Source organism: Caloenas nicobarica, chromosome 1, assembly GCF_036013445.1.
Source record: "Caloenas nicobarica isolate bCalNic1 chromosome 1, bCalNic1.hap1, whole genome shotgun sequence".
Lineage (NCBI taxonomy): Eukaryota > Metazoa > Chordata > Aves > Columbiformes > Columbidae > Caloenas > Caloenas nicobarica.
In genome coordinates, this window is record NC_088245.1 from 80,483,081 (window position 1) to 80,627,259 (window position 144,179).

Here is a 144,179-nt window from a genome sequence, read left to right on the forward strand (position 1 = left end):
TGCTAGATTAACACAGTTAATCTTTTTATGGTCTGGAACATATGAAAATGTTCCATACATCTGTAGCTCACTGATACTAGTTTGTATCAGTCCAATAAGACAATCAAACCTCTTGTTGTGATGAAGTGGCTGTTTCTATTTACCTTTTCCAGACAAAATGAGTTGGAGCTGGGATTGCTGGCTCTTCTAGTGGGAACAGTTTCAGGACAGGAACACAGATACACAGCAGAGTCTGTTTTTTACTCTGAATAGCTGTTTGTTCTGGGGTAAGGTAAGGGCTTATCTGGTGGTAATGAGAAAATTCCCCCCAAATTTAATGCATTAAAATTTCATTCCAGTTCTTTCTGACTAGTTACTGTCAAGGTTTCAACACTGGGACACTTATTGATGAGAACCAGCCCTTCAACAAGGTGTAGATTAGCTTAGTTGAGTAGGAATTAATGATTCTACACAGATTTGAAACAGCTGAGCATTTAGCCCAAAGACAGTTAATTCTGTATCACCATTTAAGAAAAGAAAAGAAAAAAAAACCACAAAACCAACAAAAAACTGCATGAGCTGTTATGCTGCTTCTGATCTCCTATATTTCATGAAGGTTTTTGAAGCTGGAGCCACAGTCCCCAGCTTATGTAAGCTTTGCTTATTACACAATGCGCTAAACATAAGTAAAAGTAGGCTGAATCATATGGGGATGCAAACCTGGCCAAAACCCTCAGAAATCTCTGAGGTGGGTGTGAGGAAAATCAGCTGCTGTAATTATGATGGTGGTTGTGGGGGATAAGGGAGCAGCCAAATTTGGCTGAGTTTGAGGCAGTACTTTTTGATTTACAGACATGGAGTGTATTTTGACTTGAATTTTTAACTCTTGCTGTTTGCAAACTTGCCAGTGCCCAGACAGGAAGCATCACTACAAATTCTGCCTACCTCATCAGGCAGCATACATCCACACGTAATTTTAAAATTACTCTTTTAGTCACCGGCAGGCTGTGGCCATTTTGTCTTGGTTTCTCTAAATCACTTCACCACTGCTCTTTTTCTGCAGTCTGCTGTAAGCTTCTAGTACACTGCAGCTTGAAGTTCCGTGGCATCACGCCTTTTTATCCCCATACCATATGCTTCTCGGTCCTTTTGTTCTGATTTACCAACCACAAAGGAAGAATTTCTATGGGAGTCTTCTACCACGCATCTGACACACTCACCCACCTTTTGGTCAAAGTTGTACACCTAACCGTAAGAATTGCTTATGGTGCTGAACTTGGGTCATAAAGTCTGGGTGGTTTCAGGAATCTTTGGATGAAAGAAACTACATAATGAAAGCCATTTTCAGCAGGAGCAGCATCTATTATTTGGGGACTTGAGTCTGCATAATTGAAATCTATAGGAGCTTTGTTATTGATTTAATCAAGAAGAGGAAGCCCATAGTTGAAAAGCTACAAAATAAATATCTATCATTTTTTAACAAAATGTGTAGGACAATGGACACTTGCAGTAATACCTGCAGATAAGAATTCACAAGATAAATGGTGGTCCAAAGCTACTATTCTAAGCTTTTCCCTACACTTTGGATTAAGCTCCTCTACTGTCTTTGCAGCAACTGTATACAATTATCTTCTCTCTAACAGCACCCCTAAAGCAGATGTAATTAGGGATCTTTGGAGCCAACATATGCATATCTTAATTACAGAACCAATATGCGATACTGTTTGTTCCAACATTTACCATTAAAAAAAAAGTCACAGACATCTAACTTAAGAGATAGTGATTTTTATGCTAACAGATTAGAATGTACTCAGCCAAACTGGTCACTCTAAATATGACGCTGAATTATTACCGAGAGGAGGACTACACAGCATCCATCCTAGCAATGCTGGGAGCAGACAGAAGACCAGACTTTTCACCATGCTGCACACTGAATGATCACTTAGAACAAATTCAGCATCTAAATATTACTGTTCATATACTCATAGCAGCTGTGAGTTGTTAACTGAGACGCAAGGTATGGGAGAAGCAGACCCTTAACCTGCATAATGCAATTAACCATTTGGCTTCTTGAGTTTGAAAAATTTTTTCAACAATTTAGTTAGCCTTAGCATATTACATGAGAGGACAAACAAAGCAAAAGAGGTCCTGGGTTGCCAAGACCCCAAACTTTTCTCATGAGTCAAGAAACTAAAAATAGACACCATAGTGTATCGAAACATTACTTGTATTCATGGAATTGGATCAATATTTATGAGCAAAGCAAAATATGGAAAATGTGGATGTGTAACTACTTACTGCTTACAGCACCTGTATATTTTTCCTTTGAGCTGCCACCAACGACTTCTCTGGAACTCTTTTTGCATCCTATATTTTCTGTAGAGGAAAGGACATCTTCATTCCATGGGCTAATGTCTGCAGAAAAAGACACAGGAAGCAGAAATGCTCAGGGTTTAGTCTCTAGTCTGAGACTAACCTCCTCAATCTCCCTTTCTCCCTGTGAAATCAGGAAATATTAGCACTTAATTTCCTCAACAGGTGGTGTTTGTAAGCATTAGAATGCCACAGTGATCATACGCTTCACAAATGCCTTGTAAATTAAACAAACCATTTTTACAAATCAAGTGGGCTTCAGCACAATACTTATTTTTTGCTATGACTGAGTGAACAATAACAACCCCCGAGTTAATTATTTACTAGAATGAATGAGGACTTTACAATTGATATTCCCAATCTCCTTATTTGTTTTCCAGTTCAAATTCTTTACCTTGTATTTCTCATCATATTTCGTACCTTTCTTAATCTAGATAGTTTTGTAACAGCTTTACTTTCTTCAAATTCTAATGCCACTTGTTACAGATGGCCTGTGCCTCCCTAGGGATGCTGAGTATCACATATTTATCTTTAGTGGTAGAAAGATCCATCCTTTTGGATATTTAAGTGTGAAGACCAGAGAGCTGCACTAGAATAACATTCACTAGTTGATATGACACACATATAAGTGTATTCCTTGCATCTTGCTTTAATTTAACAGTAGGCTGTGGAGGACAAAGGAGAGATCAATAACTTCAGTTAAGAGATGAACCAGTGAGTGCTCTGGAAGGAATTGAATTTGTCTTGATTTCTTGGCTCAGACAAGTTATACTGCCAATTTTGCCAGTTCTGAAGCCCAGACGAGCAGCTGACCAAAACCAGTTTTTCAGTTTCTTTCCATCTGAAGAAGAGCAATTGCCTCATAGCTTTCCATGAGGAAAAGACTGACACTCAGAGAGATCCCCTCTCGCATTCAGGTGGTCAGCCTCAGATGAGCCATGTCAAACTTTTCTTCTTTTAAAATACCTTCTGATTATTTGTACGGGTTTTGTTAGGTTTTTTTACTGGCTGGATTAAGCAGTTTTGTCATGGAGATTGCATGAGGTTACTTGGATTATTGCTACCCACATTCTACAAGGGCACTTACTGGGTGAAGAGTAAGCATCAAGGTTTAAGACATTTCAGCTCAAGATCAGTGGTTGGGCAGAACAAATGGACATGACAACTATAAAACATAATAAGCAAAGTGAATGTGAAAAGGATAATTAATCAAAGCAATGTATTATGTCCCAAGATACATAACATATATCTGTTGTTAATGGTATTGTAGAACAAGAATAAAATGTAAAGAATATATCGCTTTTTAAAATATTTTTAAAGTTCTAGATAAAGAACAATAATATTTTCCCCATCTACTTTATGCCCCCCATACCAGCCAGCATATGACAGAAGAAGCAGGTAAGAAAGTGACTTGCAAAGGGTCACCTACCCAGACTGCCAGAACCACAGCTGGATGCTAGGGACACAAACATGCACCTGAAATCAAATTATAACAGCAATAGCCCCCACCAAACACTCGGCATTTTGCATCTCCTAAAGCACATGCAAATAAAAAGTAAATGCCGTGACTGGTATCTAAAAGGTGATGGATAAATGTCCACTAAGCACATCTCACTGCTCAGAGGGTGAGATGCTGCCAGGCCTGCATGCTGACCAGGAAACACAGAGGAAGACCTGCATGAGGAGAGTACTGGAGGGAAAGGTGATTCCTCCAGTGATGGGGTACAACTGCAGTAACAGCAAGAGCATTTTGACTGCACTCTAGTTCGTTGCCAGTTCTTCATCGAAGCCTTGGGGCATTATTGAAATAGGAGCCTTAAATAATACTGAGCAATAGTGATGGACAACTACAATCACAAATAATTTCCTTCCAATTGTGAGGGCAAAGCATGTCCCTCAAGAGCCCAACATCTCACTCTTAACTTACATGGTGGGCTTATCTATGTAAATGCAGATCATATCCAGTAGAGGACTGTATCTGAGCCCTGCCTAGGCACTTTAATTGGATGACAACAGCAACCCTCTTCTCTTTTTATGACCTTGGCTGGTAGGAGGAATGGCTTGATTGTTTTGGAGACTATTTTTCTGTGGTTTATGTTTGTCTATATGAATATCCTACACATTTCTCTAATCTTTTTATACATATTTTAAAACTGGTCAGTATGAGCCCAGTGCAGGTGCTTCACATTGGACCCAAATGCAAGAGGACTGATGCCAGGGGGACTCCCTAGTCTGTGTCAGTGGGATCACCATCTTAGGTTTCTCCCTCAATAAAATCTCTCTCCCTTGGGTGGCCATTTCATAAGTCAGGTGAAAAGCAGATCCCGTGGCCTGTTAGATCACATAAAGGAAGACAATCTTTGGGTCCTTCATCAGTCATTTACATGTTAGAACTGAGAACTGAGTGGGCAAGTGCAGTAATACCAGATGTCTCTCTTGTTCTCAGCAGATAGGTTGAGATATTCTTCACTTTATTCACCAGCAAAATAAGTTTTTCAGGGTCAGCTCAATTCGAAGGACAGTATGGGTCCCTGGTGCACTGAGTCAGCAAAGGGACAGTGCATCGCATGGTTTTCAGATTCCCACTAACACTGTTTCAGCTTTGAGCAGATTCCAGCCATTGCTTGCGAAGGGACAAGGGTTGGGGTGGCAGAGGGAAGGAGCCACTTCCTGCAGGGCTCTGCCCAACGCCTCGGGAAGGCTTTGTCCACACTGGGATGAGGTGATGCTGTGGCATGCCCGACCATCCCGACCTATCCCCCACGTCCCCACCTGTTCTCTTTGGGTCTCAGAGCAGGCGAGGAGCAGATGTGCATTCCTCCTTGGGCTGTCCCCAGCCTGTCCCCAAACCACTGCTATGGCTGCACACTCTCTCTGGCCAGGCAAGGCAAAAAGCCAGAGACAGGCAGGGCTTCTGGACATGCATGAGCACTCAGCACCTTCGAGGGGGCTCTGCTGTCTCCTTCCCAGCTATATCCTGTCCAAAGGCGGCCCCAACACTAAACCCAGTTATTCATCTCACCATGTCAAACATTCCCCTCCAGAATACCAGCCAAGGTCTGGTTTTTAGTACAGCCTTACATAAGGGAAGGAAGGGGAGAGGGCAAAGAAGTAGGAGCTCATGGTAGTATTTCTTGCTTAATATTATTGTGTTAATTCCTTGTTTGTCCAGCAGCTGAATCATCTGGGCTCCTCTGGGACGTGGCTCCAGCTGCTGTGAAACCCAGTGATGAAGGCAGAGTTGATTAGCTGTGGGCTTCCCTGCTGCTGAATCCAGCCAGCAGGCCATGTATGGGCCATCTCCCCCACAAAATTCATCTGTTTATTGAAAATCACAGATGGATTTCCTCCAGCGGGAGCTGGCTTCTGCCCGTGCCCTGCTGTAGGTGCCACAATGGTGCAGGATAAGGGTGGAAGAGCACTGTGGCTCACACCTACCATCTGTGAGGGGTATGTTCGAAATTGTCAGTGGAAGAGCCCCAAAAGAGACCTGTTGAAATCTAGATAGCCTGGAGAATTATGAAGCACATAGTCTCGAATGACTGATCAGTAGACAGACACAGAGGCCACAAGTAGCTGGCACTAGGGCACATCAGGTTCAGTTGCTAAGTTGTGGATGTCTGACTGAACTGCTCAGAACTGAAAACCAAAGCAAAACCTTACAGGTTGCTGCTTGATGACTTCTACATAGCCTCTCCTTTCCTTCACAGGAGGAAAAAATCCCTGCATGATGCAACTGTTTTCCTTTGGCTTCTGCAGCTGGTGGCATCGCAAGCTTCCTTACCAGATACAGACTGCACATAGACAGCAGTGACCTGTGCTGGTCAAACTGGAGATCGGGGATCGCTCCATTACTGGGCTATTCAAAAGGGCTCTTTTTATTGCTATGGGTAGATCAGAGATTGTTTTGAAATCTGACCGATCCATTGACACGACTGCCCGGAAGAGTCCTTTGAAATACTCAGCGTATTGGTTTTTGAGAATGGACTTGCCTGCTCAGGAGAGGTGAGTGGGAGCCTCGGATCAGAAAGGGGTTGCCGTCACTTTGTGACAGTCACTATTTTCGGCTGCCTCATCTTTAATCAGACCAAACACCAGGCCAAGGATGTAGCCAGCCATGTGAGAGGACTTTGCATCCACCAAAGACAGTTTTATAGTTTGTTGTGGCAGGCAAGTAATGCAGAGCCAGGTCAGGGAAGCCAGCACCAATACGGAGAGCAGTGTAGTAAAGCTGCTTGCAATGTTTTGTCCTGAAGGCTGTTTAGGTGTTAAAAAAACACCATTCTTTTAATTTAAAAACACGAGTATTTTGCAAATAACTGTTCTCCTCTTTAAAGATTCTTCAGTTTTTGAGTTTAAAGCAGTTTTGTTGACTGATTGATTTCTTCCCTTTTCTTTTTTTAAATGTTCTTCACATTTTTTAAAAAAATTTTTGTATTGAAAAGAAGAATGTAGGGAGAGGCGGGGGACATCTACTTGCCAGTTAAAATTGCCAAATATACATTTTTTTCTTTTTTTATGTGTTTAAAAAGTGATTAAAAAATGACAAAGAAATAAATATGGGGAAAACAACCAAATTTCAGACAGCTGTATTTCAGAGACAACAATTGAAAAAGCATAATAGTATACCCTTTAAAAGCTGACAGAAGCCCCTTTCCAAAGTCTAGTATCTTGTTTCTTGAACTGTAAAGTGACCATCTACCTTATTTGCTACAGCTGGATCCCCAAACCCCTGTACTATTCAAAGGGGGAAAGGTGAAGAAGTTTTCAATGGTGGAAAAAGGAACTGGCTGGTTTCTTTTAGTTACATTGGCTTAGACACAAAGATATATATTACACTAAGCTATTTAGTTCAATACTAATGAACATCGTAAAAAAATATACACCCATTTAGGAGCTTCATCAACTACTCCACAGCAACTGGTAGTATGGAACGCAGCTCTTGCTTTTTAAGGACAAAGTCTAATGGAGACTGGCTGCTGATGCTCAGCATTTCAGGACAGTGCAAGCAGGTCATGTGCACAAGCACAGGATGAAATTAAACATTTCTGATGTATCCACTGAAGGCAATTGTTTCATACATGCACTAGGCCAATATATTATGATGCAATTCGTGCATCCAAAACACTTAACAAAAAGAAGTCTCTGCTTGGTATGACAGCAGAGAATAACAGAAACAGCTGCTCTTCAGGTACGCTGGGAATGCCACAGTAACCTGTACATGGAGCCACATCTTTTTGAAATGAGCAGCAAAACTGAGGAACCGGTATAGCATCAGGCCTCAGCATGTAAGCTACCATCGCTCAGCTGATGCACGGCTGCTTGTTGATCCAGGATGACCTGATTGTGCCTCTGAACTACTGCAGTTGAAGTCGAATCAAGGTTCAGGCTCTAATTCAAGTGCACTGAAATCACACAGCCAAGCAGCAGAAAGTCCAACCCAGCAGTAATGCTCATGGCACTCATTATGTACCTAGAGGTAATAACTTGTGAGGCCTATAACAGGCAATATAAAAGTGAGGTCCTTGTCTCAAAAAGCTGTATCTAATTTCATGGCAAGACAATAGGAGACTACTGAGAATAAATTACAGGAAAAAAAAACCATGGCTGGAAAAGAGGAATTGGGAACTAATAATTTCTATTCACATCCTTGGTGTAACTTTGTGATTCTCAGACATCTTAGCTTCTCTGACGTAATTCTGTATTTTTCAAGGGGGAACAAAATCTTAAATCATACATTTATTTGTTAATGTTCGGAAAGCACTTTTAGCTAGAGGGAAAATCGTGGCTGACACTATGGAAGCACAAGGGGACCATAATAAAGCCTTGCTGACTGCTCAAGGTGCTCCTACTGCGACACAGCCTCTGGTGGGTGCAGGTGGCTCTTGTTCACACCTTTGGCCCCTGGCATTGACAAAATGCCACCTCGGGAGTTTCTGGAGCATTTCTGGAACATCTCAAAAGCCGATAGCATTCAAGCAGTTGGTGCAGAGGCCTCTCTTATACCTAAGACACAGAACAAGCCACCAACAGCTCCAGACACCTGGCAAGTATAGCAGTAGCATGGCGATATCTCATTTCTTAGACTCAGGCTGAACACAACCAGACAGGGCTGGAGTCAAAAGGCAGCAACTTTTAAGTGTTGTAGTCACAGAGAGTTCTGTGTTGCAGGGACAGAAGAGTCCAAGTTCATCTGTACTGGATCTGTGGTAGAGGTCCTTTGTTTTTTACATGGAAGGAGGGTAAATGTTTTATTCAGAAAACCTCTTAACGTTGCTGTGGCAATAGGAAACTGAGAAGTTTAAATGGAGGCCAACAAAAAAAGCAAAGTGTGACACGTCGTATTGCTTATTCAAACCCAATGACGATTGGGAACAACAGTTCTATACAAAAGACTGTTTATATCAACCAATGCATAACTTTAAATTTCCTGCATGAGTCTTTTTTTGGTATCTTTTTGTCCTGTCTCTTTGTCACTCTCCACTGGACTGAAAAACATAAGCACGATCATGTTAAAAATATTTTTTCCTTATTAAGGAAATCCTAATGAATCTAGATGCCTGTAAAGCACCACTGTGGTTCACCACTAGCACACCAGGCACCAAGATCTGAAGCTGAATGGTCACGCTTAGGAATGGGTTTATAAGTTATCTGGGGTTGTGAAGAATAAGGGCCCTGCTAGTTCTGAAGAAAAAATTAACTGAATACGCTTGCCCTGACTTAAAGGTGCCACCTTTGGGAACATTTCACAGTTTTACACATGGAACTTTTGAGCATCCAAAGACACCAGCCTGGCTGTAGCAGGAACGGAGCGCGTTCTGCCTCTCTGAAAACCAGCCTCTGCATTGTATCAGTCTCTGTACCCACATACACTTGTCTTCTCCCTGAATACTGGTAGCAAACAAAGCAACACCCAGGGTACTTTCTGTGACACTGGGGAAGGGACCTCAAAAGAGTGTTTCTGACAGGCAAGCAATACATAATGGTCCAAGAAACCAAATCTTTCCCTTTTATCCACAGAGAACAGCTCTACATCAAGGTGCTACACTCACCCCCTAAAAACCCCACAGAGAATTCACGTGCTCAGGCTAATGGCTTTTTTAAAAAAATTAGGGTTCTTGCCACACAGTACAATGAAAATGCATGTTTTTCTTCTTAAACACATTTTAGTTTTTGTGAGCTCGTGTGAAAAGAGCCCATTATTAAGCCTGAGTTATTTAAGCAATATTGGAAATGCCTCTGCCCTTTTGTTAATTTGCTTGGCTTGGTGCACACATGGCATTTGTTTTATATCATGTGTGGAACTTGCTTCTTTAAAAAGTCTGCAGGTTTCAAATTCCTCCACTTTTGATAGATGTACTGTATGTACTGTTAGGTTTAAAAAAAAGTTACAGGTGGCTGCTGTTTTTCCCAATTCAGTCCACAAAAGCCCCTTTATTAAAAGAAATCCTTAATGAAAAAGAAAAGTAGAGCTACTGTATGTGAGGTTGCAAAGATCTCTGGTGGAAATATTTGGTGTTTACATTTTGCCAAACTATTTATACTGTGGACCCATACTACACTAAAGGCTCTCTTTTCCCTGCATAATAGAAATCCTTGTGACTGAATTCTATATACTTAGTATGGTTTACATTTTTTTATCCAGCCTTACCACATTTTATTCCACCCTGCTTTCTACACGACTTTGTGTGTCTTTAACAGAGCTGTATAATAGCAACACCTTCTGGAAGAAGGGAGACTGGAGAATCATTTTTGCCTCTTGCAGCTTGTTACCCTCACCAGCCAGCATACAGTACTAATAAGGCAGAAGTTCAGAATAATAATTAGGGTACATCACTAACTACATATGCATTTATTGCTTCACTTAGCAGTAATTGAAAACTCTGTGGTTTTTTAATAACTCCTTCAGAGTCTTTTTTTTGTTCGGAGTACTTTTAACAGTTAACATTCAGTATCTTAATCACACCGGATCGCTGGGTCTAAGCCTGTGCTCTATACACGCTTTGTCGGACAATATGAGAAAGCGGAGGAGCTTCCCTCTGCTCAGCGGCAGCAGCCACCTCTTTGCCCCCAGAACAGCACGAGCCGCCAGCACCAAGACCAGCATTTCCGAGCCTTTCTGGCTGCAGCAGAGCTCCCGGAGCCACAGAGCAGCAACCGAAATGCAATGACCTACGTTTAACATCAGCTGAGTATCTGAAAGTCCCACAGGCTTAGATAAGCACCACAGCCTTCCTAGTGTCTTTATAAACAAACCTCTGCCACTGAAGAGCCTTTAAGAGCCTTTGACATTGGGGCTTTTAAGTTTTTGACAAAGAGGACAGACGACCCATTCTGCGTGTCGCTACATGACAGCTTTGCGAGCACAGGTAGGAAAGAGTGAGTTGGTGGCAAGGGGACACCTTAGGATGTCCTTAATTTCAATCTATGGCAAATTTTCTCTTGCAAAGTACTGCTGAGAGATACCATTGCAGTGGTGGTAGTAGTAGTAGTAGTAGTAGTAGTAGTAGTAGTAGTAGTAATAATAATAATAATAATAATAATAATAATAGATACCACCTCTAATTAGAGCTTTGATCAGAGATGCAATCAATCATTTTCACACCACCGTTAGGTGACTACTACTAGAGAAACAGGGAGAGAGAACTGAAGTCCTTGGTGAAAGACTCTATCGAGGGACAAGAGGCAAGGAGAGGAGCAAAGGAGCTTCCACATTTAAACCTCTAGGCTACACATTTTAAGCATCAAATCCACTATACTTTGCTGTAATTGTGCCAAACTGGTGAATGGTCATATTCTAAACCAGCAGGCATTAAGGAGGAGCATTATTAAGTCACACAACATTCAGTTGGCTTGGAGGACGTAGGAATGAGAGTCCGGATGAGCCTCATAAACCTGGATGGTTTCCTCACACAAGGCAAGTCACAGTCTGGTTCTTCCTGATGTGCAACCAGATCTGACAAATGTTGATAATTTTGCAAAGTTAATACAAGATTTCCATTTTCACTTTTCATTTTCAAATGGCGTGTCTCTGAGCAAAATTTGCATGTGTTCTTTGCTTTGACACTATGTTTCTGTATCTTCAATGCGCAATTCACATGCTCGGTCAACATTTTATCTTATGGGCTATTCCTTTTCTTTCTGCACACCCTTACTTGTATTGGCTCCAGCAGTGCCAGCTCCTGCCCATCTAATAAAGAAGTCAGTGTACTGCAAGCATTGCATGCAATGCAGCCATCATCCACAAGATACTTTAATTTTGCTCACACCGTTGTGCAAAACAGCTCTGAGGAGAAGCCTTCTGAGAAATGCAGAAAGAGATTTTTCCGTGATGAAGGGAAAAAAAAAAGCCCTGCAAGTTAGGTCTGTGTGTGTCTGTGGGGGGAAAACTGTTTAGGAAACAAGTTTGTGAATGGTCTTCCTGACATGTCTTATTTTGGGAAAGCATTCGAGGGGCTACCAGGTACACACGACTGCCTAGCAGCATGTAAAACATACTCCTGCCAGCTAACCATGGCAAACACAGCCTCCTCTCTGCACTCCACACCTCTGTAAGCAACATCATGTCTGTACCTTAAAAAGCAGTGGTCTCAGGCATGATTCTGCATGAGGGCAGACTGCGCAGCATTAAGAAATCCACGAGGGGTCTGCAGGCAGCTGCTCGGCACGGCCAGGTGAGGATAGCTAACCGAGCAGTATAGGGAAGGCCATATGGCACCAGCTGTGCTCTGGATCCCAGCAGGGCAGCCTCTCCTCTTATGAATATAATTTCCACAGCATGCATGAGAGCGAATCGCTATTGCAATAAGCTGTCCTGTCCTTTTCCTCACCAATACCCGTCACCTGGGGTGCTGGGCTATCACACGAAAGAAAAAGAGAGTGCAATGATAACTGCAAGCACTGAGCCCCATGCTGTGCACCTTCTCCCTGCTGCTGCCAGAAAACGAGCACAAAATTCAGCGGGGAAGCCTCTTCCCTCTCCTTTCTGCTTCGTGTGAGACATGACTATGACTGCTTCCCATACCTGTAAGCACCAAGAACCTTGGGGTGATGAGGCAGAAGGACTCTGAGAAAGTTGTCGAAGCCTTTCTCTCTGGTCCTGCCAGCACAGCCTTAGCCCAAACGACGCAGCTCAAACATATCCCCTCCACTGGGGAATGGGTCAAACCCAGGACGAGGGCAGTTTGTGACAAACCACCGACTAGACCGAGAATCTCTAGCGGGATTTTAACGCGTCTGGCCTGGGATCCTCAGTCGCCGATAATGACAGGCATTACCTGACCCAGCCAGCAAGAGGATCGTGATAGCTGTTCTCAAGAATTTGCAAATCGTTCTCCGTTCCTGGCTCCTTCCCTTTGACTATCTTGGCAGCCTGTTCTGGCAGCCAGACTATCTCACCTAAGACTTCTCCAGCTGGTGAAGCATCTTGGCGCTCCTGCCTCTCTATGCCCACACACTTTCATCAACTTCAGCAGTAACCCTTTTAAGTGTTATCTTGCAGGCCTAATTACTTCAAATACATTTTCTAGCTGGCAGCACTGAAAAGGTGGAAATTTAGCGCCATCTATTGCTAACTAGTAAAACGCTGGTTTTGTAAGAATGTGAGAAAGGCCCTTTCCGACAGCATCCGTGGCTGAGGGATTCCTGAAATCCAGCTGAAGCATCTCCACGGCTGCCAGAAACTCTCCTACTTGGAAGTGATGGTTAAAGCCTTTTCCAGAAAATACATCTATAAGTCTATGATGTGACCCTAGAAAATCTCTTCAACCTGGATATACTGTGAAAACCAGCTTTCTTGTAAGATTCGTAAAATTTCTTAATTAAAGTTCATCCTGAAATACTATGGCATTAATCTTTTTCTTTACATGTCACCCTGCTGGTATTTTGGTAACAATCCCCTAAACTGTATATTTACTACAGACAAACTCTAAAGCTGGTCTCTTTATTCTCAGTTTGTAGCCCAAATCTGTGGCAACTCTGGCTGTACCCCCTTTCTGACTGTGAGCAACTGAAGTGAAAGAAGCAAGTAATCTTAAAGGCAAGCACATCCCTCTGAGCTCAGCTGCAGCTGAGGAACATTCCAAGAACCTGAAAATGAGACCACATGGTCAGCATTGGTGGCTGATGGGAACACGACTACGTTTCTGAAGAGACATTAAAGAAGCTGAGCGTTATATCCTTGTCAAAGGTCTTGGGACTTTTACCTGCATGGAATTTAATAATTTACAAATTCATATCCTTAATAAGACAAGAACCTCGAAAAATCCTCTCAGGAGACAAAGGCTGGAGAGCAACCTGTCGATTTGAATGACAGGTGCAAACGCTGGGTCTTCTCACAGCCCCATGTATAACATTTGAATACATCTGAAGTCATGTGTGTTAGTTGCACGACATGTTAGCACCAGGTTATAATGCTGCTAATCTCTGTTTCTCACTGTAAACAACTACTGATATTGAAATCTTTTTCACAGAAAGGTAAAGATTGTTTGTGGTGATGACAAAGCTAGTAAGATAGGGGGGTAGACATCTGGAAGCACTTATTAAACCAAAGTGCTGCTATACACAATCTGCAAAGACCATAAGCATGTTGTCTAACTCTGTGATATTGCCAACAGATACGGCTGCAAAGATTCCTCAGAAAAGGAGAGGTAAGAGATGAGAAAAAAGATGAGCAATGCTACTCCAAATTGACTGCGGCCATAGAGACATCCTAAAACTGTTAGAAAAAATACCTGATACATTGTAAACAGCTGTCTGTGTTTTAGTGCAAGCTCCATAATATCTGGTACACTTTTTTAAAGCTCTACATGCTGTAGACAGGAAAAAAAAATTTTTAAACATTATGTTTTAGCACATATGATAAAGAGGAGAGGTGAAATATGTGTACAAAGCATTTTAAAAACAGAAAAGCCAAGAAAGAGCGATCCAAATGTTTGGTTTATTTTGCAAAAATATGCTTAGGATTTTTAAGGTTGTCTTGAAGGGTCAGAAGATCTGACTCATGATTTTGGGTTGTGCTATGCTACCAATTCTAAAAAGTCAACATAAACTGTGTAGTCAGCAGGCTAATGGCTTCTTGCTTTTTGTAAAAGCATAAAAACCTCTTTTTCTTCACAAAGAAAGAGAAGGGTGAACAAGAAACCAAAACGAGAATGAGGTAACTCAAATTCAGGAGTGTTCTCCGTGAGACTCTGCCATTCCTTCATTTTAATATACTGTAGCCCAGATAATTTCTCACCGCTGCCCAGAAGTTAGGGGGCCGCTTTCATTTCCCCTGTGCGTTTAGAGAACAGAGGCTGGTTCACGTGGCCCTGACGCTGAGCCAGGCCTGGCAGCCTTGACTTTGGCTGTCTATTCTATGCCCATCTCCTTTCCCTGTACCCCAGGGCTTTACGTCAGCAGCGGCAGCACACAGCCCATCCTGCCAGCATCGCCAGGAGGAGGGAAGGGGAGAGTAAAACTTTGTTGTGGACTAGATCTGGCCAGCTCTAATTCAGCGCAATATAAAGGACGAGGCAAGACAGATACTATTAGCGGCTACTGCGGCTACTCAGCAAATCAGCACCGGTCCTCAGACAGAGGCCCCAGAGGGATGAAGAGACACCGAAGCGGAGGAGCGTGTGCTTGACAGGGCACCGACCCACTCACCCAGCTCTGGCACACGGTAGGAGCAGCCGGGGTGCGAAGCCGCTTGGCCAGTTCATCACCCTTTTGGGAGACAAGCACGGAGGATTCAGGAGCAGTAACGCTGCCCTGTGTCTGCCGAGGGCATCCTCCCACCAGGAGAATGTAACAGAACGGACCAGCATGAAGACTGAAAAGTGAACGGCAGGCTGAAATTCAAACAGCAAAGAATTAAAGATTACTATGAATCTGAATACCACTGTGGTGAATTGATGGAAAAGTAGCGAATGTGACATAAGACACTAAACTTGTAGGGTAGCGCTCATGGGATGATGGTGACGACTGTGGTCCATTCTTAGGTAGAATCTCTCAAATGCTCCCCTTTGTACATTATTTCAGCATAAGAAAGATCTTATTACAGTTTTTGTTTGGTTTGGAAGAAACATAGTACAAAAACTTTTCAATAAGTACAAAATGAATTAATACTGCTGTGTTTCTTGGCAGGACTGATGTAGACAGTTTCGTGTTGAAATACACTCTACTTCTGTTCTCTGTATTTGTGGGTTGTTTGTTTTGTTTTGTTTTTCTTTTTGAGGACAGGGTACTGGGTGGTAGGGGACAAGGAGGATGTTCTTTTTGTCTTGGACTTTTTCCTGCACCAGATTTAAATATGGGAAGGTAACCAGAACAAGATCCAATTTCCCTATCTATTAGCAAACTTCTCAGATCAGGTAATTAAGTGGTTATGGATTAAAGTAAAAATGGTTACATGTTATCTTTTGGAGAAGGCAGTAATCAAATCTGCTCCTGTAAGTAATACGGTAGAAGTAGTTATGGGTGAAGGAGGGATATTCTACTTTAAAACAAATCACAGTACATTACAAAAGCTCTGCAAAAGCCTGTTCTAACCCACACAAGCTCCCAGGGCTGTCAAGAAAACACCAAAGACCTGACTTGCCTGGGATCAGTAAGTTTAAAGGCAATCTGTTCTTCCTGAGCTATGAGAGTCCTGTGGGACCACGACTCCGTTCCAAACTTCCGCTAACAGCAATGCCAACTAGGAGCGTGGTGAACTCTGATTTCCCCAGCATAGCTGTGCCAACCGAAGACCCAAATGAATCCGTTGTTCTAGCAAAAATGTGCTTTTCCTGGTATAACTTTCCCTGTGCGGGGCCGTGGCCAGGTATGGTCTTACTGTATAAACAAATAATGCAGCTTCACTGGTAGAGCTGCTGCTGCATGTCTGTGCTGATAACACGCACCTGAGCATGGACGTAAGAACACAGTATATCACACTTAGGTTGTAAGCAGGGTGGGAGGGTGGTTATGTACAGCGGGTCTAAAAGTCCATTGCTACCTCACAGAGGATTACTGTTCTCTTTGGCAGTGTTGTGTTTACTCAGAGGAAGCTACCGTGAACAGAAAATATGGAGGGCGGGTTTTTTTTTATTTTGTGCATGAAAAGTGGCAACACTTCTCACATTCCCCACAGTTTTCAGGGGAGGGGAGAACTGCACATATCCCTCCATGGACATCTTTCTTCAGGTAAGAAGAAAGATCCAATCAAGCGTCTCAATTTAAAAGAATAATATGCTTGGAAAGTTAAAATTGTGATAAACAACCTAGAGTCATTCTGCCAGTGGAAATCAGAGGGGTCACAACCTGATTGCTGGAGACAAGGCAGGTTTTAGGCACAAACTAAATGAAGAAAAGTTGGGAGCTCTGTCTTTTATCAGGGAATGAATGTTCCTGCAGCTCAGGCATTTGAAAATCACATTAACCTGGAAAAGCCAAAGCAGGGACAAGATACAGACATGAATGTAATAGATACTGACTGCAGAGGCTCCAGGGCAGATGTCAGCTCTTACTTCTGCAGTGGAGGTCATGGAAGAATCTTTGGGTACTTTTTTTTTTCTTTTTTTTTCTTTTAAACCAGCACTACAGAGTGCATTTAAGCAGAAAAAAATAGTTCACTTGCAGGCAGGCAGGAAGAGGCCCAACACGGGTCTTACTTTCTGTATCTCAGCCACTTTACCTCATCGTGTACACCCAAAGATTATCTGGTCAGCTAAATAAAAGTGGTGCTACACAAAGGAGCCAGAAGGCAGCTGCCCAGTAACCTCCTTGTGGACTCTCCTGCAGGTACAGCAAGCAGAGCTGACCCCATCCCGGCCTGCCATGGCCAGGTCAGGGTCCACAATGCTCAGTTCTTCAAGAACACACAGGCACCAAAGGGCTCTTGCAGGTGTGAACTGCACATGCAGCCAGGCTGTTCTGGAGCAGAAAGGTCTTGGTTAAGTCACTGAACCGCAGCTCAAGTCCATCTTTTCTCTCCTAAGCAACAACCAATGTATTGTTTTTTTCCACAGATGGCTGTGGGGTTTCCTGGTTGTGTGGGCTTGGGTCAAGATCACAGAACTAGACGGTGTAAATGCTTCAAGTTTCACCTGTGTGGATTCTTTTACTCTATGCTGGTTAGTAATGCAGAAGAACTTCGTACTTCCAAAACAGCTGGCCCTCAAATAAAGAAAACTGCGTATGCAAAAAATATGGCCACTAAAGACGGGGACACAGAAACTCCACTTTCTGGTACAGTTTCAGAAGTCCTTCCTCTCGCAGCTTGCCTCCCTCCTCTGAGGTCCAAGTCGTGTTTGGGCGCCGTGCACAAAGGAGAAGGGCTGACATTTCGGGTGGCCAGGCACTCTTTTGCAAAAACATAGCACCGTGCCTAGACGCCTGTTGTTGGCATAGTTAATTTGCTTTTGAACATTCATAATCCCAGATTTCACCTGGGACTCAGAGTGGAACATTTAGGCAATGCAAATTCTTCCAAGGTTAGGTGAAAATGAACTGGGTATTTATTTGTTTAAACCAGAATCAACACCATAGACTGATAAGGCCTGGAATTATAGAAGGTTTGGCCACGCATAAGCTTGATTTTCTTGCATTTAAATGTCACTGTCAGCTGTAGGCAATGTTCCAGCTTGCGAAGTTTCACTGAAACTGGAAGCAACACTGAGCTTGGCAGAAATGTGATTGTAAGGTTTAATTGAAAGAGTAAGCACACTATTACAAATTAATGTGGAGAAGGCGGCCATGGTGGAATGTGTCTTCGGGTCCATATGGCCCTCCGTTGCTCATTGATCATACGGCCTGTCACGCGTTTTTCCTCAAAGGAGTCTCTCAGTGTGCTGAGAAATTTTACCCACATTTTACAGCTGGAAAATAGGAGGTAGGAGAGTTACCTGCCTTGCTCAAAGGCACAGAAAGGAATTGATCAAGGGTAACCGCTAATTTTTTCTTCCTTTCCAGATTGCTTATAATTTCTCCCTAATGAAAATCACGTCTCATCTGATAAACTTATATTATGCACTGCAGAGGAAACCAAGAGAAGCAGTGTCTTTTAAAAATAAATGGTTACAAGCCAGCATGGGTTTAGCAATCTACTGTAACTGCAGTTTGATTTTCAGTTTTCCTGTGAAAGATCTCAAACTTGTCTTATGAATGAAACAATAATTGTTAAAATATACTTGCTTGATTACTAATGATCTGTGGCTCATAATTTTATTTTTTCCCTGAAAAATTACTTTTATTTTTTTAAAATGAAAACCATACATTTTTCTGTCTACCAGCTATACAGAGACACAAAATTATTTTCCCTGACAATATATATTTTATCAGAGAAAAAAAAAATCGTTAGAGCAGGTTAAACAACCCTATAGTAGATGAATTTTGCCCTGAACTTCATATATGACTTGAATAAGAGTTTCACAAGGTCAGACATTGTTTGCTCTCTCTCATGATGTTTAAATCATAGTATCAGATAATAAAGGCTTGTTCATGTTACTTTCTCTTTCCAGGAAAAAGTTGCCACAAAGGAGCTGTGAGGTTTGGCAGATATATATTCAGAAAATAAAGTTTGTGTTTAAATATGATCTTATCCTGTAAAATTTGGGGAATTTCCCTTTAGTCAGCCTGAACTTTAACCTTATTGACATCTATCTTAACTTTTGAGTTGATGTTATCTTAGTAATGAAAAATCTTGCCAGTATTACACGTACTCAGAAATGGAGAAATAGTACAGATGTTACTCTCTTTTTTGTGGGAATGGGAAATGAAATGTTGAATAAGCAGTTCTCATTTGTGGTGCTTGGGCGTAGCAGCATGTAGACTAACAAAGAGAATCCTTCCCAGAGGCTCTGAGAGTTAAACAGCTGTAAGAGGTACAGTCAAGCTCTTAAGATTCCCCTAAGCAGAAGCAAGGAGTTGCAAGATAGGAACTCAATAACACTTATCTTTCACAAACAGAGCAGCCATCTGACCTAAAAAGTCTGCTGATTGGTTATGGTTCATATGCATAATGCCAGTATCAGTTACAAGGCTTTCATGCACATATTGTTAAATAAGCCACTGCCTAAGCTGACAAACTGTAGCCTCGTCTCCCTGAAATAATAACGATTAAAATAATGCTTTGCCTCTTTTGGAGGTCATGCTGCACAAGGGAGAGATGCACCAGAATGCGGGCGTCTCACCAGATTCTTTCCATGACAGCAAAAATACAGGCAATGAATTTAGGTAATATCATTTCTTTAGTGTGTTTATTCGTTAAAAAGAAGCTCTCATTTCAGGAATATGATGGGACCAAACAGCAAACGGTAGGTTCCTCGTTCAGGAAACCTCAAGAGTGCCATGCAAATAAACTCTACGTTCCCAAAACTGTGTTTCTTTGCTCCTTCAGAAAAGCGTGCGCAACACTACCTTTCTCTGTTCTCCACCTTAACACACACACAGGATACAAACTGCAGTCTGAAAAGTCCTTGGCACAGCCATTGAAAAATCCGAAAATATTTGGATTAATTATTTGCCCGATAGCAGCTATTAGCACTCCGCAGCCTAACACTGTCATCAATGGTAGACGAAGATACAAAAACAGAGCAGGAGGAAATGTAATTTCTCTCAATAAGGCAACGGAACATGGATAACCAGCTCTTGTCTCTCCTTCACAATCCTCATAATGACTTTGCAATGACTTTGCAAGCAGTGTGAAGATTGCTGCCAGCTGACAACCAAGTTGGCATTTTGATCGCAGCAAGTACAAGACAGATGGAGTCTCTCCCCACCAGTGAGTTACTGACCCTACTCCTTAGAGGTAGAACTCTCTGTAGAAAACTGATTGGCAGCAGGGATAAGGGAGGATTTCTAACCTTGAGTTTAGCTCAGACTCAACTCTTTTTCCTCAAGAGCCACAAAAATATTCCACGTGCAAAAGGAGGGAATAGCAAAGGGAACCTGTGCTACAAGTCATGCTTAAGAAGGTGCTATCTGTGAGAGTGCATTTTCAAGACAGCCGATAAACCACACAGGTTGTATGTTCTTTGCATGATATAAATAAGGACAGACTCTGTGATGGAGGAAGGGAAAGTTGTTAAGTTTATAAGCACTTAGGAGCAATGTGAATCTTAACTGGTAGGATCCAGAGCAATGGGGTGGTCAGAACCCCATCTCTAGAGGTAAAAGATACAGGACAGTAGTCTGATCTGTGGCATTTTTCTTCACATTTTTAAGCACTGAGATTTCCTAAAAAGATGTATTTTTCACTATCTTTGTTCTAATCAGTTTTCAGCTATGATCTTATGATAAAGATAAAAAAATCTTCAGAAGTTCCTTTCTTTTCTGACCTGGGACCTCACAGTAAAGCAAACATTACAGTCTGCTCAGGTACAAGTCTTGTATGAGCTGAAGGAAGGAAAAAAAAAAAAAAAAAAAAAAAAAGGAATGGAACCCAGAATTCAGGAATGACTTAAGCAAAGTCTGGAGCATAAAAGTTTAATTGCCATAATAAAAGTGGCTAGCACCTGGGAGATATTCAAATCCTAGCACCTCATATGGGCATGACTTCTTAACTGGCTTCACCTCCTTAAAAACTCTGCCATGGCCAGCAGAGCAGTCCTGCTCTTCCTGTGCACGTGCACACGCTTCCCCCATTCTGTGGTGAAGCAGTGACCTGATCACTCTGCAGCTGCTCTGGTGCCAGCAGTGCCATGAAGGGAAGGTCACGGGCAGAGCAGCTGGAAACAGGAAGAGTGGAGCCGCTCTCCTCATTGTGCTCGGAGCATGAAGGCCGCCTCAAGTTAGGGTCTCAGCTAACACCACTTGAAGTTTCCGCTGGCTCTGCTTAGTGATGATCTGCGTAAACTTCACCTAAAACACAGGTGAGTTGGAGTCTTCGTTTTCAGCTTAGCTGTGGTACACCACATGAATTTCATCCCTGTCAAAATGAGGGTCGGGACAGCCCTAGCTGGTTTACAGGTGATAGAGTTTCTGATAGTGGCAGCCTCCCAGCATGTATTTAATTTGTGTATGTATAAAGGACAGGTATAAAATCACCTCACACAAACAAGCCTGCGGAGCACATGCTTCTGTATCACGACACGGCTTCGGTGGCACAGGCATCATCTAGACTGGGGCTTTACCAACACCTGCCTTTGGGCAGACCCAGACGGGTCCTTGAGTACACGCTGTGTCCTGAAGATGACCATCCCGCTCACCGAGCATTTACAAAACGCCTGCTTCATCGATACTACATCAAGTCAGTATTGACTTGATTGGCCCTTTGTTTGAAATATATGTGCCTTAGACATGTAACTGTTATCTCACCCAATAAGAAGATAATTTAAAATACTTCATTATTAACTCCATTTGATAATATGTGGAGTGCCTAAAATTAAGGTGCAGATGCATTTCACACAGTCTGTGGTTAGAAATTATCCATTTTAAACACTTGGGATTTTGCTTATTCTTTAAAGTCAGGTATTTATCTCACAAATACTGAGTTTGGTTAGGATATTTTCTTTGTACATGCATTCTCTTTACCTTCTCTAAAAAATGTTAGCCTGTACTGCCATTAAAGGAGAAACGCCTATACACCACTAAAAGCATAAATTAACTGAAGTAAAAACTTCGAAAATAATTATTCCGCAAGCAAGATGGAAAAAAAAAACCTTATAAAACAGAGGTTGTTCTGAAATCACTTCAGAAGAACATAATTTCTTTGAATGATTCACAAGAACTTATATGAGTTAAGATAATCAGTTTTATCTTACAGAACCTGTCATTGGTCATGCATAGAATTTAATATCCTAAATTTGTAGAGATACAATATAATACCACCTGCAGGTGGAGCAGGTCAAACATTTTCTTACGTGGCATTAAAAATCATGCCCTTGGGAGAGAGAGAAGTAGACACCTTCCACATTCTGTGTTTGCTTTTACAAGTTCCTCTTCGGAGAAGCATCCAGAACAACAAAGGTGCTGCTACAGAAAATTGCGCTCTTCTTGGCAACAGGGTAATTCTTTAGCAGCTCTGATAGAATCACCACTGTGATGCCACAATATCATAGCACTGAGCAAAAGGAAAGGAAGAAGAAAAAATGAAATTCACACTGCCGCTGATATACCCTCTAAACTGGCATTTCTAATTCTAACATTGACTGCCTGTATTAGAATCCCCAACTTTTTTCCTTGCCCTGTTTATATGTACAGAATGCATTTTTTTCCTTATGTTTTAAAATATTGCTGGGGAAGATAAAGCATTTTTTGTCACATCACAGAATCACAGAATGGTTTGGGTTGGAAGGGACCTCAAAGATCACCTAGTTCCAACCCAACAGCTTCCACTAGACCAGGTTGCTCAGAGCCCCGTCCAGCCTGGCCTTGAACACTTCCAGGGATGGGGCATCCACAGCTTCTCTGGGCAGCCTGTGCCAGTGCCTCACCATGACATCAACTTTACCAGGCTATATCTCCCAGAAAAGAGTCCTCAGAATGGATCCTCTCCATCCCCAAGAACACAGTCCTGGTGGTGATACTGTGACAAGTGCTTTGTTGAACAGAGCTATTGCCAGCTACTGAGATGTTTCAAAAGGGAGCAAAAAAGAGGTCTTTTAAGTGTTGCTAAAAGGCACTGGTCAATCAGTCTCTGAAGCCCACTCAGCACCTTGTAGGATCAGTCCTCAAATTATTACTAGTTTGGATAAGCAAGTTTTGAAAGCTGTCTTACTGACGCTCAATGCTAGAGACACAACGAAGAAAGTCTCCCTTAGGATGAAAGCGGAGAGGCCAAAGTACAGGAATGAAGTCCAATTCTGACATGTTAGGCTCATTCTTCTAGTAATTAACAACTCTTAGTACTTACCTGTCTACAGCTTCTTTAAAGTGACCTGTGTCCATGCCAGCTTTCTCCCAAGTCACTGAGAACCAAACCAGACGGAAAATTTACCCCAGTGCGTACTTTACCACAGCATGGATCAGCACTACCTTTAATAACAGTATTCCCTGCACTGAAAAGGGTGAATACGTCAAGTATTTTGGTAAATATAGCTACTACACATGGCAAATGTCAAGATTTTAATGACACTCACTTTTCAGCGCTTTCCATCTTCAAAGGGCTTCCCATTGGTTGTCATGCTTCGGAGTAATGACTGTTCAAAACCGCCCCGTGAAAAGCTGGAAGCATAAAACTGTTTTCGGGTCTCTCCCTTGAGTTCATTACCCAAAACCCTTAGAATGGGGCCTGTATCCAATCACTGCTACTAATACATAGTCCTGGCACGTTAAAAGCTGTTTCATGACAACGTGGTTAGCAGGTAGGTAGTTTTGCTGCTTGATTCATCCAACACTTTAAGTGAAAAAAGTGGCTGAGTCTCCAGCCTTGGCAGGGTAGTTGCATGTTTGCCGTTGGTAAGGCCTCGTTCTTCCCTCTGAGTGTCATAGCCTTAGACTTCAGCGCAAGCCAGAAGGCAGGATAGGGGCTTTGCATTTTGACTATAGAGTCAACCACTTGCATCTTGCTCTGTCATTCTTAAATGCCGCATTTCATTCTGTATTTTTTTTTCCTTTAATCCAAGTTTCAAGAGTGTATTTCACAACAGGTCCTATCTAAGGGATAGTTACACTTTAGTTAGCTGTACTCAACAATGATGATTCCATAACATGCCACAAACAGGTGCCCATTAAATTCCTTTATTGAAGACAGAAACATTGCATAACAGATCTGATGAGGAAAACTGCAACGAGTATTGACTGTTTCTACTGCCAGCAAAATACAGTTATTACAGGATTTGCAGACATACAAATATAAAGTGTTTCTTGCATGCCAGATGGTCTGTACGTAACAATGCCATTAGATGCACTTAAACTGTGCTTCTACAAAACCTTTAGAGAAGAATGAGGTAGACTTTCCTTTAGTTTATCCAGTATTTTTTCACACATCTGTCCTTTACTGCTTTAATATGCTCAGATCCTTGTAAAATACCTAGTTAACTTTAACATTTGAGAAAACAAGAGACCCTTCAGAGGTGTTTACTTCTCCCTCTTTAAGCTGCTAATTTCCCGCTGCTTATATGCTACAGTTCCAATAGCTACTACTGCACCCTTCTAAATGCCTTGAAGGCAAGGTAGATCGGGGCATCTATCTTTCCAAATTTACTGCTTCAACAGAAATTGTTTGCAAATAGCCTCATATAAAACTCTGACTTGTCTCCATCACGGCAAGTAACCTTTTAAATTCTGTCACTCTCTACTACAGTGGGCAAGCTAGAGTCCAAGCCATCTCCCCAGGAGATGGCGTGAAAAGATTCACTCTTTGTCAACATCCTTGACTATGGAATAGAGTTTATGAACCCTCTGTCTCCTACTTGAAGTTCTAGTCAACTACTGGGCCATTAGAAAATGAACGTAAATTATGGGAATAGAATAGGCCACTGTAGAAAATAGCTTCTCACTGTTAGATGATCTGTTAGTCTCTGTTTTGGACAGAATGAGAATGGTAACGATGTTCTGAGGTCCTGTCTTGACTGACTTGATGGGTAATTTTACTTTCATTCCTTAACACGTCTGTTCTGGAGACAGAAGACTTTTCACTTTTTTTCTCTGGTATTTGCTGCAAGCACTTAGTACCTACTGAAAACTCCAGAGTGTGCTATAAGGGTAGAGAAAAAAAAAACCCTGGTATTTTGCCTGAAGAGGTCACAATTCTAGTGGTGACCAAATCATAATGAAGAGGGGATTTGCCATATAGAAATAGGGTGGTTACATAAAGAATCAGAATGTTTGCTTTCTCTTCATAACCTACAGAGACATGACAGTTTACGATAATAGTTCAGTGACACTGTATAAGAATTCTAAAATGAAAAGCAAAATTTTTATAAAAGGTGCAAAATTTAAAAGGTTCCATGTTCATATCTTGATCACTTTGATCATAAATTGAACGAAGATCTATTCCTGCAGGATTGTACCACCTGAGATAACTTCGGAGCTCCTCCATCTCACATTTAAATAACTGCTCAAAGCCTGACAGAATCAAGTTCTATAAAGAGCTGGCATTATTAAGAGAACCAGCTCTTGGAAACTCTCCCAACTCTTGCTTAGGAAAAAAAAAAGCACTACACTTATTTTATCTGCTATTGCCTACACACCTCTTTGGTAAAAACCAAAAATCATCAGTGTTGGAAAACCACTTGGAATACTGTAGTTAATTACTTCCACAAAGCTGTCTTCTATTTTGCTACTTTATCCAGCAAGTACGTTAAAGACTTTGAAATTCTATGTTAAGGTCTTAAATCCTCCTTAAGGTCTTCCCATGAACACAAAATTTAACATTCTTTTTTTAAACCATGGCATGAGAATTCAGGATCATGGTAAAAATAAGACACGATTAATTAACTTTTAAGATAAACAAACAGTATAAATTAATGTTCAGAGAGAAGGACGAGGATCTAGTCATGCTGTTATTACTAGTGAATTTAAATAGCATTACTTTTAGTAAATTTGGGTGTGCTTAACCTTGCTAGTGCAGTCGATGAGATTTATTTCTATCTGAGCTACTAATTCCAAACCTTTGTTCCAAATCTAAGGCTTGACTATTCTAATTCCGTATTCTTCCACACCTGCTAAGCCCTAATGTACTTGACTGTTAAAGTAATGGATAAGTTAGGCTTTTTATGGAGTTAGGGATATATTTGCCAGCTGTGCTATAAAGGGCAGTCAGATTCTGCATAGTCAGAGAAAATATCCTGGAATTCCCACTAACAACCATCATGCTTAAAGCAAGGCATGGACAGAAGGATTGCAACAACAGTATTTTTCACCAACTCAATACCAGTACTCTCTTTTGCTATTATGACTAAAAATACAAATACTTATTAAGATATTTCTGAGCTTAAATGATTTAGGACCTATGAATTATTTTTCCAAATATTAAGGGTAGTGACAAAATACAGTAAAACACAGCTCTTTGACACTTCCCAATTGCTAAATATTGCAGTTCAGAAAATTTGTAGTCAAGCTGGATAAAAGGTTTGTCTCAGTGCTACATGACAAAGCGTACCTCTAGAACAGTGGTAATCTAATGACTCTGCACGAAGAGGTACAATGCTTCCTTCAAGCATCACTTTCAAATAAGGTAGCACTTTTTGAGAGGTGGAGGTGAATTCTCTTTTCAAGATCTTTCTGTATACTACTTTATATTCTAAACTACATGTTTTGCTTGTTTATGTGTCCATACAGCAAACCTTAGATATATTTCTCATTCAAACGACATGTTTCTCCTGCATAAGCAAGATACTTCTATGCTAAGGTGATCCTGGAAATACTGGACTTTACATGACATCTTTCTCTGCTGTTTAAAAAGCTTTCTGGATAGTTTATTTCACGTGTAGTAAAATAACTTTTTACGTAAAGGTTTGGATGAGAGTTAAAAGTGATGTAAGTGGTAGTACCAGTACTCTGCACTGACAAAGGGGTTAGATAACTTGTCCAGGGCCACAAAGTCAGTGGCAGTCTGTTCAGCCACTACACATGCAGGTGGTAAAATGCAATTCTCATTCCTGAACATCTGCAAAATGAACAAAACACTTTTTTTTTTTTTTTCTTTTTAACCTTCACTACTGCTAAAAGAATGCAAAATGTAATAACCACTTAAATGATCACTTTTAGATGTCAGGCTGAATGGCATCATAATAGAAGGCCAGGGAAAAGGTGTTGCAAGTCTGTGTGGAAGTGAAAGCAAGCAAGGAACAGTCCACCTCGGGGCAGGCTCAGCCATCATTTACACCTGCCCACCTCTCCATATACGACCCTGACACTACAACATCCAAATTTAGCACCAGTAGGGTGAATCTTCATACAGAGAGAGCCAGTGTGCCATAGTCTGGCAGGCTGTGCTACCATGTCTGTATTCTATTTCATAGCAAGGCACTATCAACAGATAGTTCACACTAAGCAATCTGCTGAGATTATGCAGATTGTTCTGTAGAGGTCATTGAATTCAAGAGGGCTCCTCCCCTAATCAGGTGGCTATGAGATCAGTCCCAGCTGGTTTTATGTCTACCTCCTTGGAAGACCATGTATTAGATAGACATTTCAAATAACTTGCACTCCGAATGACTCTTTCAAATAGTACTTATTTCCAAATTACTATTCTTTACGCCTGAGGACAAGTAAGTATAAAATAAGTATACAGGAGAGAATTGATGATACGTCCCTCTTGAATTAGGTAAACCCTAAACAAAAACGTATCAAGGAAGACGAGTGGAGGACAACTGCTTTTTTGGCTTGAGACAGCTGAACAGGCATAAATGACGGCTGGGTAGAAAGACCTCTCACTATCTTGCTTTTGTCTCATCAGTCTTCTATACGCCAGAAAAACTGTTTGCTTTGCACTGCTACAGACTGAACAGATTATCTACCCTAAGCAGGAACCTTTATTAACATTCTCACCAGAGTCTGTCACTGTAAATTCTCAGCAAATTTGCCCTCACTGCAGTTAAGAATCTAGTTATGTAATGCTGGTTGCTGAAGCCATAACTCTTGGCATCAGAACGGCTTGTATGAAATGCCAGTTTCAGTAAAAGTTCTCTCATTTGAAGGACTTCTTTCTTATGCATGAATCATGCTCACCAAACTGAAAATTAAGGACATGCTCAATACTGAAAATAATAATCAAAAGAATGAAGGGGAGAAGAAAGAACATACAAAAATTAGAGCTCATTATTATCATTCTAAAGTACCAGTGTTTGTAAAACATAAGCATGTGAAAGACTGAATCTCATTTGATCAACCCAATTAAACATTAAATAATTGCAGCCAATTATGCAAATATCATACAACAATATTAATTTGTTGATCTTTTTTGAACAGTCTCAATTTCTCCTAATGTTAGACTATCTTATGTCTTAAATGATCAATTAGGAGAACCATAACTAAGTGATGAAGAATGGATAATTGCCTAGTTATGATGTACCAAACTCTTTCTATGTAAATCTGCTGCAATTAAACAAATAGGGCACATGGAGAAAAGACGTGCAGATGTTCTTTTATCATCTAGTATTAGCCCAGGAAATACCACAGTTCTCTCCTAAATTTTACAGGCAAAAATAGGGAGAATGCAATACTAAATACTATTATTTACACATATGATTTCTTTCCTTTGGTTAACAGGATAAAAAAGCAGCAGCAGAATGCAGGGTAGGGCAGCATGCAACATCAGAATAATTTCCTGTATTCTAGTGACCTGTCAGCTCCATTACTTACACGTTTTAAAGTTTAAGATCTAGAACCTATTCACCTGGATCCCATTTGGAAACAAGCACAACTTTGAGCTGACATTGTCAGAATAAAGCAATTAACCAAGATGTTAAAGACAACAGCTAACACATGCACACTACATGTTTTCATTCTTCTCTTCTAGAAAAGTCTATGCATTTCTATGGATCATTTCAGTTTCAACTCTCATAACTTTGAAGTCTCCATCAGCGCAAAATGTGCAGTAAAAGGAAAGGTGTCTCTCTGGTCAGTACAGGAAACAGTGCAAACCACAATAAATGGAACCGCCTGTTTTCCTCACATTAAATTATGTACACCCACTTTAAGAAGGGTTTTATGCAACTTCTAGGTTTACGACACAGTAAAATAACTCTTCTCGCTGGTCCTTTTTCATTCTGACTAGTGAATAGATTACTGCTGGCATACTGGTGCCTTCATGGGGATTTTTGATACATGATACCTGTCAACTCTATCAACATCTTGACATGTTAAGGTATCATACAACCACTTTGCCCTGCATCTGAAGTTAGACATTTCCACTTTCCCTTTTGCTGCTACATCTAAGAGGAACATAAGGGGATAGATCAGACAGTTCAGTAACAGGAAGTCACATGCAGTTGCCACTACATCATCTTTAGAGAGCTCCATGCCACACTCCAGTTAAAGGCATTCTTTAGTTATGATACTTGTCTCATTGGATAAAACTCTCTATCTCACACTGCATCTTGACATTTTCCCCATGTCAGTTTTTCCACTCCTCTAATTAAAGACTACCAGCAGCTTATAAGATGAAGACCAGCACACAATACAGATTCAAACAGTCAGAAAAGCAGAAACACAATACTATTGCTACTATAAGTCAAACAACATTTTGTGCTTGTAGCTGTATTCTAAAGAGAAAACTATCAAACAAATTTTAACAATGGTTACATTGTCAGAGAGAACCTTCAACTGTTCTTCATTAAAACAACAGACTGGAGTGCAGTGAAAGATAGTAAAAGTAATGATTTGAGGAAGCAAAAGAAAGTGATGGCTAAATAGGGGTTGTCTTTAAAATCTGACTAACAGCAACAGGAAAGCCATAAGGCTATTTTTTCGCAGTTGTATAAGGCATGGATGGTCTATTAGAAATTATATTTTGCCTTTTTAAAGTATGTTAACAAATGGCAGTAAATACAAAGGACTTAGAAAGCATGTGAGAGATACTGTTGGATATTAACAAAAATAAAGTGCTAAGTATTTCCCTTAATACTGGTGCATCCCTACTGCAAACTATGGCAATTAATGTTTCAGTTTTCCTTCTTATAGGACTCCATTAGTGTCAAAGTTCCACCATTTTTACACTGAAGTAGCACTTTGGAACATTGATACAGAATACGGTGATCTTTTTTGGCAAAATATATCTTAAAGCTGTTCGACAAAGCTGTGTGCAAAAAGAGAAAGCTAATAAATATTACAGTATAACTGTTAGTGAACATTTGCAGAACTTGCTTCCCTAACTATGGGCTACTTGTTCTATATTGCATCCAAATAGGATCAAGACTGCATGTGAGAGGGCAACAGTATATGAAGCAGTATGTGACTGATCAGAATAAAACCAGGGTCTGAATGAAATCCCTTCTTGTCCTAGGCATTTTCTGCCGACAACATAACTTGCTCCTTAATAGGAAGGCCATATTAAAGTACACGTGTCAATGGAGGCTGGATACATTTCGCAGTAAGTCAGGAAGGGAACAAGAAAAACATTTTGCTGGTCTAAATTATATGACTGGCTGTTGAAAGAAATTCCTCAATCCAAAGCTTTGGTTGCTCAGAAGAGCAGTTCAACTGTCACAGCCACACTTGTCTAATCTTATTTTCTAGACATTCACCTGGAAGGCAACACTATCCGCAGCGCCCAGCTCTGTGCTCAGCCAGGTGAAGAGTGATTCTTGCCTCAGCAGGGCCTGTCCCAGCCCAGTAATTCATAAATGGAAGGACGTATTCAAGTCTTAGAGAGGTATTCACTGCCCAAGCTGTTGCTGCATATCCCCATGGAGGGAAAGGCAATAGGCCAACCAAGAGCATATTGCAGGCTAGATCAACTCAGAGAATTTTGGCCTGAAGGACAGAGCTGTTATTTGACAGAGTATGCATGAAGGGATCTAGACCGCTATGCAAGATCAGGAATCCCCCCCCGCAAGCAAATTATGAAAGGAAAGAACGTATGGCTAAACTTAATTGCTTCCCAAACACAGAGAAAAAGGCAGAATAACGTCAGTAGAACCCTGTGGCCAACCAACAGGCAACATCTTTGTTATATGACAATGTGCTCTGCTGGTGATGGCAGTTAAAGCAAAACAAACTGAAGAGCAGTTGAAGAACATTTTACAGGTTTTTAGACTGTACATAAGACACAAGGAGGCACTAAGAAAACTCTTAGGAAAGTTCTATTGCTAACATTTAGAACCTCGACCAAGAAACCAGGCTTCTAGTAACAGGATTACAGTAGAAATCAAAATGATTGTGTTCACATTTGCCCGATTGTGGAAACAATCATCCTGGGGAGCAAACTGATACAGAAACTATGCTACGCACAGGCAGCTACAGAAGTTGTCATTATTCATGTCTGTTCTGCCTGGAGGGTCTGAACTCTTCCACCTTCATGACACCAGCACTGCCCAATCGCTGTCTTCTCTTCCATACTGAAACAAAGCAAAAATGGAGTTTAAGGATAAAAGTTAAAAGTAACAGTGTACGATAATGATAACTTCTTATGTCTATCCTCAGAAAGATTCATATCCACCACCTTGACAGTAGTTTACATAATTTCTTACGCCTTTACTGTTGTCTTTGATTTAAGCAAAGCCTAAAGGCAGCTTGAAGCTTTGTCCCTCTTCCAAGAAGTAGACTGGGAAAGGCAAATACTGATACTCACTAGAGATGACACAGAATAGTCCTGCTTCACCAAGCTTTCCATCAATTTAATACAATTATTCCCTGAGGTCTGTTCATTAATTCATTCATAAGTATGCCCCTACTCAAGCTCCAACAAACAAATTGGTTTTATTTCTTTTTATTTTCAAGGTGGCTTTTTATTACAGCATTCTGATTGAATGTGAAATAAAATCCACCACAAATACCACAGAATACAATTAGAGAGAATTGTAACCCAAACAAAACAAATTGTCTTTCCATACGCAAACCAACAGGGTCACCAGGAAGAAATGAAGGCAACCTAGTACGTGGAGCTTTATCCCTTCCAGGGGACGATATAGTCCCAAGGCAGCACTTTTGGTTGTTAAACTGGTTCCATGTTCTCAAGCTCTTTGTCACTGGCCCTGTAAACAATGCTCCAGAGAGCCCCAAAAAGGCACACAGGGCTCAAGTGTGTAAGTAAAGCAAAAGTGGACAGACTAGAGGCAGACGTAAATTCAGAGCCCTTTGTCTCACAGTACCATGTTCAGGAAGCTTGAAAACACCAAGGAATAAAGCCTGGTTTTAGAGGCTTTATGTAGGCTGAAAAGATCACTTGATGAGAATTTCCCCAGAGAGGATGAAAGGAAGTTCCTCCAATTCAGGTTCTGCATCAGCAGGTAAGGAGATAAAGGGACGTTAAAGCAGGGAAAAGATAACAGCTCTGAATCAGGATGAGCCAGAAAACCACACTTGTAGATCCACAAAGGAATGCTGTTCAGCATGCGTGTGTTTCACTCTTTACGCCAGCAGGTAAAGCCCCTAAATGACCTCCACGTGTACCATGTCTACTTTTTCTTTTCACTACTAATTCTGCTGCTCCTGTTCTGCAGCCTGTGATGTGCTTCACTAAACACTGGTAAGGTGCTACACAAGACCTTGGATGAGTTACTTGTTCAACAGATTTCCAGTTTGCATTCCCCAATGTCAGCATGGTTACCTTGGGACCTCTAACCAAGGAAAAGCAGATATTATCAGTTTAGCCACAAAACACTGGATTACCTTCATGCAAGGCAATTTTTTTTGAGGATGGGAGCAAAGAGAGAAAAAAAAGGTATCTCTTTGGCCTTCATACCACTGCTTCTCAGAGAAAAGGTAGCACCCCCATTTCCCCCAAACCAGAAGGCAGACAAAGGCCAGGAGATTATTTTTAAGTTTTGCTGGTGGGGGTATCATCTAATGCTCTGATGCTGACTTCAAAAATTGAAAGGACTGGTCTGAGTTGCCATTTGACTATGGTTTGAACCTGCTTTCAGAATTAAAAGGGGAATGGAGATGCTATACCACAATCATTCCGGAAATTAAAGCAGGTTTAGCTTCCTTTTCTGATTCTGCCAAAGACTTTGTTACTTCAGGCTAGTCAATACCATCCTTCTTTTTCCCCTCACAGGTCCTGCTTTGTAAAAATTAACATATCCATTCTCCTTCCCTGGTTGTTTTCCATTGACCTATCCAGTCAGATTGTGCAAGTTTGAGAAAGATATGGTTTTTGCCTAAAAGTCTGTTCACTGCTGTCTTGACTGCCATGTTTAAATGTATTTTATATCATGTAGTACAGAGAATATATCTTACTTTCTATCCAGCCTTTCCAAGTTGCATCCTGCTCTACGCTTTAAAGGGTATAGCAAAACCTTGTTTATTCTCAAAGCATGGAATGCAAAACCACAAAAACATCTGAGTGGTGTTTCAGTGAGTGTATTCCCAGAGAAAAGAATCTCATCTCTTAAGTCTTCTAACTCAAGCAGTTATAGAAGACAGTGTACTATGACTAAGTCATTCATAAGCACACTGCTACTGTATACAATGTAAATAATTTAATCTAAAATCTTTATCAGCCTTCAGTAATCATGATTTCCACTCAGTGATAGGAAGGGAAATGTATATCACAGTGCTACTACTGTCTCTCTCAATTGGCATGAGAAATGGAATCAGTTCTGCCCATGAGTTTCTAATTTGTCACTCTAGCTCTAGTTCCACTGAACAGCTGTTCAAATCCAAAGAAATCCTGTTGAACACAGAAGACTTGCAAAAGAACAATCAGCAGCATGAAAACAGACTTGGAAACACAATAATGAAGGTAATCTGAAAATGCCAGACAAGCGTGTATTGTGCACAAGGGAATCAGTATAATGATATTGGATGTGGATCCCTGCACCTCCTGGCCACAGGTGCATACGCAGAACAATGTTGATACTGAAAATTTGAACTTTTTTACAAATAACCATTATCCAACATGAAATGGATATATTGCCCTAGTTCGGATAATAGTACAGAACAGACCAAAGCTGTGTTTGGCTGTAATTTCCATTGCATTTTGTTCTTCAGAACTTGAACGTTCTTTGGTATAACAGGCTCAGACTGTCCAAATGAGATGATCATAGTCCAATGATATTGCAAAGAGATTTTTTTTTCCCCTCCTGGCAGAATAAATTAAACATCTTTGTGAAAGATTCTGAAAACTCCCCTGACATGTTGAGTATATTACATATTACATTTTGTGTGTTGCAGCATTGTTTTCTGTACGACAACATGGGGTTCACTTGGGTATGAGCTGATCTTTCCACAGATAGAAAAGTGCGGAAACACAATCAGCACCCACTGATTGACTCTTAAAGGGGAAGCAGCCATCGTTCTCTTTAAAATCATATCTCTAACAATGAAGTGTTCTAACTTCCCTGGCTTTTTTAAAGAAGAAAGAAAACCCAGAAATAAACATACACACAATAGTCCAGCACTTTCCAGGGGCAATGAATTTACTCTTGGCATGTAACTAATGAATGCATGGTATGCATATAGTTGTAAGACAAAAAGGTCCAAGAATGATAATGGGTAGAAGCAATCCACACTTTTTCAGCCTCCTCCTGAGCCTTGTTTGGGGGTGTAAAAGCAGAGTGATCAGGGAGGGCATGCAAGAAAGCCTCAGGGAGCAGGCTAGATAAATACGTCTCACTAATTCAGACATTATCTATTGGCCAAGGGAGAAAGACATATATTTTAGTGTTGGCTTCTGAAACAGAATTCTGGGTTTCACAAGCCATTCTTCTGGAGAAGACAGTTGGTTGCCTCCTGACACAAACTGCTAAGCCAGTACCTATTCCCACATATAACTCTCAACAGGAGTCAGAGTTGCCTTCAACTCTTTCTGATGCTGAGCTACTCCATGACTGCAATTAGAAGTGATCAGTGGAGGCTCAAACTGGTCACGAATTGCTGAGGGTCCTAACGTGTATTATAAAGCATCACCTAGACATCAGAAGGTAACACAGGAGTTACACAAGTGCTTTTAGACATTAAAGATGGATACTTGACAAGATGGCTTTAATATAGAGCAGCGTGCTGCGAAAAAAGTGATCAGTATGTATCACAATGAAAAGGGTTATCAATAAAATCGGCTTATAGTCTGTCCCTGAAATAAATCTGGACATAAGAGAACATAAAAAATAAAGTGATGGACACCAACTGTTATTTTAAATAGGTGTATCAGGCACTTGGGGTGAGAAAGATGAAATAAAACTGTGGTATGTAGTGAGATTCTGGACAAAGGCTGCTGTGTATTTTCATATAGTAAGATGATTAAAATGTTATATGTAACTGAGCTGAGAACATGGAATACTAAGCCTCTCCATGCCTTCAACAAACAATAAGAACTAGAACCAAAGGTTCCTATGCTTCTTCCCAGCTATCAGTACTACTGTTTGAAGAGAAAGACCCAGATCTCAAGCCATTCCAGCTGGCACAGCTGAAATAGCAGAGACACAACAGGGGAGTGTCTCTTTTTGCCCCCATGAAAGTTGGCTCAGCCATCAACACAATAGTACCAGAATATCAGGAATTCTTTCCTCCCTGAATTGCAGCCAGAAATGTCCAATACTATCCTAAAAAACAAGAGATGCTGATCCTATGTCATCTGCCTAATGAAGAACAGTCAAGTGGTCTTGCTGCATCACTGAGCTACAAGTCTTAGCGAGGGATGGGAAGGGGGGAAGAAAAAAAAAGTTATGCTGGAGACCAGCAGCTGTGAAAGGTGAAAAAGTATGTAAAGAAACAAGAATACAGAAAAACCACTGAACTGATATGAGATGGCCTGACTTGCCCTTGTCTAAGACTGCTTCAACCTACTTGAATTAAGCAAGGAGAAAAACCCCACAATAGCACAAAAGGCTGAATAAATAACACTACACAAATGAACCCGCTTATTGTGAGATTTTAGGTCGGTTGACACATAACAGCGGATGGCAATTGATGAGTAGTTTTTGTTTGGGGACTCATCAGAAGAACCCTGTGTCAGATTATTTCTACACACTAGTAAAGGGCCTGTAAAATAGAAACAAAAATAAATTTTAAGACTCTTTCTTAAAAAGTTCTGATTACTTTATGGGATTCATAGAGTTGCTATGTGGTGCAGTACATCTCACAATCTTTCAAGAAGATTCTTAGTTCAGGGCTTACTGGCAGGAAGATAAAAATTTTAGTAGCAAATCTGAGAACCTCTTGAGCCAAAAGCTAAGAATGTAGAACAGTAACCGTCAGACTTGATTTCAAGAAATCATGACAATACTGCCAAACAACTGCTGTCAGATCTTAAATAAAGGGGCTTGTATTAATAACTTGCCAAAACCTACTCCTATCCCCAAATCCCCCACACCCTAAACTATGCTAAATAAACAGGCAACTAAAATAAGAAGGGTCATCATGTTCTGATAATTGACTTTAACTGAAATGGTATTGACTTCTACGCCCAGACGTGGAGGTCAAGCATGGATTCCAAATAGAATTGGATATTTATCAAAACACAGAGGAAGGAACTATTTCAAGAGAAAGCAGTGACTTTGTGATTGGAAAGATGGTGAGAAACAGAAATGTTGGGTTAGATGGCTGTGCACAGTGAGTGCTTGCTACTTCACCCATCACTTCAACCGTCAACCTATATTCATTTGTGATCGTCGTTATTAAGACGCTTTATCTCTTTTTTCCCCTTAAAAGGGAACCTATAACAATAGTACTGGATTTCACTGATAACAGTAATATCTTACAACTCTCATCCAGCTTCCGAGATGAAAAGGGAAAAAATACACTGTTCTCCATCCATGTCATACTTTCTCAAGGGAGGAAAAAAAACCAAAACAAAACAAAATAAAACAATAGACAAACCACAGTGCCCATAGCACCACTATTAAAAGGATTATTTTCTGATGTTTTCAAATTTTCACCTTTTACTATTTTATCTGGTTGAAGAAAAGGATGCACCTTACCTGGATGTCACTCAGTTTATTCAGGAAACGGGTTGCTAACTGAGGTCCATTCTCCATAGTTGGAATGTGCAAATGCTGACATTGAATAAATACAGGGCAGGGAAGGGAGAGAGAAAGAGAGAATCATATGTTACAATACCTTTATATACATATGAATACCTCAGGGTCACCAAGAACTTTAATAAATATTTACCAAGCTTTCTAGCCCTCCTTACAACTAGGCAAGGATTGTCATAATGATTTTTTTATAGGAAGGCACGCTGAGACAGTGAAAAGTTAGATGAGTTGAACTGTTATACTGTTTTTAAACAAAGGCTAATCTAAGCCTTCCAAAACATCTGTCCTATATGTAGAGTATATTGTACAGGCAAGAGAAGTAACATTATATACAGTATTTCAGTTCAAAGTATATTGTGTAGAAAAACCAACTGTATTTAAGGTACTTATCACTCAGCACCTTGATATGTCTCGTATTATCTTAGCATCTGATAATATCAATATGTTTATTCCACCTTATTAATTCAAGGAATATCACCTTACAGACATTTGCTGGACTTCTCATATTTAACAGAACAAAGTACATCCATGTATGTGGCTTCAATAACAGCCTTCTGAACTATCTTTGTGCTGGCTACACATCATCAGATCAGCTTAACAGGACGAATGCCTGTGGAATTCCACCTGTGCAGGAGAAATCTCCCATATGGTGTATAGTAGGTGGAATCACAGAATCACAGAATGTTAGGGATTGGAAAGGACCTCGAAAGATCATCTAGCCCAATCCCCCCCCGGAGCAGGAACACCCAGATGAGGTTACACAGGAAGGCGTCCGTGTCCAGGCGGGTTTTGAATGTCTCCAGAGAAGGAGACTCCACAACCTCCCTGGGCAGCCTGTTCCAGTGTTCTGTTACCCTCAACGTGAAGAAGTTTCTTCTCATATTTAAGTGGAACCTCCTGTGTTCCAGTTTGAACCCATTGCCCCTTGTCCTATCATTGGTTGTCACCGAGAAGAGCCTGGCTCCATCCTCTTGACACTCACCCTTTACATATTTATAAACATTGATGAGGTCACCCCTCAGTCTCCTCTTCTCCAAGCTAAAGAGACCCAGCTCCCTCAGCCTTTCCTCATAAGGGAGATGCTCCACTTCCTTCATCATCTTCGTGGCTCTGCGCTGGACTCTCTCCAGCAGTTCCCTATCCTTCTTGAACTGAGGGGCACAGCTGCACACCCTCCTGAAAGAGCTCTGCCATCAGTGCTGGTTCCTTGCAATGGCAGGTGAAGAAGAGATGAACTCAAGAAGGAAAAAATGAAGTGGCTCAGAAACATGGTTTCCTGCAAAAGCCTTTCCCCTCTTCACCTTTCCTAGGTGGGAGAATGTCTTTTTCTATATCTTCAAATGGGCTCAGAACTTTTTTTCTCCTTTTCCCAGGAACTGAGATTTTATGATTTTAACTATAAAAAATCCCAGAAAACGAGAGGGGAAGTTCTCTTCTGACAACATACTAGTAACTCACTTGAGAAACAACATACTGACACTGTTTCTCTTTCCAGGAGCCTCTGGTAGCACTCCTTTTCTATCTCACTTGTTTTTTGCTTCAGGTGCAATTAATCACGATAAAATTGTGAGGAAAGAAAGGGTGGGAAGAGAGAGACATTTTCTTACCTTGCCCTTATATAAAATTTGAGAGATAGGACATACAATACAAGCTGTTCCAGCACCAAACATCTCCTTTACTCTGTTCTTTTCCAAGGCAGCTGTCAGGTCACTCATGGTAATGTATCGCTCAGATACTTTAAATTCTTTCTGCACAAGAAGAATCAACCATAAAAACTGTTAAAAATTGTTTGTATTTTTGTTTTCCATGTCAAACCTCTCCAACAGAACTAATAGCCTACTGGCAACCAGACAAGTTTTGGATCTGATCTTGTGACCTTTTCACACTTCTCAGCATCACACAAGATATAATCTAACCAAAAGAATGACCGTCTAGGAAGCCAGTGCTTTGCCAGATACAATGCTGAACGACTAAGTGGCATTTCCCTCTGAATTGATACAGAATATCAACATTATGCATTAGGGAATAACACAGCAGAATTTGCCACAGGTTACGTGACAGGGGATCTGACTACTCGTGGTCTCCCACATACTAAAGTTTGTACAAAAGTTACTCTATGTCAAGAGAGCTTTGCATCCCACTCTCAGACAATTCCTAAGCAAAATAAATTCTATTAATTCCACCTGAAATGCCAACTAGATGTGATACACTTCTTTAAACCCTGGAAAAATTTCACACTGTAGCCTGCATACAGCAGTCACATAGAAAAATTAACATACTACAGGTATGAGTAAATTAGTTCATATTTGACAGTCTTAACATAGGAAGTGTTTTATGTTCTACAAATTTTGGAGAATGCATAGCAACTGACTGAATGCATAGCAACTGATTGAGGGAATGTGTTTAAAGAACAAAAATAAACATCAAACTTTGAAATTTTCATTTCATGGATTTATGTGGACTTCATTGTGCTGACAGACCAAACTAAAGCTTAGCTCTTGTTTTATATGCAAGATTTTAACACGAAACAGAGATGCTTAAGATAGCAGAAAACATGATTAGTGCTCGACAGGACAGTATTTGGAGAGTGAGCGGCAGGGACACCATGTAAGCCGAGTTTCAGATAGGTTAGGGAATGGAAATCAGGAAGAAGAGAACAACCTTTGTGAGAGCTGAAGACACCTAATTATTCAAGAGGACTGAGATGAGAGTCTGGTATCTCACAAACAAGCCCTATCAAGTGGAGTATCTCACTTGTAAAGGAGATGGGACTGAGAAGTGTGCGTGCATAGCTGCACTCGGGGAGTACCAATACCAATAAAGACACATATGAGCCCAGTGCAGGTCAACAAGTGGCACACACATGCCATGAAGTACATGCCTAGCTCTCTTCACTGCCAGTTTGATTTAAGTGATGTAACTGTGAACTGTATTTCAGGAAATCTACAGCTACAGGTGTCTAGAAGCTGAGTTAATACCAAAGGGAAAGTATCACACACGCCTGTGTTATTCTTGTTACTACTCCCTAAACATCAGCCTGACCAAAACCAGGACACAGGACACTGGGCTTGATGAGCCTTTGGCTGCATAGTATTCTTATCCAACCTGCAATGAAACCTTTCAATACCATACAGGCAGAGTGAACAGTTTGCTGCATTTCAAGAGGAACGTACTTGGATGGCCACACTACCGATCTGGAATCTGGAAGCAGACAGATGACTTCAAGACTGTGGTTGGATTTTAGGCTGCATGCTAGTTACTAGAAATAAGGGTGGAAACATGAGAACTAAGTGGAGAAATAGTGTGCTGATGACTGAAGTAAGGCTGTGCTCATGCACAGTAATTGTTTGTTTCCTTGCTTTAAGTTGCTGGTATCAGTAGATTTAATGAGAATTTTCATTATAAATACTACACAGAGCTACTCTAACAAGCTTGGTATTGTTCTGTGTGACAGGTGTGGGTATTCTGCTGATGTTGCTGGGAATCTATGAATTAGCATGCCCTTAGTTCCCATTGAGGTTAAGGGATTTGAACAGATCAATTGAACTTCAAGATACTGAGCACCATGAATGCTTACTTTCGTCCACGTTATAACATAATAGTGGAAGTCATTACTGCCAAGGTCGAAACACTCACCCAGTTGCGTGCCAGATCCAAAATGCTTTGTCTTGTCACTCCTGGAAGGATGATGCCATCTAAAGGTGGGGTTGCCAGTTCATTTTCTGTCAAACACAAAAGAAATAGATACCTTGGTTGAAAAACAAAGAAACAAAAATATTACATCAATATTACACCAAACATGAAAATTAAAAAGAAGTTGAATAATATCAGAAACGTTCCCCACCATGCAACATATATCAGAGTTTTGTAAGAACACAAGCTACACAAATTCAATTCCAGTAAGTTGTTGTTGATTGAGAACACTTCAGTGGGTGAGGAAGAAACACATTTAATACATTAGTAAATGCATGGCTAAAGCCTGGTAGTAGGTTTTATTCCACAGTGTAGTATGGATTTAGTGTAAAACTACTGGGAACCAATGAATGGCTCAGTCTTCAAATTCAGAATAGTGAGGCACAAAGCAAAGCCATGCCTAATAATCCCACAGCAGATCATGACTTTCCCTGAATTGCTTTACTTAATTTAGGAATATGGGGTTCAGTATACCTACTTTCTAGCATCAATATGAAACATCTACCAGAAATTTTGGGGCTCATTTACTGAACAAGCAAAGCAGTAGAAACCTTGACAAATGTGTCTTGAGAGGAGACTTCCTGAATGATCTCTTGTTTTAGTCTAGGCATCCTTTTTGCCCCTAATTTTCTCTTTACACAAAAACAGCAGTCCTAAGAAAATTCCAAAAGCACCAACAATTCAAATTGTTCAACTAGTTTGGTTTGTTAGCTAGTTTTTCTTGTTTGCTTTTGAAAAAGAACATTACATAAATGTTCATCTAACACAACTAATGAAACGGTAGACAAATGGTAATCCGTACCTGGTAGATACTTAAATTAAAACACAGAAGTTTGTATGTAGTCTTTGTTCTTCCATCTGACCTTTTCAGCAAAGCAGAGCTGATATTTTTCATTTGAAAGCATCACTTTCATTTTAAAGCATCGCATAGCATACTCAATGGTTTCTATCATCAGAGAACACTGAGCATTTACTCTTTCAGCCAGCCAGGCTATTTTAAGACAGTTTCAAATTTGCACTGAGAAGGGAAGACATCCACAGTCTTTCAGTAATACACTTCATAATTTTTTTTTTCCAAACATTTTCTCTTCCCAGTGAGAATCCATTATCTTCTTGATCTTATAAGGGTAGTATCCTGCTCATTAAATCCACAAACCATTAAGGTTTTTGATTAATTTTTACTTCAGTCACATAAAAGAGCAAGATACGTATCTTCACATTTTTATTATGCCCCCTTCTCCCTAACCACATAAGATCACTGAATCCAGGCCTGTTTGAACCAGTCTCAAAGGAGAAGCTGCCTTGAAAGATGTTTCTATACGTCCTGTGAAAACTTGCAGCTTCGTAGAAGAGAGAAACATGGTATTCACCTGTGGACTGAGAGAGCAGGATGAACTCAGCTGCTTAATACTCCATTTTCAAGAGTCAGCCAGATGACAGGCTGCCCGGGGAAGTGGTGGAGTCACCATCCCTGGAGGTGTTTACAAGGTGCATAGACAAGGTTCTTTGGGACACAGTTTACTGCTAGAGTTAGGTTATGGTTGGACTTGATGATCTTGAGGGCCTAATCCAACCAGAACGATTCTATAACTCTGTGCACAGACTCTGCCTGCCAGCCGGCACACGCACAGCTCCAGGCTGACAGCCGCAGGGGCTCCCTCCCGCTCTGCAAGAGGGAGCTTTGGGAGCTGCAGTGGGATACAGGAAACAGAGGATAAATACGTGGAATTCTTCCCTGAAGCTGCTACTCACTGTCTATTCTCTCAGGAAATGTCTTGTACCTTTTAACGCAGCCACCTCTGGAATTATTCATTTGGACTAGAAGTTTTTCCTACCTATGCTTCCATGTTCCTTTTATGAGGATCCATATACACATAGGTAATAGATGTAAACTGCCATGCCAGAATGTATAAAAAATTGCTCTAGAACAGGCTATATATTCTGCTCTGCTTTGACTAACCAATAATGCCATTCTCTAACCCAGGGGTGTCAAACTCGTGTTCACCAGGGCCCACATCAGCCTCGCGGTTGCCTTCAAAGGGCCAAATGTAATTTTAGGACTGTACAAATGTAACTACTCTTGCCTATTCTGACTCCTAAGTACAGCAGTGGTCTCTTCTTTCTCATACAGTCAGGAACAACACCTTTCCTTTTCTTTGAGTCTGTCTAGCATCACTCCTAATTGTGATGCCTGTCTAATCTTAATTCTGGCACAACTATCAAAAGAAGAGGACTTTAAAGCTTTCTATGAGCTACAGGGCTCACCTGCTTTTGAACACTGAAAACCTGATGATCTGCGTTTGTGACCCAGTCATATACAAGTGCTCCCCTTTCTCTAACGGAAAACTTCAATTAACGTGGACCTGTGGCAGATGCACTTCTCCCGCCACGAATGCAACAGAAACTTCTAGGCTGATGGACTGCTATGGTCATGCACATGCCCCTTGGCTGACAGACAGGGCCTCTGACCAGTGAAACACCTTCGCTGAGAGAAGTTTCTGGACAACCACCATAAATGACCACGGCTCAGATTTAACTAGGGTGTAACTGGAGCCCGCCAGAGACCCCCATTGAGTTGGTCTTCCTTGGAGCAGCAGTTCTGCAGTTAAAGACTCTACTCCTTAGACTGGCCATCTAAGGAGCATTCCTTGAGGACTGAGACACATTGCCGACCTGGTAAATGACCTGGGTAGAACTGAGAGTCCTCGCTTCGTAAGAGTTGGAATATGCACTTTGAATCATCATTCTAGAGTTTTTGGACCTGATCCCCTTGAGTTTGAGTTGGCTGTGTAGTGACTGAACTCCTAACCAGTATCTGAACATGGGTTTTACAATGTTGTTTGAGTGCTGAATAATTTTGGGTAAACCCTGTTTGTAGCTGGTTTCCTGCTAAACAGTTCTGGTTAGAATAAAGTCTGTTTGGAGCTTATTGCCCTCCTAAATTGACTTTTGGGGTGCATCCATGACAGAACTTTAATACCAAAGATTGTGACTGCACACCAGATAAAGTCCTTTATTTGGTGATTTTGCCACAGATCTTGGCAAAGACCTGTTTAAGCTCAACAATATGTATTAATTGATGTGAGCTAGTTTGAAAAGGTGCCAAACCAGATGCCAAAGAGCACTGAGCAGACAGGACATGGGAGTCTCAAAATGTTTCAAACAGCCTGCTCTCTAGAATTTTGTCAAGTGTACATATGACGCCTACCAGCCTGGGGCCACCCAAGGAACATCTGCGCTCCTGGTATACAGCAGAAATGATGCTGCTATACCACATGGCGCACCAAAAAGCTCATGCTCTCTGCAAATTGATGCCAAATCAGACTCCATATGACATCAGTCTGTCCATCTCCAAAAAACCAGATCGTGAGCTCACAGACTCCATGTGCCTTCTGAATTATTTTGATGGGCTAGAAGCCTCAAAATGTAGCAAAAAGGATGGGAAATGCATTTTAAGGAAAATGTCAAGGTTTCTCTTCAGTTGACTACTGTTACAGTAGTAGCATGACCAGTCCAGTGCCCTATGACAACAGGCATGGTATAGGCATGCTGTAACAATGGAACTCCACCAGAGCATTCAAAGGGATTTTTAAAATGAGGTCTTGCATATTACACAGCTTTTTACACAACTCTATTTATGAATGCATAGCAGATAAGATTCCAAACATTGGATGCCTTCAGTACTAGTCACTCTGTAACACTGAGAAATTCACAAAAATATATTTTATCAAAATGATAACAGATATCAAGTGAATTTCAGGGTTAAGGAGAACCCAGGAAACCTTGATTTCACTGTTACTAACAACTGACCTCCCCTCCCAGTTTGTTCTAGAGCTGTTTGTTTCTCCTTATCTCCCTGAGGCTTTTCGCTGACTCTCCTTTCACACAATCACTCTGTCTTCACCTCTCTGTCAATTTACTTTCCTCAATTACTTTTCCCTCCTTTCCTTTGTCTGCCATCTCATTTAACTGCTGCTCTCCCCTCCATGATATTGCTATGGCTTTCTATTAGACTAGAGGGTATGATCCTTACTTGGTTAGTAGTTGACTTGTACAAGATATTTCTGCAGCACAAATAACCTGCCACCTACAGAACACTAAGCAAACTTGCCTGATGTTTTACCTGACTGTTCCAGAGAATCTTTCAACATATTTACGTTTTGGTTCATGTAAGCCATTTTGAAGTGGGCACTATTAATCCCCATTTTAATAACAGCACAAAAATATTAAGTAATGCCTGAATGCTATTCACAATGCCTCAACATTTAAGTTAGAAGAAGAGCCCAGATGGTTCCAAGTCATTCTGAAGAAACAGAATTTTTGAAAGTGCACACAGATTTAATAGTTAGCAACCTTCAGGTTGGACATGCTTAAATTTTAAGGTTTTCCAAAGTCAAGCCTATATTCTAGGCAGAAGAACAGACATTATTAAAGGAAATGAGTTTCAACATTAACAGCTTCTTGGGATTGTTAAGTGCTCTGAAGAGGCAGGTAAAAGGGACTGTAGGGTGATGAAAATTTTCACTTTGTGAACATAAACCATAGACAGTATTTGATGAATATCACACTCTTGTATTTATGCAACAGCAGGGATTCAGATTTGGTCATATTCTAAGGCTCAGCCAGAGAAGCAGCAGACATACAAGAGTAGCACAGAGCATGTCAGGTTATATTACCAGAAATTTAGCAGTTTGCTCCCCTACTCCCTCCTCAGTGTTACAAACAAATTATTTTTCCAGGCTCCTCTTGCTGCCCAAAACAACACACCATGTTTAGTCACAATGCTGTATCTGAAAATACATAGCAAAGACTTGCAAGAAAAGCCTGCTTTCATTGGAAGCATATATGTCCTTTAGTCTAGGCTTTACTGGGCTGGGTCTTTGATTTGTTATACACCAAGAAGAGCAGTTCAAGAAGAGTAGTTCAGACTACTCTGCAGTGACCTCTCTACACACAAAGAAGGGCATTTTCCTTTTGATGATGATCTGCAATTTCTGCCTCACCATTCTCTCTCAGCTGCAGAATTTGCATAACAAAACCACAGCCTAAGTAAGCGTCCTTTGTGAAGTGACAGAACATAATGGAAAACACTTCTTAAATCACAATGCAAAGCCATAGGCAGGTATGTGACAACACACATTGGCAGCAAGAGTGATTCTCAACCAGAAATAAAAATGAAGCATTAATCAACACACCAGGAGACAGCAAAGTGCTCCAATGATGCTAATGACTATGTTGTGTGAAATGGCAGGTTCGCCAGTATACAGCTAGCTTGGGTGGCATGAATTACAAGTTGTTTGCTAGGACCACCTCACAATAGTACTATTCAGTATGCACTGGTAACACAGTGATTGGCAGATCTTTGGAACAGTACGGTGCTGCAGCTGGATAATTCCAGGATATTCCTGGTTTAAGTACAATGAGAACATTGAATTCTAATTATGTCCCCCGCTTCGGTGTCCTTTCCCTGGGCAGAACAAGCCCAAATCTCTTTTTGTGTCTCTCCAGTGAAGTTACACAAGGCGTGAATTTGGCCTTCTAGCTACACTGACAAATCTGCTGCTATAACAACATTTCTCATATTTATAGTTTCATTCACAAGACTTCAGAGACTCATTCAACACTGAAGGATATCATCCTGCTTCTTACAAAAGTGGCAAAGACTTTGCAGAAGAACAAGTAATGAAACCAGAGATGGGAGTCAGGTAGCTGGATTCCCATTACCCTGCACTATCCAAAGCACACTGCTGTCCCCACAGAATGCTGCCTCTGTACTATTGCTGAGCACTGTCAGAAAAATGCCAATTTTCAAGGGTACCCATGGCACTATGACAAAATCAGGCTGAACCGTGCATCTGCTGGCATGCAAAAACTTAATAACACTTAATTTTCATGGAGGGCCAGTACTCATGGAAGTCAGGACATGTCCTTTTATTCACTTGCCTACACATTGGCTCAGTCCTTTAAGGACTCAGAGTCGTGTAGTCTTCCAAACCAGTTCTCAGGTGCAGCTATCACTTCCCAAGCACTGAACACTTACATGCCTAATTAATGGGTGGTTTTGAAATGCCTGAATTGTTGGTTGCTCATTAACCAGTTTTCTAATCAGCATGTACATTGTTCAGAGATGACCACAGGTACAAAGACGTAAAAATGGTTTCAAGAATGATGGTATATTTGAGCGTTAGTCATGTGGAATGCTGACTCATATGTTTCTCTATCTCTGCCTCCACTGGACAGAACTTCAAATTCTTCACAGAAAGTGCCAAGTTCTTCATCAGTTGGATGCTGAAATACTTTTGGCTCTGCTTCAGGAACGTTTGACTTCCCAGAAAGTGATGATGGGATGCAAAGCCACAGAGTTTGAAGAGTTATACAGCCATAAGGCTCTTTAGTATGCTTGCATTGTTTCTGACCCAACATCTCCTTCAAGATCAAGCATGCTGCTAGAGTTGACAGCAAACCTGCAGTGTGACCTTGTACACAGCTAGACTTTACCCTTTGAGCACCTGACTGGCCTAACAGTTTAGTGTGTTACTAGCAGGCAGTACTAAAAGCTGCATCAGAATCTCCTCTTTCATGGTGGTATAGCTAACAGTCACCTCTCAGTTTTCAGAAAAGAATACACGTTTCTTCTGTTGAATCATCGTCATTAAAAAGTTTATGATCTGCACTCCAATAACCATTTTGTGGATCACAGTTCCAACTGTCCACTCTGTTAAACTTTTCATGTTTTGTGTTACTATACCTCCATTTTCATTTATCCAGTAGAGAAATAGATTCATTGTTCCAACTTCAGTTATTTGGTGATCTTCTCCATAGAGCCACAAAACCTGCTGGCAGCCTAACTCCACGGCTTCTTGCTGGGCATAAATAGAAGCACCATAATTCCTTCCAGAAACAAAAAGAAAGAACAAACTGTTCTGAGTGTCTGGTTGGATATCTTCTCACTTCTATGCAAGGTTGTGTGCACACCTACCTTATGAGCAGTCACTGCTTGTCCCTGAAATATTTTAATTGGAAGTACTCTACTAGTATTTTGCTAGATCATTTGTATCTACAACCCAAAAAACTTTGAAAGGTTGAACAGCATCAACAGCTCAAACGTATCTGTCCAAATTGTCTTAAAAATACCTCTTGTCCCAATTTCTGGACATTCTAATAATTGCAATTAGACATCTTAGGAAAGCATATTTGGCAGTTGTCATCCTGGAGAGAGAGCAACAATTCCCATCCAGCTCATGGTTTCAAAAAAAAGGAAAACAAACTCATCTACTTCATCTCATATATGTCAGATGAACAGATGGGTCATATATGTCAGATGAACTCTTGGAACACAAAAGCCACCAGAGGCAAGTTATTTCTTTTTTAGTAAAATACATTCACAGAAATAGTACCTTCAGATGTGTACCTTGATGAATACCCTGTCCTTGAGAGGCAACTGTTTTCCTAAAATTCTTCCTAAAGAGTTAACCTGACCCAATCATATTTGTTTACTCTGTAGCTGCCTTAAAGGGGGATGAAAACCCTTTCACTTCTGATGTTAAACAACCATCATGACCCAAAGTCAGCAGCTCCAAAGTGCTGACCACACTGGAGTTAAGTTCTCACCTTGGAGCACAAATCAAGTCAGTAGTGACTCCAGACTATTCCTTTTTCACAGCTGACGTATAAAGGATGCCCAGGAAACAATTAATACACTTCTAAAACTAAGCCAAAAAATCACAAAAAGTAAAGGTCTCAGAACACCAGACTGAACAAAGGAAAGCTGTTTTCTCGCTCTTTGATTATTCTACTAGCTCAGTTGAGCAGCACTTGACAACTACTAACTTCCTGCCTAGAAAAGAAACTCCCAGGTAGAGAAAAGAAGTTTTTGCTTACACCAAAGACCAAGGATGTATCATTGAGTAATTTATTTAGCCACATCCAAGACACTTGCTCCAGTCAAGTCCTAAGCAGCTTCACTCTACAAGTCAAGTACTTGGACATCAAAAATTATGTTTCTGCCTAACTGGTGCTTTGGCCTACTTCAGCAGAAAACTGCCAGACTATGGTCAAGCCAATGCAGATAATTGTCTCGTGCTCTCCCTTAAAACACCCATACTCCCCTAGCTAACTGCAGATGGCTTGTCCGGACAGTCTGCCAAGGAAGGAGGTCAGCAGTCAATGCTGCTCACTGCCCAGCTGGCAGCAGGCTGCTTTACTGAATGCTGCATCACAGAAGTGATATATTTAGTGTCAGCTTCTGTGAGGGGAACAGCCGAAGTATTACATGGACACCTTCCAGGTCCAGTTCCTCAGCTTAGGATGCTGCAACAGTGTCTTTGCAAATAGTCCACTCGGCTGTAATATCTTAAAAAATATGCAACTGAATTGTATAAATAATATTTAGAAAGTACAATTTTGAAATCTTTGTTATAGTGTATTGTTTAACTGCTACATTTAATACCTCTTCTTCTGCTGAATTAGATACTTCACCAAAAAAAAAAATCACCTTTGTGAGCTATGGAGAAAGATGCAAAATAATGTTTTCTTACCCTCCCATTTTGCAGTCCCCTGTTCCTCCTTTCCAGGCTCTTACATATTTTGGATCTGCCCATAAGGATATTGGATTAAAGCTTCCACTTGCAAAGTAGGGACCCACAGGGCTCAGTATGACATACAGTAGGGCTTTAGTCGGCTTCTTCACTCCAAGGGAAGGCTGAAAATAAGGAATGTAAACAAATCAAAAGTTACTGGTGTACTTTACTCCAAACATCAGATGCTGCACAATTAGCTTCTGAAACACTGATTTCAGAGGACCTGCAGCACGAGTGCTTTTCCCAGGACAATGCAAAATGCTGCAATTAAAATATTTATATAACTTCCCCCACATCCAAGCAATGTAACAACCCCAATTTTTCTTACTGTCACCATTCACTTATAGCTGTTTGATTTATCTATATATTATTCTAATCTTCTCAAATAGTTTTAAGCTTCTGAGAACTGAGAAATTGCTTAACAAGATACTACATAATTGTATGAATTAATCACAGCAGCAGCCTTTAAAGCCACCTGGGGGGAGGACTGGCAAGGGCCACCACTAGCAATAACAACAGTGGAGGAACCACTGTCAGCTGCATTAGTGGTGAGAATTGGCCAATGCCACTTAGAACTGGCATTGGTAGACTTGAGCACTGGCTCTGTGAATGACTGTGCGACATGCTAAAATGATTTGCCTGCTGGACATGATTCACACAGCAGTACAGGAAATAACCTGGAATGTATCAGGTTTTTTTCCTGTCCCTCTTCCCTGAGAGATGGCTTCTCACTCTTCAAATCATCACCATCAATACTTAAAGGTGAAAAGTCTGGCACTCGTCGAAGTCTGAATTCTGTGGTAGGAGACTCTGCTTAACTATATGATTCTTTGCAAAGCTCAGGACTGACAGAAGCACGGAATGATTGAGGTTAGAAGGCATCTCTGGGGATCACCTTGTCCAAAGCCCCTGCTCAAGCAGGGCTAGGTACTGCTGGTTGCCCACGATTCTGGGGACCCTCTATGCAAGTGAATGCGTTACTATTTTCTCTCCACTCAGAGAAACCAGTCTTGTAAAAAGAACAGGTTCATCCTTGGTTTCTAAGATTAGTTCTCCATTGAAAAACAAAGTTATTTAACTTAAATCTTTAGGACCAAAGGTCTAAGCAAAACACTATGTACAAATCACATGAAGCTAAGTTGGGAGGTGGGAGGGGATACTATACTATAATAATGTAACTACTTGAAAATTCAGATAAGCCTTCCTCAGGTGTTGAGAATGTTCTTTTGATTTCTCTCTACCTCACTCCTTCAGCAAAACTTCTAACAAAAGAAAGATTAACTAACTGAGATCTTGATATTTTTTTCTAATTCTTGCATGATCATTCAAAAGAGCTTGCTGACTGTTTTGTCTAACTGTGCAGATTTACAAAAGATTCGCAGGACATGCTACCTGGAGACAACCTATGACATCATGGAACAGCTGGATATGTTGGCTAGCCTGAAACAAAGTTCAACAGCAAAAAAATTTCTTAAAAAAACCCACCACCACCAAAAGACAAACGGGGAAAAAAATCCATTTTTAATATTAATACTTTATAGTCGCTCAGTGGAGAACCTTCCATCTGAAAATCTGCAACTAGTTTACAAGCATTAAGTTAAAGGAGTCCTAGAACACATGTGAAATATATAATGCTCATGTACAGTAACTACTTACAGATGGGAATATTGCAGAAGAGTAACTTGCCTAATTGGGAACCATACAAGCTTTAGCTTCCTTGTCCTATGCTCTACCATTACAGGTTTCTCCCTTGTCACTGCTAAAAACATCCCCCCTAAAGTTTTAACTAAAATAAACTCCCTGTTTCTAATTCCCTTTATAAATACTTGAGGCTTTATTCACACTCACATGAAACTCACAGACTACACACTAATACCTAGTTGCTAAGGAGCCTCTTATAAGGTCAGATTTATCTGGGTTCAAGACTAAATTGATACAAGAACTTGTTCTTAGTTCTGCTAAAAGTTTCTCTCAGAAGAGCCATTTTCATTTACTAGGTAGAGTCTTCCAAAAATCTCACTAAGGTCAAGATGGAGGTGCCTGATGAAATCACAAAAACTACACAAGCAAATTTCTGTTCTCTCACATTTTCTTCAGATTATTAGTATTTTAAAGGCACAAAATCACCATGTTACAAATAACTATCCTTTTGGTACAAAATTAATCTAAATTTTGCCGTTACCACTCAGAATATTTAACCGTTACGTTTACTTTCTGGGATCAGAATCAATGTGGCCACTAGGTGGTGGTGTGGTCAACATAAATCTGTGAAGTAGAATACAAGTGACTAACTCAGAAGTAAAAACATAGAAACAATTTATCCCTGAACCGTGATTCTGTTGTCTAGTGACTGGTGCATATTTCCCTTTATGAATGGAGGCTTTTGCACCGTTCTTAAATACATAAAAGTTAAAAGGGGAAAAAAATGTTTCACACCTCAGTTCCAATTAAGGTAGGACGAATATATAGGCTGGCATCGGTTGAGTATGGGACCCACTCCTTTTCCACTTCCACAAGCTTCCGGATGCACTGTAACAGCTCATTCTGGTCAAAACACTGCAAAGGAAAAGCAAAGGGAGAAAAGCAAAAGGCGAAATATAGCCTGAACACTCTGTGGTCTTTACAGATTCACATGCTAAGGGGAACACTTCATCAGCATATGTTAGTGACAGTCCACAGAGGTTTGTTGGACTACATGGTCTCCCTTGAGTTAATTTCATACAGAATGCAAGATCCCATGGTCTTTGCCACTATGCCTTTTTATACATTATCCTGAATGCCCTCCTGCTGCTATAAAGTATCCTCCTGAGACAGTAAAAAGGAGCAACTGAGCCTTCTTGCACGTGGAGAGAACTCCCTGTGCAGCCAACACCTTCACTTCAGCATGCTGGACACTACGGCACCACCTCTTCTGCAGAAGAGTGCTTTGGGTTAGAACTCCCAGGGGCCCACCAATTCTCCCAGTTCTACAAAGCTGTGAAGTTCTTACAGCAAGAATAAAGCTAATAAGCATGGGAGGAAATTCACTAGTCAATATACGCCTGCTAAAAGCAGCATTAAGTTGCTAGCATGACCAAATATAAAGGCACTCAGAGGCTGAAGGACTTAACTAAAGTGGAAAGAAGAAAAGGAAGAGCATTAGTACAAGAAAAAATTCATCAGCTGTCTGCATACAAATACCTGCAGAACAGCGCTTATCCCTCAGAAATAAACTCTGTTCATCTGAGGCAGCAGGGAGACAACAATGAAAGCAAAACACTGTTGTGATTTAAACAAAAAATGCATTTCAAACAGTTCACTGAATTAAGATCTCTTAACAAAGTTTAACTGTTCAAGAGTTAAGAGTGTTTCATAAATGTTACACCTCTGTAAAGTTTCAGAGATTTGCACTCTGAAAATGAAAATACGCTCCAATCTAAGGAGAATAAGATGCCTTGTCTACATACTGGCAGAGTTGCTCGTCTTGCTGATCGCACCATCCTCTCCATGTTGAGAGTTGGCCGGAACAGGCGGATTTTGCCATCTACTCCTCGGTAAGCCTTCATTCCTTCAAACAACTACCAGGTCAAAAAGGAAGGAAAAGAAATCAAATAATAATTGAGACACGTTATCACATGATGATCTGTGCAAAAGCAGAACATACTCTTTGGAAAAAAAAGAACTTCACTTTCCTGCTCACACTACTCAAAGCATAAATGCTAACTAGTTAATTCTTGCAAGATTCCTCTGAGGTAGTATTATGAAGTTTATATTACAAAGACACCTTCTTGTGTTTCATATATATCTTTCTCTGTCAAGGGACTTACTGATAACCACTTTTTTTTCATAATTTGGTTACAACAATTAAAATTTGTAGCATGTGTTTGACTTAACTATTTCCACACATCCTTACAGATACCCAAGGCTGAGCCAAAACAGTACTCTCCCTTACGGAAAAGATCTACAGAATTTAATTATATATGTTAATAATTTTTAGGGCTCTGTCCAAAACACATTTTGGCAGGAAGCACAGAATAAGGTAATTAAGGGAACTCTGCTGCAGTTCTTGCTGTAGTTGTAGCAAAATCTCGGTCACTTATTTCCCCCATATACCCCTACTCTGTGGAAGTGGGTTTAGTTATCACGAGAGACAGATGCAGACTTACACTAGAGGAAGAATGCATGAAAATGTTAATCTATACTTTACAGGAAACTTAAATTAGGCATAATTATCTCATTGAACTGCAGAATCCCCATGACTGGTACTAACAATCAATTTATTATACCAGAAACCCTTACCCCAGCAGTGCCCTCCCAGCGGAACGCTCTACAGCATCTCCTAACCACAGCAAAAAAACCATATGCCTACAAAATATCTATAGTTATTTTCAGTTACAAACTGATAATTTCCAGGTATAGATAGAGAACATATGTATGATACAAGCTCACAGTAATATATACATATATACAGGTATTATTTAAAGGATCACTTATGCTTATAGACAAGAGTTCAGATTTTTAGATTTCTTCTCTAAAGAATTTCTTTGTTCATTAAATTTCAGTATAAGTTCTACGAATTTAACTGCAGCACTTCTGTCATGCCTCCTCAGACTTCCCTTCCTGACTGTTCCAAAAAAAAAAAAAAGTCTGGAAATACATTCTATGTGGTTGGAAATCTACATATATAGGGGGTTTTTATTTGGAAAGAAAGAATCCTCTATTTGCTTATAAGTAATTAGTAGAATACTCAAGGTTTCATTATTATTACATTTTATATCATTTTCCCATAAGGATCAGTGAAATGCAATGTTTAGAAAGCCTTTGTGTAGTCCCGTGACAGAGCCAGGTCCTTCCACATGACAAATTTTAATTGGGTTGTAACTGGGTTGCAGGAATCCTGACAATTTTCCTTAGGCTACTTGCCAACTATGTAGCAGAACCAGAATTAGAACCCAGAACTTTTTGCCTTCAAAATTTATCTTATTCCTATGGCAATGACAACTTTATTAAAAGCTTTGTATGCAGTTTTGAAAAAGAAACTGTTCCTAGGATAGACATTGTAGCTACAAGAAAAAAAATTCTATCTTTAATAAAGGATGGCATAGCTCAACGGTGTCAAACCGCCTCGCGGTTGCCTTCAAAGGGCTGAATATAACTACTCCTACATTTATACAGTCCTAAAATTACATTCGGCCCTTTGAAGGCAACCGTGAGGCTGATGTGGCCCCTGGTGAAAATGAGTTTGACACCCCTGGCTTAGCTGGTGATATGGTTGACAACTTTGATATTATTTTTATTGGGCCAGTTACTAAATAATACCACATTTCTGTAACAGTACTTTCTTATCACAGAACAGTTGTGTCCCCCCACCCTCTCCTAAGCACATTCACAGAACTTTTAATGAGAGGGAAGAGGAAGGAATGTTACTACTAAGATTTGATCAATGGCTTAAGAGAAGAATCACATCATTGCTGAAACACAAAGCCTTCTCAAGCTGTTAAATCTTTTTTCTCCAAAAAGAAATACTTTTAACCTTCCAGAGCTCAGTAAAACCTTTCACTCATTAAAAAGGAAGACAGTGATGTGTTCCAGGAATGCTCAACTTGAATAAAAGCAACTGCTGTGGTTGCTTGATGGTTGGTTGTTACAGTGGTGTGCAAACAACATTATCTAACATCTGTACATCACAGGAGCTGGATCTGGAGTTCAGTAGATCCAGACTATCAAACTGCATCATGGAGGGCAAGGAGAAAGGGGAAGGAATGCCAAATTCATCATTTTTGTTATACCCACTGTGTATTCATTGAGCCACAGCATTGGCACCAGATTCTCCTCTGTCTGTCCTCTTGGCTAGAGGAAACGTGATGCAACAAGGGTAAAAGAATAAAAAAAATGGAAAAAAATAAGAGCATATTCATATTAGCAATGATTTCAGACTGGGCCAGAGGCAAAGCATTAAAGCAATATGCTACTACAAGTGAAATATAGGTTTGGGACTCCAGCGTGGTTTCTTAATTCTTGGGCAAATCATGAGCTGCAGCCTTAATCACAGGGGCCTGTTGTAATTTACACAGGACCTTTGGAAGCTTGATGACTAGATGGGGTAAAAACAGCAAGAACAAAAAACTGTAAAGGCAGGAGCTCAATGACAACAAGCACAGAAAGGCTTGATCCTTCCCTTTCACTAGTGGTTAAAAAAAAAAAGGGGGGGGAAAAAAAAAGGCACAAGCAACTCCACTAACTTCAGCAGACACACTCCCACCTACCCAAAAGTGGGAGAAGAAACAGGCTTCCATTTCAGGAAATGCATCCTACCAAGGCTCTCACACAGATGTGAGTGTAGCCACAGCTGCTCTGGAGACACAAAAGGCAGCTTTAGACAGTAAGCAGCTAAGCACGGAAACTGTTAACCACGCTGGTTTCCGACTTAACATTGCACTTTCCAAAGATCCTTGCTGTATATTCTCTGCTTAAATACATTTGTATATGTCAAATGTGTCAGATCTAGTTCTGAGCTCTCCAGACTTGTTCAGAGTTGCAAACAAGCGCCTGTTTAGTCTGTCCTGCAATCCAAGCTATGAACCTTTAAAACAGCACAAAATAACTTTCACGATGTGCATGTTCACTCCCCAAATTAAAGCTATTCTTGGAATCTCTGATAGTCTCATCCAGTGCTTCATTAAGTTACACCAGAAACAGTAATTGGGCCGATCCACCGTCTGTGAACTAAACAGCTTTGTCAAATGAATTTGTCACCACACGAGAAAGGGTTCACCTTCACTAAGCTAGGAAGTTAAGTGAGCTGGAATCCAGAGACCAGAGTTGCTTCTGAGTTACACCAACATAGATATAACCCTGGTTTAAATAATGGTATTGTTATGGAAGGACATCAGTTAACAAACCAAAATGTAACTCAATAACCTTGAGACAGTAATAATCCTTGTATTACAATGCTATGGCTTTAAGAGCTAATGAAATAAAATACCAGTTTCCAAATCAATCTGGTACTCACTTCTAAAGAATAATGCAGAGCCGAGGAGGCTGGATGCAATGAAAGGTTCCCAAATGGCTTAATATAAGGTTTCTCCCATCCAGAAGCCACGGACCATTCAATTGTCAGCATATTATCAGTGAACACAGTTCCAAATACCAAACCACTGGGGTCTGGCTTTTCCTTGAAAGTTGTAGCTGGGGTGATAATCAAATCTGAAGCCTGAAGAACATGAAAGCAAAAACAAAGTGTATAAAAATAATTAAGTCGGACCGATTTAAAAATTATTCTGTGTCAATGAACATGGACAAATGCAATAATTTATCTGCAGGGACATTTAATGACAGAATGGTTAAAGGTGGCTACCTCTAAGTAGCTGGCTAAGTATTCATACTGTGTATGCACACATATACATAGTGCTGCTTATACCAGAAGTAGTTAGCATATTTTGAAGCACTGTTAAGTGGAGTAAGCCATGCAAGGTATAAAACCAGAAAATTAGCAGATGAAAATTTATCGGACATTTAGATTAACACATCTATACAAGCTCCAGAAACACCCAATTGCTGTATCTCAGAACATAAGCTGATCATCAGAAATTAATCCCCCTCACAACTAGGTAAATATGCCATGCTTTTTTTCTTTTAATGCATAAAACCAGTATGAGAGATCAGTGTCAGCAGATTACTTGCATCATACGAGCTTGTTCATCCATATTCATATTTTCCTAGAAAGATCCCATTAGCAAAGAAGGCTAAATGTTTCCCTGCGTGATTAACTGTAGAGACTTTCTCTTACGAGCCATGAATGACTAGTTGCAGAAACGCAGTGTAGTTTTTTCTGCTGGTTTTGGCTGAGATAGAGTTAGTTTCTTTATAGTAGCTCACATGGTGTGAATCATCCTAAAGAACACCAACGGAAGAAAGAAAGCAGGATCTTTGCCATGTCACTCCCCTTTTGTACATAGATAGTAGCTAAACAATTAGAGAGGGCTCTGAAGCGGGCAGAGTCTTGATCCACCCTTTCCATTCTCTTTCTGTGCCATCTGAGCATTTAAACTGTGCTGGTCAGAGACGCAAGGAAGAACTCAACAAAGAATTGTATTTGATGCTTCATTTTCCTTCCTCACATGACTCAGAAGGCATTGACCCCCAAGTACCCACACTCCTCTGTGTTGGGTAGATATGGAACAGACTGGAACACAGGTAGTTCAGACTATTGTTCGAGTGATTTGCACATGCATTAAAAAGGTGGTTCTGCAAGTGATATCATTGACTTTGACTCTTCAGACTCAGCATGCATTCTATAAAATGAGAAAAAATTACTCCCAAGCTCTTGAAAAAGACATCCCTGTCTCTGTAAACAACCTGATTTTCAAGATGTCTTTAACGAACTATGGCCTTTTTTAATTGATTGGTTGATTTTCGTTTGTTGGAAGGGTTGTTTGTTTGTTTTTCTTAATGGCTTAGATGTGAAATTAACTTAGAGCTGGAGCACGTGAATAGCTAAAAGCTTTTTCATTCTCTCTCCAATTATAGGGCTTGTCTAGATATTACAGTGCATTAGCCTGGTCGAACTAATACATAATCTGATGAAACAACAATTACTCTTCTTAACTCTTTAGAGTACCCTGCAGTGAATGCGTCAATGGGAAAAGCACCACTTAACGATGTCCTGAAAATAAAAATTAATTTCACCTGACAACCTCTTATCATACGCTTTGGAAAGAAAGGTATCAGCGAAGAACGTGGATCAAAATTAAAGCCACAAAGGAGTGTTTGCGATTATCCACAATGCAAGACTCAGCTCAGGAAAACACTTATGCAGGAGTAGGATGTCAACGGGGCTTAAGCAAGGATGTAGAACACAGTTATATCCCTGGCTTTATCTCTGGACAGAATCACAGCTTCTAAAGAACACCTACTGGCAGTGGTATTAACAGCTCTCCCAAAGTTAAGGCTTCTGTCTCATCTCAGGTAATTTTCCTTAAGGTAATTATCTTCACAATAAACTGGCCTGGGGACCAGAGTTATCCCATGTAGTCTCATCCCCTAGAACTTCCATCAGTGTGCTGATTTTATCAGCTGCAGTTGTAATAACAGTTTAACTTAGTGCCATGTGGGCTACATACGTCTCAGTTTGCCACTTCCTCAGTTGTGGTAGCACAAATAGTTGAAAGGCAGCACTATAAAACTGTTTGCTAAGCTCACCGAGGTTAATAAATAGCTTTTACTTCAAGGATGAAGGATTTTAACCTGGCTCTCCTCAGAGGCCCACAAGCACAGGTAGAGGGAGCAGCAAGCTGCAGCCGCAAGTGAAGAAACTCGCTCACTTGGGAGCATTCAGGCTTTCTTTCACCCAGTTTTGCCACCACAGAGATTCCCCCAGCTTTAGAGACCTGGGGTTCAAGAGAGCCTTGGACAGAGCCCTTGGCATGTGAGTGATAATTTAATAAAACTATTCTGACCCCATACAAGCACATTGTTATGCCCCAATGGTTAACACAAAGAGGGGCACAGATTGAGTCACTCCTCTGCTGCCTCATTAGAGATCAGAGGCGTGCAAGTGCTTACTCCTGCAGGTTCAATAAAATAGGCTGTCCTGTGCGACAGGCGGCCACACAGCAGTGCCTGTGGCTCACAGCAGTAGCCACGCCACTTAGCTCTCAGCCCCAAGGATTGGGGGCTTCTTCTGCAGTCACGAACAGAAACCACTGGACTGGATTTCAGGTTGAGCCACTCGAAGGCAGAAAGCCTAGAGAGGTAGGTACCCATGATGCTTATCCAGCAAGGAAGCAAATAGTTTCTCCACCACAGAGCTTCCTGGAGCTGTGCGCTTTGAACAAGGAGCCCGCCTGCTGTTTCTCACCTCCTTCAGCATTTAGGGAAATCAACGTTCATTCAGGCATTTTGCAAACACCAGACTCAACAACATCAGGTATGACACTTGACACATAATGCTTCCTTCAAACAACAGTAGGGACACCCCGCAGAAGACCTCAAAATATAGGCTAAACTGCACAGACCAGTAGGGCAACAATCATTAAACAGGCAAAAAGGCAATTTTCCAGATTCTTATAATCCTGTTAAGCTTTCAGAAAACGCATTTAAGATTTTTTTTTTGCCATTACTTCCTTAAGATCCTTTCTTAAGGCACTTCCCCCTTATTCATTCTATTGTATTTTTCTCCCTCTTTTTACCAGACAGCAAGTAGCACAAGTTAACACTGTGCAAAATCACCTGAAACTTTCAGAATCCCAACACTTTTTATGTCAAGACACCATCAAGTGCTGCAACACATTCAATCTTTTTCTTTTCGATGGGGGTGGGGGGAGGCTGGAGAAACCATGCTTGGAATATTCTCTCCCACAGTGCACTCTGTAGCACAAAGTATTGCCAGCACCCTCAACCTCTCCTAGGTCGCTAAGTGGTAAGATCCTCTACATAACATCGCACCTGGCCCACAGACCCTTTTGGCTTCGCTTGCCGCTAAGTCCTGCCGCAGAATTTTGTGTTGCTGTTCAATTAGCAGGAGGGAAACCAGACCTGAGAAGAACCCACATAAAGAGTGCAGAGCAAAGCCAGGTGACTAATACCAGGAGTACTGATTAAGTAGCAATACCTATTACTTTAATATCACTCATTTAAAAATTATTGCAGTGCTACTATGGTACCACATATGACCTTCATAAAGGACAATGTATTTATTTCCTTTGTCAACAGCCCTGAAAGCAGCATTAAGGATGCATTAAGGATTGGCATTAACACCCACCCAGATCTCCACTCTTTGTGCTGGCAATACAAAGGGCAATTTTCAGCTAGGTTTTGCTTGCATTGTTTATTAACATGCTCTCAACCACCTTCTGACACTGCTGCCTAATAAAACCATTAAACTGGAAGAAAAACTGGTAAATGCAGGAACAAAAAGGATAAGGGAGATAAAGAAAAGAAAGATATATGACACACAGACTATCGAGTGCAGATATTCGGCCCCTGTTGTCTCAAGTAAAATGAAAAAGATGTAGTTCCAGCCCTGCAAACTTTGCATGTCGCAGTCCCAGCCCAGGGCACTCTGGTAAGAAATAGTAAGAACCAGACTGGCCTGCCTATGGTAGTCAAAAGGGAGTGGTGCAGAAGCCAGCCGGATGCTGTTGATTTTCAGGGCATTTGTAACAACACTACACCTACAAACAGCCACTGCCTCGATCAGATGCACTTTTTCGAATAGCCCGTCATCTGAAAAGTGCCTGCTGATTCCAATGTAACTGCTTCCAGAGTGAAGTTTTACCCAGCCCAAGCAAAGAAACCAAAATTCATCATTTGATCAAAACAGATCTTGTCAATTATGAGCTAGGTCAAATTAAAAGTGACGTGCTGGTCAGTGTCAGTTTTAACCAAAGCTGTAGTGAGACATTCCGGTGCCCCTAGCCAAGATGCCAGTTTAATGCTTATTCTCCCTAGCCTTTGCAATAGCCGTAAGTGGATTTGGAGCCGACAGCAGCCTCTGGCCAGAGCTGTTACTCTCATTACTACATTCCTACCTTTCTTATCTTAGAGAGCTGTCTTGTGTAGGTGCAGATGGCAGGTGCATATTTTGTCCTACTCTTTCCATCAAGTTTTGCCAGTGCCTTCCCAAATGATCCTTGGCTGTGGTTATTTTCAGTGTACTGAAACTACCAGACCATAAGCAGTAGGTTGAACAGCTCTAACAGGTGTAACACATTTGACATATCCAAACTTTTTCTAAACACTGTGCTGGGCCAAGCATTTCTATCACTTACTTGAGTGAAAACAGAACTGGCAACCTTGGCTGTAAAACAGGTTACAAGTTACCTAACTATAATGGCAAGTTTGAGCAGAGATCCTCAAAACACCCACTCAGTGAGACTGACCATAACCTGTTCTGATGAAATAAGTAACCTCCTTGACTTCTACTCAAGTTGATTCATTCAAGATCACAAAGCAACTGCAATTACTTATTTATTAGTTATGCTGACTTTCTAAGCGTATCCTAGGGAAGATCAGGTCCTTCTGATGCAATAACAGACAGAGAAGTGTAGGCAAAATTGAATAACTTGTTTTCCCCTTGTACTTGTGAACAGCAGAATGGGGCTGCAGTAGCAGAGGAAATTTTGAGGAGAGAGATGACAAAGAGCTTGAGTAAATAAAGGTGAAAGGTAACAAAGTGTACCCAGGGGGAGCTGCAGAGAACGAGGCTGGGACTATACAGAGTGGTTCTGAGGAGGGCTCCAGTGGTGAGGATGTCATTTTCCTGCTGTTCTGTCCTTCTGGCTGTGGCACCCTCATCATTGCTTCTGGGCCCTCCCCAGCACACGCATCTTTATCCCAGGAAGCCACTCCTTCTGCTGGTGCAGCTACTTTCACCCCGTAACTCTTTCTGCCTGGCCTCCTGAACCCAAGGCACCTCATATATGATGGGCTGAGAAGAGGTTTGCACTGCCAAAGAGAAGCGGTGGTGAGAAACTAGGTTGAGGATACTAACTAGGCTGAAGAAAGTGGCTTTGGAAGCTGCAACCTTCTCTTCTCTGAAGTTTTTTTTGGCTTTACAGCCAAGGAGCAAGCTACCACTTTTCTCCTGTAACTCATTCACCTCTATCACTTTCCAGATGTGAAGCTGCAAGTGGCAAAGGATTGCCCCCAGTGTTCTCAGATGGCTGAAGAAGTTTATCTATTAGATATTCCAGCCCAGCAGCCTCACACTACTATATGTTGCACATAATTGTTCCTGTAGAGCAGCTACTACAAGCAGCCCACAGGGAACTGCAACCTGACCCAGGAAGAGCCTTCACCACATGGGTCTGCTTTCTGTAGGCAGACATCATGAGTCATGCTTAACAGTTACCAATGCACAGACACACACACACGGAAGTCTTGTGCCAAACTAATGCCAAACTCTGAGAGTAATCAGGGATGACGTGCCAACTCCATCAGTGGCATCAGAGCAGACAGGAGCAAGTGCTAGGCTCTGCAACTAGAAAGCAGGAAAAGGTTATGGAGGCTCTGTGTGGTCTTAGGGAAACTGGTACTTTGCTCCTCCATTGGGACAAAATGAGCAATTACCTGCTCTGCCTATTCCTAAACCCTGTCTTAGAAATAGAAATGCTGAATACTACTGCAGTAGATGAAACCAACTGCAACCTCTTCTAGCTGGTGTTATTTTTGTCTAGTTTGTCCAACTTACTACTTCTCAGCTCTATCCACTAATCACTAGCTGACACCACAGCAGCATTTACTTGAATAAAAAAGAGGAGATTTTTGTCCTACGGTCCGTGAGTGAACCAAGATCTGTTTGTTTATTTGTTTGTTTTTTCCCCCATCCTCACCTTCTTTGGAAAAGACTGCTAGTTTTCAGAGGTATGGACCATCTGTATGGGGCTAAGCCTTGTATGGCGCTAAGCCTTGTATGGCTCTGAGCACAATAATAAAGTCTATGCTAGAAAAAATAAGATCAATAAGAATTCTATCACCAACTCAAAACAGAATAAGACAGAATTAAATAAATTCTTATAAATCTATTACTAGCTTGTAAGTATATAAAGTAATATTAATGTAAGCTATCCTATAATCCCTTTATCATCATTACTATTTTAAATTTACAGCAGAGCCTGAGGCTTGAGAATGGAAAGCATACCTAGATATAGTAAGATTTGAGCAGGAAGAAAGCCCTAATCTTCCTACTACGAAAAAAATAAAGAGAGACAAAATATAACAAAATATATTCTGCAACCCCAGGGAGAATATCCAGAAATCTTTCAAAATGAAGCTTCGCTGAGACTTCATCTGAGCATATGTTAGCACACGTAACTGGACTGCAGTCTGGAATCATTGCATCAGATTAACTGTATACTGGGTAACAAACCATAGAACAAATGGCAAAGCATAAAGGAGTTAAGACTGAGTTAGTTGTGAGTCAACCATGGAAGCAACAGAAAACATGGCTGGAAGGACTTTGTGTAGTCCATCCTCGGCGAGATATCTATCTACCTAAATGATTAATAACAGATATTTATCACATATTTTTCAAACCAACGAATGACCTTCTGTTACACTTGGCAAGCAATGGGAAGAAAAGGAGAGGGGTACAACATATCGTTGGCTTCTTTGACCTTTCCTCTGGCCTGAGAGATGCTTCAACTCTGATGCAGGAATATTTGATTTGGAGCAGAAGGCACGGGAGTAAACCTGCCCTGACAAGACAACAGATAAGTGGTTGGAATTGACATGAACTTCTTGCCTTAGAGAATGAAAAGGGCACCTATGGCAGCAGCACAGCTCAAAACGCAGTCTGAAGCTCCCAAAACACACTGAAGGGGAAATAAAGATGATGGGAAGTTAGAGTCTGGCTAGACTGTAGAGACAGCATTAAAGAAACCAGTCTCACCCAATGAACACTCAAGCACATAGATATTACATAATATCATTGATTTCAATGGCACTAACTAAATTTTAAGACTTTTTTCATATGTGCTAAAATGTTGCACTGCACCAACTCCCACTGATTTAATCCAAAACCCATTTAAGTTAATCAAAACCTCTTCTTCCAGCTTCATAGGAATCTGGATTGTAAGGGAGGCAAAACTACCTCGGTCTTTATAGTCTCACCCATTTCTACTGCTTTAGGAAAATTAAGTGGACTAGTAATGGTTTTCATTTTGTTTTGTTTTGGGTTTTTTTTCTGTCCTATACTCATTAGTTTGTTCTCCACTGATACAAATTTTTAAAGTTAAGAAAACTGAGGGAATGGGGTTCCTACAGATCCTAAGGAAACCTTCTACCTGATATTAAGGAAATCTAAGGAAAGTATTTATTTGATTTTAATGGGGTCTATCTCCTCTACTTCAACTACTGGTATTTTCGGATCTACCAAAAAAAAAGTAATCTAGTAATCTCATCTATCAAAGAATGATATAAAACATTACAAATATTACTACCTCTTTAAAATATAAACCACCACGATGCTCATAAGACTATTAAACACAGGAACAGAAACTGGACAAATTATTACATTAGGGTCATATAAACTATTTCTGTTTTCTAACAGCTCTTCCAGTTAACTATGTCAGTGATAAGAAAACTTGAATAGGGAGGAAGTATGAGCTATGAGCAGGCTTTAACTGCACTGGACTGAAAACCACATTGCTGTAGCTCACTGTTAGTGCTGGTCAAATTAGCTATATAAAAATCCTCTTTGGCCAAGCAACTGCACTTCCTGTCTGCAATGTAGATATACCTGGGCTTTTGATTAGAAAGAAGTAATTCCATATATAACGATGAGGGAAATAAAAGAGTGCAATTTTGTAATAGCCCAATTCCTTGCACAGAAAGTCCTCTCATAGACGCATACTCAAACATGTCCATAAATACAAAACTAGGACCATTTCTCATAACGGAACACATCAACGTAGTACACTATTCATACTATTCACTACTAATATATACTGTTTCTTCTCGAAAGATCTGACAGCTTGGTTAATGCAAGTCCTGATGCTGTGCTGCTCCTTGCCTCACAACCACTGTACTTCAGCATTGCAGCATAAACACAACGTTCCATTTTTAGAAAGAGTTTGCCTGGGAGAAGGTTTGAGCCTAACACAAGCTGAGGGCTCGCACTGGCCTGCGACACAAAATTGGAATAGAGAGATTTGTGATATTTCACAGATACCGCATTTTTGCACAGTGGCGCAGTGTTTTAGATGTTTAAATAATGCTGTATGAAAAAAAAACACAACCACTTTATATATTTGGTCCACAAAGATTCAAGACACAACTATCTCCTGGTTCAGGAAACATTATAATTTCTGTTTCACACAAAGAAAGTGAAACAAAAAATGAGATGTTTACATCTAAGCTTTTCTTAAAAAGTAGCCATATTGAAGGAAGAAATGGAAACCTAAATTTCAGACAAACAAGTTAGAAATATTTCACCTAAGTAGCCTGGCCAGTCACAAACATGTTGTGTGGAATAGCCAAGAATAGAATCATAATCTCACATGTCCAAGTCCTGAGCAGTTGCAATTAAATCTTCTTACCCTGATTTTAATAAGCTTGCAGCCGTGCAGGGAAGTGGATTCATGGAATGAAAGCATTCAGAATCCATCATTTCATATGGAATTTCAAAAACTTTTGGGAATATAAAATGCATTCCTGCTACAGTCTCTTATCTACAGGTTAAAGGAATAATTTCAAACATTCAGTTCGCCACACCTGTCTTTTCTCTCATCCCATCTCCCTCTCACACTGGCAGACAGAAGATAAACTTACAATTTGCCATGAATTTCAATGTTTGATCTGCCACTGAAGCTGCCACATTTTGCCGGTTCATTCCACTCAGTACTCTCCTAGAAATGGGGACCAAGTATGTGATTAAGATAAAAATATTCCAGCTCTCTAGGCTGTTAAATTCATGGGAGTTAGAATATAGAGATATTTTCAAAAGCAAGCAGAAAGGCCAACAGAATACTCTAGAAAAAAAAAGAAATAAATTCTCTTCCTAAATTGTAGCTCCTATTCATGTGTGTTCAGCAAAGAAAACAGTTAATATCAAATCTGGGGACTTGGTATCACAATGACATTACAGTTCAAGAATTCTTGGAAATCTGTATGGACACCATGGATTTTATAAGTTTTGCAGTCACATAGTTTCCTTTAGGAATCATTGGCTGGTGCTAAAGCCCTGCATTTTAAAAGTAATTCTTCACCTTGGTAAAATAAATCCAGAATATTATACAAGCCAAATGGAATTTCCAAAATTCGACTATAATTTCTGTGCTTTTACAGACAACAGCTACATCTTAGGCTCCTAGTTAAAAAGAAGATAAAGCATCACTTTCTCTGTGCTATAAATCAATTCAGCCAAACTGTCCCCTGGCTGTTCTTCTGGCACTTTCCTTTTATCTTGGCTAAAAGCACCTGTTATTTGCTGAAGACAAATAGCATTATTTGCAAATCCTACAGCTTCAGATAGTGGGACAATCAGTTTCCCTCCTGCAGCTTAGAAAACCTATTTGCTAAAAGCCTACAACTATTTGAAGGACGTTACCCACCTGAAGAGAAACACAGAACTACTTGCCACCAAGCTGAAACTGAAGAGAGCTGCCACAGGTCTCAAATGCCACATTACAGATGGGTTCCTGATAGTGTGAGATACCTACCTGCAGACTGTTGGGAAATCATCCCTTAGTGTCTCATGGAAGAATCATGGTGAATTATTTTCACAGCACTAAGAACTTGTCGTTGCTCAGTAGCATTTCTTGGCTACTATGATCCCGAAGCAGTGACACTACTGCTACTCCCCCGTGATAACAGGCTTGATTTAGAAACACTGATGTGCCAACTAGAGCTATCAGCAATACCAAGCTGCATTAGTGTACACTCCAGCTATGCATGCACCTTGCATGGTCTTCTTCAAGAAAGCCAAGCAACCAATAACCACTGGAACATTCATTAACACTTATTGAGCTTTGTTTTTTCTCTCTTTCATCAAAACAGGATGCTCAGCTGTAAGCACACTGGTGATCATTACTGTGACCTAGACCCATACTGTCCTAATACATGGAATGAAAACAGTAGATCTGTAAGTCGGTCTTGCCCAGCTATTACTATTAATATTCAAGAGTTTGTGCAATGTGTGTGTAGATGCAGAATACCACTCAGCACTCAGTCTTCTCTGCGCTGTAGCTGGTTTCCCTCTTGGCAAGTGAAGATGAGGGAATAGATTTGATTGGAAATCACCTGAAGTAATTCTGCAGCATACACATACCCTGCTAGGGGACATAAGTGATATGAAGGCACTGTGATCTAATAATACTATTACTTTCCAATCTTTTTTGACTAAATACATGACGAAAAGCAAATCACTGATGAAGAGCTAGAGTGAACAGATTCAGATGAAATCAAGATAAAGTCAGAATGACCTTTTCTAAAGTAATGCCCAGTCCACAAACGCTAAATACTGTTATGACAACAACAGAATTGGGGGAAAAAAAAGAAAAACAAACAAAACCCCAAACAAACAAAAACCCCCAAACAAAACAAATCAAAACACCACTCCCACACACATACACACCAACACCACACCACATTTTCTTAAAGAGAGTAGCACAGCACTGCATTCAATAGGCAAAGCCACCGCTGACCTGGTCTGGTGCTGATGAAACTCCTACTTTCGGTGGGATGATGGACAAGATGGCCTATGGTTCTAAGACAAAATATTTGGAGATGCCTTATTGTGTAACGTTACACATACGCATAGATCTCCAACTGGTCATCCTTCTTTTACTGTTTCACAACAGTTTATATAAAGGCAGCTTTTCTATACACACATTTTGAGGAGCTACTCCTCATTACAGCATCAAGATACTGGTAAATTTCTGTAATAAATTTTTCCCCATACAACTTACTATAAACATAAAGGAAATGCTCTATCTGATCAATCAAAATTTAAAATGGCGTCTAATATAGAATTTAAAATGGAAATGCAGACAATCTCCTAACAACCCCCCTTACCTCAAAACCACAGAAGAATCAACAGCTGCAACATGACAAAAAGCCTCACTGACTGCCCATATGCTTTGGCAGGTAAATAATTTATTGGTGTCAGTAGAAAATGACAAACTGAGAACAAACTGGAGAGGAAGAGATGTGAAAATATATAAAACACGTAAACCGCTTTATATTTGTTAGCCTTGTACATAGTGTGGTAACTATAATGCATATATCTCCTCATTCTAAAAACATTTCAGCATTCCCTTGATCCATATGCTCTGAGCATGTCAGAAACTGCACCTACTGATGTAAAAGAAAAACACAAGAGAAGTGCTATGTACTTCCCAAACTCTTCAAGGAATGGAACTTTCACTGTGTCACTGTAATGTTGTGTCAATGCGATGCAGTCAATTAGTTTTGATTTTAAAAAGATGTTTCAAAAAATCAGACTATTCTGTATTTTATAAGTTTTTAATCTTTGCATTGGAGGGGAAGGAAGAAAATTTAGTGAAGAAACAAACTTATTTAAAAAAAAACAGGATTGGAGAATTGTTAATTCTTTATTTCTGTCAGTGACCTTTTCACATATAAAAGAGTTTCCTGAAATAAAGCTTAAAACTGTCTAATATCTTGAAATCGATTGGTCCCACTTCCAATTCCCAGAGTAAGGAATCCTATATCCCACTATTTTTGGCACAAATTATAAACACACTTAAGCTTCATTAGTATAAACATGGTAATGAACTACAGTAATGTAGTTTCATTAATTTAAACATAGAAAATGCAATAATTCGTTAGATTTTCCTTTGAAAGACTGTTTTGAAAATTGGCATATCTTTCTCCACAGAAAAAAAGGAATTTTGCCAACTCTTTCTAATATAAACTAGATGACAAGAAATGCTGCATGCAGCAATAACATCTAACCTACATCTTAACTGCACAGATTACTCCTGTAATACTACTGTATTTACAACTTTAATGTTTCCAGGGTAAGATATAGACCTGTTCTTCATCTTTAATGCTATTGCATTATTTGTCAAGGACATGAAACAAGGCAGAGAATCAGAATCAGCACAGTATGTTGCATAGAGCCAACCAAGTTCACAGACATTTCATGCAAAGGCTACACATTTTAAAACATGCAACTGAAGATCATACTACAGGGAACAACTAAATCTGTGTGAAGAGACCTCCAAAAACAAGATCAATGTCTGTAAAGCTTTCATTGGCAGTCTCCCAATTTGAACCCCAAATGCCTGCACTGGAAATAGATTTTCAGTTTCTTCATAGCCATGCAAAGGCAAAATACACTACAGCTTTAGAGTCTGTAGAAAAACTGTCAGAGATTTTGATTGTTTATTTGCAGATTATACCTACAGCATGGAAATAATCTTTATGTTCTAATTTGTACAATACTAGCACAACATCAGCTAGTTCACAGCTTGGACTCTAAAACATTATAGCGATGCAGGAAACAAATATTAAAACATCCATCTCTACAGAAAATTCACTATATCCAGCATCTCACACAGCTAGATGTGTGCTAGCTTCAAACTGGAAGCCATGCAAACATATTAGCATAGAACCATCTCCAGTCTAGCAAGTCCAAGATCTCAGCAGGAACTATTAGTCTGAGCACAGCACTGCACTAACCTGCCCATAGCTCCCAGTCTGCCCTGGGCTCACATCCCACTGGCTCGAAGCCCGGGAAGGTTGGATCTGTCTGCAGGAGACTGTGCGGGGACACCCACAGTTATTCAGAGTAACATGAGGAGCCGTTCAGATACAGAAGCTGTACTTAAACATTTTGCATTCCACTCCCACAAGTCTTCATATTAGCAAGTCAATCCAGATCCACTTGTAAACTACAGTTACTTCATTCTGCTTTGGCGTAGCAGACTAGACAGTATTCCCTAGAAGGTCTGCACCATTTTGGTACACTAAAGAGGCCATTCCAAATTAAAACACAAGAACTGTTGAACTTTGCACTGTTCAGATGCCCAGCTAATTCTATGCAGCTGCAGATCATTACGACACAGGGAAACATAACAGGAGAAGGTAATACCTTCTTAAAGTGTTCAATGTATCAGTCTCTCAAAGAAAAAATGTATTCCATGACAAAAGGTTGTATGAAAATGAAAATCATCTTTCTGGATATGGATTGATGAGGGAAAGAAAAGGCAATCATATTAATAGATACTTTTAGTTGCTGAGGGCCAAGTATTATGAATTCGAAGTCAGAGCTAATACACACATTAAAAGAAACCAAATTAGAATTATGTATGGAAATAGGCTGCTACATTATCCAAACAACATTCATTCTGTTTTGGGACAGTACAATGAGCAGAATTAATGCATTAAAGAAACTACCAGATTTTTAATCATAAACATGAAGTGCCTTAGACATTACTACGTGCTATTTCCTGGTATTACTGAATGCAAACAAACGTGTATAACAGCAAAACCAGATAATGTGCATTTCTCGATTCAACATTCCAAAATACCTAAAGCGATACAGAGAATAACTGCACTTTCCGTTACTGGTTTCATATTCCCCTCCTAGAGATCCAATGCTGACAACAGGCAAAAACTACAAGTATAACTTCTTAGGTTATGATCACAAAGCACAGCCCGTTATTTAAATAATATAAATAAATAAATAGATGTGTGCATACAACAGTTGGGGGTGGAGGGGAAGGAAGATTTCACTCCAGTGGAAGGATCTGGGTAGATAAATCCTGGAGATCTGACACACTCTGCAGTACAGGAAACTCTAGCATAATCATGATTTCCTTCAATGTTTCTTATCTGTTCCAAGATCACTGGTCATGTGTCAAGTCTAAATGCAACACATCAAGCATCTTGTAAATCACGGACCTGTCAGGATGAAATTTTTAACTGCAGAAGTGAGTCAAATTAAGATAGTTAAGTAGCAGTAAAGATGAACAAAGTGCCAATTCTGACCTATTGACTTAAGAGAAGCCCACAAAAATCAACAATAGCAAGCAGATGGCAGAGGGGCTCACTGCTTTCTAGAAGCTGTAGGCAACATTCATTCCTTCCCTCCCAGTATATAGGAACTCTCTGAGTACACCTTCCCAAGCGAGGCAGAAATTGCAGTAAAATTCAAAGAAGCTCACCCCACTTAAAAAACACAGCACTGCATTCTAAAAAGAAACATCTTCAGAGGGCTAATCTGGCATTCACACACTGGGCATCAGCCACTTTAAACAATATGTTTTATGTAAGCATAAAACAAAACCATACCCTGTTTTCTACATGCCCACAATCTTGGATCACTTAGGTTACTGGCACAAAATTGCAGCTTTCTTCAGCACAGTCAGCCCCATGGGTCAACTTGATTCCTTTGAAATAGTATTAGCTATAGTTTCTGAAATTGTAACCACAGCTGCTTTTCACAGAAATGTTTGTGCAGTTCCCTAGAACAAACCCAAGCTATTTTGTCATTGTCTGATGTTATTTTTTCCTTCATTTATAAAGTTTTTCTTTTTAATTTGACAATGAAGTTAAACAGACTGCAAATAATCATTATAACGCATGACACTGCAATCAATACCTGTATTCCCACCATAACTTTCATATATACGCTCCCCACAGTACAGTATTTTCTAAAAAACTATACCCCTTTCTGGTGACTGCAGCTAATCTTTGGAAACAGAGCCATAAGGCAGGAATGGACTTGCAATTAGACTTCAGCCTGAGACAGCTGTTTTTTCTAGTATTATTCCCTTTATGACCATCTGTCCCACCTGCTAATATGTTTTTCCCCCCTCACACAGACTCTCCACCACAATGATTTGCCATTCTGGCTGACATACAAGTATTGACAGAAAGGAAATTGGTTTAAATCCAGTTTTGGGCCAACCAATATTTGGAGCTTGGGTAAGGCACCTGCTTGACTGCTGTTATCATTAAATCTGCCTTAAGTCTGGTTTAGTTTATGCCTGGGTCACCTACGCTCCAAACACTATCAGAGTTTGTTGCCGCTCTGTCTATCTCCCTTCTGGACTACGTCAATGAGTGGAAGGAAACAGTACAGAGCTGTTACACAAGAGTCTTCTCTCTGTAAAGCAGTTTTTGTTTTTAAATAGACTAGCACACTCTACTGAATGAATATACTGAGATCTTGTCTATTTATGAAAGGTAAATTCACAAAACAACTCTGCACTCCATTACTTAGTGAATCTTGGGGTTTCAAAACTGATTGTGTGTCTGTTTTTGTCAATATTTTCCAAATCAGACCTTCTGGATGAAAAGTCATCCTAAATCTTCTTTCTTGGGCAGAATTGCCAGAGACACAATGCAAAAAAAATGAGGAAGAGAAGAACTGGGAAGGGTTGAGAATGGGGAAAAAGAAATTATATGGCATGTTGCTACATGGCAAAATTCTTCAATCACAGACTCTCAAGAATTCTTTGCTGTTTTCAATGAGATCAGCATCAGAGAAAATTTTAAAGGGTCAAGCACATTTTCTAAAGCATTTATTTCCCATATCTGGTTAAAGCCTGGCAACTAAAAGGGAAATAACTACTTAAGCACGCTTCAGAAGACAACACAGCAGTGACACTGCCCAAAAAATCAGGAAGAACATGACATCTCATTATAATTTCATCTCATGTACTGCTGACAATAGTCAGGAATAACAGGAAGGGAACTGCTGAAAAAGCACAAGTGAGGTCACCTTTTTCTGGGTAGTATTTTTAAACATCTGTAAAATACAGATGAGGGTTTTTAAAGATTGTAAAGCAGGGAAAGAAAGGGACAGAAGGAACTACAGATGTGTGACATAAGGAATAAAGGCAAAAGATGTACAAAAGAGAGGCAGAAAAAAAGGCAATGAGGACAGAAGGTAGAATTCAAAGGAGCACATGATGATGGGCTTTACATTTCCAACAGAAAATTAGAAGTTGACATCTGTGTCCATATAGTGTTTAAAATGAGCTGTTCATTACTAGCACTGCATTCAGGAAGGAGGCAGAGGAGAAGAGTGGTATCTTAACTGAGCTCAGTTGTAAGCATGAGATTGAAATTAAAAAAGAGGGATTCAATTTCATGCCAGTTCCTGGCAACTGCTCAGCATTCCTTATTATCATAGCCCTGTTTGCTTGTTGAGTGCTGATAAAGTGCCAGAGCTGTGGTATCCTTTGGAACCCTTCTGAGATCCTTAGCTCTGCAACTTTGGGACCAGAGGGAAAAACCTACTTTTGAACACCATTCATAATGCCAAAGTTTAAAAAATAATAAGAGTGTTACATAGACTTCGTTTGGAAAAAACCTTAATGAGGGGAATGACTCTTTATTTCTATTGCTTTTAAACCAGATGAGAGTTAAAAATAAAATCATCTATATCATTTTAATTTTTGCTTAACTACTACTAACCTTTTAGCTTGTACCTGAAACTATAATAAAAGATCTTCTTGTAACATTCTTAATTTCTACATTGAAAAAATTTTCAGCAAATACAACTTCCAGAATTATTTACAGAATTATGACGTCCAAGCGTGTCAGCAGCAACGAATGCCTGCACAACAATCACTACCATGTTACGGATGCTGTCTGGCACCATCTACTGAAATGCTTCAGACATTCATCTTTTAACAAACAACACACCTTGAAAGATTCAGCCATTTTCTTTGCTGTTTCTCCCATACACCCTCCAGCTGTGCAGTCCTTATGGCAGCCCTAGAAGAAATAAAAACAGAGGAAATAAAGTTCAGTGCACCATTTCAGAAAAATGGAAACACATTAATTCTTTTTAGGGACAGATTGTACTGAACAATTACTCAGACTTCATCATCAGTAGATATATTAGTAAGAACTTTTTGATAGGTTCTCAGCACAACTTTTATTTCAGTTGCATTATTTTGCGCAAGCGTATTTCAGAGCTTTAGAGGAGAGACAACATCTTAGATTAGATTATCACTCCGAAATGCAGAAGGGTATGGGCAACATCACGAGTCTTTCATTCGAAGCTGAACAAATAAAGTCTGCTTTTACACAATTCCATCAGATCCCAGTTTCTCTACTAAAGCATCCACCTAACAGATTTGCTTTTGCCTTTTCTTGGAGAAGTGTGGAAGAATTGTTTTTGCTAGATCCTTCATTAAATGAAGACAGTGATAAGGAATGGTCACCTACATAAATAATCAGCGTATTTTGAATTGTCTACTATGTTGAATTTCAGGGTTCTGCCACTGACCATGCTAGAAAGGAACTGAAAGAAAAGGAGAGAGAGTTCTAGGCATCCTTCTGTTCAGCAACAGAGGGATGACAGGTGCAAGCCACCTACCTAAAAGCAAGATCCCCAGTTTCCACTGCATCAGGCTAGCAACTTTGTGGACCCTCCTGAACTAGCCAGACGTTCCTTGCCAGTAAATGCATATTACACCCAACAGCATGGAGCAAAGGAGACAAATACAGTCCTGACAGCATTTATTGTTTCCGAGCAGCCCTTAAGAAAGAGCTGGAAAGGTAAAGTGGAGGTAGAGGTTTGGGAGAGCGAGGAAGGTGCCAGGAGCACAACTGTCTGGGGGACAGGCCATGAAGAGGATAGCTAGGGGGATGGCTTAAGAGAAGCACAACTGGCAAGATGGAGGGGATGGCAGAAGGGAGGGCTGGCTGCTGAGATGAGGGCAGGCATGGGAGGGCGGAGGGGAACAGTCAGGCTGGTCAGAGGAGCTGTCTAAGGGGGTTAAGGAAAGATAGAGGCACTAAGGGACATTGTTGCCATAGCTGACAGGCAAGGGCCTTTCAACCCTACAAGGGAAAAGCCCCAGCAGGAGCCTGCATTGGCTGCTCACCACTTGGTGGCTGCCTCTCACCCTTGCCAGCCCTCAGTCTTGTTTCCTCTGTGGTGGGAAGTCCTAGCCCAGGGGAAGAAAGCCCCAGGTCAAAATCATAATCCCTTGAAGGAAAGAGGTGCACAGGAAACCCTTTGAGGTCACCTGGGAGATCCCTGCCCCAAACGCTTAACCAGGGAGCAGTCCTCACCCTACAAGGAGGGCTGCATGTAGGGTGGATGGCAGTGCCAGGGAGACACCAGCCGCCATGGTCCTGCAGTAGCCACCAAACTGCGGGGCTCACAGGCTGTGAAGCATGACATGCACAAGGCAGATAACAAAATTGTCTCTGTTTTTTTTACAGATGTTGAGGATACCGGGGGGGAGGGGGGGGGGGCGTGTAGAAAAAAAAGGTAGTATCTTCAGTTGGCCTTTAATAGATCACGGGCTTGCTACCAACAAGAGAAAAAAAGCAAACTCCCAGCCCCAGCAGATCTCACTTCCTCTCCCCTCCTCCCCAACGCCCCAGGGAGGCCATAACATCCCCCCTGCCTTTTCTCACCATCAGCTTTAACCCTTCTGTTCCTCTTTTTTTCTAATCCTCTATAGCAAGACATGCAATCACGGCTACAGGCTCCTTCCTATAAACTAAAGGAGGATCTGCCGAGAGAAATCACAAATCTCTTTCACACGTGCCAATCTGCTTTACCTTAAAATCTTATTAAAAATATGTTTTATTTGCCTTAAAGCCTAGGAGTCTTTTACTCCAGAAAGACAAGTCTTTTTGGTAGTGTTCAATGGTATTCAGTGTCAGACTCTGCCAAGACTAAAGTGTTACCAAAACCGAGGGACAGTCTGAACTAAGCACCATATAATAGGTCCTTGCTTCCCCTGTAATTCTTCAAAAACTTCAAATTCAGTAGTAAAATCCCAGGAGACATTCATGACACCATCAGTTTATAGCAGTTAAGTATTCTGCAGATGAATTACGCCAACTGATTTTTTTTTGCACCACAGTGAATTAGGATGGAAAACGTGCTGGTTACCAGCTAACAGGATGGTCACTGCCAGCTGTGGAGCGAGAATCTCTCAAGCAGCTCCAGCTCCGTTGCTGGCCTTTATCTAACATCTAGTATGCAAAGCTGGATTTTCTAATAACAATTACCAGTGACAGCAAACACTGACAAATACTCAACCATTATGCTTCAGTTTCTTCCCATCTCAGCTTTACAAAGTTGCCCTAAAGCCAGTGTTGGCATCAACACAGAGAGGACCAAAGCTGGATATAGTTTAATATTCTCTTTCATGATCTTTAAAAAGATACAAAACTTGTATGTGAATTTCAAGTGTGGACCACCTAGAGGAACAGCCCCTGGGGCTGGATCATGTTCCCCTTCAGTTCAAGGGTTCCCACTGAACTCAGTGAAGTCAACAGCCCATTTTCTGGGCATATGCCATGGGGCCAGTCCTGTTCTCCATTAAGTCATTAGGTTTTACAGATTTAACTCATATTTAAAGCAAGTAGCTAACTGCCTTTGTTACCCACACTGAGATTGAGTTAATCCCTCAGCACTAGAAAGACATACCACAATTATGTTCTAATTGACAGAGTCAGATTTTAATGGCTCCATGGCTTTTAAATCCGCAGCATGTTGTTAAATGCAACTGGGAAAAATCACTCCCTGGTTTAATGCCAACATTGCCAAGGGAGATACGCTAAGCATAAATTTGCCCTTTGTATTTAACAGTGTGGTAGATTTAAAACTGCATCCACTAAAACATTGCTGTTCTCCTAAAGATACATTTGAGCCACTGGGTAAATGCCTCGTAAAAGGTAACTCAAGTCTGTATCGAGTTGCTGTGCAATTACCAAGCATCATAGTATTTCCTCTGCTGTGGTGTCGAGCTAACAACATTTTCTGCTTTCCTAAATTGCAAAAGGACAGTATTTAACAGTTTTCCTTCAAAAATATTGAAACTGCACATTGATTTTATCATTACCGTAAAGCCTGTATGAGAAAAAAGTGTACAGCATTACACTAGATTTAATTTTGTTAAAAAGTGTTTTTTACGTGTCATTGTGTCACTGGGAAACAAGATAAAGACCTGGTGATGAGTAATTCTGTCTTTACTTCTATAGAAGATCTCAATGCTACAATAATTCCGTATCTTTTACCATTTACAAAAGCACAAACTCAGTTGGATAATACTGCTCCCTCACGTTAGTATTCCTTTTTAATCGAACTGTTATATAAGGAAGAGGTAAGCCTTAGAGGAGTTGGTCTCCTCCCAGCATGTGAAGGACCATTGTGTGTCTAACACTTCCCAGCGCTTTTGGAAATTTTATACTTAATAGTTGTCACCTGCACTTCTGCTAGAGCTTTCCCAAACCTGAACAATCAACTCCTGCATTTGGTCCTCTGACAGCATTAGACATATGTATTTTCAACATCTTTGAGCATCGGGATGCTGCCATCAATGCCTCTTTGCTTTCCCTGCTGTCTTTGGCACACCTCCGACTGCTGTTCTGTGACAAGCATGAGACCTTGCAGCCAAAGTACTGACGCTGCAGGAGTACCCAATGAACTTCACTATTACCATTTTGCCATGCCTGTAGTTATGCTCACCTTTTGGGGTATCCTGCATCTCACAGCTTCTTCAAAACAGAGAATCTTTATCTCTTTTATGCAGTCAGATCACTTTCAGCTGAAGGGACCTTCTGCTACAAAACCAGGCCCACCTCCTCAAACTCCCTAGGCTACATGAGTCTGCCTTAGTTTTTCCTGTGCCTTCACACTTGGTAGCTTTGAGACCGAGTAGTAGCACCAATTTCTTTTTTCTCATTTGGGATTATCTGTTCTATAAACTGAGATTCTAACAGATACTTTGCTGAACTGCTCTTCTTAGGTTTTAGCTACCTCATCATCCCCTAGGCTCATCCTCATGAGATAGGAACTGAAGATTATCAGAACCTTCATCACTACGAACTTAAGCTGCAAACTGGACTTCTTTAACCTACCGTGTATGACGTTATTCAATAAAAAAAGAGGCACCAGTTCTCAAAAAAAATTGCAGTTACCTCTATATGCCATGTACTTTGTCACCCTTTTTCAAAGAAATCTAATTCTTTAATCAGTCCTGTGCTCACTTAATTTTCCCTGTTGTTTGATATATTTGATAACTCTCCTCACCACTGGGGAACAGTAAGCTCTCCCTAGTGGAAGGCAGGAGTATAGAAATAAATTGCAAATAATTTTTGCAGAGTTCATACTTTCAGCTAGGAAATCATATTGGTCGCTTTTCAAAACAACTCCAGATGTGCAGTTTCACAAAATCCTTAGTCACCTTTTCAGTTTCAGCAGGGTGTGCTTATCTAAGTCAGCCCACAGACAGCTCTGATGTTTCCATGCTGAGTGAGAATTTAATCAATAGCACCAGTGCCCTGGCCAGAGTACTACCAGTGACAGGAAACATCTGAAAACCCAGTTTCATGGCCATGAAAGAATTATAGACAGTGTTTTGTCAGCAGGCATTGCCTAATCATGGAGGACAAGAACCTAAAGAAGCAAATAAGCCATAGATACACAGCTATGGCTGCATTTGGTTCCTGCTACTGAGGCAACCCCATCTCCTGCTATGCAGAGAAACTTAGAACCATGACTATTGTAGCAGTCATCCCACGCCAGCAAAGGTGGAGCAGGAAGTTCCTCTCAGTCAGAAGTCACATGAAAAATAGTTTTCAGTTAGGAAAGTCCTTTCCGAGACATTTCTCCAAGCTAATACAGTGCCTTACTGCTTTTTCCTGTGCTTGCTTCTGGCTACCAAGCATCTAAGAAATACTTCATGCTCTAATTTACACTGGAAGGATAATGAAATTAGAATACTTATCAGATTCCAGAATCTAGTAGATCAATAAATTCAACACATGACTTATACTATGATATTGCCTACAGGCAAGCCAAATCAGGTGCGTGATGACAGGTACTTCGGCATTCAAAGCCATACAAATCCGAGATGCACAAATGCCATATATTCTGTGTGGCTACAGTAATATAAAACACTTTCATGACTTCAAAACAGTTTTCCTCTGCCCCTAGGAAATGTTAATAGAATTTGGCAGGCACAGCACATAGAAGATGGATGAATTTGAAGAAAAGAAAAAAAAAAAGAGAAGTAATCATGTTCATAGCTTTAAAAAAAGAAAATCCACCCGCTGTCAGACTGGAAGAGAAATTCTGAATATTGCTGTAGGGCCAAGTCATATCATACTAATTTTAATATCCACTAAAAAGATATTTACTTAATGACATTTATTAAAGACGTCCAGAGCTCAGGAAACTCATTTATGGAATCTAACGGCCAGGCAAGTTTATCTCAGCTGTCATGGGAGTAGTTGCATGAGATAAAAATATTTTAATACTATCTTTATGTTGTATGTATGTGAACGTGTACATACACATATGCATGTGTTACCATGCAAGTGTGACCAAGTACATTCATTGGGCTAGGTCATTTAAGTGACAGCATGGCATGCTTTATCCACACAACTTCTTTCAAATCTACTTGTCAAAATCAAGACAGAAGGAGCAAGAAAGCTGATTCTTAAATTGTATTTCTAACCACTTATCAAGCCAAACAGAGATCTCCAAGGTATCTTTGCTAGGCTGGAGCACTCTCCATGTGTTGGCTTATCAGTCTTCAACAATGAATTCAAAGAACACGTACAGCACAAATCCCAGAGCAGCTCCAATGGCACACCTCAATGTATGCACAGATTAGCACTGGGAAGGGTGGGAGGAACCAAAAACAAACCACCACAGCAAAAAAAAAGGCAATTTGGCATACGCAGTTTCAGTGCTTAACTTCACGCTTAGTTTGCCAAGAATTCTTATTTGTGTTCATTTCTGCACTTCCAATACATTTCTTTAAGACTAGTCTTACCTGACACATATCTGCCCTGACGCCTTGTCAGCTGGGCATTATCACCTTACTGTGGCTGCTTGTTCGACCTTGAGCTGGCACTAACGTTGGTTAAACAGTGAGGCAGTGTAATGACAGTATACAATAAAGAAAAATACAAGGCAACCAGCACAGCAGAAAAAGAAATCTTCTACATTATTTAAAGATAATTTTGCACCAGAGTGAAAGCATCAGGGCTTAGAAGATACAATTTATCTAAGACAGCTGCATTGCATAAAGTAAGGTTGAATTTAAATAATTGTCATTAAAATAGTCCAAAAGACTGTGCAGGCACTTATCTTTTGGCTTGAGCACTTTATTTGGTTTAATTTAAAGCAATTTAAATAGTTTGAATAAAACTGAAATATGCTCCTCTTAAAACAAGTATCACTGTTTTTATTTTGTTTAAATGAAAGCCAATTCAGATTATATGAGCACAACTTGCTGGTTAGAAAAATCTTAAAACAGAGAACATGAAGAAATTGAAATATTCAGCTAGTCCCTCCAGGATTCATATTTGGTAACATTTATAGCTATACCGCAACTCTGAAAGCAGACCAAGTTGGTATCATGAGATTAAATAAACGAAGGACAATGTTGCTAAAGTCAAGTCATTGCAGTCAGTGCTCGGGTGAGAAACCTCTCTACGAAACAATGCCAATTTTTTGACTCAGTGCTTAAATTAATATTTGAATGAGTTCAGTATTGCCTAACCTGTTGTACAAGAAAGCTTGTGTCAGTTCACCTGAAAGGTAGCAAGGTGAAGGATAACTACTTCTGAAATCGAAAAAGAACATGTGTTTGACAAACTGGATTATCAAGAAGGCTAAAGGGAAGAAAAGAGTTCACCAGAAATAGAAAATAGATTAATTTGTTGTAACTAACTCTAAGGAGAACCTGACCAGGGATCTATTCAGCCTCATGCTAAAATTATTTTGCCAGATATTTCAGAAAATTTACAACATAAGCTGTGAATTATACAACATGGAATCTAAAGCATGATCCTTTCCAATTGAAAAATACTGAAAACCCACCACCAGCCACACCCAATACAGGACATTGAACAGCTGTACATCTCAGCATGGTGTCCCTTTATTCAGTAGTCAGTTCTGTCTTAATAGATTTCCTGTACAACCACACAATCCTCATTCCTATTTTCTTCACAGAAATAGAGAAGTACTCTAAAGAAATCCTGTTCGCGAATGACCTCCAAATGCAATGTTCTTTAACCTTGATTTCTAAGCTCACTGCTCGTACTGTTCTTGTTTGTTTTCCTTCCTATGACCCTCCTGTTGCTCTGTCACTCCCCAGTGCCATTTCCTCCGTCTTTACCCTCTTGCTCAGTTCAACAACTCTCCCCTTCTGATTGAGGAAAACAGCCTCGTGCTATTCGGGGAAGAGGCTGATGATCTAATGGAGCTCTTCCATCTCTAACTCCTATGAACAGTGCCTCTAAGTGCCTCTTTTGTTGGTTTGTTTGTCCGCTCTAGCATTAATTAGGTTTTTCACAAGTGCATTGTTTGCTAGAATGGCATAAAGAAAAACATGTTAAAGCACCCAGCTGGGTCTGGTTGACCTATAAATTCATCTGCCTGTTTTCTAACTAGATAAGTGTCTCATGGCGATGCGATATGGTTATTGCTCAAATTAAAATTCTGAAAGTCACCATGGTTTTATTGTGTTTAGGCCCAGTTCTCACTGATATGAGATCTTCTACATCAAACTGGCAATACGAGTATAAACACGATTACGTACTTTCCCCTACTACTGTAAAAGGGCTTTGCTGTTAACCACAAGGAAGCTTGTGTTCTTTATGTTTTCTCTAACATTTCTCTTTACTCATGTATTCTATAATGCCAGGTACTAAATTAGCATTTTAAGATTTTATAGTACAGTTAACCAGAGCTATGGGATGTGCTTTTAACTACAGTTATACCAGCAAAGATGAGCCTAAGCACAATAAACAATATTCTGTTTATTTTCCTCAGGGATTCAGTTATACTAGCTGTATTTTTTTTATCCTGAGACAGCTATACAGGTAAAGAACAGATCTGATTTAAAGAATTCCCTGACGGTGGAAACTGCGCACAGATCCTGCAGCTGATGACCATGGCAAGTGGCCTGATGTAATTACCAAATGATAATGTGAATAACATGAATGCACACGCAGTAGAAACAAATAAAATCATTGTCTGAAGTGTCACTGAGGGTTTTGAGCTGGAAGTAGACAGTCTAGTGCAGGAGACGAAAGCTTCTGCAGTTTGCCAATAAATCACTGTAGGCTCTGACGGGAAGGAAAAAAAAAACAAAACCAAAACCAAACAAAACCAAACCCATCACAGCAGAGACAGTGATGGATTCCAAAATGAGAACTGACATGCTTAAAGAAAAGAGCTAGCAGACAAAAACCTGTATTTAAAGACATACTCCTGTTTGCAATCTCCCTCATAACTGCAGTGGAATCAGAAGAAACACAGAGTCAGGCCTGAATCACTGGCCTGTGTAAGAGGTCATTTGTAGCTGTTCTCAGAGTGCTTAGACCGTGTCCCATTTAGTCCATTTTGCACTGGAATAAAGGTTTACATAAGATGCTGAGCAATGATGAATCACACACTGAAAACAAAAGCTCTGGGGGAAAAATAAACTTTTGGAGAAGAAATGAGTTACTTTTTTCACAAGTCCTGCACACAGTCACACTAGAAATACTACACCAGAAACTTACAGAGCTGGCTCTCGAATAACAGCAAGCACAATAAAACATTATGCAACTGCGCACGTGGTTGCTGGTCTGTAAAGGGCAGACATATGCAGGCTTGGTATCACATCTAGCCCTGATAACTTTGCATGGCCTATTTAATTCATTACTGAGTATCAAATGCCACCAGTGCAAAAGCATAAGAAGCATGACTTCGTGTTGCATTAGGCTGTTAGTGCAGTTATTGCCTGTTCCCAAGGGGTTTGTTTAGCTGTTGAGTGTCCAACAGATGAAGCCGATAAAGCATGGCAGCAGCTATCCAACCTGGGTATGGGAATGGGCTCAACACTGCAGGTACACTCTACCTGCCCAGTCAGAGGAGCACTCCTTATAAACATGCTTCTCTGCAGTGTTGGTCTTTTCAAATGGCCAACCATAGTCCCAGTTTTTTTGCTTGCAGGCAGAACCATGTACACCTAGATGTGTGTTCTGCCTGGACATTTGGCCACAATGCTGCAGAAGGACTCACATGTGAGCTTTCAAGGCTTGAGTGATCTAGTAGGTCTCTTTAAATGGGTAATACAAGCCAGGGTAGGAAAAACAAACAAAACCTACCACCACCAACAAAACAGAAAGACAGCAGGGTTTCTCCAGAGGTGGTACAAATACTGTGTTTTCTCTTGGTCCTGATGGAGGGCTGGTCTGTATGATGCTTGCAGTTTTTCTACTGTTTGTTCCAGATAAAGAACTGAGACCATTATTTATAAGCTTTAAATGAACCTTCTCACTCTAATACTTGGAAGCCTTAAAAATTAATACTGGCTCCACGGTCACACCACCTAAGAGAAGGAAGGTACAAACGTCTGTCTCTTCTACAGAGAGGAAATTTAGGCATAGATTGTCTGATGGCAGCTGCTTCAGAGAGCTCACTGGGAGGTGGACAGGTGCCAGAAGTTGGCACCTGGGAGGTGCACAGCTCCCCAGGAACTAAATCTACAGCTCTTCTTCCTTATAGAGACATATCCATCAGATCCATTACAGTTCTTCTCAAGGAAGAAGAACAAATGTAAATGATTGATGTGATTTTGGCTGTGCGCTCACAGCTGTGCCCCTATGCAAGCTTCTTGCGTAACAGCACACAGGTGATGGCTGCAGAAGACCTGCCTACACTAGCTCCAGTGAGTTTTAAGCCTGGTATAATCGGTTTGACGTGACGGGAGATCTGTCCCTGGCTTTTAACCACAGCCTGGATTATATCCTTGTGACACATCTTTTGCTGTGTGTTCAAATACTGCCTTAATTTGATTTAGCTGGATGCAACTCAACAAAGTAAAAACGAAGCAGAAGCTTTCTTCTTGCTGTAAAGGGCACTAGGAACAGACCTAACCAGCAGTAAAAATCCTTGGAGTCTTATTGAAGACAGCACCTACAATGATGTTTGTGTTCTTGTGCAAATTAAGAACAAACTAGAGAGGGAACATATTTGCGTGATAGATGTCAAGCTCAGAATATGTTAGTAACTCTTCTTGATTTACACTTGTTATGAGTTTCAGTGGGTGCAACGAAAGGTAGTAAGTATAATCCACTACACCAAGCAAATGTAAATAATTCCATGGAAGCTTACTAACAAACCAAGGAAAAACACAGCACAACAACAGCGTTGACATATAGTGCCATGCATTACTCCCTTGAATGCAGAAAAAAACCAAGATAACAACCACAAGAAGCTGCTTGTCTCGATGACAAGTGTGTCAAGATGTGCTCAAAAGAGGTTAAATATTTTAAACTAGTGACAAAGCCAGATACTCCACCTACTTAGTGTATATTCAACTGTGTAACAACTCTAAGACAGGGAAAAATCACAAATTATAACAAACCAAAAGTCTGGAGTTGCATTAAAATTAGCCTGTGTGTCCTTTCTTAATACCTTGTGAGCAAGCCCTTCATCTGAAGTCCTCTATCATTTGTTGACGGTGCCCAGAGCAAACTGGATTCTGCCCAGGGAATCTGAGAGCAAAATAGCACTCAGCACATTAAAAGTGGCCTTGGAAAAAGTACGGTCACAGACGAGGTATTTGTAGTGGTGTCAGCATTAAGTGCGCATTAGGCATGCGAAGCAAACAGAGGCCCTTCGCCAAAATTATAGCATAGTAAAAGGTCATTACAAATCAAAAGTGATAGTCTCTATTATAAAAATTATAACTTTGAAATACTAAGAAATGACTCTAGTAATGAAGATAATAAACAGGCCCATGACAAGTAATGTAGACTTGTCCTCTTATAGTTCAACATCTGTAATGATCAACCAGCCCTGCTCAGCTCAATAAATCTAAATCGACAAATAACTTATTTGTAACACCTCCATGAACCAAGGGTTTTGCCTGGCTTCAACCCACATGAATGCCAATGCTCTTGACTAGAATGTCTTTGTCATTTCTGAATTTATGAAGCTCATCTTGAGCATCTTAAACCATCTTAGAACTGAATCTCATTTGTTCACTGTTGAAATCCAGTTCACCTGGAAATGGCAGAACAGAACATTAATTTTATATATATGTCACCTTAAATATTTTGCCCAACTGACATGAAAACATTGCTGGCTACTAGCGTGGCTCTCCAATGTGGATGGGGAAAGAAAATAACAGGACTTAGAGGGAAGGTTTTGAGAGAGTAGGAAGGAGGTCCAGTCCTCTTATCTGGCTCAACAGTAGGCACACTGATGGAGTATTGATAAACCTTACCACAGATTCCAGTAAGGTAATTAAAGCAACAAGATGGGGGGGGAGGGGGAAGAGGTGGAGCAAGCCCCACCCCTCCCCCCCCCAATCCCCAACAGACTCCAAATTGTCCAAATAAAGTAGAAGTCTTGTGAAGAGACTTGCACAAACATTCCTGTGCAACCCCTTCTGTTAAGCATTTGAGTTCCTCAAGATAATAGAGAAGAACAAAATATTGCTATTCTACTGACATACTGAAGAAATTACTTTCTGCAAAGAAATCCGCCTATACTGGTGACTTTAAAGACCAGTTCTTTGTACTGTTATAAGCCTAGCAAGCAGAGCTCTGGACAAACACGTACTGATCCACACTACTGTGTCAAAGACTAAGACTGGATTAAAAAAAAAAAAATCCTAGCTGATAAGCTTTTTTCCAGCACCATAAGAAAATTCAGGCTGGAAGGGGCCTCAGGAGGTCTCTAGTCCAAACTCCTGCTCAAAGCAGGGTCAGCTCTGAGCTCAGACCAGGTTTCCCAAGGCTTTATACAGTTGAGTCTTGAGAGCTCCCAAGGATGGAGGCTGCACAGCCTCTCTTGGCAACCCATTCCACTGCCTGACTGCCCTTGTGGGGAGAATGCTTTCCTTATATTCAGTCTGAACCTTCTTCATTTCAAATTATGCCATTGTCTCTTGTCCTCCTACCATACATCATTGTAAAGTCTGGCCTCACCTTGATTTTTCTCTAGATTTTGGAGGGCTGCTATTACATCACCCCAAAGCCTTCTCTTCACAAGACGGAACAAACCCAGTTCCTTCAGCTTCTCAGCATCGAAGTTTTAAAAAAGTTAATTCTCAGTAAGGGTAATGCAAATTCAAGCATTTATTACAGAAGTGATGACCCCTAAGACAACAGTCTAAATAAAATTAAACAAGTGGACCTGCCTTGTGTGGCGCTGATCTCTGAATGCTGGTGGAAATTAACACAAGCAGAACATTGTGGAATTAAACCCTATTCACATACCAGGAAAAACAATGTACTTTCTGTGCTTGCCAAGACTGTTTTTATCAAATATTGTGTGAAATGCTCTAACAGGCAAACTGAATTAGCAATAGCTCTGTACCTACTGAGAAGTCATATGCTGCATTTCATTAATGCATCTAAAACCTAACAAACTGCAGACCTCAAGGGAAGAAAGTAAATCAGTAACTCTGTTGGAAGGGTATTATGACATCAAGTTTGTAAAAACAGTCATAAACTATGGGCCAAGATGCACAAAAGACCAATGGGTCACAAAAGACCTCTTGATCATTTTAAAGATAGTTTCAATTATTTAGTTCGTTTTAACTTCTGGATCATTTGATATACACACCAAAGGGCAACAACAGGCCTTTCCATAAGGATAACACTGGATTTTCATCTGCGATAGCATATGGTAATATTTGCTAAGTTGCCCTTCTACAACACGTGCTGTATTTTTATGAGGTGATATTACCTGTTCCTTTAAATGCATAAAGTAATGAAAATGTTTCCAAGGTAAATGGGACCACCCATTCACTTCATCCTATGTAAGAACTGGAGGTACTGAGTTGCAAGTGTGTAAGTGACTACAGGTAACAACCGAGGGTCACGTACTACTTTGATTTATGCCCGAGTATCACTGAAATTCAGACATTCAAGATGAAGGTTGTGCATTTAATTTCTACATTACAGCCACTGTGGCAGCTGGATAGCCACAATTTATTATCAAAAGCCACACTCAGTATTGAAGTCTCTATGAGCTTATCTAGCACTGTGAAACACATAAGATGTCACTGTAGTGACATGAAGATGCCAGTCCTCACAGAGGTGGCCTAAGAATAGTGCAAATTTTCCAAATAGAATTTACCCCTGATTGTTTAGCATGCCCATGCCAAATAAATGGTTTAAAAATGGCTGAACAAATTCAGAGTGAGTGCTTACACAGTTAATGAGCTGATTTAGCTCCTTTCCTAACATTGCCCTCCCAAGGATGAGTTCATCACTAGCAAATTCCACTTGAATTATTTTCATCTGTCAGATTAAACCAAGGATATGGCCTATGGACTGGTTTAGCAAGATCACAACTCTGTTAAAGCTACCTAATGATTTTGCAATCTTCTTTTTTTAGCTATGACTTTGCAGCAGATTTCAATACTCAATTTCCACGGGAAAAAAATCAGAATATCCACTGGATAACACAGTGCTAGAAGTGCTAGGCCTGTCAGAAACAATCAAAGCAATAGGTGGACAAGGCAGGACTGCAGAAACCAGAGGCATAATTCATTTCTCATACATAGTATTCCTTTGAACAGTCCAGAGAGGGTTGAGGTTGGGCTGGAAATGGTTCAAGGAGAAAGGGAGGGTTGTGACTAAAAGCAGGAAATGATGACAGGGGAGATGAAGGGATAAGGAGCTATAATAATGGTGTTGCTTACTGCTACCTTTATAAATTTATTGACTTTTGCATAAGTATCATGATAATCAAATGGTAACTTGCTGCATCTTTGATACATGCTCTACAAATACAGTGACAGCCATAACCCTGAAGAGTTTGCAGTCTGAACAGATGAGGCAAATAAAGGGTAAAGGGCTCAGACAGAAATTACTTGCCCAAGGCTACACCACTTGCAAGTGACAAGAGTGTACTTTTACTGCCCTAGCTATTGCTTTGTGATGTCTTTTGTACTGTAAAAATACAAAGCAAAGTTAGGTTTTGTGCAGGTAAGAAGAACTCAATGAGGTGCCAGCACTGCTCTGAGCAAACAGGTAGGTCTGTGGCTTGCCTGCGACTCATTTTTCACACAGGCACGCCTGAGCATTACTGACAGGTGCTGGATAACACCTCAGAGACCAGGGTCATGCCCTCTTTCCTAGACACACAACAGGTACATCAAAAGCGATATAAAACATGACAGTCTGCTCCAATCCTTGACACGCTTGCATTCTGTCCCTAAGCATTCTGGCTGGGGGCAGCTGCTTGGGTATTTTCCCTGAGCAGTTTCAGGTCAGTTTTCTGCCATGGCTGGTCTGCCACTCTCCAGTTGTCATAAGTGCAAATGGGGCTAATCAGAGCCTCCTGAGGCCTCTCCAGAGCACTCTCCCGTCCTAGCCCCACCATCATCAGTAGCACCCACACCACTGCTAGACCCACCCAGGAGAGAGCAAGGTTGATGACAGCTAGGATGTAATAAGAGTGACATTTGTCATCAGCGGCAGAGAGGAGCTGGGGAGACACGTGCCAGCCACATACCTGTTGTGCCCATTTTCCACCTGTTATAGTTACCCAAGGACGGCAAATAACTCAGTCTTGTTTTTCCTCGGCTACTAACTTTGGCATTAGGCTGCAGCTGTGAATTTCACACTCAGCCCAGCACAGGCCTTCTTCAAAACCCAAGAATTAGTCTTAGTGCAGCTGTTCCACAGGGTAGATGTGATGTTCCCTCCATCTAACTGAAAAACACCCATGATATCTCCATGCCTTTTGTCTTGACAAGGAAGACTTCTTTTTAATCCCCAGATCAGCCTCAGCGGAACATAAACATGACATCTATAAAAAGATAGTTGCTACAGATGCTCATCTCTCACGTTAGTGTTCGCTACTGACAACTCCTCTTCCGTTATTTAGAGTTATTTCTAAAATTACTCAAAAACTCTAAATATAAGTTACTGGGTTTTACTCATGGTCTATTTTAGTACAATGGCAGACATAAGACCTATAATAAACTCATAGGCATAAGCCAGCATGATGCCTGCCAGGGGACCATACCCTTTGTGGTTTGTTTCTTTTTAATCATTACGAGTCCCGTGTTACAACTAAACAGTAGAAAATCCGCCTCCCACCCCGCCCCGAGGAAATTATACACCTTCCCTTCCCCCCCGCTTCTCCTTCCCGACTCATCATTTCTTTTCCACACATGCTGTCTGCAACGAAAGAACATGGAAAGACGTAGAATCACACACATCCTGCTTCTGAATCTTAAAACATTAAATCTCTTGGGGACGGAAATCTCCCTCGCAAAGCATAAATAACAAATAAGAGCATTAAAATCTGCAAATAAAGATCAGTGAACTACCGCTTTCCGTGTTTGCCAAGGAAAAGTCTCGCTGCTATTCCGCATCCCCCGAAGGATGGACAAGAGGGTTCTGGCAGGAAACCCGCTCCGCTTTACCTTCATCATGCTGGCAAACCGGGGGGTAATTCCCTGCCGCGGGGAAGCGGGCTCAGGGCCGGCTGATCCGCCTGCGGGCGCCGCCGGAGCGGAGCTGCTGCTGCCGTGGCCGCTCCTGCCGTCGCTTGCGGGTTCCGATTGCATCAGCGGGCGAGGGCGGCGCGCACGCCTGCCGCCGCAGGGGAACGCGGCGAGGGGCTGCGAGCTGCCCCGCCTCGCCCCTTCCCGCGGCCGCGCACACCTCCCGCCGGGCCGCCCCGCGCTGCCCCCTCGCTGCGGGGAAGCGCCGCCAGCGCCCCGGCCGGGGACGGCGACGAGGCCGAGGCCGGCGGGAACTCACCCACCGCCCGCACACATCTCTAAAGGCAGGTGGGCTTGCAGGGTGGCTCGTCCCTAAAATGGCCCCGCATCATGTACCGTACCTACCAAGCAGAGACAATTAAATGCTTTTACTGGCACTTATACTGAGGATAACACGTTCTTCCTACCGCTCTCCCTTAACGAGCACTAAGAAACTCATCATTTTCGGTCTCTGACTCATTTCCTCCTCCTCGGCGTCCAAGTTGTCTGAAACACAGCAAACACCTCGCAGTTGATCCCTCCCATCGCTATAGCAAGCCCTTCAGCTGCAAGGCAGGCTTTCCCCAGGCCTTCCACCGCTAGGTGCACAACTTGTGCCAAGTCCTCCAGCACTGGCAACGCACGCAGCGGGGGCCCACGCAACCCATTTCGCGTGGAGCTAGCCAGGATTGCCACACGTTTCACAACGGGGCTCCAAGTCCTGCCCCTGCTAACCAGTGCCTAGTCCATGCAGAAGGCTGTGTAGCTGCCCCTTCACACGTCGGGCGGCCCTCTTAGAGCCCCCCGGCGTGTACTGCCGTGTCGCTGAGGGCTGTGCACGGGCACCTGGCAGGCAGGTGACCAGCACCCAAAGACAAAAGAATAAACATAACAGGCCGGTCTGCTCTGTTACTTCCAACAGCGCTGCTGCCGGTCAAACTGTACAGCAGTAGTATGACAATCCCATGAAATTTTAGGAGAAAAATCACAGTAACCACTTTCATCTTTACCGATTTTATGGTTAAGTCTTCCCTTACTACTGTTTTTGTGTTTTCCTCTTTGGATCTGCCCGAGAGTAGCAGTAGAAAGCTGTTTCATCTCGGTGCTGCTGTCAAAAGTGTCGGGTTCTGCTTTGCATGATGTATGTGAATTATTCTGTCTTGTGTGGTGCCAGAGATTGGTTACATAAACATAAGCACATCTCTGTTCCTGCCACTCTTCAGCCAGGTAAGAAGGCGCTATTTAACGGAATCACAAAAATTTGGATTCCAAAGAAACATGGGTAAATGATGCTACCCAAAATTACAGTTCATGTGAACAGTGATATCTTAGTGGCTATTCAGGAGAGAAGAAAAAGATGGAGCAAAAAACAGGAGGCAGAGAAGGCAGCAAAGCAGCATCAGACACACAATTCATCATCAGTGAACCACTACTCAGTGCTCATGAGAGCAATACAAGCCATTCCCTATGAATTGCCTTCAGATTACAGCCACAACATAGGAACAACCACACTGGGTCAGGCCAAAGGTCCACTTAAATCTGTATCATGTCTCTGACAGTTGACAATAATGATGCCTGCAGAGGAGTTACAACAACAGAATAAGCACGTAGAGGCACTTGCCTGAAATGCTCTTTTAGCCGCGAGGGCTTTGTACCACAGCACTTTCCTGAAAGACGGATTCTTTAGGATTAACAAGCTCTTCATGGCTTTATTTTTTTTCTGTTACTTTAATTGTTCCTTGAATGCATGTAAAATTTGGCATCCATAGGATCTTGTGCTAATGAGTTCTACAATTTAGCTCTGTTCTGTGGAAAAACACATAATTTTGTTTTATTTTGAACTTGCCACTTGAAAATTTCACATCATGCTCCCTTCTTCTGACACTGTGAGACTATAAACACAAACGAAGATCAATATTCATCCTCTCTATGTCATTTGCGATTTTACAGACTACTGTTGAATCCTCTGTCAGCCCATTCCTTTTTCCAGATGAAGAGTCCTAATCTTTTTAGTCTTAATATAAAACCAGTTACATACCCTTGGTCTTCCTTTATTTAGGATGGGGACATGAACTGCACAAACCTCTCAAAATGCAGGTAGCCATATTTACTTTTAATTTGCTTTTTCCCTCTGTTTCTTTTCCTAATAATGCCTGATGTTCTGTTTCCTAATTTGACTGGTTTTGAGTACTAAACTGAACTGATATTTTTTACAAAATATCTAATTCCAAGATTTCTCTCCTGAAAGGTAACACATCATTCATAACCCATAACTGTTTACATAAATTTTGCATTTTTTTGCCACGTGCATAATTTTATACTTGCAGACATTATTATGTTATTTTGACAACTGCGTATTCAACCTCATAAGGTCCTTCTCCAACTCCACGCAGATAGCTCTAGTTTAGCTGAATTGTTTAACACCGTTACCTTGAAGGTTTTAATCTCAGCAGCAAACTCTGTCCTTTCTCCATTTGCCTTGATTTCCCTACCATTTTCTCAATTGTACAGACTCTCTGTTTCTTATCTTTTAACCAATTAATGAGAGCAACCACAAAAGCACCTTTCTTATGGGAGCTTATTTTCTATAAGCCTTTTGTAAGGGACCTTGTCAAGTCCTTTGGAAATCCAGGTAGACTATATCAGTTGGGCCTCTACGGTCTGCATGTTCACTGAATCCTTCAAAGAAGTTTCTAGACAGGCAGGTCAGGATTTCCTTTCAGAAAAGTCATGCTGATTCTGCCCCTCAGTGTGATACTTACCTGCATCTCTTTTTGCATTCCTTATTACACATTCTACAGTTTCTCCAGACTTACTTCCTGAATTCCTACAGAACAAAAGTTGTTTGAATGTAGTTTTACCATTTCCAGACCTCAGTTTGCCAGTTGGAACAGCGTTGTGCTGTGAGCCCTTTTTCTTTCTAAGCTCTCTGCATCATGCTCCACCGTAATGATGTATTTCAAGTTATCCTCAAACTACTGCCAACTGTTGAGGTGAAGAGCAGAATCCGTGGTCTGGGTATAACTAATAGGAGAAAGAAAGGAAAGGGAAAGGAGAAATGTTATCTGAACTACAGAGGATTTGTGCAAAGCCAATACATTAAGTTAGCTAGCATATATATTAAAAAGAGATATTTTTATTGATAATCAAGCTGGCCCTGAACTTGCAAATAAAAATCAAAAAAAGGAGACCAAAACTCAGATAAGCTACAGAACTTACCTCAAAACTTGCATCTTGCTGCAACACCCCCAAAACTGAAATTGCTGTTAGTAAATGGTGCCATAAAGACATATTTTTTGCAGTGTTGGCTTGCATTGCCTCAGTTTAGTTACACTTCCTTACGTAGCTTTCCATAAGTTATAATGCAGGGGACATTGACTTTATCTTTACCTCTACTGATTTAATCAGTTGTACTGATTGACCAATAATCACGTAAATTTTCTACATTCTGAATATTTCATATTCATTGTTCATTTCTACACTAGATTTTCCATTAATACAAAGCATTCTGTGAACACTTGACAGCACCGTTAAACTTTAGAAGCTTTAATGAGTAAGTTTTTCACAGGTATGAGAGAATTAGGTAATTTATATGCTTTGAGTCCAAAGTGTTTCCACAAGTTCTAGAGATTCACAAGGGGAACAGGAGCTGTGATACCTGGGACCCTAGGGGCAGACTATGTTTGTAGAGTGGCCACAAAAACCTGTGATTAGTGTGTTCCATTCATTTTGCTGGTCTGCACAGGAGCTGTGCAGAACAGCACAGCATTCCTTCTGCTTACTATGGGCTCCTGAGTGGAATTTTTGCAGAAGGCCAGAGAGGTTTCAATCATGCACATTATCCAAACCAGAACTGAATAAATTCACATTGTAGCCACAGAAATATGAGGAACTACCGTTAGGAAAATGAAAAGGCTCTAGGATATAAAGCCAAACAGGGAATTTTGAAAGAGGCAGCTTGTATAATTTCATAATTCTACAAGGAATTAAGGGCAGAAGCCCATAGCTTGATACACTTTCAAAGGTTTCCTCTTATAACCCTGGTCTGCATAAAGAAGATAAGTGGGTAGAAACCAGGTTTTCCATTTAAGAGAAACCTGAGATTCTGAGGGTTTTTTTTCCTTCTGAAATGGAATGAAAACTTCCTGTAGTAAAATGTGGGGAAAGCAATTTCGATTCAATCAAAAGGTATCATTTTGACAAAATTTGTGTTTTGGTTTCATTTTGATATTTTAAAATTTTCAAAGCTCTTTGTAATATAAGCTTTTCTGAAATGTGTTCCAAAGCTACATAAAAAATAAAATTAAAATGCATATTTTTCAAAAATATCAGAACGGTATGCTTTGATCTTTCTGAAATACTTTGCTTTTGTACTAAAACTTAATCATGCTCAGTTTCTGCAGCTGCATGAAAATGCACTGGCACAAATATTCAAAATGAGGAAACATCAACTTTCATCTAAAATATTCTCCAGGGAAAACCTCTGACTGATTTCAGTCCCAAAACTAAAACTCTTTAGCACTATTAAGAAGGTAACTACAGGACATGATTTCCATGTAGCTGCCTTGCAGAACGGGGAATACAGCTGGGGTAAGTTTTAAAGTCCTGAAGTGGGGGAAGAAAAAACTTTGGATGAGAATCAGGTTGGTGATATAGAAACTTCCTGACAGGAAAAAGAAAGAAAAAAAAAAGGAATAAAAGAAAAATGTATTATGGGAATATTGTACATATATGTTCATGTATGTACAAAATATTAGAGTAAGATCATTTAAAAATTATTTTTATTTCAGAGAAAGACCTCTCATTTAGAGTCTTGTCATTTTGGGCTACAAAAGAATGATAGGAGAAGCTGAAATAATAAGCCTTAAACACAGAAAGTGATGATTGCAGTTACTAGTCTTCATTTTCGAAAAGGAGAAGAAACAGTTAGGATTCTTTGTAGAAACAGAAAAATAAAGGCACAGTGGCCTCTCTCATAGTCACAGGCCAGGCACATGTCACCTCACAGAAGGGCTCGAGTGAGATGTAAGGTTTCGGTGGATGTTATTTTCAGAGAAGCAAGATCTTTTTGTGGCAGCACGTTCTGCTGGTGCTCATTGCCTCATATCCAGCCTCATGCCATTTTTCCACCTTCTTGGACATGCCAAATCCTCTGTGTGTGGGCTCTGCTGTAAAATGGATTAATAGAGCAATCTGGATTAAAAAAAAAAAAAAGGAGGATAAAAAGCATAGGAGTAGGAAGTAATTTTTGTAGATGCTAAAGAGCAGGAAGCATCTAAGCTGGCATCTTCACAAAGAAGTAGACCGCATAATTACACTCTCAGAAAGAAACATTAAAAAAAAGTCATGAGGGAAGAGAATCAGGAAAGAAACCACGGAACACCTGACAACCAGAAAACACTAACAAAAAGGCTGAAAGGAAAAGACCTGCATGTCTGGGGGTAACTGGAACCAAATAAACACAACACCTCCTTGCCCTTTAATTCCCACCCACTCGGGGAAAGAGCATTTTACACATTCTTCCTTAAATAAGCACTTTGTGAATGTGTCACTCCTGCCCTGAGAGGCAAGAAAAACATTACACTCTGCGAATTAACCAAGAACAGAGTTTGTTTACAACATTTCTTCCAGACTTGTGTTTTCCAGCTCTTCTCCTCAGTGGTGGCAGGGCAAGGGGGGGAGGCACTGGGCCCCTTCCCACCAGCTTCTTCCAGAAGGTTCCAGGCTGCCATGTTTGCCTCACCTCAGCGCTTCCTGCCCCACAGCCCTGCCAGAACGGGGCTGGCTTCTGCCACCTTGCAGAAAGTAGAAGTGTCAATCACGCTTCTGAAGCGAAGCCTTCAAAAGGCATTTGAAATGAGTGTAGGTGCTACCAGAGGTGGGGACGGGGGAGAAAGGAGATGCTGCAGTGACAGCAGCACCTCAGAGGCTGAGGCAGCAGCGGGGTCCCCTCAGCTGGCGCCATCTGAGGCTTTAGCACCCCGGCCACTGAAACCCGAGTTGTCATCAAAATCAACCCACCCCTTTATCTTTCAAGGGAAGCACCAGGACTCCTCACAAGCCCACTTTCCCCATGCAAGGTAACTCCCCAAGACTTCATAACCACTAAGTTGCCTCTTTCTCCCCCACCCAGGACTGCTTAAAAACCCGCAGAAAAGTCAGAAAGAGGAAACACTTGATATTTTGTGCTGTTCTGGCTTTTTTTTTTTCAGGAGGGAGTGTAAGCAAGTTGAGGATAGCTCTCTCCACATAAGGTCATAGAATCATTTAGGTTGGAAAAGACCTTTAAGATCATCAAGTCCAACCATTAACCTAACACTGCCAAGTTCACAACATGTCCCTAAGCGCCACATCTACATCTCTTTTAAACACCTCCAGGGATGGTGACTCCACCACTTCGCTGGGCAGCCTGTTCTAATGCTTCACAACCCCTTCTGTGAAGAAATTTTTCCTAATATCCAATGCAAACCTCCCCTGGCGCAACTTGAGGCCATTTTGTCTTGTCCTGTCACTTGCTGCATGGCAGAAGAGACCAACACCCTCCATGCTACGACCTCCTTTCAGGTAGTTGTAAAGAGCGATAGGTCTCCCCTCAGCCTCCTTTTCTCCAGGCTGAACAGCCCCAGTTCCCTCAGCTGCTCCTCATCAGACTTGTGCTTCAGACCCCTCACCAGCCTCGTTGCCCTTCTTTGGACACACGGAGTTAGAACTGTAGAAATCAATGTGAAATCTTGATCTTTCTGATGCTACTGGAAGAGCTTTTGAGTGCCTGGAGAAAAGGAGGCAGCTGGGCTGCGTCAAGTGGCAGGTCCGCTTTTCAGTCTCCATATCGCAACCTGACGGCTCCAACTCCTGCCAGCCGAGAGAGGGGCCGACGCACAGCGTTTCGGCACAAACAACTCCCTATAAAAAGCTGACCATCGGCTTCGTGTTTTAAAGCCACGTTGTGGTTCCCCACTCTGAATTAAAGCAAGCCTAAAAGGACTCCAGAAGCACACAACGAACCAGCCAGACATTTTCAAGACACTTTTTTTCAGGTCGCACTCACTGCTTTATAGGACTCCAAACTGTTGGCTGCTTGCGGGGCCGATTTGAAGACAAGTAAAAGTTATCTTTTGCCGTCGACCGCAGGAGGCGTCGCCACTCGGGCTCCAGTCCCCGGCTTTGCAGCTGTAACCGCGCTCGGTGCCTCAGGGGCGCTGGGCTCACAGCGAGCCGGTGAACTCCTCACACGCCCGGCCCCCCCCGTCTGGCTGCGCCGCCTCCCCCCGGCCGCGCCCGGTTCTCTTCCTCCCGGCTCCGCCTGCTGGCCGGTGTGTGGGCCGGCGCCGCACCTGGTCGCAGAAGGCTCTGTTCGGAAGGGCCGAACACGGGTTCAGAGCCAGGCACCGAAAAAAGGAAAATAAAGAGGTTGTGGGTCGCCTGCGTTTTGCCCGCGGCCAGCTACGCTGACAACTCGAAGGTGCAGCACGCCAGTTCTTGGGTATAAGCGTTCCTGCATCTTCAAGGACCTGGGGGTGTTGGTCAACAGCCGGCTGAATACGAGCCAGCAGCGTGGCCAAAAAAGCCGACAGCATCCCGGCTTGTATCAGGAATAGTGTGGCCAGCAGGACTAGAGAAATGATCGTCCCCCTGTACTCAGCGGTGGTGAAGCCCCACCTCAAATCCTGTGTTCAGTTTTGGGCCTCTCACTGCAGGAAAGACATTGAGGTGCTGGAGAGAGTGCAGAGAAGGGCAACAAAGCTGGTGAGGGGCCTGGAGCACAAGTCTGATGAACAGCTGAGGGAACTGGGGCTGTTCAGCCTGGAGAAAAGGAGGCTGAGGGGAGACCTTATCGCTGTCTACAACCACCTGAAAGGAGGTTGTAGCATGGAGGGTGTTGGTCTCTTCTCCCATGCAGCAAGTGACAGGACAAGAGGAAATGGCCTCAAGTTGTGCCAGGGGAGGTTCAGATTGGATACTAGGAAAAAATTCTTCACAGAAGGGATTGTGAAGCATTGGAACAGGCTGCCCAGCGAAGTGGTGGAGTCGCCATCCCTGGAGGTGTTTAAAAGAGATGTAGATGTGGCGCTAAGGGACATGTTGTGAACTTGGCAGTATTAAGTTAATGGCTGGACTTGATGATCTTAAAGGTCTTTTCCAACCTAAATGATTTTATGTTCTATACCCTTGCACCAAACAGTAGGTTAAACACTGTTTCCCTTTCAGTGGAGAAATTCCTGTTTGTGGTAAGTCAGCTAGGAACCCAATGCTTTTATGAGCTTTTGACATTATATGCAATAAGATATATTTCAGACCTATGTATTTTTATGGGAGATCCACCACATTCCCCAGTAAAGTGGTACTACTACTTCAGTGGAAAATGGTATCTGCTAGAAAGTATACACGAACACATGTGCTTTTCAGCAAGTATAGCTCCAGATGTGTGCTACTTCAGCAGGTAGACCCATTAGTGACTGGTAGAAAACACATAAATTTATTTCTATAAATAGACCTTGAACAGTATCCCAAATTATCAGTCATAACACCTGGTTTGAGATAGTTTGACATAATGACTTCAACACCAAATTACTCCACATCAGTCCCGTCATTTTTCTGTAAATTGTTATGTATTTGAGGATACTTTCGTATACAGTATTTGTACTGAAATTAGGCTTGGCAAGGGATTACAGCAGCTGCAGACTCTCTTTGTTGGACTGAGCACGAGATCCAAGTCTTCTGAAAGATGCTTTAATATGCTAAGACAAATACTAGAGGGATAAAGCTTAGAACGAATGGGCCACAAAAGCCAAATTCTGCTGGGTAAGTTAGTCTGGCAATAGCACGGTACTGCTGTCATAGCTGGTAGTGGCAATCTGAACAGTAAAACTAACAGTCAAAGCAAGCCAGGATATGGCAGCCAGAGAAACAGAGACAGGAGTCCAAGGGCTGGAAGTGACATCTGAAGAAGCAGCTGGGAGACACATACATTTGGTTTGGGGACATGGACTCTACTTTCCAGCCTGATAATCAAGCGAACCAGAAAGCCAACAACTGGATGAGTCTGTACCTTGAAACCTGTTGAGGAAACAATTTTAAAGTAATCCAATAAAACCATGACTTTGATGTCTATTGCAGAGACCAGATACTTTTCTTCATGTTTTTGACATGTGCTACCATATTGTGACCAATAACAAAGTCAAAGTATTCCTGGTTAATAAATGGCAACTGTTCACTGAAAGTAACTGGCCACGAGCTACTTACAGATAAACATTACATCTTTCACAGTTTAACAAATACAACCAAACATAGCTAGGATTTTTTCCTTTTAAATTACAAAGCACCAATTCTATGTAATTCTTAGGACAGAACCAACTTCGGTAAGTTTGTTATGAGGCTGGAACTTTAGTCAAAGTCAGTTTTTAGATCATTAACTAGCACATGTCACCAACACAACACCCCAACAACAAATTAAAATCCCCACTTTGCAGTTCTGCTCTCTCTGTGAAAATCCTCAACAGTGGGCTGCAAGCTTGCGGAGCACCACAGAATAGTAAACCTGCTCTTCAGGCCACTCTACGCTATAGAGAACTCATGCTCATATCCTTGAACTAAACTGAAAGCACAGGGACTAGAACCTGCTCTAAGTTCTAGACATGGGTCTTTTTGCCTCCTCACGTTTCAGTTATTTTCTCAGAAAGGACGCAGTTTAACAAGGAAACTATTTCCCACGTGACTGTAATTTCCAAATTCTGTTGTGATTGTTTGAAACTGGAACCTCAATAACTAGGGGGTTGTTTATGTAAAAGGTTTATTCCAGAAAAAAAAAAAAAAAAAAAATCATCCCTTCCATTAAAGATTGATCGAAGACACTATTTATTACCCCGTTTACCCAAAAATAAGACAGGGTCTTATATTAATTTTTGCTCCAAAAGATGCTTAATTTTCTTACATGTATAGCTGCCTGGACACTATTTCAATTGACTTTTTAAATGAACTGTAACTAGCGCTTATTTTTGGAGTAGGGCTTTTATTCCGAGCATCCTCCAAAATCCTGAGAAATCATGCTAGGGCTTATTTTCAGGGTAGGTCTTATTTTCAGGGAAACATAGCAGCTAAATCACAACAGTGTAAGATAGCCAAGCAGATGAGCATGCACTCCTCAACCTTTGGAAAGAAAAACTTGTCAAAACAACTTCTTAAAACATGCACATAAACAGACAAAAAGACAAATTATAGAAAAAGGTACCCATTTATTCAAGGTATGACAAGGATATTTACAGTATTCATTTGCTCAGAATAAGATCCATCCTTATGATTTTTAAAGCAGCAATTATAAATTACATTTAAAAGGGGAAACGTTCCAAGCATGTTTCTGTTAGAGATACTTTACAATGACAGAAACACTTTAAGGCTAAGTAATTTTGACCTTTGCTACCACCCACATTTATCTTGGCAAAACTGTCTCAAAGACAACATTACCTCGAGGGATAAAGACTATACTAATTTCAACATACAATTTTGTTCCCTCAGATGCTTTTCACAACAGTTCACATCAGACAGAAATTGACTTCTGATTTAAAACAATGAATTAAATAAAGTGAGATGAACTGCCTAGATCCTGACATTTCAGAGGGTTAAAAGATCATATACAGCAACACATTAATCACCTCCGAAAGGTATCATCAGCCTTCTTGTTGATGAAGGTACCTCAGCTTACCAAGCAATTTGCTTTCTGTCAGAGCTCCGTATTCATGTGGTGAAATCCACTTTTCCCATCACATTATTTTTCAAAAGATAAGAACAAAAATCTTCATGTAGCTGACTTCTAATGTAAGTGATGAACACTGCTTTAAACAGTACTTGATTCCCACAGTACAGGCTAGTGCGCTATCAACACAAGTTGAGTTTCTAAACTGCTGTAGTGTTATTCTCTAGTCATTTTAACACACAACAGATCTATGGGAGCAGTTAAAATTGGTGTATCTCTTGAGGTAGAAGCCACAAGTCATATTTAGTCCTGTCTGTAAACTATAACGCACATGCCATCTGGCAAATATAGCCATTTTTTGTCATTTATAAAATAAACCCACTGATTTTTCAGATGCTATTAATTGTAAATATAATGGCATTTTTTTTTCACTGAATCATTTTGTGCCTGTTTGACAAGTAAGCAAATTAAACATTGGGAATAGTAGATTGTGGCTATTTATACAGTTCTAATGAAAATATAATGTCTCATACAAATAAACATTGTAGCAACTTCCAAAAGGGTTGGTATATGAGGATTCTTCTTTACAGGTATTTTGGAAAATACCAATTTTAACTGCATAATAAAGAAAAAACAAACTGTCTTTAAACCTCTAAGACTACATAGCTACTTGATATACTATGATTGCATTTTGGTAATTTTTTTAGGATTACATTTAAGGGAAAAGAAAGTTAAATGCAACAGAAACCCCCAAAACCTGCACAAATACAATTTACTTAATGACCACGTTTTGTTAGGTGAGGACACTACGTAACTAAATCTATTGAAAGTGCACAATGTTTAACATTCCAAGAGAAGAAGAAATGGGACCCATGCATTAGGAGGGGCTATTTATTCCGGGTTAGCTAAGAACCTCTGTAACAGCAAAGTTGTTGCTGTGACTGATAGAAGTGTGAAGTTATTTGAAGATAACCAAAGCAACAAATTACAAAACATATGGAGATTGGCACTTGATCTTTAGTTAGCCCCATTAGCTCTATTTTCTCCCCAGAGACTCACATACACGGAATTTTAAGTTTTCATTTTATTACTGTAAAAAATAAAAGTCAATTCGTAGTTCAAGAGTAAACAAAAGAAACCTTAGCTTCAAACTATTTAAAAACACAGGTTCAAATTTGGATAAGATACATTTCATGGGCTTTATATCAGCACCTTAACCAAATGCAATTTTTGTGAACTTAGCATATTTCACAAAGTTTTCATGTTAGTGACAAGGAGCTACATTCACATCTGGATGCACATGTAACATGACTCAAGGAGAACAAACTGGAAGGAGTGCAAGTCAATTTCCAGAGTTCCCTGTTGAGCTCTACATGTTCAGAACCAACATTAAAGACTGAAGTTATTAAAGATTGACCTTTTGCATATTCCTAAACGGAAGGCAAATACAATCAACTTACATTTGGCTTTGAAACATTAAGATAACAATGTTTTATTTCAGCCATATATTTACAAAAATGTTTACAACAGAACTGTGTAGGGTTTTTTTGTCATAATACACTTAAAGATGAATAGTCATCTTAACCTTCATGCAAAGACACATCTCTTGTTACACAAGAAGTTTTCTGCCTTTTTTTCCCCCTCCCTTCACTCTGAGGATAGCAAGCAGAGGGTTGGATAAGTTTGGGTCACCCTTAAAAATGTAGGCCTGTTTGCTGTACTGCACTTTCAAAACAAGGAGGTAAGGTACAGGCACCGTTAATTCCACAAGGGTTCACTGCCTCTAGCATGTTTTCCAAAACCAACAAAAATAGTCTTTAACAGTTGTAACAAGGGTTATTCCATGACTTTCACCTCTTCAGTTTACTTCCTGAACTCTGGAGTTACTTTCCTAGAAGCATACTTGCTGAGCTTCTTTTCTAATGTATATAGTTGACTATACATTTTTAAATTAAACTTATGTAAAGAACGTAACAAGCTTTTCCTTTGTACACAATTTAATCTTTGTGCTGAGTATTCTTCAAAAGGATTTTATAAATAATACAATAAGTTTAGAATCAGTCTTCTGCTCTCTTGTCATTATACCATGTTGTTGCTTTCTCCAACTTTATCTACAAGCTGTAAAAAAGGAGACAAGAAGTTTTTAAGCTGCATGACATTTATGTACACTGAAGTTATTCTCAGATAGTACTTGCTACTTGCAGTTAGTATGCAACTGAAAATGAGAGTCCAATAATACTCACCGAGGTCTTATGATTTAAGTTTGTGAAAATTAAAAATCTTACATTGCAATTGTATTTCTGCATGACATGTTTTTCTCATATAGACATTAACAGAGCAACATGAGGATGCAACAGAATGAAAAAGGAAATAGAAGAAGGCAGATAACACTGCTAGCTTAATGATTAAAACAAAATAATACAGTATCAGCCACACATGCATTAGTAGACCAAGTAAGATATTTCAACTGACCATTACTGTGGATTCTCTTCTGAGCCTACGTAGGCTTTGAATAAAACATTAACAATTATCTTTTTAAAACAAGATTTAACCCCATTATGATCAAATTAACTACGACCAAGTAAGATCAATTGACAAATGAAACATTCAATTGATCATGAATTATGAGCCAGAACTTGGCCTAACTGTAACATTGGAATAGATGATCTTGAACACTAATTTTTAAAAAACAGCCTGTATACACCACAGTTATACCCCCTATTAATTTTTCAGTAGTAGCTATTAAAACTGTTGCTTTCAAAACTAGGGTTAAAAATGTCTGTGTTAAAATGCATACAGAAATTAGCACAGTAAAAGTAGTTGACTGAAACGCCCTAGATTACCATCTTTCTGGTACCTGTTAATTGTCTTAAAATCCCTGGCTATTTGGTTAAGAAAAAGGAAAACTGCATTTGAAAAATACAAATCTTGGTAAATAGCAAGACACAGTCTGCTGCAGTGGACTTAATACATATATTTGATAAATGATTATGCGTCATGCAAGTTTCTGGATTTACCACACCAGCTGCAACTTAACAGTGAAGAAAATTGTTTGCTTTTACAGGCCACTTTTCATAAGTATACCCAAATACTACACAAAGCAGAACAGTGTCCTCCTCATTGTACAGACAGCAGAAGAGGCACACAACAGTGGCATCATTCACCTATCTGGTCACCTAGGGCCAACAGTGAAGAAGGAAGCAGAACCCCAGTGTTTCAAGTCACAATCCAGGGCTCTTCCCACTTCCTTTTGTTCTTTTTACATCTAGAAGTCCCTCACTGGGAATTAAAGTGATCTGTATGGTGCAGGAACTATACAGGAATACACTCAAAGTCACTGCTCTAAAGTTATATTTGCTTTATTTCTGATACATTTCTACTATTGCTATAACAATGGAATAAAACACAGTACAAGCCTCAAATTTTGCATGAAGTACTGAACACTTACCGAGCTTATACCAGGTAAATTCAAGACATATCCAAGAACTGGTACTCTTCTAATATAGCCAACCACCACAGGAAAGAACCCCCTTTAGGCAAGATATCAGAAGACTGTATTAGTTTTTAACGTTAAACTATTCTTATGTTGCTATAAAATGAAATAGCAGGTATTTTTTAAACAAAAACTACATAAAATCTTGTAGCTTGTTACCAGCACAATGATTTTACCCAATATATCAACATACATTCAGCAGAGAAAGCAAAAAACCAGGAAAGAAAACACCTCATTTTGAATAGCTGGCAATCTCAGTCAGCTCTTCAAAAAATAACTATAAAGAAAGAATACCTAACTTAGTCAACAGAAATGATGCTCCCAACTAACTTTTCAAAATTACCATATATATTTTGAGATAATTTCTTCTCACATTATAGGAAATAACATTCTTGCACTGCCTGATGCAAACCCAACTTAATTATGTTAATTCTGAGTAACCCTGTTTGAAACCAGGTATGATAGACTTTACATTAACTAAAGAAAATTAAGCATGACAGGGTTGTATATTTGTATATTTCACAAATTTATGTTAAGCCAGGGATTTGACTCACGAGTCAGGGGATGTTGCTTAGCATAGCTGCTATGGTGTAGCCCCCTGCACTGTCCACTTTATCTCTACAGCAGGAAAACTAATTTTCCATGGCAGTATCTCAGCTGTTTGCAGTCAACTGCAGCAATTCAGCTGGTGGTGGAATTCCAAGTTCTCCTGTTGAGCTATACATTCCCTGCATAGAATAAGGATTAACATGTAATGAGACCTCAGCCACAGTGAAACAGTGAAGTTTCACAAGCCGCCACTCCCCTCACAACAGTGGTAAGAACTATATGCTGGATAATATCAATTCCAGCAAGTTTTTCTTGGTGATTTTCTTTTTTTAAAGACTAGATCATTTCAGTGGTCTAGTAAATTGCAATGCAGGGCACACAAACCACTTGTAACAGATTAAAACAATTGGTGTAGCTAAGAATAAGGAATAGTCAGTACAGGAAGAATGATATTTTTAGCCATAACTTTGGATGCCTGTAATTGGAACAAGGCTCCAAAAGCAGCTGAGAGTACAACAAGAGATACTGTCCCATAATTGCCTACTCCAGTGAATGCAATCTGAGCACGTGAAAGTATGGCAAAAGACTAAACCTCTGATGGGAAACTTGTGGCAGCACGTTAAATAAAGACAAGAAGGCAAAGACATTCTAGATTTAAACCAGAGTAAAATAATAATTGTCTCTCTCACTTTGGTCAGATGCATCTAAAAAAAAAAAAAAACCCAACCAACCAAGTAACAACAAAACCAACCAACCAAAACCCTTTGCAATCCTGTAATTTACTTAAGTGTTCTTGGTCACCAGCATCTAATTGTTGCTTGGTGGACAACAGGGGCTCTGCAATTATTGCTACAGGGTATACGAAACATGACTGCGTAAAAGTAGTCTAGATATGCAAGGCAATCTACAAGTAGAGATTCTCAGAGTGATGTGAACACCTAGTGGAACTGGTTTAATGGTATAAAAACCAAGAGACCAAAAAAAGCACAATGCGGTGTTTTACATTTGTACTACCTTATTTTGAGTTGAAGTAAAGTTACTAGAACTGCTAAGTTGCTCCTGATAAATATAAAGGTTTTCCACATAAAAGTCCTGATAACCCACATGACTAGAACCATTATGATATATAGAAATACCCATCCTTACAATGTACTGCCCTAAGAAATGCAAAGGTGCATAAGTTGACCTGATATGCCTTGGTATTAAGAAAATTATGTACTTCACAGACCAATTACAACTATGGAAGTTTTCTGTTATGCAACCAAACAGCAGGATCCTGCAGAATCATATAAAGTGAAAGGCTCCATTTTTAACCTCTTCAGAAAAGAGCAAGTTGTCCAAAACACAATATGTTTGAAATGAATAAGACTGGAGCAAAACAAAAAACTTGTCTGAAGTAGCAACTAGCTAACACTGTAGCAAGAGATTTAGATTCTAAGAATTATTAAGCACTAGAAAAGATGGTCTAGGGATGTTTTAAGTTAAAGCAGATCAGATAATTCCAGGTGTGAATGTTTATCTGTCCTTCACTGATACTCTTCTGTGACCTTGCCATAACTACCGACCTTCTGTAATTCCTTCAACGTTCTTTTACCCTGCTAGCCCTTAGCTGGCACCAATAGATAATCCATAATCATACCTGCTTAGACATAGTGATTTATAATTCTTCCTAGATCTTTTAAAAGGAGAGGTGTTTGCTTGGAAACACACTCTACTTGCTTTTTCCTGGCTGAGTAAACACAAGCGCCACATGCAAGAAGTGACAACATATTCAAGGAAAATACTGTGCTTTTCAAAACACTTGCAGTGATAGTATTCAGAGTAATGCAGAGTAGAACAATAAGCATAAATTAAGACAGCAAAATTAATTTTCAGAAATCTCACTGTCTTCAGTAGGAGCCAAGCTAAGATTTTTTCAAAAATATTTAAACATTTTATCTAAACTAATTACAAGATTAACACATAACTTTACTGAGTGGAAAAAAAAAGCACCATGAGAACAGAGGTTTGGTTTTGATTAACAGGAACTGTATTATTTAGCCAGCAGCTGAACACTTTGAAAATATTTTAGGAGCCTGTTATTACACTAATAAACATAAATGGAAGAGTTTTCATCTGAACAGAAGTCCAAGAACAACTAAAAGTCTCCCTTTCTTACCTACTAGTATGTTTTGTACTTTGTTCTATACTGAAGCATGGAACTATAACGATGGAGATAAAGATAAAATAGATATATACGTGTAGTAACAAGTCAAATGCTTTCACCATTACAGGTGCATTTACCAAGCAGCTAAATGACACATTGAGAAAGCTGTAACATGTCTCAAGATTGCTGTTTGAAAAATAAGATCTTTCAACTTTCCTTAACTCAGTCCAGATAATGCTAACCAAAACCAGCAGTTCTGACTATACTAGGGTTCAAATGTAACGAAACATGACAGAAAACATCTTTTCACTGGGCTACCATAGCAATGAAATGGTAAGGTTACAAAGCTAGGATGTTTGTAACCAAATATTTTGCCCCATTTGTTAAAGAGCAAACTCCCCACCAAAAAAATATTAAGTATCTAAGTTGCGTTTTTTAATGAAGAAATATTTAAACTTTGCACTGCTCACAATTTGGGCTCCCGGCTATTCTAAGCTTTACAATTCTTTGGTTAGACATAAACAACATTACTGAAGTAAGTCTGGTACACGACTCACAAACATTAGCAGATTTGAGTCCTGGAAAAATACTTACCAACTTTCCACTTCTTGCAAATGGAAATCAACAACTTTATATAATATCTATCAGAAGTGAACATTTAAAGGATGCCACTTTGTCAGCTGTAATGCGGCAACACTAAACAAATACATTTATTCCTAAATACACCAATACAGACAGGTATTTTGAAGCAAGTCTTACCTGAATAATAGGAAGAACCCATAAATCTCGAGGATCATTCCTATTAAAGGCCAACCAATGAGAACTATGAGCACACCACCCAGGAAAAATCCTGTTGCTTTCATTTTATGTTTTTGAAAGAAGAATCTAAATGTTCTTTCTAAACCAATAACAAAAGACAAGCCAGCCACAAATAAAACCTAGGAAAGACAAAAAAACAACCAAAGAAAGAAAAAAGCTAATTATATTCCTGAATTTAGGATGTAAACATACACGCATTCTACAAAATTAGATTGCATTTCTTGTACAAGTTCTTTAAATACCAAAAGATAGATGATAAGAAGTAATTTACTAGTGATTTTATTTTGTGAAGTCCATCTTAAAGCATTTGTAGCTAGCATTCAAAACCCTTCTCTCAGCTGCTTAAAAAGTAAAGAGTCTACCTTTCTCGTCTCTGACAAACACAATCATGTCAAAAGATCGGGTGACAACAGTTATCTGTCCTGTAACCTAAATTTCATCTATAATCGTGAGATTGTACTTAAGTTTTATATGATATTTAATAAACCACTTTCTCACCACCTCTTCTTCTTTCTGATATCACTTTTTTTTTCTTAAGCTTTCTGTAAGGATACAATACCTCCTCTTGCATTACCTTTGGTTACCACATAGCCTGCCATTATCTCTTCCTACCTGTGTTTTCATCATTTTCCCTAAACAGGATCTTGTATTTCCACCTTACATGAGGAAAAGAAAAAATAAGCTTTTTTTTTTTTTACTCTTCTACTATATACTTTATTGATGGTTCAGAACAATGCCTCAACTAATACCCCCGAATTCAAATATACACTTTCATATTTTCCTTCAGTGAATCTCAGTACTTGACTCCGCTACCACAGAATGAAACTGATTAGTTTTGACCACAGACTTTTAGGCATCAGCAAAAGAGGATGTGAACCTCTACCAGGCTGTGCTCCTGGCTGGCTGGCAAAGCTGAGAACAGCAGAGGCACAGAGATTATCACATTTGGAAAACACTCTGCCATTTTATATTTGCTTTGGGTTGAGAATTTCACGTACCAGAACCAGGATTTATGTTCTATTCTGCTTAAAGAGAAAACTTTGATTTGGTAAAAACTGAAGATATTAAATCTCTTTACTATGAATGGTGATTGGCTCTTCTAAACCCAGACTATCAGCAATTTGTACTTCTTTCTTTCTGCATAAAGCACAGCAAATCTACATTTGCCAGCTTGTACAGAACACTTCACTATTCTTATCCAAATATATACTTAAATTTGACAGTTATCTTACAAGACCACAAAAAAGGAAGTGTTAGTGATAACAGCCAATCGCAGCATAACAACTGTTGAACAAGCTGCTTCTTGTCTCACCAACATACCACAGGCCTGACCTGAAGGTATGATATTTAGATTCATGTGAGCTGCTCTAACTTTAATGAGGAAAAATGATTCACCCAGATCACTAAGCCTAGCTCTTACTTTATACCACGATGCGACAGTATTTTTGTGAACCAGTTTCAAATTGATAAAGTTGTTCTGTTTTTAGTTTATTTTTAATATATCATTCTCAATTCTACGCAGTGAAGAATTTAAGACTAAACAGAAGACACTTACATTTCCAATAGCCAAAAGAGCTTTGTCAAAGAACAGTATCATTCCAAAGAAAAGGAAAAACACTCCAAAGCCTGTTAGTCCCATTCCAATCTCTGAAAAAGAAACAAATTTACAAATATAACAAAACGCAGTACCACGAAAAACTCATGCATAAAAATTGTGAAAAACTTAGAACATCCCATCTACAGACATTTTAAATTTATAGAAAAACTCAGCCTATTCTATGACCACTTGTGCTACTTTGACTGAAAATGAGTTAATTCTCTTTGTGCAGCTAGAAACCTTGCTTTTTTGTAGCTAGCATGGTGGTTGTTTGGATTTAGTTTGAGAACAAGAAGATAACACCCCAGGACAGAGCTGATGTTTCTAATTATTGCTGTCTGGAGCTAAGGTCTTTCTGAGCTCTCTGCCCACAGGTGTGAGGCAGCAAGGAAGGGGGGCATGGATGGGGCAGAGCTTGACTGACATCCAGACGAGCAATAGGAATATTCCATGCTATTAGCATCATGCTTCATACTTAAAGATTGAGTCAGAATCTTCCATGTATGTTGGAGCTGGAACAGACACAGATGGAGACCTGTTCTGGTTCTGCTCTGTTTCAGGGGAGTTCTGTTTGGGAGTTTCTTTAGTTCAGCCTTTTGCCATCCTGCCATTTGCAGAGGCCTCTGGGCCTTTCTGCCTTTTTTCTCTCTCTGGGATCGGCTGTTGGGGACCAGGTGCTGCTGCCTGGGACTGGCTGCTCAGTGCAGAGTTTGTGAGGAATTGCATTGAGTATCCTTTCTTTTATATTCTACTTCCATTTTATATATTTAGTAGTAGTAGTAGTATATTAGTGTTATTTTCTTATTTTATGAAACTATGTTTATCTCAATCTATGAGTTTCTCCCTTCCCTTTCAATTCTCTCTCCTATTCGAGGGTGGGAGGTGAGGGAGTGAGGGAGCAGCCACCACAGTTATATTGTTAGCTCGAGTTAAACCATGACACCACCTAAAAACTTCTCTGGGTGTACAAACATAGTAAGTCTTGTAGACACTAATTACTTCAATGACCAAGAGATCTTTGGAAGCTGCTTATCAAAAAAAGTACATATTTGGGACTACATACTGAAATTGAATGCAAAACCCGCCCCCCCCAAACATGCATGCATATATACATCCAGCAAAGACAGCCCTTTTGATTTACTGCTCGTATAGAGAAAATGATTGTTTTGTGAACAGATAATGAAACTTTGTTTTCCATTTGCAACTCTCATCCCACTATGTTTACTGCAATAACATAAATACCCTGGTCCTTTCCATCCTCCTGAGACCTCACATTCCACCTCCCAAAAATCTTGCATAGCATTCCCACCTCCCCCAGCTTCTGGATTAAACACAACTCAGATTAATGTTGTGGCTCTTTCTAAGTTACACACACATTACACTAGCTTGGGTCTCTAGCTGGTTGCTAGTTTTCACAAAACTAGTAGATACTACATCTCTTTGCATTCTGCCTGTCTATAAACGTTGCTCAAGAAATACCGGGAAAGCAAGAGTAGATGGAAGGTTTGTCTGAGAAACTGGGCTAGAAGTGTCAAGCTACAATTACAGCTAGCATTTGACAATAGCCTCTAAGGCTACATTTATACAGTCCTAAAATTATATTTGACCCTTTCAAAGCAATCGCGAGGCTGATATGGCCCCTGGTAAAAATAAGTTTGACACCCCTGCTCTAAGGTATCTTGAAGACCACACTTGGAAATACATCCTACTTTTAAAATTAAACCTCTGAGGCCTTCCTTTGGCTCTCACACAGAGTGAAGTGGAGAGGAACAACAGAAACGACAGCAACGCAACCACAAAAATCTTCTCATTTATCCATGCGCTCACCCTTACCTAACTGCTATCGCTGTGAACAGAGAATTTGGAAACCTAGAGGATACCAAAAAAACCAAACCAACCAAACAGCTGGCAAAACCAGCTGTAATGCAGTAGACAGGCTGGCAGCCCAGTTTGTGTCTCTGTCAGTCTATATATACATCTTGAAGACCCCAGTAGTCTGGTATAGTCTAGCCCAAAACAAACAAAAAACTCCACCCAAACTATCATAGCCTTCACTGCTACTGTTAGCCAGATGTACCTAAATGTATTTTAGTTACACTTTTGACTGCAATGTAGATCTAGTTGATCATTTACTGTTGCTTGAAGAGCTCAGGAGTAAAGCAGTATCATTCTGTCTATTTCAGAATTTCCATTTAGTTATTGCAAAAATATTTCAAAACAGCTCAAAGAGATTTGTTATAGCAACATTCAACTTTCCTAACTCCTGTAAGGGCTCATCTTTCCGCAAGGTTGCGGACCACACGGTGTTAAATCTGTAGTTCTATTATAGAATATTGTTTGCCACTTTCAACTTTCGCTATGAGCACTTCAACCACCCAGAATTAAAACTATTAAGTAACCTGCTACAAGTGATTTACTGCAGACATCCTCAATACTTGTTTACACTGAAAAATGGAATTGCACACTGTATTTTCAGTGAATCTGCTGACCGAAGGCAATATAATAATTGCAATCTGCCCTCTTCTCTAGTACTCTTTACTTTAGAAGAGCAGAAACAATCTGCATTCTGGAAGGAAAACACTTGGAGGCAGGACTCCAAAGGAATTACCAGCTGCCAATAAGATAAATATGCAGTCATGGGAAGTACGTATTCATTCCTCCCGCAGACACAGCACAAAGCAGGGATCTAGCAATAAGGCAGGGGCCAACTCCCAACAGCTGCTGCAAAATTACTACCCTGACACTTCCCCTGTATTCACTTAAAACATGTTTGTAATCACCTACTCCTACAACAGATTCAACTTAGAAGTCAATTATATTCTCTGGTTAGTGGAGGGGAAACACCACCACCACCACCACCACAAAAAACCCCACAAACAAACCAGAACAAAAAAACCCACCAAAATCCAAACCAAAAGCAACAACCAAAAAACCAACGAAACCAACAAAACCCTGGAACATCATTCTCACAGTCTCAAAATTACTCCTAAAAGATGAGTAGTCTAGGACTATTATTCTCTACTGCCAGTACCTCAGTAGAAGGTATTACTGACTTGATTCATATCAGAATTTGGAAATATATTTGACTAGCATTCTTAGGGGAACAGGGAAAAAAAAAAAAGGCATTGTCATTTTCTAAATAGTCTTTGCAACAATGAACTAGGAATTTTTATAGAGTATATAAACTATTTTAAAACGCTTTCTCCTGCAGCAGAAGAGGCTTCCCATATTACTCAAATACAACATTTCAATGCCTAGAAATGCAGAAACACATACTAACCATGTGGCATTTACTCTGGATTTTTAAAAATTATTATGATTTACTGAGGAGGTAGTACTGCTTTCTCAATATTTCTGCAGAAATCCTGTAAGCTGTGCATGAGTACTGCAGCACTGTATCAAAACAGCTTAGTAAATATTAAGATACATTGCTTGTGAAAATTCAAGACAATGCATAGCCTCTATCTTTTGTGAACAAAAAAAGAATGGAATAATGCACTACAGGCTCTCAGAAGACAAAAATTAATGCAGTTTGTAGGTTACGAAAAGTTTCAATTTTTAATTACTATTTTGCTAGTAGTATTTTTTAGTATTGAAAATCAATTTGTTTGGGAAAAACTACATGCACTCTTTCACAATTACCGGTGTTTTATAAGTCCATTCAATGAATCATTTAAAAAAATGTTCTAGACTACAACTGCAAATTTTGCTTTCCAAAGACCAACAGTGGTCCTCTCCAGGTATTTATTACAGTACTTCACCACTGACTCTATGACGAACTCCATATTTTTACAGATGGCAGTGAGTTAAAGATATCTGATTAAATATCTCAGAATTCCAGAAAAATTGTGGGAAAAAACCCACCAACCTACCATCCCCTGAATTCCTCTAAAAAAACCCCTGCATTCCATAGTACTTTACTTCCTGCTTTTGGCTCTGACAGTTAAAACCAACATAGTCAGCACTGGAGTTAGCTGAAGATCCCAAATGAGGAACTAAGAAAAGGAAAAATAGTGAACAGATCTCTTCTTTCTGGTTTTGGTTTTTTTCCCCATTGAATAGTCTGGAAAGGAGGACAGAGGAATGGGAAAAAGCAAAGCCCACAAGGGTTTAATCAACCAGAAATCTAGCCTGCTCCTGCTTTTCTGCCTGTCTTCATCCTTGGCCTTGACTGGGTCTCCAGTACCTCTGTTTCCAGTATCCTGCTATCAAGTTAAACTTAGTTCTTTTCACTTTATTTTCTACATCTTTCACACTTACCCTTCTTCATAACTGATGCTACGGCGCTTATCAAGTAGACTCATTTCCTTTCATGGAAAGCAGGCCATAAAAGCATCATATGCGAGATGTTTAAGTTAAAGACCTAACATTCTCATTTACCTTGCAGTTTAAACTCTTATGAACCTCTTTACTTTGATTTCCTTGTATTTTCCCTTTCAGGACGTCTATTTCTAAGTATTTCTATTCACTGAAAACAAAACTACAGTCACACACAAATACTTCTGGTTTTCACTTCACATTGAGTGTCTGGTCCCCCCTTAAAGCCCCCTCAGTGCCACCTGCAAACGGTCAGCTGGATAACAGCAATTTAAGAGAAACACAGTAAAGCCACCAACATCTAAGTATGGGATTCCAAACCACTAAGGTCCCCAGGGAGATTTTAGCTAATTGTTAGTTTTGTTTACCGCTCAGCTTCCATTCATTCTCGCCATGGTCACATCACGGCACCCCTGCCAGCAGGGAAGAGCTCACAACCCCGGACGAACGCGAGCCGGGGGGGAACCAGCCTTGCCGAGCACTCCTCCGTAGCCCTGCAGCCCATCCCAGCTCCCGTTTTACCGGGCGGCTCACTGCACCACCACTAGACCCGAGCCCAGCGCGGTTTTGACAGCCCCTCACAAGGCGGCGAGCCCGACCGGCGCCACCAGGTGAGCTCCGCCTGCGCCCTCCCCTTCCCACCCGCGGCAGGTTTTCGGCCGGTGCCCGTCGGGGGCCCCTCAGTTCAAGCAGGACAGGGAACTGCTGAAGAGAGGCCAGCGCAAAGCTACGAAGATGATGAAGGGAGCGGAGCATCTCCCTTATGAGGAAAGGCTGAGGGAGCTGGGTCTCTTTAGCTTGGAGAAGAGGAGACTGAGGGGTGACCTCATCAATGTTTATAAATATATAAAGGGTGAGTGTCACGAGGATGGACCCAGGATCTTCTCGGTGACAACCAACGATAGGACAAGGGGCAATGGATACAAACTGGAAAACAGGAGGTGCCACTTAAATATGTGCCGACGGCTCCCCCTCGCCTGCACAAGCCGGACTCCTCCTCGGCGACTCCCGCCCCAGCGCCAGGAGCCGCCTCTCCGCGCCGCGCTCAGCCGGAGCGCCGGGACCCCGAGCGGGCGTGGGCCGAGGGAGGAGACAAGCTCTCTGCACGGCGGCCCGGGCCGGGGCCCTGAGCCCCGATCACTCCAACGCCGCAACCGACGCGCCGCAGAAGCGCAAACAAAGGGCGAGGGCCCGGGCGGGTACAGGACCGGCGGACCAGGCCCGTCCCGCGCTGCTCGGCCGCCACCGGGATCCCCCACCAGCCCCCGACCCCCCGGCTCCGTAGCTCGGCCGCCCCCAGCCCCACGGCGGGTAAGCCGCTCCCCGTCTCCCAGCGCGGGCCAGCGGTGGCGAGAGGGCGGCGCTTACTCTGGGTGTCGGAGAGGGAGATCATGGTGGCGGCGGGCGCGGGGCAGAGAAGCGGCGGCGGCTGCCACAGCCACGTCTTCCGGAAACGCGCAGCCCCCTTCGCTTCGCCGCCGGCTGAAAGGCGGCCGCCGATTGGAGGGGCCGGTGCCAATCAGCCGCCGCGTTGTTCGCGCGGCTGCGCCCCCCGCCCTCCTCCCGTCTCGGGACCCGCCTCTCTGCTTTCGCGAAAGCAGACGGGAAGCCTCGCAGGGCCGCTGCTGATTGGGCGAGAGGGGATGCGCGTGGCCACTCTCGCGCTCTCCCCCTCTTGCGATTGGCTGAGGAAAGCCGGCAGCGGAAGAGGCGGAGCCGGGAGGGGAAACCGGCTCTCCGGGTGGGAGTGTGGAGCGGTCCGGGCGCTGCTTGCAGGCCATGGGTGCTGAAACGGCCGGTGTAAATATCTCTCCCTGCTGTTGGTTTGTCTTTTCTTTTTCTTTCTTAAGGAGTTTTTTTTTTAAGATGGTTTCACGGAGTTTTATGGCCAGGTGGGGGATTTTTTTTTTTTTTTTTTTACCCCGTTAAACTGTTGCTAAGGTGACACCTAATGCTTGTGCATTTATTGTTGGTTTTATTCACTAATGTCAGTGTTCTTGGCTTGATAATGCTCTCTTAATGGTTCTTGGTTTGATAATGCTCTATTAAAATAACTTTTTAGAGGTGGAACTGAAGAGGTTTAATGTGGAGGCTGGATGGAAGCTGAGGTAAGAAAGCTTCCAGTGCTGGGACACTAATTTAGATCCGTGCGGGGTGGAAATTGACGCTGGTTGCTAAATCTGTCTGGTTTAGGAGTGTTCATCATGTATCTGCTTAGAGACCTCTTTTTCCCCACTCTTTAGAAAAAACTGTAGTGGGATGAATACACAGGAATTCAGCTGTTTTTTACAGTGGTCTAGAACAGCCTGATGGGTAAGATGCTTCCACTTGCTGTTTGTCTACTCTGGTTTATAAGCTATGAGTTCATTCTTATTCAGTTTCTTAGGAACTACCTCTTTGAGGAATCAAGTGGTATTTGGGGGTCTTTGTTGGCAGTAATGGTATAGAATAAGGTATGTTGTGTGGCTACTTCTAGGGATGGGAGCCAAAATAAAGACTTGTGGAGCTTTAGCAGCATATAGGGAAACTTTCATAGGTGATTTTCATTCTCTTCCCACTCTTTGGATAAGAAAATGGCTTATATTTCCTGAGCTGTCAGCCTAGTGATGTTTGTGATGCTTGTGTTTGCTGGGAGGAACAGAAGTAGTAGTTTGTATTTGTTATATGTCTGTTTCATGTCTACTGATTTTTCTGGATGTACCTGCTTGCTCTGTACTTTGGGGAGATTATTTCCAAATATGTTTGTGCAAGTGGCAGGTGGTATAAGGACAGAACCGTGTAACTTGAATGATGTGGGTGATCTTGATACTGCTGAGTTATCTTATACAATAATCAACTTATTTTTAATTATAACCTCTTCTGGCAAAGTCAGTATTTTATTCACCATTCTTTTTATATGTGTATTTCACCTCCATTTATAGGAACACAGTAAAATATTTCTTGTGGTGGAATCAGCTTGTTCTACTGAACAAAGAACGTTGCTCAAAAAATCAGCCAATAAATAGCATTCTAAGTTCTTCTCTCTGATCTAATCAAAACTAATTCCCCTTCTCTGAACCAAACTACCTTTCTACTTCCTTCTAGAAGATGCTCTAGGTGTTATGGTGGTTGCTTTTCAAAGGGGCACAATATAATCTGTTCAGACTTTTCTGTAAAATAGTCTTTGAAGAGATGGAAAAAAAAAAAAGATATGTTGAAGGTGAATGAATGACTGGTCTATATTAGACCAGGCCTCACAGAAAATTTATGATCTGGTCAAAATTTCCTTGGTTTCATTTAGAAGGTTGGTGACCTATAGCCTTAGGAATTGGTTGTGAGTTGGTATCTGTGCCTTTTGCAGAAGGGAGAAACTGTGTAATCTAATTGGGTGTATTTACATAGGCAGATTAAATGAACCAGTACTTAAACTGTTATATTAACTCACTCTATAGTAATGAAGAATCTCTTGCAGTAAATTTGTACTAAGTTTAGAAGGATTACTCATTAATTTCTTTTTAATTTTATTCTTAGTGAGAGTTGCTTGGTTAAATAAAGTCTCCTAAGGATAACATTCTCTAATCGCCAAAGATGGCAGCTGTTGCAGGTAATCCAGAATTAGTATGCAATATGTTCAGCTTGCGATCTTTTAGCTAACAGACACAATCACCTGATATTATTAATTGTTATTTATATGAATTTAATGTATGCAGAATAGAGTTTGTGGGGTCTGTGCTATTATATTTCAGATTTGAAGAAAAAGTTTCTTGATAACTTTTTGTTTCTTAGATATAAAACAAAAGCAGGTTTGTCAAGGATATTACTCGGTTTTCAATATTTTGAAAATATGCTTCATATTTCAAGATAATTTCAACTCTTTCCTGCTGAGTAACAATGGGAATTTAGGAAAACAAATATTCCCATTTTGTGTCATTTGTGATGAGGGTATCTTTTTCCATATCATACATTTTTGCTTCCATAAGCACACTACCATATCTGCTATGCTTGGGCCAAAATCTCTTATTTTGTGGGGCAGGGAAGACATTTCTTATGCTTTTCTGACTTGGCCCTGAAGTGATGATACATGCTTGGCATGCTGTGGTATGTGTTAATTATTGTTTTAAATCCTGGGGCTTGGATTCTAGAACACAATCCATAATTCACACAGATGAATATTAGGATGTAAACAGGCAAATTCCCACCAAAGATTCCCTTATGTAATCCAAGCTTTTGGGGAGTGTTTGCCTTATTTTTTTCAGATGTGAAGAATGGTTTGTGTCCACAAAAGCATTTGTCCTCTGTGTTCAAATGCTGATGTTCAGCAGATCCTCTGCTTCTGCATAGAAGGGAGATCTGGGTGCATAAACATTTTTGCGAATGTTCCTATTTCCATCTTCAGAAGACCTTTACTTCTGGAGATTGATGTTGTTTCTCACATGTAAATGCTTTCTATTAAAATGTTCTAATGTACTCACCTTGAAATTGGCTGGAGTACTCGTTGTCTTCATTGTAACACTTGCAGCTTTAGTGTCAGGGCAGATGCAATATGCTTAACATGCATCTGCAGAAAAGAAAATAATTTCAAGTGTTTCTCTGGAGAGGTGCTGCTTTTGAGAAATGTGATTGTGACATGTGTTTTTCTCTATTAATCAATGCAGGCAATGATGGTGTTGCATATCTCTCATACACCGTATTGGAGATGACAACTTACAGTATACATGTGTATATATGACTTACTAGTATAAGAAATACGTTGTTAAGCCTTGCTAAGTATTTTTACATTGCATATACAATATAGGATGCTACAATCTTATCAGTGGGCCTGTCAGGCTGTTTGTCTAGATGCTTTTGGTTTGTGTTTAATTTTGATTGTTCTCGATCGACAAACTAAGTAAAATGTCATTTAAAACTGGGATTAGCATGTTCCTGTAGTGTCTATTCTGCCTTCCACTTGCTTTTCCCTTCAGTGCTAGAGGAGGTACTGGCTTCCATTGAAAATGAGCTGCAAGCAGTGGAGATGCAGATTCAGGAGCTTGTGGATAAGCAGCAGGAACTCATTGAAAAGAAGATGAGAGTAAAGAGTCTGATAAAGCAGTCCTCAGGAGACGCGGAGGCAAGTGGAAGTAAAGACACCGAAACCTCAGCTGAGGCATGGAACAAAAAAGGTTTGTAGAGTTGAATTCAAATATTCTAATATAGAAGTATGCTAATTCAGTACGGGGGAAGATGTGTTCATGCAGCACTTTGTTTGGATAATGATATTGTCCTATTTCATTTTGTTCAGCAGGGTGACATGCCATCTTAATTATACAGGGTAATATGCCATCTTAATTATACAGGGTAATGTTTGTACTTAACTCCTTGGGCATACTGAAGTACTAATCTGAGTTCTTCTGGGCACAACTATCACAAGAATGGCCTGTTACAACTACTTGTATTTTTTTCTTGTTGCAAAGTCACAACTTGATTTGATTTGCTGTAAGAACCCCAGAGTAAATCTGGATATATTGCAATAATTATATTCCCTGTTTATGTTTTAAAAATAATTACTCTGGATCTCTTCAGGATTTGATAATAATATTGCACTCTCAAAGTTACTTCTTGCTGTGTGTTTCTTCTTGCTTGAGTGGGTAGGACATTGGTTGTGTTGCCATGTGTTATGTAGCCTGTCTTACCAAATTAATGCAAATTAGATGGATGCTGACTGCCAAAAGTAACATAGAATACATTAGTCTGGTAGAGTTAGTCCAAGTAGCAAGTGAGGTGGAGGTATGAGGGCTGCTGTTCTTTTGGAAATGCTGTCTTGCAAGCTAAACTTTAGCTGAAGTCCCGGATAGTTGGTGGGTCTTGAGCATTTTATGCCTAATGATCAATTCAGATCTCTTTATGGCTTTTTTCCTCTTTTTACTTCACTTGCAATTTAGAAATGCATTTTTAGTTTCTGCCTCGATCTGTTTTGTGTATTCTGTTTTTTATTTTTAAAAAATGATATTAATTTTGTAGTCTAGTCCATATTTTTCTGTGTTTGAGAGAAGTGTTATGCGTATGTAAGAATACTGATACTTTATAATTACAGACGGGTGCTATTAGAGCAAATAATTTTGGTTTGGGTACTTTTGTGCCTAATTCAGTCCTAAGCTTTGAAAACGAACATGTTTGCCATCAGGTGCTGTGTACACATTCAATAAGAACAGTAGCTGAATTTGATCCTGGTATCAAGCTCACTGAAGTCAGTGGGAGGCTTTTATTGGTTTCAGAGAGCTTTGGATCATGGCTGTGCTCTGTAAATTAGGAAGCAATGTCACCTCAAGTCCCAAAGTAAATTATTTCATTGCATGTGGTGTAGCCTGGAGTTCCCACAGTTTTTCTGCATTTTAATTTTAGTAATATGAAAATGGTTAGTATCCTTCATGATGCATCTGAAACTTAATTTTGTACAGTATTATCTCTTTAAATGATGCAATTTTTAGCTCTTTATTGAAGAAAAGAAAAATATTGTAAGCATCTTGGGGTGATTGTTTTGGGGAAGATTAAACTTCCCATCCCCCCCTTTTTTAAAATGAATGTTTATTATCACTGGAAAATATGGAAAAAATATAACCCTGTTTTCATTATGCTATTTGTAATCAGTGCATTTGTGTGAGAGAAGCATTTGGGAAATTGTTGTAGGATTCAGTGTCTGGTTTTATTTATTTTCACAGTGGGCTTCTCATTTCCATTTAATTTTGGACTAATCAGTTAACTTGATCATTAGCACTTTGAAGTTCTTCATCTGCTTGTGAGTTTTTTGCATTGGTTCATGTTTATGTGCAATGAAAGCCTTTAGTGTAGAGGTGGATGGTGTTTACATTTCATAAGGTTTTCAAAGGTCCATCTTAAAAACTGATTTATAGAGACTGAGGTTGTTTGTAGCTTTTTGTGCGCCATTATTGAATCTTCAAATGCTTTCCCAGATCTAAAATTGTGTTGCTTCCAGATTTACTTACTGTATATGTAAATTGCCCTTCTTATATTTTAACTTGGTTATGAAACGTGTTTGTTTTTTTTTCCCTTAACAGATTTTCCATGGTATGAGAAGATAAAAACTGCACTGCAGGGAAAATTTAAACTCCAGAAGTTTAGGTCCCTGCAACTTGAAACAGTAAACGCTGCAATGGCAGGAAAGGATATATTTCTTGTCATGCCTACAGGTGGTGGAAAAAGCCTTTGCTATCAGTTACCAGCTGTCTGTTCTGATGGTATGTAAGGGAAGAAAAAGTCATATATAAACAATTGGATTTATTTTCTCTCTTTTATAGTTATTTGGAGAATGAGCATCATATTGGTGTCTATTATAAGATCACAGTAGGAGGAAAAAAGAGCGAAGATATGAGAGAAAGATTTACTAGTAATATTTACTTTGCTCTCATTTTATTTTCACTGAAGGAGCAATAGCACCTTTAAAATAGATGTGCTTTTTAGATGTGATTTAGATGTAAATAATTTATCTAGGCTCCTCTCAATACATTATGTTATTAAACACTGAAACAACTTTTTAAAAGTTTGTCACTATTTTTTTTTTCTTTCTTTCCCTTTCAATTAAATTTACAGTCTGTAAATTATTAAAGTATGGATAGCTGTTATTTGTCTTTTCCACTCTGACGTTTATTTGGGAGAAACTTTGTGTATTGATTTTAAAAAATAAATATCCAGTTCTAGTTTTTAAGCTTTTTATTTTTTTGAAAAATAACTTATCCAATTGCATGGAAGCTTACTTATTTACAAAGACTAAATTTACCAAGGCCTAGCATTGCTTAGTTGTATGGTAAATTAGCACCTCCTGACATAGATGCAAATCTAACTTTCTCTGTTTTCTATATTAGTTCTTATACTCTGTTGCAGCTCAGTTGTTTGTGGTCTAGATTCTAAGAGAAGGTGCATGTCATGGGCAGTTGATAAGATGTATCCCTATGTGACCTAGTACTCTCTTATCCAGGAGGGGAATCTGCTGCTATGTATGAAGCTTAAGCTCACAGCTCACAGGGCTGATGCATTAGTAAAAAGTGTTAGAGAAGATATTTGTGACATCTGGACTGTTCAGTTTGCAATGATTGGTTGTTACAGGTTTCACACTCGTGATATGTCCTTTGATATCACTTATGGAAGATCAGCTCATGGTTTTGGAACAGCTTGGTATTTCTGCAGCTTTATTAAATGCATCAAGCAGTAAGGTATGTTTAACTGCCTAGTGTTCATGGTTTTTGTGATGTATGTGCTGGTGTCTTGCCTCTGTGTATGTTGTTTGTGAATACTGAATGAATGGCACAGTTTTATCTGCTAATGCCGTTCCGTCAACAGTATCATGCCAGCTACATGCTGTGTTATGAGTAATGTGAATAAGTATCTTGTGTTCCTGTTTTAATGACAAGAAAACATGTAAACCAGCAGCTTTCATGGAATAAATAGATTTCAGGGGGCTATTTAGAGGACGTGAAGTACCTTTGGCTGCTGCATGTTGTAGATTTTTGCTCAGTTTCTAGGCTTAGAAGGTTGGAATAGATGATTTTTGTCCATTAGTAACATGTTGAGCAGTGCAGACTTTTACATCTAATTATTTATCTTCCTTTAGGATGGTCAGCTGTTCATCCACAGGCCGAGAAGCAACTTATTTCCTAGTCTCTTATTAGTCAATTGCTTTTTACAGTGAAATGTATTTTCCTGACTAGCAGGAGGCCATGGTCATTAATTCGCACGTGACCTGGATTTGATAGTTTAGTGGCTTGATGCAACATGCTGAACTTGGAGCCTGCTTTCAGGTAGAGCACTTTGAAAACTTAGTCATAAAGACTAGAGTTGTGTGCAAGAAATGATTTTACACTTCTAGTACTGCAGACATATTTGGTACATTATATTTTATTGGGAAAATACTGATAACACATGATGAAGCAAAGACAAATATTCAACAATTTGCCTTCTGTTCTGTGACAGGTTTGCCAATTATTAAAATTAACATTTTATATATAATGATCTTCTACAAAGACTTATAGTAGTGGTAAATACTATGTAACAGTTTATCAGTCTCTGCTAATTACCCCATATGAATTGTTAATAACTTCTTAAGAATCTTAGCACTAAGCAACATCAGTGTGTTGTCCTAGTTTGTTAGCCCCTGATTTTTCCTTTTGTTTTGAACAGGAACATGTGAAGTGGGTTCATACCGAAATGCTAAACAGAAATTCGCAGCTGAAGCTCATTTATGTGACCCCGGAGAAGATTGCAAAAAGCAAGATGTTCATGTCAAAGCTAGAGAAAGCTTATCAAGCAGGGTGTCTTGCTCGCATTGCTGTAGATGAGGTCCATTGCTGTAGTCAATGGGGCCATGACTTCAGGCCTGGTATGCTCATTAGAAATCCAGTTGCAGTGTTACTCAGACATCAATAAATGAGTTAGGCCTGAAATAAAGCCAAGTGCTTTCTTTATGTGTTAAATAAATACTTAGTGTATGGCAAGTACTTGTGTTAGCTCAAGTACTTTAAATTTGATTCACAAATGACTATATCCTTGTCCAGGAGCTGAGTTCATGCAAATGGGGGTGATTTCAATGTAGATTTTGCTGTGAGTATTCTGAAAACTCTTAATTCAGTTAACTTTAATTAGAGCTTAATAAAATGAAATTTTTTGGCGGCCGTCTTTAATGTGGACAATACAGTCATCTTTAATCTACTGCTATGTGAAAAAGTGTCATTCTGTACACTGCTCCCTAACACTCTAGGTGACAGAGGTAGAGCATTTTGTAAATTGATGAGAGGTGTTTTAATTGCTTCTAAAGCAAGTTGAAACAAATGCCCTTGATGCTCAGGGAAATAAAGTGTGCTTCAGTCCCTTTCCTATCTTGTCAGTTGTAGAAGACTTACTTATTTGGTAGTGTTTCTTTGCCTTTGAAAGAACCTGATTTGAAGCAATAGTAACTGTAAAGTCAACATTTGCATTTTTGTTAAAGAGTGGTGTCCGAGCAAACAGCCATGCCAGTTAAACAGGCAACGTAGAATTTGGATATGTACCTCTGGCTGCATTTCTGTTCTAAGGCAGCAAGTGATTGTCAGCACAGAGCCTTTAAAATCTTTCCTTGGTACAGTCTGGTCTATGTATCCAAATTCCACGTGGCTTCTTTATTAGCAGAGCTTTAAACAGTTGAAAAGCTGTTTGTAAAAGCAGACCTGTGAAATAACCTGAATGTTGGTTAATGAAATGCCGCTTACATTTTTCTAACTTTTTAAGAACTTCCATTTCAATATGTTTTGCCTTCTGAATAGTGGCTGCTTCTGTAAAATTCAGTTAGAAGATAAAGCATCAGTTTTGATGAGTGCAACCTACTTATTCCTTCATTTGGATGTATAAATTAGTTCTGTAGTAAACTGATTAGTAATAACATTTATTGCAGTATTACCCCATTGAATACTACCTACATGAATATATTTTAGCTTTGGATCTATGCTATGAGAAATCTTTTCCTTTTCGTTTTCTTGCTTAGACTACAAGTCTCTTGGTATCTTGAAAAGACAGTTTCCCAATGCTCCCTTGATTGGATTGACAGCAACTGCTACAAATCATGTCTTAAAGGATGCTCAGAAAATTTTACATGTTCAGAAGTGCATTACCTTTACTGCTTCTTTTAACCGGCCCAATCTTTACTACGAGGTATGTCGTCTTATCTGTTTGTTTGACTGCATTGTGGTTATATTGTCTACTTTAAGGTACAGTTGATGAATTTTAGAATAGATTTTCAATTATACATTTTAATAATAATAGCTTTTCAAAGGAATGATAGTGTTCTTTCATACTTCATACTTCATCTTGCTGAGATTGCTGTCATCTGCAGAGGAGCTTGGGCTGCTCCGTCTTTGTGAGCAAGGCTTAGCAGATAGGACTGTGTAAAGGGGAGAGAGGTAGGTAGCAGGCTCAGACTGCTGCAACCTGTTGGAAAATATGGTTGCAAAAAGTTGTGAATTATTGTTTTGCACTATACTTTCAGTTTGGCCACAGGTTCTTTATTGTTCTGCATGGGAAAATTCGTGGGTGTGCTTATGCGTGTTTTGTTGTTGTGTTGTTTGTTTTTTTTTTTCCTATGGGCTTCTGAGATGTAATCTGACCGTACATGAAGAGAATATAGTAATTTTGGTTAAATGGCAGAATAGTTATGTTTATTGTACTGGAAGAAGTAGAATAATAAGACTGTGTGGCAGACTGTGTGCACACTTGAAGAACTCTTTGGCATATGTATATTATATTTTTGAGGTTCGGCATAAGCCTTCAAATAATGAAGATTTCATTGAGGACATAGTTAAGACCATTAATGGAAGATACAAAGGACTTTCAGGTAAAAAGTGTGAGAAAAAAAAGAACAGATTATGTTTTATAATCTTCAGTGTTACAGGGCTATTTTCAAGTGACCCTAAACATGTAGAGAAATTCTGCCTTCACCATACATTAAACATCCAGCATTAGAAGAAATGAAATTTAATAAGAAGTGTACCTTGAATAATTACTATTTTCATTCATTAGTGTTTAAATGCCTTTACAGTCTTGTATCTTCTGAAGTATTGAAATACAATGTTGATATATAGAGAAGAATGTTTAATAGGTGAGAATAATATCAATTTTTAAGATTGTGAAAAAAAGGCTCAAAAAAGGTTATCTATATGTTCTTAAATCACGCATGTGTCAGTATCTATGTGTCAGGATACTTACTATCTTTAGCACTTCTTTTTCATATTTGATTATAAGATTAATGTATTATTCAGGGCCCAGAATGGGTGTGTGGTTGGGTGAATTGTGCTTTTGTGATGAAAGCAGAACTGTAAAAGTTTGTGTAGTCAGTAACTTATGCAGAGCAAATAAAGAGGAGAGCCATATTACAAAGGCAACAGAGCACCAGTTTCTGGAGCAGCAGTCTGTCCCTGTCTCTGCTGTGGAACTCTGTGGCTGTGATGAGCAGCTCCCCAAATACATACTGTGCTAAGATGATCACAAGTCACGTGGCTTTGTGTGTAATCCTTGACTTAGCCCAGACTGACTAATGACAAGAAGCAGATTTATCTGAAACCTCAGGTGAGATGTCATAGATGTCATAAGGAACAGCACCCCTTTACATAAGCTTTAATAAACCATTGTCCTCCTTGAACGTTAGTAGAATACTTCCATGATTATGTGGATTAGCAACCATATTTTCTCTTTAGCCTACAAGTCAAAGCTGATGATTGAAGTTCCCTTCATGGCTATCAATACTGCAGACTGCATAGGCACAAATATTGTTTACTGGTTTTTATTTAGTATTTTTAAGTTACTAAAACTTTCTAAGTTGTTTTTAGGTATTGGGGATTTTTTAAAAGACATTACAATAAGGCATCTTTCACTTTTGTGCAGGAATTGTTTACTGTTTTTCTCAGAAGGATTCTGAGCAAGTTACTGTGAGCCTGCAGAAACTGGGAATCAAAGCAGGAACTTACCATGCAAACATGGATGCTAAATATAAGACCAAAGTTCATAAAGGATGGGCAGCAAATCAAATCCAGGTTAAGTAGATACTTTTCATAGATGTAGGTCTCATCTAAACAAGCTGTGTTTAGGTACCTTGATGGTTTCTTAATCTTTTTTTTTCAGGTGGTAGTGGCGACTGTTGCTTTTGGCATGGGAATTGATAAACCTGATGTGAGGTTTGTAATTCATCATTCTATGAGTAAATCCATGGAGAACTACTACCAAGAGAGTGGACGTGCAGGTATTGTAGGAAGTGGCTTTTACAAAATCACCACTTACCAAATGCTTAAACCAATACAATTGTACTTCGATTTCAGTCATTTGTGCAAAGTGTCTTGCCTTTGAGACTCATTCCAAAGTGCCACTCTGTCTCCATGAGGAGGTTTTAAAGCAAATATAAACTACATTCATGATCTCAGGCCTCTGTACTGCAGTGTAGCAAATAACTGGGTACCCAGCCCTTTACTCAGCCTTTTTTTAATTACTTGATTTTTGTGACATCTGTGGCTTACCGGAATAATTTAATAACATAACATTGACTGATTTGATGTGTGTTACAAGAATATTTTTTTTTCCTTTGCATAGCCACTGGGTTGTGTGATTTGCTCAGATTGTCTCTAGATCGTGTCTAATTGCTGTACGAATTTCAATGGCCACAGAAATACAAGTAGGATGGGGAGTCTGGAGCAGGGAATTTTAAGGATTGATCAATATATAGCAGCACTGAATAGCGGTCATGGCTAAAAAGAATGTTTTGTGGTGTTTTGGTTTGGATTTTTTGACCTTGTGCATTATTACTTTTTCAAAGACAGATCTGAATCCATGTGAAGGAAAGCTGAGGGGCAGTTGGTTGAGATTTTAACTATGCCTGTATAATAGAAGTTGGCCTTAATGCTGGCCTGAGAAATACAACAGTCATCAAGGTTTGTGGGAGTTTGCATCTGCTTACTCTAGAACCTGGGTACTTCTAGATAGGGCTGAAGGTAACAGGAAGTATAAATGTTGAAGTGCTGAGACAAACATCATATAGGTGCTGAAAGAGTTCTTTCACAAATATTTATCCACTTTGGATGATTAAAGCAAGCTTTTCTGTTTCTTTTTCATAACTTGATTTAAGTGAGTTTCCTCTGGGGGGCAGTTAGTTAAGCACTGCTGCTCATTTGCCTAAACATACTACTTAGGAAACCTTCCTTTTTCCCCTTGACTGCCCATCTAAGTGAAGTAGTTACTTTCTGTTATATGTTAAACTTTTTAAAAGCTTGGGTTTTTTAGATGTTTTCTGCTCTCTAGATCTTGTAAACAGCAGGAAGGCTGTTTACATGTGCTCCCATGAGCACATCATTGGGAGGGATGGGCAACAGGAAGACATATTTTAAGTTCAGCTGTAGGAGGCACAGTTTGTTTTAAACAGAATATTTTGTTAAATCATACCTAGTTCTCTATTTATTACCATTAATACTTAATTAAGGTATTTGAAGCTTAGAATGTCTTCAAGATGTATTTGGCTAGGATTTTCCAAGAAGCGTTAGGGTGAGAAAATAGTGATTTCACTGACTTTCTGTCTGACATTAACATTTTATTTTAGTTGTTAAAAGAGCCAAAATCTTCATGGAGTAGTATTTTCAGTTTCCCTGATTCTGTAGTTGTAGAAGACTGTTCTAAATCTATTTTATTTCTAGCCTGTATCATGATATTTTCTATTGGTTAGTATGCTATGCTTGGTATTTTGTTACAGTTGTGCACTGTCTATATAGGGGCTGCAGAAGCCCATGCAGGTAAGAGTGGAATTTGTACCAGAAAACGCTGTGCTTAAAGTAAAGCTCTTCTAATTTTTTTTGTTCATTTTAATGCATTGCAGGTAGAGATGACCAAAAAGCTGACTGCATTTTGTATTATGGGTTTGGAGATATATTCAGAATCAGCTCAATGGTAGTGATGGAAAATGTAGGGCAAGAGAAGCTGTATGATATGGTGTCTTACTGCCAGAATATGAACAAGTAAGTTACTGTGGTGACTTGGTTGCTTAGTTTTTAAATAGACTAATTTTGCTGGATTTTTAGAGGGCATTTGGAAAACAAACAAACAAACCCCACAACAAAGAACCAGCCCATCGCCAACCAAACAAAAAACATCCATGAAAACACAACAAAATTAAAAAACAAACAAACAAAACACAAACACACAAAACCCCAACCAAACAAAAAAACCCAAACCAAAACAACCAAAAACCCCACCACACTATAGAAACACTACTATTGGAACAGTCTTGAGTCTGGACTTTGTGGTTTGGCTGCTCAGTAAGTGTACTCTTGCACATAACTGAATGCTGGTGTGTTGCTTGCCAGCTTCAAGAAGTAGTTCTGGAACCAAAGGAGTTAATGTTGAGGTGATATATCTGTCAACAAGCACTGTTTGGATTTCAAGTCCCCTTCAGAGCAAAAACTGGAATGCCTTAGTTTTTAATGTAAGATACCAGTGTTTCATGGCCATACAGGAATCTGCATGTGTTTAATGCTTCATCTGCTGCACTAAACTATGCAGAATACTTCATGGAGAACACTGGTATCTATGTTGTGGACAACTTGTGCGTTCAGTGTAGCCTTTGTTGGTCTCAGTCTAAGAATTAGTTCATATGATTTTTTTCATTCTGTTGAAATTGCAGATTATCCTTTTCTGCTTTAATCAAACTGTTCCTAGAGCAGTGTTTACTATTACTGAAAGCTACTAATTACTCCTATTTACATAACTAACAGGGCATACTGTGGTGCAATATTTGTTTTCTGATTTTTCCTGAGATCATTCTTCATGCTTGTTTTGAGATATGAACTGACCCAAAGGACTTTCTTTTTGCCGCTTTCCTGATTTATGACACAGGTGTATATGCTTATGTTCTATAGTCCCTCTTTGCTCTCTGTTCTCTCAGGTGTCGCCGAGTCCTCATAGCCCGTCATTTTGATGAAGTATGGGATTCTGCAAACTGCAACAGAATGTGTGACAACTGCTGTAGGGAGAACTGTGAGTAAATTGTTTTTATAACCAAGGACAGAGAACATGGAGAAGGTTGGCTTAAAGAAATATCTAGTTTAGACAAAGTGTGAGCAACTTCTGTAAAGTGTGCTCCTAATATTGCCTGTTTCCAAGGTGCAAACCTTGTTATCAACATCAGGTTTTGGTGGCTTAGTGTTGCCGAACTCAGGGTGTTTAGCGGAACGCTTCCTGGTTTGGCTTTTTGCCAGAGGCCAAACACTTTGGTATCTTTCAGGCTCAGCAATTCCTCTGTTCCCAAAAGTGAAGCTGGGGCAAGGGGGAGGAGATTGACTTACCTGTTTTAAAAAGATTCTGGTATGTGTTGGTTTTGGTTCAGGATTTTTTTTGTGGTTAAAAGCTTTATTTTGAGCCTCTTGCTCTCCGCATGCCAAACTGTTCACACTTGGGCATGAAAAGGCAGAGTTTGCACGTGTCCTCTGACAACTTGCCTGGTAAAATCTCTGAGGATTTCAGTGCTGCATGCTCATGAGACCTACCTGTGTCAGGACTGTGCATGGCAGTTGTGCAGAGCAACCGAGTGCGCTAATTCAGGATTTCGCAGTGTGTTAGCCCTAACAGCACAATTTCTGTCTAGTGTGGGCTCTACCTTTGGGAGAAGGTTGGGATCATAAGAGGGAAAGCGTATGGGCCAGACGTAGAGAGGACTCGGGAGATGAACTGAAAGAAGACCTACTGTGTGGAAAAAGAGGATGGTTTCAGTAGGACATGGTTCTGGGACATAAGTTCTTTTGCTGCTTTGCCCACGAACGTCCTGGGCAGTGTTGGGTAGCTAGCTTAAACTACACTTTCAGGGGTGATCATTGGCAAATTTAATTGTCATTTTTGGTACTCATCCAGAAAGCCGTAAGTCTTAGCAGATGCACAAAGTATCTGTTGCTGCACTTACTGAGAGCTGTGGTTTAGACACAGGAAATCCCATATAAAGGTAGAAAGCTGTGAAAAGAGTGCTGAGGAAAAAAGGGTGGTCTCGGGCATCTCTAACGATACACAAAACCACCTTAAATTTCTTGAGGAGCAGAGGAATTGTAATATGTGGAAAATACCTTCTCCTCATACCTCGTATCTGTTGTGAAGCATTTGGAAATGTCGTGATTGGCACTTGAAAAACTTGAGAACAACTCTGTATTCAAAACTGTTCTCATAACTAGACTTTATTTCCCTGTACGTTTTTTGAGGGGGAAAGTACACAAAACAAAGATATTTAACTTCTTTTTCTTTATACAGTTCGCTATAATAAACTGTTTTGCAAAATCGTGCAAGTAATGATGTCTTGTTATCTTATAGTTGGAAATGGGGCTTAGTTGTGATTTATACTGGGAAGTTGACAAGAGTATGGAGCTGGTTTGTACCCAAGACTTACAGGAACCATGTGATGAAGTGTAGTTGAAATATATCCTGTTTACTGCTGGTTTACCCCCAGGGCCTTTTAATAGATAAGCAAGGTCTGAGGAAACCTAGCAGTAGTACTAGTTTTTCAGTACTTAGTTCTTAGTATTGGAGGAGGCAGTTGGGGTAACTCTATGCCATAATCATCATGCTTCTACTGCATGGTCAGATTATGTACTACATGGATGTGTTAGTGCTTGGAATAATTATTCATGACAAAGCTAATTTGTATAATGGCATTAATACTTTCTTCTGTGCCATTTTTTCTGTGTCTTAAGAGAGGAAATGTCTCGCTTATGTTCTTAATTCCTCTTTGCTCTCTAATCTTTCTATAATAAACATTATGGGTGACGAAAAGGAATCCAGCTGCAGAGTAATACAGTAGATACTTTACAAATTTTATGTTTCGTAAATGCTGCTTTGAAATAATTCGTGTGGTTTATAATGTTAAATACATGTAAAAATGTGTTTTTAATAATTATGTAAGAAGATAAATCTAAGTTTGGGTACAAATATATCCTAATTTTATGGAGGAAAAATTACAGCTTTATTTGTTAAGTTATTGTTTAAAAACAGACAAACAAAACCCATTGCTATTACATGGCACATAGATATATATTTATAGATATATATATGAATATATATATATCTATAAACATATAAAAGTGCATGTATATGTATACACCTAATGTATATATGGATACAATCTAAATAACTGTAAATAAATTGCTATTTAAATGTTACTTCACTTTTATTTGTAGCATGTGAGAAGATGGATATAACAGGATACTGCAGGGATCTAATCAAGATACTTGAGCAAGCTGAAAACATGAGTGAGAAACTCACGCCACTGAAATTAATTGATGCGTGGTCTGGGAAAGGTGTATCAAAACTCAGGGTGGCTGAAGTTACTCCACCAAAGCACCCTCGAGAGGAGCTGGAGAGAATTATTGCCCATTTACTCCTGCAGCAGTATCTGAAGTATGTAAGATGTCTGCTGCTTCTTTTTTTTTTTTTTTTTTTAACATCTAGTAGTCATTTTTCTTTGCTCTCATATTACTTCTGTATAGTCTTAACGGATACGTGCTGTAGGCTCCTTTTTAGCCTTCTTTCAGGTGCATTTAATGTATTTTTAAAAAACCTCAAAACATTATTGTATTTCTACTTCAAAATGTTTAAACAGAAGTTGGAGCAACATTTGAAATGCTGCGTCTCTCGCCATTTTAAAGGGCTGGAGTCTTCTGTATTTAGGTTGAACCCTTAATCTGCAGCAGGCTTCATTTTGGAGAAATCTGCTATTTCTAGAGTCCATTTACATTCCATGCTTAACAAAGCAAATGGGGTTTCCCAGATGAAGTCCAAGTCAGGTCAGGCTGGCTAATGTGGAAAGCAGTACTCAGAAATTTTAAGCAAGCATAATGAAAATAACAACGGTGCTTCTCTTGTAACCTGGCTGTTTGCGTGGTATGTTTTGTCATTTCATAGAATCATAGAATACCAGGTTGGAAAGGACCACAAGGATCATCTGGTCCAGCCTTTCTTGGCAAAAGCACAGTCTAGACAAGATGGCCCAGTACCCTCTCCAGCTGAATCTTAAGTCTCTAATGTTGGAGAATCCAATTTAGAAGTTCTAAGCCTACATAAAAATTGAATATTTAATACCATTATTTTTGTTTTAATTTTTTTTGCCATCTGTACAGTTGATTTTTTTCTTTTTAAATACTCTTAAGAGGGTGAGCAGATGACTTAGATCTTTTTTCCTCCATGTATTCCAACAGATTGTGTGTGTGTGTGTAAAGTTCCACAAACTGAACTATGTTAAGTGTTGGGCAGACTTGCTCTAAATTAAGTAGCTATCCACTTGAACAGATAAAGCAGAATCAAGCTGCTATTTGAAACATCCATCAGAAGGGTTAATGTGTCCCATTTCCCCACACAAGGCTCAGCCTGTCTCTGTCTCCAGCCTTCCCTTGTAACACTGATTTAATTTATGCAGGGAAGACTTCAGCTTCACAGCATTCGCTACAATATCCTACCTGAAGATAGGACCAAAAGCAGGTCTGCTGAAAAATGAGGGACACATCATAACTATAGAAGGGATAACAAACAAGAAAAGTGTTTACAAGGTATTTATATCTACACTGACATCCTATATGGAGATCTTTTCCATTGTAATTTATTTTAATAGTTTGGTATCTGCTCAATATACGTTTTCATAGTAATGCAATCAACAGGATTTAAAATAGACCTCATAAGTATCTTCTCTCGTGTGGGAACACCAAAAAAGAAATAGTATTAGATTTTTAATAGAATTGTTTATAAATTACAGGACAAACCATCTCAATCTTCGAATTCAAAAGGAAGCAGAGAAAATGCCCAGACTGTTTCAAAGACTGTACAAGATTCAGTTGTGAAGAAGTCACAGGAACATAAACGGCCTAACTGTGGTCCTAACTTAAAAGCAAAGAAGCTTAAACTTCAGGCAGGTGGAGATGACCAACCAGTAGTTCTTGACTGAGTTTCACAGACTACATTTAGGATCTAATTGTGTTTGTTTCTCCATGGACAATGCAGCATGTAAGTTCATTTTGTGTTTTAGTAATGGTATGGGTTTTTCGCATTTTTTAAATAAAAACCAAGGAAACAAGTATGTTTGTAACTCTCAAATATAGAAGAACTCTAGTTGTCAAGGGAAAAATAACTGGTGTGCATCTTATGATACAGCAATGACTACAAAACGTAAGTAACTACTGTGTTGCCTTTTTAACTCTTTTGGAAATACAATGTATAGTACAGTATTGCAGAACCACGCAGGCTGGAAGGGGCTTCTGGGGATCATCTAGTTCAACCACCTATTCAAAGCAGGTCCAGTTGAAACAGGGTGCTCAGGGCTGTGTCCAATTAAGTTTTGACTGTTCCCAAAGTTGGAGATTCCACAGTCCCTCTCAGTACCTGTTCCAGTGTTTGACCATCTTCATGACCAAAAGAAAAAAGGACATTTCTTAAAGCTAAATATTTTTTCCTTTGTTACAAGTTGTCTGTTGCCTCTTGCCCTACCACTGTGCTCTTTTGAGAAGAGTCTGGCCCCATTGCTGTTATGCTCTTCCATTAGGTCGTTAAAGACAACAGCAAGATTGCAACAATCACTCCTCATTCCTCCTGGTTTTCTTCTTTTTTAATCTGGAAGAAATCCAGTTCTCTGTTTCTCCTCTCTTAAGCCCCTGCTTCTCCTCTCTGAGCACCTAGGCAGATGGGTAGCCCTCTGCTAGACTCAATCCAATGTAACTGTGTGTTTCTTTTACTAGGAAGTGCAGAACTTAACCCAGCACAGTAGCAGTGATCTTGCTAGAGCCGAATACCCAGAAAGAGTCTTTCCCCCAAATTGCTGGTTACGCTCTTGCTGATATAGTCTACTATGCAGTTGTCCTCTGTACTGCAGAGGCACACTGCTGATTCATGTTCAGCTTGTTATCTACCTGGAAGTACCTTTTCTGCAAAGGTACTTTCTAACCAGTCTGGCCCCAGCCTGTGCTGTTGCATGGTGTTAGTCCATCCCAGCTGCAGGGCTTTCTTTTGCCTTTAACCTAGAGGTCCCTGTCAGCCCATCTGTCCAGTCTGTCTAGGTCCTTCTGAGTAGCAGCCCTGCCCACTGGCTGGAGCACACTCCATCCCCATACCTAGATTGTGAGTGAAGACCCTAAACTGTATTGGCCCCAGTACTCATCTGAGTGTTGCCACTAGTAAATAGCCACCAGGTGGACTCCGTATCACAGATCCCAACCCTTCCAACCAACAAGTCCAGACAACTTTCTACCTCCCTTGTTGTACATTTATCCAGTCTGTATCTCACTGATATTTTTAGCTGTTAAGGAAATTATAGCAGATCAGGTCAAAAGCCTTGCTAAAGTCAAGGTATAGAACATCCATTGCTACCCTCTTATTCACACAGGCAGTTATTTCAGTCTGGTTGATCAGGTATGGTTTGCTTCTGGTAGATCTAGCTGGCTGTTCCAAATCACCTCCATGTGTCTGAAAATGTCTTCTGAGAGTATTTGCTCCTTAAGTTTTCTGGGGAAAAGCTCACTGGCATGTTACTCCTTAGACCCTCCTTTTTGAATACAGGTGAGATATTTGCCTTTTCCCAGTCATCAGGAATGTCCCACAGTCTCCAAGTCCTTTCAGAAATTATAGTCTTGCACTGACCTCTACTACCTTTCTCAGTACCTCTCAGTACAGCCCATCCAGTCCTGTGGATTTGTGTCCAGGCAATTGGCTTAAGTGATCTGTAACTCCAGCTTCCTCTACTGCTTTACTCACAAAGACTGTTAGTAGGCTTGGGGACCTGGGAGGTCTGAGGGCAAACCTTACCAGTGAAAATGAGGCAAGAAAAAGGGTTGAGTACTTCAGTTTTATCCATGTCGTGTGTCACTAGTTCCCCTACCCTCTGAGCAGGGGACCATGCTTTCATTACCCTTCCTTTTGCTGCTGGGGTACTTAGAGCAGCTCTTCTTACTGCTCTTCACAGTAAGCTCTTACCTTTCTAACTCCCTCCCTGCATGCTCACACAGTGTCTCTATTTGTCCTATGTACCTTCTTCCATTATCTATAGGCTTTTTCTTGTGTTTGAGCCAGCTGAGCTGTTCATGCTGGCCTTCTGCCACCCTTGCTTGAGCTTCTGCACATAGGAATAGACTATTTGTGTTTTGAGAAGGTTGTGGTTTGGAAATCAAGCAGCTCTTCTGAGCCCCTTTACCTTCCAGGGAAGCCTCCCTGGGATCCTGACAAACCCCTGAAAAAGCCAAAATCTGCTCTCCTGAGGTCCAAGGCAGTGGTTCTACTATGTCTTCCTCATTTTTCTGTTGAGTTTGAAATTCTGAATCACACAGTCACTGAGCAGCATCTGAGATCTGAGCACCTAGTAAGAAACAAACTTCCTGATGTCTCCACTCCCCCCAGGAGGGATTGTCTGGTAACTCTCATCTTCCTTTTTCTTCATTGTGTAAACCCTTGGCTCAGGCCCAGCTGGCATTGATGCATCCCTTGGTGGAATCATCATCCTCATCTTTCTCGGGGCACTGTACCTACCCTGCAATGGCAGAACTGTAGGTGGAGAAGGAGAACTTCTGTGTTGCTGGAAGCAAGAGGTTTCGAGCCTTCCCTCCTGTGGGAACCTGAATCCCCAGCTCCTGTGAGGGTAGTCTCAAGGTTTTCCCTCCTTTGCAGCACAGGACTCAGGTGACCCTTAGCTCCTCAGAGTCTCTGTGAAGACCCTGTCATCCCCTGTTCCTCCTCCCGGTTGCAACACAGGCTGTTCGCCTCGTCCTGCAGCTCCTTCAAACAGCAACTCAGCGCTGCAGCCAGGGCACAGCTCCCACCCATCAGGCTGTTGTCACCAGCCCCATGGAGAGACATCAAACATCCAGAGACCTGGGCTGCTGCAGCACCCTTCGCTGGAGCCATGCGTGGTCAAAGCCTCTGCTGTGCCCTGGACAGTTCTTCCAGCTCAGGTGCGTGCCACCATCACTGCAGTTTTGAGCAGAGAGATGTGGCCTGTTTCTGCAATACTTATACCTACTACAGCGTATTTGAGTACTTAAGGGTACTTTAGGGAAGAATTTCAACTGGGCATTGTTACAACATTGCACTACTTCTGAGTTGTAGACAATTTTGTGAAATATTATATATATTTCTCTCTTTAAAACATGTCTGTTGCTCTTAGAACTGGATTTCTCTAGCTTGTTATTCAAACAAAATTGCCACTTCTGTGCTTTTCTGAAATACCTAAATTTATGTTTAAAACCAAGACTTTTCTTGATCTCAGCTCTTCATTTTGTAAAAGTTGGGAAATACAGAAAAAATGCTGCTCAAGAAACACTTCCCCCCCCCCCCTTCCCCTTTTGAATTGGCTTATATTCCAACTACAGATCTGTGTTCTAATTAGAAGTCAATACAGTTGTCTTAAGAAATATTCTTCCACTCTATAAACACAGGAATATGACTGTCATGAAAGCTGCATACTTTAAGCCCTTCATGTGGGCTACATAAAACTTAATCTTTGGGTAGTTTCTGAATTCTAGTCTCTTAACTAACTTCACTACTCCATGTAGCCATTTGCTTATGTTCCTGTTGGTTGTGGACATGGAAAAGAGAAAGCAACAAGAAGAGAGCATGGCTACTTGCCTGTGGCTTGCAGTAGTAGCCCGTCTCCCCCATTTTAAAGAGCAACCTGTCTCTCTTGGCTCGCCTACGATTCCTTTCACGTAACGTCTTTGTTCTGTCAAGATAAGAGGGTGCCAGTGCTTACTGCTGCAAATGTTCTTGCAGGACCTCATCCCACAAAGCCAAGTGGCTGATGGCAATTAAATACCTGTCTGGGTGAACACAGAGTTTCTCCATAATGCACAAGTTCAATGCATGCTTGGTCAAATCTATGATAGCAGAGAAAAGATGATAAAAATAACACAGGATTACAAAGAGTAGAACAGAAGAAGTTTCAAGATGTTTCTCAAGTAGTGGGATTTTGCTAGTTCAGAAATTATGGTAGAATTTTGAGGTTTGGAATCTGATTGAAACTGGTACTTTTTTCCTCAGCAGAAAGCCAGAAAATTATATTTGAACACTGTCAGAACCTGAGATTGAACATGAGAAGACATTAGTGTAATAGCTGCAAAAGGATTAGTGATAGATTACCTTGAAGAGTTCGGAAAAAATATAGGCTGCTACTGAAATCTGAGAGTTTGGTAACCAATAAGGCCTTTTGCTGCTCCTGAGAACTTGGTGCTTTCAGTTCCAGTTGTGTCGCTGGGCTGAGGAGAAAGGCCTGAAGAGCAGCTCTGGCCACACTTTAAATTCCTGAGTGGCAACAACTGCTGGGCTTTCGTTTTGTTTATGCTTAATCTTTAAGCAGTGCTTAATCTCAGCAATGCAGATGTCATAGGAATGCTATTTATTAAAAAGAATTTTTGAACCACATGATAATACAAATAAGAGTGCATGGTTCTTTCCTTGCCCCTCAGGGTTATAGATTTCTCCTCTAACTTCTTCTATACTAGAAGATTATGTATATTGAGCTGCTACTTCCAGGACTGTAAAATGCTGTTGGGATAAATTCAGTAAGCAAGAAATTACCCTTATTAACTCAATAGAGTCTCATATCAACCAAGAACCATATGACCTCCTTTCTCTCACATTTATTTCAAGAGGTGGCTAGAACACTATTGCCATTTTAATATTTACATCTAATTATATAAAAGGAAGAGCTTCATAATAATGGCAGGCTCATTTTCATACAGTAAGTAGACAGTGATAGTAGAGGAGCAAAGCCTGTGTACTAGCGTGTTCGACATTGAGACAACACAGAATCACAGAACAGCCCCAGCGACATCTCATTCTGGCCTTCATTGTTCAAAGTTTGTGTTCTGTACATAGCTGAGTAGAAAATACATTTACTTCAGAAATAAACTTATGGAAAGATTGAATACATTTTATTTACTTTTAAAAAGTGAAGGCTCCTTCAGATTCAACTGAACACAGCGCTATCTGAGCAGCATAGCGAAGCCCACTTTTTAAGACTGCTATATATTAATCTACTCCAGATGAAAACTCTTTGCCAACACTAATCCACTTGCTTTTGTTGCTGCATTTCCACGCAGATTAATTTAATTCACCGGTCAATATTTTGACAAGATCAACACAAAATCTTCATAAAGGATTGCATTTATCCCTCATTTCTGGTAATCCTGAGGAAATGGTTTTATAAAACTCTGCACAAAATGAAAGAGGGGTTTTGTTCAATCAAAATAATCTTCTATATCAATATCTGGATTCAGAAGATCTTCACCATAGGCTGAAAGATCCATTTGATTTAAAATTAAGTTTTCAAAGGTTTCTTCCAAGTCTGTTTCACCAATCAGCACAGCTCCCATCATTCGGCCATTCTGCATCACTACTTTAACATACTCTTGTCCCTTGGTACATCTCAGCATCAGTTCATGGTCTAAACCCAAGCCTTGAGCATTGTATTTTCCCAAAACCACCACCTAACAGAGGGAGAAAGGAAAAAGCACTCATGAGATGATTGTAGTGGTTTTCAGTATTTCTGCTGGTAACAGTTCTAAGCTTCAAAAGACTGATGTAAATAGGGAAATATTTGTCCTTAGGGAACCTCTCCCATTCATTTGCTTGCAAACCCACAACAGAATGAAAGATCTTCACCGTGAACTGTCACACACAAAACCTAATACTGAATCAGTTACTGTGCTGAACTGTGTTGAATTTATCAGTGAACAGAAACTTAATGAAATGGAATATATGCAGAGATGCCAAGTAAATCAGCTGTCACTCACCAATTAAAATTTGTAATATATCTGAAGATCTCTGCCCTCTTCAGTTTTAGCAAAGTTATTATGAATGGAGAAAATCTAAACTAAGATTAATTATTTTATAAAGAAAACTGGTTTGTCAATACTAAAGCATCTGCTTGGTGTTGGCAGGTGAATATAAACAAGCAATATGTCTGTTACTTAGTGGTTTAAGACTGTTCTTTACCTTGTAATTGAAAAATTTTGTAACATGAGCAAATAGTTCAAAGCTGAAATCCATATCAATAGGTTCCCCTAAAGTATCAGCTGCCATGCACTTTGCTGCATACCATCCCATCTGCCTAGCTTGAGTCCACAGTCTCATCTAAAAAAAAAAAATAACAAAAGATTTAAAACCACAGATACATGTCACTGTGCAATGACTGACACTGTGCTCATCAATGCTTACTAAGTGTCTTCATTATACTCAGGCTGAACAGCTTTGGCCACACAGATAAAGTTATCCATCATCAACCCAGGATTATGTACTTGTTCACTGGCTTCCGCTTCAATTAAGTTTTCTTCTTTCCCATCTATGTAATAGTGTGTAATTTAATTTGCAGATTAGGCTGCTGCTAAGTACACAATTATATGACTTGATTTACCTGATGCCACACAGGACTAGGTTCCCATGATGCTGTGCAGATATCTCCAGCTGCATATATATCTGGCAGGGATGTGTGCATGTGTTTATCTACTTTAAGACCTCCATCTTCACCTACAGCAAACTGAAGTATTTACACAGATGAGCAACAAGAAAAATAATAATTTAAACTCAGTAATTCAATTTCGTCCACCTTAAGCAGTTATCTCATGTTACTTTTTTAATAGCAGACTCATAGAAGTTTCGGTAAACTCACTATTCTGCTTAATCACAACATTTGAAGATCTAAAATTATATGAATAAATACTATGGGAACCCAGCAAGATGCTCTTCTGGATGCCATGGAGCAACAGAGAAAAAAGATCATTCGGTGTAAACAATTCATGGCTATTCATTCTCCCACCTAATCTGGCTCAATCAGGAAAGATTGATAAACACAAGAGAAACACTGTGTTCAAACCTCACAATCTCAAGACTCCATCTTCAAGGGAAGAAAACAGATCTCCCAAAGAGTGCCATAATCAAGTATTTTTCACAACTTTCCACATATGAAAGTATTGCCTCCCTGTATTATGATGCGACCCCACACTCTAGAGTATTTATCCTGAATCTTATCAAACCTAGAACCCTTCGTATATGCAAAGACAAAAATCAACCTACAAAAGCAGAATTCCCTAGCAATCTCTGCACCCGTTTCTCACCAGATTTAAGAACAGTATTGTATTTTATAAGTGACCTTCACATGTCCTTTAAAATATCTCAAACTATGCATTAAAAAAAGTTTAGAACAGCATTACATACTGAATAAAATTATTTAACGCGAGACTATCTAGAGTAGCAAGACCTCCGTGGTGAGATACAAATGCATAATTTCTAGAACACAGCAGCATTTAAAAAATATTATTACTGATTCTTAGGCAGAGAATTAACAGAGCTTGCCAAATCTCAAGTCACATTATGTACGTTACAGGGACAACCAAGTCTTAAGAGTTCATTTTTGTTTTTTGTCAAGGCCAGAAAATACCACTGCAAATACCTAATTCCTAATCTTACTTTATAATGTAGGCCTTGAAATATTTCATGGCTCAACATAAGTTGTATGTTGTAATTTTCTTCTGCTTTATTCAGAGGATAGTGTTTTACTGCCTAATCAGAAGGAACTCCAAAACACCAAATACCCTAACGCACTGGTTTTGCCTGGGATAATTTTCTTCACAGTAGCTTGTATGGGCCTGTGTTTTGGGTTTGTGCCGAAGACAGTGCTGATAACACAGGGATGTTTTGGCTGTTGCTGAGCGATGTTCACACAGAGTCAAGGCCTTTTCTTTTTCTCATGCTGCCCCACCAGTGGTAAGGCTGGGGGTGCACAAGAAGCTGGGAGGGTGACACAGCGGGGACAGCTGACCCCGCTGACCAAAGGGATACCCCAAACCATACAGTGTGCTCCCAAGAAAAGCTGGGGGGAAGAAGGAGGAGGTGGGGACGTTCATAATTATGGCGCTTATCTTCCCAAGTAACCATTATGTGTGAGAAGCTCTGCTTTCCTGGAAATGGCTAAACATCTTCCTGCTGATGGGAAACAGTGAAGTCCTTGTTTTACTTTGCTTGTGTGCACAGCTTTTGCTTTGCCTGAATTGTCTTTATCTCAAACCATGAGTTTTCTCACTTTTAACCCTTTCAACTCTCGTCCCCATCCCACTGGGGGAGGAAGTGAGCTGCTGTGTGGTGCTGAGCTGCCGGCCAGGGTTAAATCAGGCACCTAACATGGAGAAGAGAATGATCTCAAGGCCTGAAAATTCACATGGCAGCTACAAACTCCATAATCGTCATCCATGTTCGGATGCTGATTCCAAGCGTGACTTCCCTTGAATAATACGAGCACCTTTCCTGATGAATATTGGAAATAACTGCTTCCTTCCCAGGAGAAAATTTTAAAATTTGCAAGATAAGAATACGGTGCAGAATTAACACAAAAAGTATTCTAAATCTTTTGCCACATTAACCAATTATACAAATGTTTTTCTCTCTCTCTCTAGGCCTAATCTTAACAATTTATATTGTATATATACTGTATATCAGTACATATAATGAGTAGCAATATAACAGGCCAAGAACAGTAATGAAATTAACTTTTATGTTGGGTATTTCCAAGTATTTCCTGCCCTATTTTGAAATGCTGTACAACATTCAAAACCTTTATCAATCAATATTTCACATCAGAAGCACAAACCAGCTAAAAGGGACTATTTCACCTTACTTTAAAAAAAAAAAAAAAGCTTAAACTTCAAAAGAAATCAGTATACTTACATTATTGCCATCAATAAATGGTTTAGTGTTTGGCACAACTCCAGTTGCACTGACAATAAAATCGCATCCATAGATTTTTCCATTAGTTAATTCCACATATACAGGCCATAGCACTGAAAAAGTGGAAAATTTTGCCCTGAGAATGTAACCAACAGAAGTTATTAATGATGTCTTATAATAAGATATGAAATAAAAAGAAGAAAAACAATCTTTTGTGATATCTAATTGATTAGGGAGGAAAAAATAAAATTTAAAAATCCCTCAAAAAAACAGGTATTACCTGTAACAGTTTTTGCCTTTGCTCAGGAGTAGAGAAATAAGATTTTGGAACTTAGCTCCAAGTCCTACTATTGGCTTTCTCTAGAATTTTTGTAAGTCAAAACCCTCATTTGTAGGAGGAAAATATGATGTCCTTCCACTGCTTGAGGCCCATGGGATGTTTTCTGAACTACACAATTGCCAAATACTCTATTGCATATAGAGATGCACAGGAAATGCCTCAAAAGCAAAAAGAACATCAGACATTTGACTTCCTAGAATCTTAAGCTGAAAGTAACTGGCTATTAAAATCGTATTTTAAATATTAATTTTCATTCAGTAGAATTTATAGATACAAAAAGTAATGAAACAGTTATATTTTCTTCTACTGTCTTTGAAGGATTACATCAGTTTTGACACTAAATGGTTTTTTTGGGGGTTTTTTTTTGCTTCTGTTTTAGGTCCACTATTAATATATGATTTTATCAGACCGTCCCAGTGAGGGATTATTCTGCATACAGGATTTAGGTGACTTTGTGGAAAAAGGGTCTGACTCATAACATTCTGTAGTTCAACTGTAGCTCATAAATCAAATTCTCAACTACTATAAGTTGCTAGAGCTCCATTTAATTTATACAAATAGAGGATTTATTTTCCAAATCTGTATTTGCTCTAAAACAGCAAACAAGATCAAACATGCTCCAGCACTGCATTATCTTCAACATGTTATTTCTAATCAGCACTGACACCTACCATCATCTGGTTCTGCATTTTTCTCTTCCTTAGGAAAAGTCAAAGAAGTCCGTTGCAGCTGTATGAATTCTTGCTGAGAGTGTATTTTCTTTACTTCACATAGTATTTCAATATGTACTTTATGAGAAAACTGAAGAAAGATTGACAAAATTGTAAACATAATGATTAGCAATAATAATATTTTTAGCAGCAAGTACACCTTCATCTAAATTGACATTACTAATCTGGAAAAAACCCCCCACATATATCCTGTCCTGAAGCACAGCACATTGGCTGAGTTCCCACGCTTTTTCCTTTTTTGGTACAGATCTAACCATAGAAAATTGTAATTTACCTGTTTTTTCAGCAGCTGATGCTCCTTGAAATTTCATTACAATTTAGACTTTCCTGGCATGCCAGAAAACATATACAAGTTCCCCTGAGTTTACAGGAAGAGAATTCAGAACTTACCAGAACAGAAAGAAAGTAAACTCATCTTACTGTCGTTCAGGATTTCAAATCCTTCATTTTTCTATCATGAATTAAATGCTGATAACAATAATGAATTTATATTCTAAATTATGTGAAAAGAAAAAGAAAATATCTTCTATTCCATCAGCCCATGTTTCAACCACTTACTCCTATTCTGACCTCGAGACAGAATTTGGAAAGTTACCTGTGTCTCAAAACTATTTTAGGGATTCAGGCCTTGAATGGTTTCACTCTCCACTACACAAACATCCTTTAGTTGATACTGTAAAGCCAATTCCGTAGAATCTATGACTGATCAGCTTTGAAAGGTCTTTTTTAAAAATGTCTGTAACAGATGCTAACACCTAACAGCTGAGAAGTTAATAAAAAACTAAAAATCCTCACATTGCATAGTTTTTTATCAGGTTATTTCAAACACGAAACTCTTCACAATGCTCATGTCCGCTACTGATTTTGCATTTCATTATCTGCTGTGACAGAAGACTGATGTTCCCTGTGCCTCTGTACAAATCCTACTGTCCTATTTTTCATGTATGAAAATGTTCATATGGCAGGTAAAATCAGGACAATAGAGGTACCACTGCTTCTGGTTAAAGCTAGGATTGACACCACTTCTACCGAAATATGCAAACCAACGTTTATGGTTCAGTTCGAAGAGCACATCACTAAAACTATGCCAAGGGATCTGATTAGCCACCTTTTTTCCTGAAGCAGAATATTACTGTTATTTGTGTTAACCTATTTTCCTGCTTAATTCTGACAGTTCAAGCACATTTTATTTTTATTTTTCTAATAATCCGGAATATAACATTTCACCTTCTGTCACTCTTACCCACTTTAAGCAACATTTAAGCATATGTGTAAGCAAGAATACGGCCGTACCTCTTTAGTCCCTTTAAGATGTAAGCCCTCATGCCAATCAGGGCCTAACGCACTGCCCAGTTTGTCAGATGCTGCTACGCGTCTGTCCTTTTCCTCACTTCCTGAAGGACAGAGGTGAAGAATATCAGATTTAGCACGCATACTTCATTGCCCACAGAATTCAGAAGAAGGATTCTCAATTAAGAGAAACATGATCTGGTTGCCAAAAGGGAAGACAAAAGGGTGTGATGTCCCAAAGCCCATTAATTTGCAGACAAATCAGACTCCAAGCCAGTATTTTTAACACCGTCCAACAGTATGCCTTTCATTACTTGACTTGTCTCCGAAACAACCATGCCCTGTGAGGTGCCTGCATGGACCCTTAACAGCCAGACAGACCCCAACAGCACCAGGGTTCTGGGGACCCACTGTAGACTTAGTTACTTAATATCACCACTAATACTTAAATTGACATCCACCTGCTAGCAAATGTGCACTGTCCTCACCATCGCACAAAAGTGCAAGTTCAAACATACTATGACACATATGAAGAACATTGAGAGTGTGATTTTGTCATGTTTAGGCTGAATCTTTTACAATTTATTCTTACGACCTGAAGTCTAGAACATGCTCTTCTTCTTGTTATTATTTTGGTCTTGCATATGTTTGTGTAATGTTTGTTATGCAGTTCTAGTTAACTGTTGTTATTAAGACTGCAGTTTCACTGCATCTGAAATAATGTTCTGTGAGGTTTACCTGGTCCTCCAAAAGCTTTACTGCAAGCTCCTTCCAACAAAATGCTGACATTATTTAGAAAAACATTAAAATATTAAAGAAAACAGGACAAGTTCTTCAGTAGATAGAATACAGGAAATTAAATGAAAACTTGGCAGAGATATAAAGACAAGCACATTTTACACAGTTTGTAGGACACTGTATTACATGCTGTCATGTGTCTATTTAAATTCTGGATGGGTTTTTATATTACTTTTTTACTTTTAGCTTTTTAGAGAAGGAAATG

At 40.1% G+C, this 144,179-nt stretch overlaps 4 protein-coding genes across 10 annotated transcripts in view; 1 reads left to right on the forward strand and 3 right to left on the reverse strand.

The window, feature by feature from the left end:
* Nucleotides 1-23,988: 23,988 nt before the first annotated feature.
* On the reverse strand, nt 23,989-89,169 carry BCAT1 (branched chain amino acid transaminase 1). Of its 2 annotated transcripts, none has more exons than XM_065634532.1 (11): nt 88,948-89,169; nt 73,220-73,291; nt 56,106-56,306; nt 52,561-52,671; nt 51,551-51,670; nt 49,073-49,236; nt 47,284-47,426; nt 40,479-40,564; nt 38,450-38,590; nt 36,786-36,860; nt 23,989-31,262 (listed from the first exon to the last, which is right to left on the reverse strand). In XM_065634532.1, the coding sequence occupies exons 1-11, from the start codon at nt 89,089-89,091 to the stop codon at nt 31,221-31,223; spliced, it is 1,299 nt and encodes a 432-aa protein (XP_065490604.1). In that variant the 5' UTR covers nt 89,092-89,169; the 3' UTR covers nt 23,989-31,220. The 2 variants fall into 2 exon arrangements, with proteins under 2 accessions (XP_065490604.1, XP_065490594.1); XM_065634522.1 differs by having other exon boundaries at nt 88,852-89,169.
* A 10,072-nt stretch (nt 89,170-99,241) lies between these two features.
* Nucleotides 99,242-114,087, reverse strand: GOLT1B (golgi transport 1B). Its single transcript, XM_065645484.1, has 5 exons — nt 113,987-114,087; nt 108,260-108,351; nt 106,645-106,823; nt 103,146-103,227; nt 99,242-101,815 (listed from the first exon to the last, which is right to left on the reverse strand). The coding sequence occupies exons 1-5, from the start codon at nt 114,009-114,011 to the stop codon at nt 101,777-101,779; spliced, it is 417 nt and encodes a 138-aa protein (XP_065501556.1). The 5' UTR covers nt 114,012-114,087; the 3' UTR covers nt 99,242-101,776.
* A 253-nt stretch (nt 114,088-114,340) lies between these two features.
* On the forward strand, nt 114,341-132,625 carry RECQL (RecQ like helicase). 5 transcript variants are annotated; one of them, XM_065657192.1, is made up of 16 exons: nt 114,348-114,441; nt 114,681-114,726; nt 116,129-116,201; nt 117,562-117,759; nt 119,653-119,832; nt 120,698-120,804; nt 121,769-121,967; nt 123,105-123,271; nt 123,869-123,950; nt 124,997-125,145; nt 125,234-125,351; nt 126,969-127,107; nt 128,034-128,125; nt 130,306-130,525; nt 131,541-131,670; nt 131,874-132,625. In XM_065657192.1, the coding sequence occupies exons 3-16, from the start codon at nt 116,186-116,188 to the stop codon at nt 132,060-132,062; spliced, it is 1,986 nt and encodes a 661-aa protein (XP_065513264.1). In that variant the 5' UTR covers nt 114,348-114,441; nt 114,681-114,726; nt 116,129-116,185; the 3' UTR covers nt 132,063-132,625. The 5 variants fall into 5 exon arrangements, with proteins under 5 accessions (XP_065513281.1, XP_065513287.1, XP_065513264.1 ...); XM_065657209.1 differs by lacking the exon at nt 114,681-114,726 and having other exon boundaries at nt 114,341-114,418; XM_065657202.1 differs by lacking the exon at nt 114,681-114,726.
* Nucleotides 132,626-135,803: 3,178 nt separating this feature from the next.
* PYROXD1 (pyridine nucleotide-disulphide oxidoreductase domain 1) overlaps nt 135,804-144,179 on the reverse strand; it is a 19,526-nt gene continuing 11,150 nt past the window's right edge. For both annotated transcript variants that reach the window (XM_065642698.1, XM_065642699.1), the window contains exons 7-12: nt 143,180-143,280; nt 141,827-141,956; nt 140,816-140,928; nt 138,510-138,632; nt 138,092-138,229; nt 135,804-137,583 (exon numbers count right to left, since the gene is read on the reverse strand). In XM_065642698.1, coding sequence (XP_065498770.1) covers nt 137,335-137,583; nt 138,092-138,229; nt 138,510-138,632; nt 140,816-140,928; nt 141,827-141,956; nt 143,180-143,280 — 854 coding nt within the window. In that variant the 3' untranslated portion in view covers nt 135,804-137,334. The remainder of the gene's footprint in view (nt 137,584-138,091; nt 138,230-138,509; nt 138,633-140,815; nt 140,929-141,826; nt 141,957-143,179; nt 143,281-144,179) is intronic.

Bases quoted from the DNA above. Each gene is read 5' to 3' on its own strand.
- BCAT1 (XM_065634522.1), bottom strand. From the start codon at position 89,091: ATGCAATCGGAACCCGCAAGCGACGGCAGGAGCGGCCACGGCAGCAGC. The intron at 56,307-73,219 runs GTGTGTTGTTTG...CATGTTCTTCAG, and splicing joins AAATGGCTGAATCTTTCAAG to GCTTCAGATTTGATTATCAC. The intron at 36,861-38,449 runs GTAAGAAAATGT...ATTCAATGTCAG, and splicing joins AAATTTTATATAAGGGCAAG to CATTTGCACATTCCAACTAT.
- GOLT1B (XM_065645484.1), bottom strand. From the start codon at position 114,011: ATGATCTCCCTCTCCGACACCCAGA. The intron at 108,352-113,986 runs GTAAGCGCCGCC...TTTCTTTTTCAG, and splicing joins CTCCCTCTCCGACACCCAGA to AGATTGGAATGGGACTAACA. The intron at 101,816-103,145 runs GTAAGTGTTCAG...CCTTTTTTACAG, and splicing joins ATTTACCTGGTATAAGCTCG to CTTGTAGATAAAGTTGGAGA.
- RECQL (XM_065657209.1), top strand. The intron at 117,760-119,652 runs GTTTGTAGAGTT...TTCCCTTAACAG, and splicing joins TGAGGCATGGAACAAAAAAG to ATTTTCCATGGTATGAGAAG. The intron at 123,272-123,868 runs GTATGTCGTCTT...TATATTTTTGAG, and splicing joins GGCCCAATCTTTACTACGAG to GTTCGGCATAAGCCTTCAAA.